The sequence below is a fragment of the Aotus nancymaae genome, unplaced genomic scaffold (genome assembly GCF_030222135.1).
Source record: "Aotus nancymaae isolate 86718 unplaced genomic scaffold, 86718_ANA_hifiasm-v0.15.2.pri h1tg000057l, whole genome shotgun sequence".
Taxonomy (NCBI): Eukaryota; Metazoa; Chordata; class Mammalia; order Primates; family Aotidae; genus Aotus; species Aotus nancymaae.
The window spans coordinates 40,134,526-40,278,704 of record NW_026988471.1 but is presented as its reverse complement, the minus strand read 5'-3'; the positions used below and the strand labels follow the sequence as shown (position 1 = coordinate 40,278,704).

General features: G+C 36.2%; 1 long non-coding RNA gene across 1 annotated transcript; it reads right to left on the bottom strand.

Moving 5' to 3' along the window:
- Positions 1 to 76,522: 76,522 nt before the first annotated feature.
- LOC105716084 (uncharacterized) lies at positions 76,523 to 134,895 on the bottom strand. Its single transcript, XR_001107185.3, has 3 exons — positions 134,767 to 134,895; positions 116,176 to 116,410; positions 76,523 to 76,654 (listed from the first exon to the last, which is right to left on the bottom strand). It is a non-coding gene; the product is annotated as an uncharacterized LOC105716084 (long non-coding RNA).
- Positions 134,896 to 144,179: the final 9,284 nt, after the last annotated feature.

Sequence of the window (144,179 nt, the reverse complement as noted above, 5' to 3'; positions counted from 1 at the left end):
TTAATTCCCTCTAAGGAAAACGGTATGGACTGATTTTATCTGCTGCCAACATTAATCTCAGTATGATTAAATTCAGAATATTTAAATATATATTTCCAAGGTTTGAAAATTCCCCTCTCTAAGATTGCTTCATACATTAGATCACTCTTTCTTTAATTACTGTTCCTCTGAACAATACTGAAGGACAGATATGAAGCCTTTCCTATCATATGACTGACAGTGTGCAGCCCACTGGCAGGCCCAGGGGAAATGGGCTGGTCAGATAGAAGGGATGGAGACCTGCCCTCTGGAAACCATGCTCTAAACATGATATTTAAAAAATTTCCAATCTCTGCATCCCACATGTATGCTAAAGTCCCTTTCTGTGGGGTCAGATGAGTTCCAATGAGAGTCTATACTATACTGATGTCATGTAAAATATAATTGGGTATTTTGTGCCCCCTCCTCAAAAAAATACTTTTCATTAACTGAACATTTGGAAAAAACAATTTTCACCTTATATTTGAAAGATACAAAGTATAGTTTTTTGTTTGTTTGTTTTTTGTTTTTTAAGAAGATTTCTGTTGAAGTAGGATTTAGAGAATGTGTGTTCTGGAGATATTAGAGAAACCCAAGTGAAATATTATGTATGTTCTTTTGTGTTCCTTTGAGGGACAAAGAGGGTATAGATGATTCTTCGTTCTATTTGAGATATTAGAAGGAAAACAAACTGTGTTGGCTTCCACAGATAAACATTGATTCCCTTTGCCACCTTGACAGTCTTTCAAATGGAATTACTAAGAAGCAGATAATTGAGAAATTTCAGTTATCTCTCTGAGTAGAGAAAATATTGATTGTGTTCTGCATAGCTGGGGAGCCACCAATGCAATAATTTGGGACAAATCTTCCCATTTAGATGCAGCAAAAAGATGTTCCTTAAGATCTATTGCAACATCTTTGATTGGCTTTGATTTGCAATGTAAAATTTGGAGATCACATTAACCTGGATAAGGGAACAGCTTAATGTCACAAGGATGTCTTACTTTCCGGTACTGAAGTATATAGTACAAACAGAGCACTTTCAAAGACACCAGTGTCCTCCATTAAGTGCTTCCGATAAATATGAAGGGATCTCTGTTTTCATCATCAAACTTTTTAAGCCGTTCAAGTCCCTAGACAAACAGTAGCAAAAGAATAAAATAGCCTAAAGGGAAAAACACCCAAAGCAATGTGTCTCCTTTAACAAAAATATTTTGTATGTTTAAATAATAACAAATCACTGATTACATCATTTTTTACTTTAAAAATACTTTAAGATATTAATTATCTCGAGTTAGCCAATCCACAATGTGAACATATTTCAAAACAGTATGTTTTATAAGATAAATATAAAAAATGTTATTTGTCAATTAAAGAAGTAAATTAATTTAAGAAATACTTTAGGGTTTTCACATCTTATAGGCTAGAGGGATATAGCCAAAAGTAGTAATTTTTGAGAAATAAAGGGACATTATTATTTAATAATTCTAAAACAAATGCCACATTGTTTAATGCACACAGGGAATTAGATAATGGAAGAATTTCTTGGCGGAATGCTTAATGCAATAAAACAAGAGACGAGAACTGGCCTTAGGAAAAGGTCACGTCCAGAATGTTGTGAGACAAGTAGTTCATGCTCTCTACTTCTGTCCAGTGTGTAAGAAAATGTATCAAGCAAGCAAACTGACAGTTTTTAATTTGCACTCTTCCCTGCTCCTCTTCTCTTACTGGTAAGCCTACTCAAATGCCTCAGTTTGGGTGTCAAATAAATGGAGTCACAGTTAACTTTGGAGCTTTATTAAATAATCTTTCCATCTCTAAGGAGCTCACCCAGAGCTCCTGGTCCTGCAGTCTCACCAGTTTACTTTATTAAAATGTTTACTTGCTCTTTTTGAGCAGGATAGGGTTTAGCCCATTTGCAGTTAGTTTGGAGTATCATTTTTATTCTGATGGATTAAAAGCAATATATATATAAAGATATATATATATATAAACACTATATATTATCAGCATAATATTTATTAGCATAATATATATGTATTGCTTTCAATGTATAATATTTTGTACATCAATTATTTCCACTCCTGGGTATTTTGTCATTATTATTGTTATCATGGACTATAAGACAACACTGTGGGAGTCAGATATGTAAAGAAAGAACATATGAAAAATAAATTTGGAATTCTTAAGGGATTTTTGGGTCTTGATGAGCATGCTGATGAGAGGAATCTTGGTACTATGGATTATATTTTCCAGCTCCAGTTTGGATCGTATTTTCAATTAAAACAGGGCCTGAGTTTTGGTTAATTCTTCTTGATTACTACTTTGCTATAGTCCCTGACATTCAATTTTAACCACCATAAGCTATAGTGTAGACTAGGAAATCTCAGAATTGGGACAATGCATAAAGGACTGTGCCTCCCTAAATGAGCTCAATTTACCTAAATGTTTATATAAATATATAACATTACCAACCTCATGTCTCTGTCAGAGGTGTTTGAACCAGAGTGACTCCATTTTGAGTGAGGGCTAGGAAAACGAGCCTGAGACTCGCTGGGCTGCATTCTCAGAAAGTTAGGCAATCCTATCTTCTAGAAGTTTATAAATAAGGGAACAAATTAATAATGTTTACTAAACAGACCCAGACTTGGGGGTGTCCAGATAGCTCGCTATCTGGAGAACAAAGGCATTCCTAATTTTACTTTAAAGATAATTATATTGATTCTTGCAAAATACAGTAATTAAGAAAATGAATCCTTTATCACAAACCCTTGTAGCAGAGCACATCTTCCCATATATACGAGTATCGTATTTAGGGTGAATGCGTTCTTCCTCTTACTTTCAGGAATGTCCTACTCTGTCTATGGAGTAGCTGTCCTTTCACCACTCTACTTTCTTAATAAACTTGCTTTTGCTTTGCACTGCGGACTCACCCTGAATTCTTCCTTGTGCAAGATCCAAGAACCCTCTCTTGGGGTCTCAATTGGGACCCCTTTCCTGTAACATGCTTGCCTCATTCTCTTTCCCCTATTCCTATTATCATACATCTATTTTTGGCAAAACAAATTTTATGAAGGCAAGATTTGGTTTCTTTAGGTTTTAAGAACCTTTCCAGAAAATAAAAGTTTAATCAGTTTTGCTCTTTATGAGAAAATTCCAATAATGGAAATGGCAGGTTTCTATAATTACACATTGTTTCCTACATTTAACAAGAGAAAAGCTCTTAAGCAAGAAGGAACATAAATGGTTTTCATTAACATTCACATAATATTGCTTTCTACTCACAATATAACACATTAAAATTTAATCAACTAGTTAGCAATTGAATATACCTAATGTTAACTCTCCAGTCATGCTATTCATATTTGGATCTTCCTTCTAACTGATATTTCTTTCTTTGCTTGGAAACGCTAAAAAAAAAAAGCGTGTTCAACATTGTGTTTGTGTACCATTTTCATGGCCTAATGCCTTACAGAACATTAGTACCCATAAATTATAATTAAATAGTTTTTTCAAGCTGCTTCTGCAATGCTATAGTCTATAATTAATATACAACATAAATTTAAAACAACATAATAGTAAATAACACTCAAATTGCTTTGAAATTGAGGTAAGACGTTTTACATCCCTAAAATCAAAGTTTTTCAGTTACTAGGCTCTTGTAAACTATAGCACTTCTAACAAGTGAGACTCTTGATCTAGGACAATGGTTCTCAAAAGGAGACATTTTTGCTTTGTTTCCCAGCGGACATTTGGCAATCCCAAAGGCATTTTTGGTGGGGGGTTCTATTGACATCAAGAGAGTAGAGGCCAGGAATGGGGCTAAACATCCTACAATGTACAGAACAGCCCTTACAAAAAGGAATCATCTAGTCCAACGTGTCAGTAGTGCCATGTTTGAGAATTTCTGATCTAGGACACTGTCTCTTTATTATGTGTCAAATAAGTTAGGCAATAAAGACACAGTAAGTAACTTGATTTACTAAAGAGTCCTAAAGGTTTTACTTCGATTTCAGAATCAAATAAGATACCATTGACACAAGTGTAGGAGTTTTAATTTATTATGTTCTTTAGGGAGGAAACTAGAGCAATCAAAAAAGGAAAAACAAATTACAATAATTTTTGTTTTCATTCGGAGATCAAACTTATTTTCAAATATAAATTCTCCTAAGATTCTTTTGGTCAGCTTGAGTAGATTCTTCTATGGAAAAGAATATAAGTCATGTAATTATATGTGACAAAATTTTCAAGGTTCTGTTAAAGAGATATAACTAAGAGAAATGTATTAGAACACTGTTTCTTGGAATATAAAGAATTGTCAAGATTTTAAATGTTACTTCATTAAATGTTACTTGTCCCCAGAAAACTTCAGAAGATGTCCCCTCACTCCCCAAATAAAATTAATGGTTATTATTTTGTTGCAGAGCTCTTTATTTTGCCTTGTTCTCAATCTTTTTCTTAATATTATTATACTTTAAGTTCTGGGGTATATGGGCACATCGTGCAGGATTGTCACATAAGTATCCACATGCCATGGTGGTTTTCTGCCTCCATCCCCCAGTCACCTACATTAGGTATTGCTCCTGATGTTATCCCTCCCCTATCTCCCCACCCCCTGCTATCCCTCTTATAGCTCCCCACCCCCAACAGACCCCAGTGTGTGATGTTCCCTTCCCTGTGTCCATGTGTTCTCCTTGTTCAACACCCACTTATGAGTGAGAACATGTGGTGCTTGGTTTTCTGTTTTTGTGTCAGCTGAGAATGATGGTGTACAGATTCATCCATGTCTGTGCAAATGACATGAACTCATCCTTTTTATGGCTGCATAGTAGTCCATGGTGTGTATATGTGCCACATTTTCTTTATCCAGTCTGTCACTGATGGGCATTTGGGTTGGTTCCAAGTCTTTGCTATTGTAAACAGTGCCACAATGGACATATATGTGCATGTGCCTTTATAATAGAATGGTTTATAATTGTTTGTGTATATACCAGTATTGGCATTGCTGGGTCAAATGGTATTTCTATTTCTAGATCCTTGAGGAATCACTACACTGTCTTCCACAGTGGTTGAACAAATTTACCTGCCCACCAACAGTGTAAAAGTGTTACTATTTCTCCACATCCTCACCAGCATCTGTTGTCTCCAGATTTTTAATGATCACCATTCTAACTGTCATGAGATGGTATCTCAATGTAGTTTTGATTTGCATTTTTCTAATGACGAGTGATGATGAGCACTTTTTCATATGTTTGTTTGCTGCGTAAATGTCTTCTTTTGAAAAGCATCTATTCATTGCTTTTGCCCACTTTTTGATGTGGTGGTTTGATTTTTTCTTGTAAATTTGTTGAAGTTCTTTGAGGATTCTGGATATTAGCCCTTTATCAGATGGGTAGCTTGCAAATTTTTTTCCACATTCTGTTGGTTGCCAGTTCACTCTGTTTCTTTTGCTGTACAGAAGCTCTTAAGTTTAATTAGATCCCATTTGTCTATTTTGGCTTTTATTTCCTATGTGCTTTTGGTGTTTTAGTCATGAATTCCTTGACTATGCATATGTCTTGAACGGTTTTGCCTAGGTTTTCTTCTAGGGTTTTTATGGTGTTAGGTCTTATGTTTAAATCTTTAATTCATCTGGAGTTAATTTTTGTATAAGGTGTAAGGAAGGGGTCCAGTTTCAGCTTTCTGCACATGGCTAACCAGTTTTCCCAACACCATTTATTAAACAGGGAATCCTTTCTCCGTTGCTTGTTTTTGTTGGGTTAGTTAAAGATCAGATGGCTGTAAATGTGTGACATTACTTCCAAGGCCTCTGTTCTATGCTATTGGTCTATATCTCTGTTTTGGTATAAGTACCATGCTGTTTTGATTACTGTAGCCTTGTAGTATAGTTTGAAGTCGGGTAGCATGATGCCTCCAGCTTTGTTCTTTTTCCTTAGGATTGTCTTGACTATGAAGGCTCTTTTTTGATTCCATATGAAGTTTAAGGTGGTTTTTTCCAGTTCTGAGAAGAACGTCATTGGTAGCTTGATGGGGATAGCCTTGAATCTGTAAATTACTTTGGGCAGTATGGCCATTTTCACAATGTTGATTCTTTCCAACCATGAGCATGGAATGTTTTTCTGTCTGTTTGTGTCCTCTCTTATTTCCTTTAGCCGTGGTTTGTAGTTCTCCTTGAAGAGGTCCTTCACATCCTTGGTGAGTTGTATTCCTAGGTATTTTATTCTCTTTGTAGCAATTGTGAATGGGAGTTCACTCATGATTTGGCTCTCTGTTTGTCTGTTATTGGTGTATAGGAATGCTTGTGATTTTTGCACATTGATTTCGTATCCTGAGACTTTGCTGAAGTTTCTTATCATCTTAAGGAGATTTTGGGCTGAGATGATGGGGTCTTCTAAATATGCAATCATATCATCTGCAAATAGAGACAGTTTGACTTCCTCTTTTCCTAATTGAATACCCTTTATTCTTTTTTCTTGCTTGATTGCTCTGGCTCGAACTTCCAATACTGTGTTGAATAGGAATGGTCAGAGAGGGCACCCTTGTCTAGTGCCAGTTTTCAAAAGGAATGCTTCCAGTTTTTGCACATTCAGTATGATATTGGCTGTGGGTTTGTCTTAAATAGCTTTTATTATTTTGAGATACAGTCCATGGATACTTAGTTTGTTGAGAGTTTTTAGCATAAAGAGCTGTTGAATTTTGTCGAAGGCCTTTTCTGCATCTATTGAGATAATCATATGGTTTTTGTCTTTGGTTCTGTTTATGTGATGGATTATATTTATAGATTTGCATATGTTGAAACAACATTGCATCCCTGGGATGAAGCTTATTTGATCATTATGTGATTTTTGATGTGCTGTTTCATTCAGTTTGCCTGTATTTTCTTGAAGATTTTTGCATCGATGTTCATTATGGATATTGGCCTGAGATTTTCTTTTTTTGTTGAGTCTCTTCCAGGTTTGGTATCAGGATAATGTTGGTCTAATAATATGAGTTAGGGAGGATTCCCTCTCTTTGTCTTGTTTGGAATAGTTTCAGAAGGAATGGTACCAGCTCCTCTTTGTACATCTGGTAGAATTTGGCTATGAACCCATCTGGACCTGGACTTTTTTTGTTGGTAGGCTATTAATTGCTGTCTCAACTTCAGACCTTGTTATTGGTCTATTCAGGGATTCAACTTCTTCCTTGTTTAGTCTTGAGAAGGTGTAAACGTCCAGGAATTTATCCATTTCTTCTATATTTACTGGTTTATGTGCATAGAATAGTTTGCAGAATCTCTGTGACACATTTAAAGCAGTGTCTTAGGGAAATTTATAGTACTAAATGTCCACTTGAAAAGCGAGGAAAGATGTAAAATTGACACCTTATCATCACAATTAAAAGAACTAGAGCAGCAAGATCAAACAAATTCAAAAGCTAGCAGAAGACAAGAAATAACTAAGATCAGAGCAGAACTGAAGGAGATAGAGGCACAAAAAACACTTCAAAAATCAGTAAGTCCAAGGAGCTGGTTTTTTTGAGGAGATCAACACAATATAGTCTGCTAGCCAGATTAATTAAAAGGAAAAGAGGGAAGAATTGAATAGATGCAATAAAAAATGATGAAGGGGATATCACCACTGAGTCCCAGGGCTCTTAAAGAGCAAAGTATTTTTAAAAGTTTCTTGATTGTTCTACTTGATCACTATTAGTATGTAGCTCAAAATTTAAAAAATATGCTTTTAAACAATTCTGGTGAAACTTGGAATAAATGCTACAGAGATATAGGATACTAAAATTCACTTTACTCATGAACATAACTAATTCAGTAGAATATAAACTCCATGGAGGCAAGGATCTTGTCTGTCAGGAAATAAGCTCTAATTTCAATTACTGGAACAGTTTCTTATAAATTAGATACATCCAGGAAATATTAGTGAGGTTGACACATTCCAATCAGTTGTGTCAGTCTATAGATATCTAGTAAATATATCTATATTTAAACAAGTAATACATGCATTCAGAAGAGGCTACTTAGAGTAAGAAGTGGTATTTGATAGTCTACAATTGTGCTGTATACTCAAAACGCCCAGCATAAACTAGTCTAGGATATGACTTCTCTAATCTAAAAATTTTTTTAGGTACATGTGGCCCATATTTGCTATTGAGACTAATTTTTTTTGCTTTCTTTACCCATAAATGTTTTGTAAGCTATAGACTACAAAAGTTAGCACTGACAGTGAATTGCACATCTTACAAATTTGCCACACCACTCCCCATACTGTGTACTACTGTAGAGTGACTACTTCCACTAACTAGCACATTTACCTACACCAAGCGAAGTCTCACTCAAACTAGCCATTCTTTGATTCTTTCAAGGATATTTTATCCATTTGAAAATTTATTCCTTCGACTTTCTTTTAGCTTTATTTATGTATTCATTTTTGAAGCATATTTAATTTATTTAATTTTCCCACCTGGACAAATTATAACTGAAAATGGACCAGGAGAAATTAAAACTTACTTGGATAGGTCCTCTCAAATTGGTGAATGGATAATATCTTCACTCCCAACATTTTAATTTTCATATACCTACTGATAACTCCCAATTTATAACTCCAGTTTAGCTTTCTTAAACTTCAGACCTGCATTGTTAACTTTCTACTTAAAAACTCTATTTAGCTTTCCGTAAGTCCCAATTACACTTGCCTTAAACTAGACACACTGATTGTCTCCACCCAAACTTGATTTTTTATTTTCCACTAAAATAAATTTATTTCCCCAATTTCTGAAAACTATGGCAAATCTTACAAACCATAATTAAGTATGTATCAACAACTCAACCTTGTTTCTCAGCAAGTTAGAATTTCGATCACTTAATAAACAGAACGTTAATTTTTTCATAACTCATGCTAGTACTCTATTATTGCATGGTTAGCAGGTTAACATATAAAATAAAAATTAGGAAAAACACTGGCTGTCAGTATGAAAATATTTTAGGTCTTTAGGATTGCTCTATGGATATTTGCTAGTATTAGTAAGGTAATAAAAAAGGTAAAATTCTGAGAAGCTACTTTTAATTGAAAATTAATGAGGACAAATGCTTGCCCCTATTTGTATGTTGATGGGAAACTGCCAGTAGAGGGGAAGGAGAGGAGGAATTTGATGGGATGCTACTCTGAGAAGGTGAGTAGGGATGAAGTCACTGTGCAGGTGTCAGGAGCAGCCCCACCTCTTCTAGGATGGAAGGGAAGATGCTGTGCATTTTTGCAGAGGTTAGAGAATGCTTTCAATGAGGCAAGAAATTTTTTTTCTTTTCTTAGAGTCTTTCATCCTCAGCTCTCTTTATTTATTTATGGCTGTTCTCTCTCCCTTTCCCCTCATCTGAGTAGTTCAAATTTGTCTCTGGAATTATCAAAAAATTGCCTTAATTTGTAATTCTTAGGAATGTTTAGACTGGTTGTGAAAAGGCCTCCTGAGTGCTTTCTTCTCAGTTAGGCCACCTTTACAGTGGTTAGTAATGAAGACAGATTAAGGTCTTCTTCCCCCTCCTCCTGTGAATGAGAGGTTAAAGATTTGTTTGGGAGCTCTGATACAGGCACTTACAACAGGATTATGTACAGAATAATAATACCCTCTGCATGGCATTAAGAGCTAATAAGGCCCTAAAGCATATTAAACAAAATTTATTATATTCTAACAACTTGCTTATCTCTTTTGGAGAGAGCAAGCATCCCGCCGACTTCATTCCCATCACTACCCACATTTGGCTGGGTGACTGACTACCACACCGTTGTAATTGAATTATCCTCATATTCACTGTAATTTTATACTTTGTTGAAGTTGTAGGGATTTTCTCACTCAGAATTGGACCAAATTAGGCAGACTTCTTTGGAAAAACTATATAACATGGTGTACAGAAAACTTAAGGACAAGATTTGCAAAGATAATGCATGTACCTCTTCAGGAAGTGGAGCTCTAAAAACAGTTGAGAATTCTCAAACTTTTTGACTGGCAGAGTAGTTCTGCATTAGATCATATTGGCATGCTAATGTTGTTTTCTGTAGGGGCTTTATAATCTTGCTTTCCGATAGCTTTCTCTCAACTGGTGGAGAGTGAAGTTGTACAGATGGTTTCACAGAGCCTTGGAGATTAAGTAAGTCACTGAAGATTAAACAGGGAGAAGAAAATTGTCAAATCTAACTTACCCAAATTGTCATGGCTCCTAGATTTGTCCAGTAATGACACATATTATCTTTATATTATTTCTTTTCTCTCATCTAGGTAACCTATTTTTTTCTTTGTGATAAAACATGATGCAATCAGACATATCTAGTAATATGTGTCCCAAACAAGTTCTATACAACTTCTGAGGTCTAATTTAAGTTCTGTAGCTACATGAATGCTCCATACATTACTACAAATCTTAAATGCTGTTTTTTTTTTTGGGGTCAACATTTAAAATGCATATACTCTTTACCAGGTAATTCATTTTTTAACAACATAACTGGTTTATCAAATGTACTTACCTGGTTTTTCTTACTAGAGGAAACTTCTCTGAAAAGAAAGATGTTGCTTCTAATTTATAAACAGGTGCTCAGAAATGCTTTCTATTTATTCATGATATTTAAAACATTGTAAGTACAAGGACCTCATCAATGTTAAGAAAGAAACATATAGCCTTAAGTGAATTTCATGAAATTTTAGAAATAGAAATAGGCATTTTTGTAGTAAGTCACTTTTTAGTTGGAGTCTATAACTAAAATGAGTTGATAAACCAGAATTGAAACTCAAACCTCAATTTCAGTCAGCATGGTGAAAGTAACAGGGAGGAAGGGAGTTGTCAGTAGCTGGTCCATTTAGGGATGTATGTCATTTTTCCCAACTATTTGGAAGACAGCCACGCACATCTACTTATGCATCAGAATTTATGTTTGCACCTTTAGTGTGATGGGACTAATTTCACTACCAATATCTTGACTGGGTGATTTTATAACTTTGAAAACTGAAAGTTAATTTTATAGAGTTCTAGCAATTTCCTTTTTGCTTTCTCTTTCTTTTATAAAACTAAGAAAACCTAAGATAACTAATCATCAAGCAAAGCTCATTTTTGAAAACAAGTGATAGTTTTTGTAATTATACCATTAATTTTCATTAAAAACAATAAGGTTTGGCACATAAAACATCAATATTAAGTACTTTTTTTTTGCTTTTTTAAGCACCCAGTTTTTAGATTTAAAAAAGTTGTGCTTTAATGTTTATAAAACTTGGTAATTTTTAGTTAAGTCCTATGGATGGACCGGAAGGCATTCAGCAAAATATATACATTTGATAAATAGTTGGGGGATCAGTTAGCTCTATGGCTACAAAATGCAACTATTATCCCAGCCTATTATCATAACAAACCTGTTTTCTAAGAACATAAGGAAGATCAGACCAGGAAAGAATGTCAACCCAAGGCCTGCAGGTGGAAGTGGAGAATTGATGCTGGGGTCTTACCAAATAATGACAGAGAGGCTGCGATGGCAGAGCTTGTCACCAGCACGTGGAGCTAACCATAGGATGACAGCTAGGATACTAGGATGTTGTGCTTCAATCCCTGAGCCTCATTTCTCTACAGTTTCTCTCTTTGGTGTTTTGTAGATTCTTGTTCAGTCCTGTTGCAGACTATCCTCGTTTGCCAAGAATCTTCTCTTTATTGTCACTTCCTATTTTCTTCACAAAGTTTCCTTGTCTCTGGGTTTCAGTCCCAGTCAGTCCCATCTCTTCCTTCTCCTTACCCATGGTACTGGATATATTTGTTGCTGTCACTAGATGCTACATCTTTTCTAATTCTCACATGATTGGGTCTCAGTTTCTTATCAGTCCTCAAGTGCCCAGAGAGTCATTCTTCACATCAAATTAAAAAATATAACTAATCTTTTTTCTACAGTTTCATGCTTTTTGATCTAATTGTGTCATTGGCACTACTCCCTTCAAAATCCAATTCCCTTCAAACCATAAAGTAACTTAACAGCTAGATGGATGTCCGTAGTGCCAACAATAGTCTTAGTTAGTAACTTATGATATGTGTATGGGAGTAGAGGAGAGTGCAGTAAATGCTGGACAGATATGTAATATGGGTTATATGACTGTAAAATAAAAGTGCATCTGGGAAAGTAGCAAAATTGGGGATTTCTGGGACTGGGAGGATTTCAGAGGTGTAATTCTTTTTCTGTGAGAGCAAAAGATTAAAAATGAAGGAAAGTGAAAAATGTAAAGATTTTTTGGGGCCGACTTACTTCCTCTCCAGTATGTCTGTAGAACTAAGGAGGGATTAGTGTGGTAAAACCAATAAAAAAAAATTGCTTGCCATGTTAGCATGCACCAAGGCAACACGGCTTTTGAAAGATGCCACTATAAATTTCATTGCAAATGCCCAGGCAGTTAACAGGAGGTTGAGGACAGGTCAAAGTCTAGAAAGTTTATTGTACCATATTCGTTTCTAATAAATAAAACACTACATTTTAATTTTTTGTTTAACTTGACAAAGACTTCCTGAGCACTTATAATTGACTCAGCTATACCATCTATTAGAGATACTAGAAAGAGAGAAGAAATGGGGAAAGAAGGAAAGATAAAGTAAAGAAATAAATGACAGCAATGAAGAAAGTGAGGGAAGGGGGAAAAGGAAGAAGAAAAAGAAACTGGGTTTCCATTCTCAGAGGATACGTCTCCATATGAAATTTGTCATTATCTTGGGTTGTATCAATAAACTGCTAATGAATTAGAGTGTAGTCACAATCGAAACAAATGAATATTACAGATTGCTTTAAATATATGGTCCAATGACCAACACTTTTGTTCGGATTATGTATTTTGGCCCAGAAATAATTGAGTGGTTGCTTCAGCTAGCTACTTCATCTTGGATATAAAGAACCGGACATGATGACATTATTCATAAGTGTGCCACTAATGTAACAACTCTAGTTGCCTATTGCTGTTGTTTGCTTTTCACCCTCATCAGATTTCTGATGCATGGTTCTTTTGAACCACTAATTTTGGTCAAATTGTCAAGTGGATCTGAAGGAAGCAGTTCAGTGACAGCTATCCTTTCCATGTGTTGATGGTTTGAAGTAAGCCTAGGATAGAGACAAAGCCCATAAGTTAAAGCTAAAATGTTACCCCATGATGGTGAAGGAGGATGTTATGAGTGAATTTATAAGTTCAAGTAGGAGCTTTTCTGTTTTTTTCAGAAATTGAGAACTCAAGGCCACAGCTGAGAAGCAAAGGCTTTACTGACGCCATGCTCTAAGTTTAGAGAACTCACAGATGCTGGGTCAGCCACTTTCCCATAGTGATGAGTAAGAAGTCCCTGTTCATCAGAGGTGGCCTTTGCAACCCAGACCCACCCCTCTTGGTTGATGTTAAAGAAAGGCTGGTAGTGAGTTGGTAAGCCTTTTGCAGGGAGTGCATTCTTCATGAAGAGAGGCCATCTTCTGTGTTCCCCTTCGTGTGGGTGATGAGTGGGGCACTCAACTTGTTGCCTTCTGTTAAGGCAAGGGAAGGGGGCTAAGAGAATCACTCATAAACCTTGGACTTGTCTGCTAGAGGGGAAAATGATGTCGTTTCCTGCAGGAGTTCTGCCAAGCAGCTAGGCTTTGCTGACCTGCTCTGTTGATACTGGATTGGCAAAGAGCACTGAAGAGATTTGGTATGGTGGTGCTGCTCCTCAAGTTCCCAGTTTCTAGAAGTATGGAAAATAGGCTTATCTATGCCATAGGCTCCAGAGTCGAGGGCTGTGGTGGGTGTATGAGACTGGGGTTGTAAGTTTGCTGGGGACTGCTATAGCAAAGAGCAAATGATCATATATCAGAATGTAAGTACTTGAAGTGTACTTAAAACAGGAGAGGAATAGCTTGCAAACACATAGCAAAATGCCTGATTTCTTTCTTCTTTACCTATATTAGTATCAAAGATAACCCAGATGAAAGGGTTGGGGACCATGACCAGAAATAGTGCTAGTGCAAGAACATTCTCACCTATTGTGTATTTAAACAATTTTCTCTAATTATTTAATTTCATGTTTTAAGTGAATAGAATGAATTCTTAAAAACACAAGTAGACAGCTTTAACTAGTGCATGTTAAGACTGAAAAAAAATCAGATTAATGTGTCATAATGAAACTCACTGCCCATAGGATAAAGAAACTCAATGCAGCATGTGATGGTTATGGTGAATTAAAATTTGTTTTATATTTATACAGTGATTTGAGATTGCTCAATTTCAAGAGTTACAGTTCTGCTCAGTGAGCCCTTTAGGAGGTGGATAGCCCCAACAGCTGGTAATTCTTGGAATCTTTCATCCTTAGCTGTGAGCTTTAATGATTAACTCAGGGAAAACAGAATATATTTCACCAAAAGTTACGTGCCATCCTGCTACACTTAACAACACACTAGATAAGTACATGAAGGACAAACATCCTACTTGATAGTGACACCTCTTTGTTAATAAGAATGATAAAACAATGCCATTAATCAAACATTCTCTGCAGCATTCTATTGAGGACATTAGCCTGTAAGAATAAAAGATGTAAGTATTGGAAATCAACATATATAAAGTTTCATTGTTCACAGATGACATAATTTTATGTACAAAAATCCTCCCAAATCTATATATAAATTGTTAAGAATTAGAGTTTAGCAAAGATACCAGTTAATGTACAAAACTACAATGACTACCTTTAAAAAGCTTTAAAAATATTAAGTAGTAATTATAGGTTCCTATAGGATTGTGGTGACCATCCAAATTTGAATTTCTACCCATATCTTCTAAAAATATTATAAAAAGAAAAGGAGAAATGCACCCTTAATTTATACCTACACGTAACTAGGAGACAGAGAATACTACAACTTTACATTAACTCATGAGGAAATATTGATAACCAGGCATCACCTCTGGATCCCAATCCCATGAAGAGTAAGAGACAGTGCAAAAAACAGTAGAGGGCTTCCAGGTACTAGAAGGCTTGGAACAAAGATTAAATCATCTGCTGAACAAAATTTCTTACTGTGAGAGTGGAGTGGAAATACTGAGAATCAACTGGAGCCCTTGTGTAGTGGACTACCAGAAACTGGGGACTCAAAAGAAAGAGGCTTGAAAGTTTATGGGACCAGAAGTGACTAACTGCAGGAGGCATAAATTATGGGGTCCCAGGAGGTAACTTAAAAGAACAGAGGCTTATCTCTGAGGGATAACTGATGAAGGAAAATAAAGAAGAAAGCAAAATATAAAAGATAAATCTGTTTTCACACTGCTATAAAGAAATTACCTCAGACTGGATAATTTATAAACAAAAGAAGTTTAATGGACTCACAGTTCTGGATGGTTGGGGAGGCATCAGGAAACCTACAATCATGGTGGAAGGCAAAGGGAAAACAGGCAACTTGTTCACAAAGTGACAGGAGATGAGTGAGCACAGGGGAAACTGCTACTTTTAAACCATCAGACCTCATGAGAACTCACTCACTATCATGAGAACAGCATGGGGGAATCTTCCCTCATTATGCAATCACCTTCTACTAGGTCCCTCCCTTGATGTGTGAGGATTACAATTAAAGGTAAGATTTGGGTAGGGATGCAGAGCCTTATTATTCTGCCCTTGGCCTCTCCCAAATCTCATGTTCTTTTCACATTTCAAAAATCAGTCATGCCTTCCTCAACAATCCAAGATACAATGAGGGTACAGAAATTGGGTTAATGTTCTCATTTCAAATAGGAGAAATTGACCAAAACAGCAGGGCTACAGGCCCCATGCAAATCTGAGACCCAGACTGGCAGTTATTAAATATTAAAGCTCCAGAATCTCCTTTGACTCCATGTCTCATAACCACAGCATGCTGGTGCAAGGGGTGGGCCCCCACAGCATTGGGCAGCTCCACTACTGTAGTTCTGTAGGACATAGCCCCTGCAGCTGCTTTCACCGGCTGGTATTGAGTGTCTGTGGCTTTTCCAGGCACATCCAAGCTGTTGGTGGATCCACTGTTTCAGGGTCTGGAGGATGGTGGCCCTCTTCTCACAGCTATACTAGGCAGTGCCCAAGTGGGACTCTGTGTAGGGGTCTAACCCCACATTTCCCTTCCACACCACTCTAGCAGAGGTTCTCCATGAGGGTTCCACTCCTGAAGCAGACTTCTGCCTGGACATCCAGGCATTTCCATACATCCTCTGAAATCTAGGTGGAGGCTCCGAAGCTCAACTCTTGTCTTCTGTGCATTCACAGGCCTGATACCATGTGGAAGCAGCCAAGGCTTGGGGCTTACACCCTGTGAAACAGTGGCCTGAGCTGTACATCGGCCCTTTTTAGCCACAGCTGGGGCTGGAGCAGCTAGGATGCAGGGCACCAAGTCCCAAATATGGACAGAGCAGCAGCACCCTAGGCCTGGCCCACAAAACTATTTCTTCCTCCTAGGCCTCCCAGCCCATGATGCGAGGAACTGCCATGAAAATCTCTGAAATGCTCTGGAGACATTTTTCTCATTGTCTTGGCTATTAACATTTGACTCCTGGTTACTTATGCAAATTTCTGCAGCCAGATTTAATTCCTTCCCAGAAAATGGGTTCTTTTCTACCACTTTGTTAGGCTGCAAATTTTCTAAATTCTAATGCTCTGCTTCCCTTTTAAACATAAGTTCCAATTTCAAACCATCTGTTTGTGAACACACATGACTAAATACTTTCAGAATCAGCCAGGTTACATCTTGAAAGCTTGGCTGCTAGAAATTTCTTTTGCCAGATACTCTAAATTACCTTTCTCAAGTTCAAAGTTCCATAGATCTTTAAAACAGAAAATGCCACCAGACTCTTGGCTAAAACATAGCAAGAGTGACCTTTGCTCCAGTTCCGAATAAGTTCCTCATCTCTATCTGAGAATCTCAGCCTGTACTTCACTGTCCATATCACTATTAGCATTTTGGTCAGAACCATTCAACAAGTCTCTAGGAAGTTCCAGACTTTCCCATATCTTTGTGTCTTCTGAGTCCTCCAGCTCTTCCAACCTCTGCCTGTTACCCAGTTCCAAAGTGACTTCCAAATTTTCAGGTTATCTTTATAGCAGTGCCCCACTTCTACTACCAATTTCCTGAATTAGTCTGTTTTCATACAGCTATGAAGGTACTACCTGAGACTGGGTAATTTATAAACAAAGAGATTTAGTTGACTCATAGTTCCAAGTGGTTGAGGAGTCCTCAGGAAACTTACAATCATGGTGGAAGGTGAAGGCAAAGCAGACATCATCTTCATAAGGTGGCAAGAGAGAGCAAGCACAGGGGAAACTGTCACCGTTAAACCATCAGATCTTGTAAGATCTCCCTCACTATCATGAGAACAGCATGGGGGAAACTGCCCCCATGATCCAATCACCTGTCACTGGATCCCTTTCTCAGCACATGGGGATTACAATTAGAGATGAGATTTTGGTGGAGACACAGAGCTAAACCGTATCATAAACGCATTAAATAAAATTATTACTGAATAATAAGAAATACCAAATATCCCACAAAGGCACATCTATAAAGACACTGAAATTTACTATACCAACTAAAAGGGTGATCTTGAGCTAAGAAACCATTAATCCACCAAAACCTTCACCTTAATTTCTTCCCATGCAGAAACACCTGTTATTTAAGGTTTAGAAAAATGTAAAACATTTAAAAATGGGCACAGTATGTCAGGCAACACCCACACCAAAGTTATTCAAGAGTGAAACGAAAAGTGGAAATCAAAATTTTTCACATGGTAAAAACACATTTCACCTCTCTCATCACCAGGAAAACAACCAAGAAGAAGAAGACAATGGAAATACATCTCAGCATTAAGTATCACAAAACAAGCATTTTCACACATGACGGAGTACTTTAAATCAGAAATTCAACAAGAGAATGGAAATGAACAACAACAAAAAGAAGAAAAAGGGAAGATGTGAGATAAATGATCAAACAAACTCAGGGAAGGAAAGAGAAAAAATTTAAAGCCCATTTCAGAAATGTAGATGAAATTATGACATACTCAAGAGAGAATAGATAAATGGACTGAAAACATAAAGGAAAGGAATAGAAATACCAAGAATAGAAAAACCAAGTTACAAAAGAGATTGTATGAGTAGGTTTTAGATGTAGAACCTAGGCAAAGAAAATCTAACATACATGTCTTGAAGTCCCCAAAGAAGTAAAAAGAAAATAATATAATTAATATGTAAATAATATAATTCAATAAAAATAAGGCAATTCAAAAATACACTCACATATGGAAAAGATCTAGTGTGTGCCTGGAAAATTGATTATAAATTGTCACCTCTGAGACTTTAGTAAAATTATTAAACTTAATGAAAATACTTGAGATGAGCAAAAAGATCCAGTTATTTATAGAACAAAGGAAATTAGACTAACTTCAGACTTTTGTTAGCAGCACAGCCTGAAGGAAAGTAACAGTGGAGGAGCATTGTCACAAAACTCAAGGAAACAAACTGTAATTTAAAGGTTTTATAAACATTGATGTTATTTTTCAGGTGTCAAAACTATAGAAAAATAATTTTCAGCAGGAAGATCTCAAGGAATGCTGAATTTACAAACCTTCCTGTGTAACCCATTAGGGGACATGCTTCATTAAACCAAGACATAACTGGAGATAACTCAGTAAAGGGAACTATGTTGAGTGTTGAATATATTTAATTGTAGATTTAAGATCAAAATGAAGATTGCAGCAAAATGAGAGGAATAGTGTTTGAATATTACCTGTTATGATAAAATAGAAGTAAAGCAACTAAAAAAACAGATGGGGATAAGCAAGAGAGAAAGTAGAAAGTAGAATAAGCTTATGCCACATAGGAAATAGAAGGAATTAAAGCCACAGGAGAAGGTTAAGTATAAGGAAGGGGGCTTAGGAACATTACAAAAAACATTGGTATGAAGGTCACCTTTAGGATAAAAATATAAAGTTTTCTAAATATAAAAATAAATATATGAGAGCAAAGAAAACTTATAAACATATTAAAAGAAACAAATATAATGCAAACCAATATGAGGTAGAGACTATACATTAAAGTTATATGATAAACTGTAACTGGGCTAAACTCATCAATAAAAGGAAAAATTTTCTGATTAGCTCACAAAAATAGGACATACTCTATCTACAAAGTGGCATTTGGACAGCTTTAAAAAGATGTAGAAGAATCTTACCTACTGACTGATGTGGAGTGAATTTCAGGACATCGTAGGTTAAAAAAGTACAAAAAAGCAAAAAGAACGTATATAGTATGCTACTTTACTATTTTCTGTGTATTTTTCTCCCATCCCCTAACCTAGTCATTTAAACTGTCATTTTACTAACACATTACTAATTGATCGAAGATGGTGACCAGAGAAATTTAAATTTAAATCAGTAAGGGGCTTTAAAACTTGAATACCAATTTAAAACTTGTCTTCTTAAAGGCTATAAATCAATAAGAATATAGTATTTAATCTGCAAAAATGTACCTAGATACAATTGTTTTGAGAAACACATGTCCCTACATAGGGGATACCTATATCTAATGTGAGTAGATATTATTTCTTAGAAAAATTTGTTTAATGAGCAAATAGTTACTGTATCTAGTGATTAAGCTTCTAAAAAAGAGAACAAATTTGAAAACATCTGTCTTGAATAGCAAGTGAACATACCTGTGGCAGATATGATAATTTGGCTCATAGAGCATCTATTACAACTCTTTTTAGTATTCTCTTCCATAGTGCACATGCTGGAAAGCTAAAAACATTTCTCAGATGTCATTGTGGCTCAGGTTCTGGATATGATTTGGGCTCCATCAATTAGATGCACAGATGAAGTTATAGATTCAAAGCTGAAATAAATGGAGAAAGAGTCGATGATGTGCAGATATCCATTTTGCAGGTATTATTCTAGCATGAGTGGCATGACGCTAGGGTCAACAGTTCTGGCAGCAGCTTCTGGACATCCAGATTATAACCCAGGTGACGTGATACTAGAACCAGTAGTTGGCACAGTGGCTTCGTAACTGAAATTTCCTGGCTGTAGTAGATGTAGCTGTTCCCCTGGTGGGCCAGTTCTGGGGTGTTCTGGGAGTCAACCTTGGAATACATGAACAATTAGCTTTCTCTATTAAGTCTCTTTATTCTCAGAGTGACTAGAGACAGTTCTCTTTTCAGAAATGGAACCCTAACAGATAAAATATCCTAGGGAAAATACCTTGAAGATTTGGTGTGTGGTCTCTGAACGTTCCCAAGCCATAGAATTCATTATAGAATTGTTAAATACCCTCAACTATTAAGCTTAACCCTGGCTAGCAGCCTTCAATATACTGAGTAAGCTGGCTCTTCATCCTCCAGTCCCCTTTGACATGGTCATTAGAGAATCCTAACTCTATCATTGCCTTCCTTTCTTGCTCCCACCTCTTATCATTTGTTCACTACTTTTCAATGATTGCAGTAGCTACTGCCACATCAATCAAAGCAACCCACCTCTATGGATTCTGCAACCTTCATTACAGAGAGATGATTTACGATCTTTTAGAATATGTTAGAAATTGACAGACTCAGTCCTGTCATCTTGGCATATATAGCTGAGGCTAAAGATAGATAGGTCCATCCTTACAAATAATGGTCTTTGTCATGCGGCTTTGGGGCCTGGCAGAGGATCCAGAAGCTTTGTTGTTACTGTTTTCCGGGGTAGTCGAGTTCTTGGAAGGGTCTTAAGGAGGATTGCATTGTGTTACGAGAGTCAGTGGTTTATCTGGGTTAAAACCTGACAGAGACCTGGAGTTTCATTATAGAAGAACTTTGCTAGGGTCAAACCCAGAAAATGAAAGGAAAATTTAGGTTGGCTCCTAGGCAAACAAAATGATAGGATAATGGCAGAAAAAGTGATGGGTTGCTTGCCACATCTGAAGCACAACTGGAAGGTTATTTTAAAAAGGAAAGGTAAAAAAGTTTAAAAGGAGCTGTGTCTGCAGGCATGGTGAGGGCATGTTTATTTTTGTCTTAGGCCTTTGAGCTTAATTCAACGTAAGCTCCTCCCAAAAGCTTTATGCTGTTGGCTTCCCTTCTGTCAGAGACAGTATTAAATAATAGTTGAGAACATGAAATCTGGAGACAGTCCACCTCCAAATCCCACTTTAATCTACCAGCATATCTGTGACGTCAGGCTCAAGATTTATAACTTCGCTGCTATGGTCTGAATATTTGTGTTCTCTCAAAATCCATATATTGAAACATAACTCCCATGGTGACGATATTGAGAGGTGGGCTTTTTGGAGGTGATTAGGTCATGAATGTAGAGCTCTCATAAATGGGATTAGTGCCCTTATAAACATGACTCCAGAGAGCTAGGCCATCCCTACCACCATGTGAGGGCATGATAAGAAGGTGCCACATATGAACGAGGAAATGGGCCATCACCAGACACCAAATCTTCCAGCATCTTGATCTTGGACTTGCTAGCTTCCGGACTGTGAGAAGTAAATTTCTATTGTTTATAAGCCACCTAGTCTATGATATTTTGTCATAGACACCAAAATGGACTAAGGCATTGACACTGCTTGTGCCTCAGTTTCTAGAACTGTAGAATGGGCATAACGGTAGCAGTTCTCTTGAAGTGTTGTTATGAGACTTACACAGGTAATTACACGTCAAGCAGTCAGAATGGTGTATTGAATACATTGTATAAATGTTAGCTATTACCATCATTCAGATTTTAGTCCCTCCTCAGAGGGCCTTGATGGTAATCATTGCTGAGAAATGTTTCCCTGCTGTCACTGTGTATGAGTATCCTGTTATTGGCTTCCTAATATTGTTTTAAACATTTATTAATATATTCATTTCCTCATACACATATACAAATAAATGTTCAAATGGAAGGTGTGATCCACTCCTGAGTATACAGAGAGCATTATCTCCCATAAATATGAAGCAAGTTTCAGTTAAAAAGAGGTAGAAGGAAACTGGTTTTGTGGAAGCCAGGGATTACACAAACCATAATAGGAGATATTTATTGGAAGCTGCTGTGTTGGAAGTACTGTGGTTAGGTCCTAGGCCTGGGCCAGGGGAAAAAACCGTGGCCTGCAAAGATCCACGACTTCTTATGTGGACCGGGAGACCTGGCAGAAACTCATCGTAGATAAGACAAAGATTTAACGTGGAATTAGAAAGAGAATGCAAACATCTAGTACAGAAAGGGAAGTGAGGCGTAATTGGGAATAGCATCAATTTAGTCAGGAGACAAACAGAACTGAATATGCCTAGCAAGGCTGAATTTTGTATTCATTCCAAGGATCTGACATTTTTCTCTTGTCCAGGTATGTTTTCATGAGTATGGTAAAGTTTAGAAGATGTGAATCTGATGTAAGAGGGAAATAGCCATAAGGAAAAAAATCTCAAAACCTCCTGCTGCACCAAAGATGTGAGAATACTAAAAGACCCAGACCGAACAATAGCGAGTGTACATTCCATACACCAGGCTGTATAGCTAGACCTCCTTAGTCACTTGCAAATGAGAAGACCGTAAACAGGTCATGCAATCCTTAGCCCAGTACTCACTCATGGGCATACAAAGAATGAGGCTAAAGATGTTAGGAAAGAGACATCAGAAGTCTTTGGAAAAAGCTATCAGAGTGTTATGAAATGGAGAAATTGCCTCCCCGCAAGCAAAGGCCAGCAGAAAGAGATTACATGCGCAGCTTGATATGGTCCTGTGAGGGCCTGAAAATGTAAGGTGAACCTGTATCAAGTTGGCTGCCTAGTGGTACTACAGAAAAAAATAGATAATATGTTAGGCGCCAGTGGAAGACTGGGCAGAGGTGAGTGCCTCAGGAGGCTCAGATGAGGACTGCACAGGGGAAGGAGACAGCCTCTGTGCATTAATATTTATAAGGAGGCACATCCAAGGAAGCTTTAGGTAGAGTTTGGAGAATTGTTAAATACAGAAGCTTGGAGTGTCAAAATTACAAGTAAACTTAGATTTATTATTAATAACTCACTTCTCACCGCATACAGAAATTGGCTCGAAAAAGTGAAGTAAATTGCCCAATTCATGTAGCCAGTTAGTAGGTGACCATGTCCACATCATCACAGTACCAGAGGAAGAGCCATTTCCTGCCCTTTACCTCCCTTCCCTCTCTCACACCTCCCCTTTTCTGGAGGAGTCAGAATGCAGCCTAGGTAGGGATGGGGTGGGGTGGGAGAGGAGTCAAGTGTAGGTGGGGATGTGGAGAGTGAGACCTCTTTTCTTATTGCAGGTTGCACTGTAAGGGAGAATTAGTCTCGCAGACCTGGGAATCAAGGAAAGAATGACATTATTTTCTGCTTTCCCTCTGTGAAATTCCACTGCTTTCACATGGCACACATCATTTTTTGGGAAGTCACTATGTATAGAATGCTGGTCTCAGAGACATACAGAGTCTTAGAGGGGGCTTTACACTTATGAAGATAGATAGATAGATAATAGATAGATAAAACAGAAAACACAAAAGATCTGAAGTCAAAACATTTTCATCTATAGATATAAGATGGCTATTGTTAGAATGGCTGAGGAAAATTTTTTGGAGGACAGTAGACTTTTTAATATCATGGAGAAGGAGGTCTGTGTCACAGAAAGCAAGGAGAAAACTCAGTGCTGGGATGTAAATTTGTGGAAAGATGGGAATAGATAACTCCTGAAGTTAAAGGAAGGATGTAGAATACATTTATCAGGCAGAACAGAGTAGGTTGTCTTTGGTAGCAAAGAGGAGGACAGTTAGAGGAACAGGATTGCTGTTTACATTTAATTTAATCTTCCGCTATAATGTAAAGCCTAGTGAGTCACATTGCAAACTAATATTACTGGTTCAGGCCAAATAGCCTATGGGAGTCTTTGTTTCTGTAATTGAAAAGCTATATAAGAATCAAAGATTTTCTGAATGAGCTATCATCTGCATCAACAAAATTCAATACACCACGGGAAGTGAAACGTGCTTGATTATGAAATATCTACTTATTTAGAGGAACATATTTGCAACAAGGGTAAACAGCAAGCTTGCACATTTTTATTTGCCGAATGTGTTCACAGATTGGTGGCAATTCTATTATTTATGGTAATGGATTCACAATGTTGATTATGGAATTTCTTTTCATGACAGAAGAAGGAGGAGGAAGGACAAAGATTGTGTTTTCTCTTTAAAGTGCTTAAATCAATTTTCCAGTGTTTGAAATACCTGGAATATAGGAAGTTCATGCATTACATAGCTGGGTGTAGGGGGCTTTTGAATAGATGCACTCATTTCTGCCCCCTGGTCTAGCTATCTTAGCTCAATGAAGTAAGAAGACTATATGTGATACTCAAAAATATCAAGTCTCTTTTCAGCTGAAAGTCCTAGAAAAAAAATTAAAACATATGGTGTAGTTTGAGAATGTGGCTCCTGCTACTTTTTAAAAATCAGGTGTGTTTCATATCAGACCCGTTTCCTGACTCCTTTATATGCAATGGTAATTATGTTGATACGTACGTCTGACATTTTAAAATGTGATTCTGAATCTAAGAGACCTGTAGGAAAAAGACGAAGCAATGCACTTGGAGACATTTAATGCCTTTGCCATTAAGAGCCCTATAATATTTGTAAAATGTAAATATTGACACGTCAATTAGTTTAATATGATTTAAGTCAAAGTTTTCACTTTTATTCCATATCAAAATAACAGAAAGAAAAGAGAGGAGTTAGTAACTTGGTCTTGAAAGGTCTATCATAGAGACAGAAGGAAATTCCCCACATTTCCTCCCAGCACTGAGATTTCCCTTGCTTTCTGTGGTGTGGGCCTCCTTCTCCATGATACTAGCCTGAGGCTCTTTGGAGGGCAAAGGATCTGCCCCTCTAGTGAATTTTCACCTCTGTTTATCCCTAGGACAGTTATTATTTTTGTATCCACTATTGTGCCAAGTCAGTATTTCCATGACTTTCAGAGTCTCTATTGAATATCTGAAGACACTGGATAATGTTTGTTGATCTGTCACTGTCTTTTATCACCCCTAGATGGGACTGCCTAGTTGCAGGAAAACAAGCTCAGGGCTCCAGCTGATGCGACATTATGGTGAGTGATAATTATTTCATTCTATATCACAAGGTAATAATAATAGAAATAAAGTGCGCAATAGACGTAATGAGCTTGAATCATCCTGAGACCATCCCCCTCAACCCCCCGTCTGTGGAAAAATTGTCTTCCATGAAACTGATGCATGATGCCCAAAAGGTTGGGGACTGCTGGCATACAGTCTTAATACTTAAATCTGTGTATCTTTTATGTATTTAGGACCGGATTGTTTTCTTTCAAATGCTTGGAGAACTTATTTTCAACCTTCCCTGTGGATTCTACTGCTCTTTCCCTGTCTTACCTCCACTATTCCCCCTTGAACCTTTCAACACCTCCAAGTATTCTGTAATATATGTTATATATCAAATCTGTTTTTTTTTTCCTAAGATCTAGTCTCTCTCTGTTGCCCAGGCTGGAGTGCATTGGTGTGATCTTGGTTCACTGCAACCTCTGCCTCCCAGGTTCAAAGGATTCTCCTACCTCAGCCTCCTGAGTAGTGGTATTAAAGGTGCCCACCACCACACCTGGCTAATTTTTGTATTTTTAGTAGAGACAGGGTTTTGCCATGTTGACCAGGCTGGTCTCGAACTCCTGACCTCATGATCTGCCCGCCTCAGCCTCCCAAAGTGCTAAGATTACAGATGTGAGCCACCTTGCCCAGCCTGCATCTGTTTTTTTTTTTTTTTTTCTACAAAGGGAATTATTCTCTGTTTCGTAATTTGGGACTTTTTTTTAAACCAGGAAAAGCACTAGAGTGTTGCCTGAAGAAAAAAATGACAACAAACTCTTAATTATAAAATCCTTTAATTATTTCTTAGCCTCCAACCCACCAAAGGTTAAACATACACACACACACAGACACACACACACACACAGACACACACACACACCCCCTTACTTATCAGTAAATGATGCTTCTAATTTGTCCTTGTTGGTAAATACTGACTTCTTCAGTGGGGGATGTCCTGGGTTTCTTTTTACCATTGAATTCTTAAAGTACCTCATTTATTTTTGTTTTTACCTGACAGTTATTACTTTCCATCATTAATAACACAGATCTTAGATAAAAAATAGGCTAAAGATGAATAGGTTTAACATGTATGCATCATAAAAGGCTGCCGTTCTGTCCTTAAGTCACTTAAATCAGCTAGTATAAGAATATCTTGGTTGGCTGACAATGTAGCAGTAACCTCTGTGTGAGAAGGATATTTCCCTTGCACTGTTTCCCTTGGGCACTTTGGTGGACAATTGTGTGGTTAGTCTCATGCCATTTTAGGTGCCAATGCAAGTAAAATTTTAAAAAGCAAAGATCTTAGTTTGTAATATTAGTAAGAGTCCTCATTCATTTAAAGGCTAATGTTATTAAAATTAATTTTGGAAGTGCTTTTTCATTTTCATACAACCTAAAAGTAGAGACGTCATGATCAGAGGTCTAACATGTTTTGTCTCTTTACAGTAAGATATCCATTAAATATCTGTGTGAAAGAGGGAATCACTGTTTTTGTTTCTAGATGGTGAATGTTCTATTTTGCCCTTTTGTGCAAAAATAACAGACTGATCTTGCCTAGGTCTAAGTGGAAATTTATCTGATAGGCCTACAGGTCCATACCAACACTGTCCATGCACATATACATACCATCCCCCCAGTATATATTTACACAAATAATTGGACTGGGAAAGATAGTCTATAAGGAGAGAAATTTTATGCATGTGTGTCTAAGGTAAGAACCATAAAATTATAGGAGAGCTGTCCTGAGTCTGTGAGGATTGCATGAGTCTAAATCTGTACCTCTTTCTAGCTGTGCTTCAAATACATCCTAGTTTTGGCCAAACCAGGACTAAAGAAAGATCATCCTGTCTTGGGTATTCTGTGGGTTTTGTAATTCCTGCAAGCCAGGAAACAGCACCCTTGACAAGGTGATTATCTCCTAAAGGAGCAGTGCAAGACATAGAGGAGACCTTGATGCCCAGTGGGGCATGGCAGATGCCCAAGGTGCATGTTGGATGTCAAGCTGAGGCCTGGTGGGCAAATGGCAGCACCTGGTGAGCACAGATTTTCTGAGTGCTGTGTGAGATGCCTGCTAGGCACTTGCAGGAATACATAGGAATGTTCTCTAAGAGGTTGAGGCTCACATCAGGATATAGAGACATTTAGGTAGTGGAATTTGAGTTTTCATGTTAATGCTAATGCATTTTCATTTGTCCCCAAATCTGGTAGAGCTTTGAGATATTTTGGTGATGTAAACTTTCAAGTGCATTGAAGGTGAGCTGATTTTGCCTGGAACCCAATTTTAAGTACAGTATTTCATAACAAGGTTTTTCAAGATTAGGAATATAAACACTTTAGTTAAATCTGTAAATTTAAGCCCACAGTATTTTCATAAAACCCATTTTATGCAAAAATATATATCTCTCTCGACTCAGTTTAACTGGTTTCACCAAATTTGCATAAGTCATGTTAGCTCCTTGCATTTCTCAGTCCCAAACAACTAAAACTACTGCTCAGTCTAGTTCATGAAGCCACCCAAACAGGGCAGGAGACACTGAGAACCCCAGCCCCTCAGGATTTTCTGGTGGGAAATTGAGACATTGGTGTGCCAGGGTGGGGCTCTGGTGGCCCATGTAATCTCAAAGTCATGCCATTTCCCTACCTTTCCAATGCTGAATCGTGCTTCTGTCTTGGTTTACCTTCTAAGCACTTCTGTTCCTTGAAGGAACTAGAGCCATTTTAAAAATATTGCTCTTCATGCCTGGGGTTCTGATAATATTAACAGCTTTGGCCAGTTCTTATAGAGGACTGGACCCTGAGGAGAGATTACTTCCCCCATCTTCCACCTCTGGCATTAATTCATTATTCCTTGGGGCCATGATGCCATTGCCAACCGGATCTGATATAGACTGCCCCCTGCTGTATCGCATCCTCTGGGTGATTCCGCAAACCACCCAGAATATTCCCAGAGATTCTGATTCCTATCTGAGTCTTTTCTGCTTGTCCAAGGCTGTCCTGTACACTAACTCTTCTCAAATCTAAATTGTATATGCAACATGTGGAGAATCTGATTAGTAGGTCTAGGGTGGGACCTGTGATCTGATGAGGCTGCTGGTCCAGGAACCACACCTTGAGGGGCAAGGCATTTCACCCAGAGTATTCCCTCCTCAGTCTCCTTCCCACTGGACCCAGACTTCCTCCTTTCTGATCCCTTTTATCAAAGTCCCTACATATTTTTCCTTGCATTATCATGAACACTTTCTAAATAAAAAGTGCCAGGCCATCTGCTGATCCAAAGTGAGATGAGAAGTCAGCTGAGCAGATTCTCACTGTAAACCCAGGAGGCACATTCTGAGTGCATAGAAACTCACAAAATGAGAAGAATGTTGTAGAGAGGACAAATGAAGTTATCAATCTCTTTCTCTTTTCTTGCAGGATTTCATCACTCAAACCTATTAAGATCGTTCAGGCTCAGTAGCATTTGTCCTTTCCATAACATTCTTCTGCTTTGTGAGTTTCTATGCCACTGTCAGAATGTGCCTCCTGGGTTTGCTGACAGTCACCAAGAAGCATGAATCTAAGTTCTTTACAAAATGCTGACAGTTTCACTCCACTGGATCTGATAAAATATGGGGGGGGGGTGTTGTTCTCGTTCCTTTCTTCCATGTTGTACCTTCAATTTGCTGTAAACTATCATGCAACACTGATGAAAGATGGTTGGAGTTAGAGTTTATTAGAGAGTTAGGATATTTTTAGAAAGGAGGAAAAAGGTTGAAGTGCTAGCTAAATCAGTATGTTTCCTTGAGTAGCCATAGAAAAATGCCTAATAACTGCACTTTCACAAGGAAAGTAGACCCTTCTGCCTAGTGGTAACTTTGCTCTCTTGATCTGAGTTTCATACCTGTGCTTCCCAAACATCTCGTCCTAAACAAAAAGACTCTCATTCCTTGTATCCTTTCCTTTCTCTGTCCCTTACAATGTCCTGAAGCCTTAGAGTGTGACATGGACTTCAGCTGGGTACGCAGCGATTCCTTTCATTGTCTGGTCTTACAAGTCCTTCAGCTTGACTTTGCTCTTTAATATTTCCACCAGTGGGAACTGTGGGCCTGAATGTTCTTTAATGGATTGGCCTATGAGAAAGCATATTAGCATCAAATGCACTTAATTAAAAAAAATACTGTTTAAATCCATTTGAGGAAAGAATGTTCCTTCAATTAACACCATGTGGTGTGCTATACCTTGAGCACATGTGATGTGCTATACCTTGTAATATACCTATTACAGTAATCATGTGTTTTCTTTCTGTGCCTGGGGTCTGTTGAAATCAGAAAAGAACTAAGTCAATCTCTAATGGTCAAAAAAGTGTTAGAAATATAAGTAACCACTCAGGCTTAGAGCAAGCTTTACCTTTGATCTGTGATATAATCTTTTCCCTGAGACCTGGTTTCCTTGTTGGTATGGATAAAATCTCCCAGGCTCTAAGAATCTCACAGAATCTCAGAAAAGGATCTGAGCCTATCCTTGATGTGGTACCATAGAAAAACAGGTCAACCTTCATTTTGGTCCTTGGCTAAGCTGGGGCTTACCAGATTCCTAAATCACTCATACCCTAATAATAAGTTATGGAACCAAAGTTTCCATCCTGGTTTATGTCCATGTGGGGCAATTCATGTGCCGAAGGATATGAGTCTAGTATTACCAACTGTAAAGGGTTCCATTATTAGCGACCTGTTTTTTATTCACAAACTTTTTAATAATTGGGAAGGGCTTTACCCTTGGATCAGTCATTATTAACGTAATTATCACTAGAGAAGCAACAAGATTTCCCTCTCTCTCATCTGTGGGGAACATGAAATCTAGAAAGATTCAGCCTGGGTGTGGTGGGTCATGCCCGGTGGTGGGTCATGCCTGCAATCTCAGCACTTTGGGAGGCCAAGGTAGGTGGATCACCTGAGGTAGGGAGTTCAAGACCAGCCTGGCCAACATGGTGAAACCCTGTCTCTACTAAAAATATAAAAGTGGGCATGATGGTGCAGGCCTGTAATTCCAGCTGCGCAGGAGACTGAGACAGGAGAATCACTTGAACTTGGGAGGCAGAGGTCATGCCACTGCACTCCAGCCTGGGTGACAGAGTGATACTCTGTCTTAAAAAGAAAAAAAAAAAAAGAAATCTAGAAAAATGCTGTAATTTCTCAAGGTCACACAGGATGTGAGCAGCCATCAAGTGTTTAAGCTTTAACTTCCTATTTAGAGCACTATTTAATAAGCTAGCTTGCACATACTTCTGAAGCCAAATGTGATTTTCAGAGTATTTCATTTTCTCTGTTATTAAAAAAAACCTCTATTTTGAAAATCCCTCTGGCTACAGCCCACATTTCTCTATAGACAGCAGCCTCAGAACGTGTGATTAAAAACGGAAATGTGCTTTTGGGAAATGATAATATGCTCTGAAACTCTGGTGATTTTCCACTAGCAAAACAGTTAAGAGCGTTTTTACTCTTCATCATTTCTCACACCTCTAATACAAATGCTATTAGTATTAATAACATTGGGATTTGTATCTGATGTTTTCTGGAAGTGAGACACAGATGTACTGCCATCAGCAACATCTGGTAGTTTCTCTGCAGAACTGCTCATGGCTTTCTTGGGTCACACAACAGCACTACCACTGGCCTCATAGGAAAAATGAAACATCCTTTGGTGTTAAATATCCTCAGTGTTATTGTCATTCCAGTTTGGCAGTAATAATTTGAATGACTATCCTGGAATATTCAAGAAGCCAAACAGAGAGAGGTTGTCAGAACCATATGTGTGTATCACCGACGGACCATGTAGTTTAGTTCTTGCAACCTCTCTGCGTCTCACCTTCTCATTTCTGAGGTTCTTTACAGAACCAGATTTTTTATTCTATTCCACATTTTACTTTATATATGATTTAGGTGCTGTTCTAAGAATTTTATACATGTTAACATTGATTTGTATAACAGCCCTACTATAGGTAAGTATTGTTGTCACCTGTATTTACACATGAGGAAACTGAAGTCTACACATGTAATTTGTTCAGAATCACACAGCTAGTGAGTGTCAGAGTTGCCATTGGAACCTGATCTGGCTCCAAAGTTGATGCTCTTGATCCTGTAGTCTTCATCATGACATTGCCCTCTTAGGCATTTCCAGACAGCTTTCAATTTCTTAATTTGTTGTTTAGGAGGTCTTTCTTCTTCTTACTAATCAGTGCTTTGAGATTTATTCTGCCAGATTAATTGTAAAATACATTTGGATTAATGATGAAAAAGATATTGAATTCCTTAGTTAGCCTCGTGAGCTCCCAGTGACAATATTGAACAATTTTCAGAAGATTCTTTCTGGGTAATTCTAATTTGGTAAGTGCAAAGCTATGCTTGTAGAAATTCTATGGTTGAAGCACTCCAATCAAATCTCTCCATTACCCTTTCAGCCTCTCTTGTGGCTAACATGCACACTGGCAGACAATCAGCAAATTGGAGAGTGAGCCTTAGCAAAACTGAATTTTGAAACTGATATGATTTACATGGGAAGTGACTTGAATCTTGATCTTGAACCACAAAAACCTTCTTTTGACGAAACTCATTGTGAAGAAACTCATCTTTTCCTGAGTTTCTGAGAAACCGAATGCTATGAAAACTTTATTTTTAGCACCAGATATATAATCAATCTAGTTGAAGACAAGAAATATAGGGGATCTTGGCTGGGCACTATGGCTCATGTCTGTAATCCCAGCACTTTGGGAGGCTGAGGTGGGTGAATCATGAGGTCAGGAGTTTGAGACCAGCCTGGCTAATATGGCCATGGCCAACATGGTAAAACCCCGTCTCTACTAAAAATGCAAAAAATTAGCTGGGCATGGTGATGGGTGCCTGTAATCCCAGCTACTTAGGAGACTGAGGCAGGAGAATAGCTTGAACCCAGGAGGTGGAGGTTGCAGTGAGCTGAGATCGTGCCACTGCACTCCAGCCTGGATGACAATGTGAAACCCTGTCTCAAAAAAGAAAAAAAAAGAAAAAAAGAAAGAAAGGAAAAAAGAAAAGAAGACAATGTAGGGGATCTTACAAAAACACCCTCATATAAGATTTTTGGACTATTTGGGAGATAGTGACATTTCTAGGTGTGTAAGAAATCAGTCCTGGGAATTGAGGATATGGGAGTAATTTCATTAAGGGTATTTTTCTCTTTTTTTGGTGGGGAATCCTTTGCTTGAGTTAAGCCTTTATTGTGGGGAAACAGGGGAGTCCAGCTATGAATGGAATCTAAGAGGTGGTAACACTTGTGTTTGTTTCTTAGCTCTTGGTGGGCAACTGGAAGGACCTGAATGTTTCATTTTTCCTATGAGGCCAGTGGTAGTGCTGTTATGAGTGTGACCCAAGAAAGGCATGAACAGTTCCATAGAGAAACTACCAGATGCTACTGATGGCAATACAGCTGTGTCTCACTTCCAGAAACATCATATACAAATCCCAAACTTGAAAAAAAGAGTAGTTAAAAATTATCTATTTGCATTTTAGAAGCATTCTTCACTTCACAAAAGGTTCAACAGGGAGTTTCTTTAAATAGCTTGTTCCCTTAATGTGCTTAAAATAAAATTTGATTTATAAACAACTTCTCAGAAACACAATTACAATAAGGAAAGTATAATTATAACTTTAAAAAGAGAATTATATGATTCTTTATATAGAACATTTATATAGGAGATGAATGCTTTTCTGTTTCCTTTAAACCATTATTTCAAATAGTTTGAAGTAGGGGTGTCCAATTTTTTTGGCTTCCCTGGGCCACATTGGAAGAATTGTCTTGGCCACACATAAAATGCACTACCATTAACAATAGCTGATGAGCTTTAAAAAAAAATCACAAAAAAATTCATAACATTGTAAGAAAGTTTCTGAATTTGTGTTGGGCAGCATTCAAAGCCATCCTGGGCTGCAAGTGGCTGGCCTGTGAGTCATGGGTTGGACAAACTCTGTTTAAAACCATCTTATTCAAATTCCATAATAGTGTGTAGTTATTGCACATTATTTCCATGGTTTACAGTTTACATTGTTTTAATATGTGCTCCCACTGTGACTACACCCTCTCCATATCCCTGTGAGGTTAGTGAGGGAGGAATTAGTGGACCATTTTACAGACAGTCGAGCTTGCTAAGGTTCTGAAAGATTGGGGCATGCCATTTAAAATATAGCTAGGGCAGCATTTTTTTTAGATTTATTATTTTAACTGATAAATCAAAATTGTATATATTTGTCATGTACAACATAATATTTTGATAAATACATACATTGTAGAATGACTAAATTGAACTAGTTAGCATACACATTACCTCACATATTTACCTTTTTTGTGTGTATTGAGAACACTTAAATTTACTCTATTAGAATTTTCAAGAATATAATTTATAGTTTATTATAGACACCAAGTGAACTAGATCTCTTAAACTTATTCCTCCTATTTAACTGAAGTTTTGTACCTTTTGACCAACATTTCTTTAAACCCTTAGCCTTTAGGACCTGGTAACTCCCATTCTACTCTCTACTTCTCTAAGTTTGGCTTTTTTAGATTTCACATATTAGTGAGATCAGCAGTGTTTGTCTTTCTACACCTGGTTTATTTCACTTAACATAATAACCAACAGTTCCACCCATGTTATTGCAAATGACAAGGTTTTGATGATCCTTTGAAAAGTTAGATTTCTTAATTTGTTCTGTGGAATTTTTCTGTGACATTATTGAGTAAAGGATTAAGAGTCATAGCAGCCGGGCAACTGGAGGCGAGAAGTAGTACAAGACTAGACTTAATCTAGGGTTAAGGGGGGTTCTGCTGGGAACACCCTTTTCCTTTTGTAACACAGAGGTTGGTTGGGATGGAGCAGGAGTAGTCTAGGTTCACAAATACCAATTAGAAGAATAGCTTGAGGTACCTCCCTAACAGTCATGATCAAAATAAGAGTCTGGGCTGGGCATAGTGGCTCATGCCTGTAATCCAGCACTTCGGTGGGAGGCTGAGGTGGGCAGATCACCTGAGGTCAGGAGTTTGAGACCAGCCTGGCCAATATGGTGAAACCCCATCTCTACCAAAAATACAAAAAATAGCTGGGCATGGTGGCACATGGCTGTAATCCCAGCTCCTTAGGAGGCTGAGGCAGAATTGTTTGAACCTGTGAGACAGCGGTAGCAGTGAGCCGAGATTGAGCCATTGCACTCCAGCCTGGGTGACAGAGCAAGACTCCATCACAAAAAAAAAAAAAAAAAAAAAAAAGAAAAAAGAAAAAAAGAGAGAGAGAGACAGTCTGAATCTTCTAGATGATTTAACATTTTGGTTTGTTTATTTAGATCTTTCTTCTTCCTCATTTTAAAATGTAGTTAAGATTACACTAGTCTTTATGAGTTATTTGACAGGTCTTTCCTTCTAATTAAACATAAACACTAAGTTCATGCATTTTATTTTACATATTGTCACTGTATAAAATGTCCTTCTTTGTGTATAATTACAATATGAGAACTCAAGGTGAAGAATATGTGGGAAAAAATAAAGTCACAAGCTTCTTATTCATGAAATCCATTAATGGAATCATTTTGGCACATTTATAGTAGAAGAGTTGAGCTAATCAAAACTTTATGACTGGGAAAGTTAAGAATTTTTTCATTTATCAGATGACTTGCAAAGTCAATGAGCCTATAAGAGATGAACTACTTTATGGTCACAGGCATGTATAGTATATACAACCCATGGCTCTTTATCTTTCTTGAGTGGCCTGTTAAGAATAACTGAAGGAGGCAATGATGTATAAAAAATCCTGACTCAGGCAATCTCTCTCACAGATTTAAAGAGTATTCAAAAATTTAGTTAGGGCTGTATCTTAATCTTTATTAAAAACATCTTTTACCATGAAAATTAGCAGAGCCTTTTAAGATAGCAGGTGAATTTACAATTATTTTTTCCTATCTGAAAATATTGTCCCATAATCTCTTTGTGCAACATGTAAATTTCATATAAAGGGAAAAATATATCTGTTATCATGGGCTTCTGCTGTATTTGCTTATTCTACTAGGTATATGAGGGACTTTAAAAAGTTCATCAAAAAATAAAATTAATAGATAAAAATAAAATTATAAACCTTATTTCTCAATATAAGCTCCATCAAGTTTAAGCCAGTTTTGTAAGTTATGTTTAGTCCATTCCTAAAGAATGGAGTCCAGCCATTTAGTCCATTCCTAAAGAATGGAGGTTCCTGGGATTTAGCCATGTCAATATATTCTTTTTTACATTCTTGACTAAAGAAAAGTGTGTGCCCTTAAAGATTTTTTAGGATTATGAAACAAAAGGAAGTCAGAAGAAGCCAAATTTGAATTGTAAGGTGGATGCCTAATGATTCCCCATCAAACTCTCACAAAATTCCTCTGGTATGATGAAAGGAAAGATTCACCAGAGAGTCATTCTCCACCACAACAATGTAAATCTTTCCTGGGCATTTTTTTCTGCTAACGCTATGGTTAACTTCCTCAAAATACTCTTATAACAAGCAGATGTAATTGTTCTTTGGCCCTCTGGAAAGTCAACAAGCAAAATGCTTCAAAAATCGTTGCCATGAGCTTTGCTCTTGACCAGCCTGCTTTTGCTTCGCCTGGACCACTTCCTCCTCTTGGCAGCCACGGCTTTGATTGTGCTTTGTCTCCACAATCACACTGGTAAAGCCATGTTTCATCTCCTGTTACAGTTCTTCAAAGAAATTCTTCAGGATCTTGATCCCGCTTACTTAAAATTTCCCTGCAAACTGCTCGTCTGTACTGATATTGGGTGCCATGGTTTTGTCACTCATCGAGTGAAAGTTCTTCCTAACTTTAATTTTTCATAATTTATACACTGAACCAATTGAGATGTCTATGGTATAGGCTATTGTTTGTGTTGTTAATCACTGGCCCTCTTCAACTGTAGCATTAATAAAATTAACTGTTTTTCTTGCAAATTGATGTAGATGATCTATTGCCGAGGTCTTCATTTACATTATTTTATCACTTCTTGAAATGAGTTGTCCATTTGTAAACTGCTGATTTCTTGGCGGCATTGTCTTCGTAAACTTTTAATAAAACATCTGTCATTTCATTATTCTTTTACCTATACTTCATCATAAGTTTTGTGCTTGTTCTTGCTTCAGTCTTTGCAGAATTCATGTTACTCTGATAGAGGATATTTTCATACCGATGTCTTATCCTTCTTCGTGCCTCAAATTAGATCCTGTTCAGATATGTTATAATAAGTTAGTATGCATTTATTTTGGTGCATACATTTTTGACATGCATGCATAGTTTATTTTATAATACACATTTTCCATGAACTTTTTGGAGACTCCCATATTACTGATGTCTCAGTCTTTGGAGGCCAGAGTTTGCACACCTGTTATCAATAAATGAAGACCCATGCTGTTTCATTAGACATGACCTTCATAGGGAAACACAATTGAGAAACAAAAGGATGTATTTACTATTTTCTCTATTTTCATAGAAAAGTCTATCACTTATATGTCCATGTGTTCTCATCATTTGGATCCCACTTCTTAGTGAGAATATGTGGTTTTTGGTTTTCTGTTCTTGTGCTGGTTAAGGATAACGGCTTCTAGCTTCATACATGTTCCTACAAAGGACATGATCTCATTCTTTTTTATGGCTTCATAGTATCCCATGGTTTATATGTACCTCATTTTCTTTATCCAGTCTACTGCTGATGAGTGTTTAAGCTGATTTTATGTCTTTGTTATTGTGAATAGTGCTACAATAAAGAGCACTACTATAACATGTAATAGTATAAACTACATGTGCATGTGTCTTTATGACAGAACAATTTATATTCCTTTGAGTATATATCTAGTAATGAGATTGCTGAGTTGAATGGTAATTCTGTTTTTAGGTATTTGAGGAATCACCACCTTGCTCTCCACAATGGTTGAACTAATTTACACTCCCATCAACAATGTATAAATGTTACTTTTCTCCACAATCTCACTGGCACCTGTTGTGTTTTGACTCTTCAGTAATAGCTAGTCTGACTGATGTGAGATGGTGTCTCTTTGGGGTTTTGATTTGCATTTCTTTAACCATCATTGATCTTGAACTTTTTTACATAGGCTTGTTGGCTATAGGTATGTCTTCTTTTGAAGTGTCTGTTCATGTTCTTTGTCCACTTTTTAATAGTTTGTTTTATCTTGTAAATTTAAGTTTCTTATAGATGCAGGATATTAGACCTTTGTCAGATGCATTCTCCCCTTCAGTAGGCTGTCTGTTTACTCTATTGATAGTTTCTTTTGCTGTGCAAAGGCTCTTAAGTTTAATTAGTTCCTATTTACCAAGTTTGGCATCTTCATCATGAAATCTTTGCCCATTCCTATGTCCAGAATGGTATTGCCTAGGTTGTCTTCTAGGATTTTTTTAGATTTGGGTTTTAAATTTTAGTCTTAATCCACCTTAAGGTGATTTTTTGTCTCTGGTTTAGGGAAGGGGTGCAGTTTCAATCTTGTGCATATGGCTAGCAAGCTATCCCAGCACTATGTATTGAATAGAGAGTTCTTTCCTTATTTCTTGTTTTTGTCAGCTTTATTGAAGATCAGATGGTTGTAGGTATGTAGCCTTATTCCTGAGTTCTCTATTCTGTTTTATTGTTCTATGTGTCTGTAAAAACTAAAAATTTCTAAGTGTTATATACAGTATTAGTGCCCAAGTTTATCCTAATTTTGTTATAGATAATTTTTGCAGATAACACACTGTGGGAAATCCAGCCATTTTTCTGGTTATGATCATTTATTGCACAGATGTGACCATAACATTTATTATGCAGTATTCTAGATTGATGACAGAGGGTGAGAATGACAGACGGTGAGCATGGGTCCTATTAGTTTTTCTTATATAGTTACAAACTCAATCTCTTTTATGTAGGTACTGTTTGATTACTATAAAAGTATGTTGGATAGGAAAAAGAAAAAAAGTTTGGGCTACCTAACTTCTACCTAGGGAAGCTAGACCAGGAAATAAAAACAAAAGAATAGGACAAATAACTGAATTTAGAACAATGATTAATTTATTTACTTTGACAGACGTTTCCAGTGCTTCCTCTGATATTCAGGGTAACAGTGTGCTCCCTCATTGTGCTGTGTTTTTATGCTGGAACCACATGAGCAAGTGAGCAGTGTTTCTTCCTCATTGCTGCCTGACATTAGCTTCCACAAAGAGTGGCTTTTTGCTTACTCCTCACTATCAGAGTTCATTATGAAGAATCATCATAGCTTTAACCTCCTTCATTGAAGACAAGGTTTATAACTTGCTGAGATAAATCAAACCTGCCTGCATTATCTATCTCTGCCAGCTTCATCATGTTCCTTAGATGTTCAGATATTCTGTAACTAGAGAGATATTTCCTGCAGAAAAAAATTGATAGAATTTTATTGACATAATTGGGTTATCTTTTAGTCAGATCCATAAACTATAATATGGTAATCTCTAAACGTTTTTCTGGAGAAATATCTGAAGATATTTGATGACACAATAAGAACGTGGGGAGAAATGTCAGGTATAGGTGATGGGGGGATGGAGGCAGCAAACCACCTTGCCATGAATGTACCTATGCAACAGTTCTGCATGATCTGCACATGTACCCCAGAATCTAAAGTACAATTGAAAAAAAAAGAATAAGGCAAATCTCAAGGAGTTGTTAGAGGTGAAATGTAAAAATGGCAAAGAAATATGGGTAATTGAATAAAAACAGAAATGGCCTTTTGGGTATAATATTCTTTTGATATCAGAAGAATGCAATGGAATATGTCACTAAGGCTATATATATATATGTATGTGTGTGTGTGTATATATATATATATACACACACACACATACATATATATATGCAGTGTTCTATTAAATGTCCTATTTAAGCTAATAACTGATTATATAATATTCTCCTGAATCCTGAATTATTCTTCTGCTGATGAATGCTTTTATGGACTATTTCTAATAGAGGATTCAAACATGCTTAAATATGTATAAAATCTTTCAATATCTTTTTCCACCCTCAGTACATTAAGATGTTTGTTTTAATCCGAAATGCACAGTATGTATAGACTCATAGATCACCTTATTTGATAGAAAGAAAAGCTTATTTTAATCCTTCTTTTTGGGACCTACTTTGTAATTGAGTTTAGTTATCAGATATGTATGAAAGTACATTTTTGAGTACTTAAATATTTTAACCTCAATGAGCATGATTATCAATCAGGGAAGAAGAATGTAATTAATTAAGAGACAAATACAAGGAAGTGTTGATAACTACCAATGTTGTTTTCTCAGAGCTATACGAACATGTGACCTGGTTTTTCTCTTTTTAGATGGAAGGCTTTGAATATAAATATGCATTTTAGCATAGTAACATTCCAAAAGCAAATTGTAATCTGAATAGTCCAGGGGAAATATTTAGAAAGGAAAATGGTAGCAGAAAGAATAAGAAAACATATTTTCATTTGCACATACCTAATGATTATTTAATAATGTCCTTTAGCATAAGAATTTGGGGCTTCTAAAGGAAGAAGCAAGTTCTTGCTTATACTTAGCTGGACATGGAGTTATCCACCCTCTCTAGCATTATATTGTCAGAGCTCTATACCACATCATAAAAGTGTTGTTAAATAATTGTTGCATTGATAGATTATACCAGCATGTTGACTATAATGGATTCAATTTTAATTGACATCATTCTACCTCTGGTAGTTATAAATGGATCAGAAAAACTGGCAGTTTTTCACAGATTGTGCTAAATACTCCTGAGAGCATTTAATGTTTTTAAAAGGCTCTTTTCTAACAAAAAGATTTTCCAGTAAAGATATGCTGGCAAAATAATGGTACACTTTATTTTCATCAACACAAAACTGAGTATATAAGCAGAATTTCTTTGCTATTCTTACACATAAATACTCCTAGGCTTTTAAAGCAGTGTGATTTACTGTTTCATGTACAAATAACAAGGACATCCAGAGTGAGAAACCAATTGTCCACCATTCACCAAATTTTACTCAGTTCACTGGAAAGCATATGAGCTTTCAAACTGCTAAATATATTCTGTGACTAACTTATTGAAAAGCAGTGCTCCCTTCTAGAATCTCAGTTCCATGAGCAAGTCAAATGAAATATCCTATTTAAGCTATTTATATTTATATATTTAAAGGCACCAGTAATTAAATTTATACATATAGTTGAAAAAGTGACTAGATGCATTATATTATTTGACATGAAGAGCATAGGTTTCTAATACAAATGCTTGTGAAAAATAATTTTGGCAAAGGCTTACTGCTGTTAGGACATCAATAAGCAAAGAAAAGTAATGCACACAGTGGATTCTGGACTGCGTTGCCTCAGTGGAATGACATCAGAGAAGAAAGTCCGAAACTTTTTATTTTAACAAATGACTATCTTTCCATATTCCATATGCGCAATCAAAGATTGTATCTAGTTTTATTTCCATACCACTTTCATCCTTTAAAAATTTAATATTTAGAATTCTGTTCTGAAGCATGTGGATACAATTATTCTCTGCATTTTTCGGGATGTCTCTGGATAATCCTTATTTTTGTAGGCAACATCTTCGATATTGCAGTGTTTAAATTTATATCAAATTCTCCATCATTTCTGTCATTTATCATGGTAAAATATATAAAACATAACATTTACCATTTTAAAGTCTACAGTTCAGTGGCATTCACTGCAGTCACACTGTTGTGCAACCATCACCACCGTCCATATCCAGAGCTTTTTAATTATCTCATATTAAAACTCTGTACCCACTAAACAATATTTCCTCATTTCCCCATACCCACAGTCTTTGGCAGCCACCATTCTCCTTTGTCTCTATGAATTTGATTACTCTAGGTACCTCATATAAGTGGAATTATACATTATTTATTCTTTTGAGACTGACAGTTCACTCAACATAATGTTCTCAAGCTTCATTCATGTTATAGAATGTATCAGACTTCATCTTTTTGAAAGACTGAATAATATTCAATTGTATTTATATACAACATTTTATTTATTCGTTTATTGGTAGATATTTGGGTTGTTTAAACCTTTTGGCTATTGTGAATAATACTGCTACAAACTCTTGGAGTAGATTATTTTCTTGCTCCTATTTTATCCTTCACTTTCTGCGTTATATTTACTTATGATCACAATATTTCTTATGTGGTGAATTATATGCTTCTTGAGGATCCTTGATGGTTTTGTATTCATAAGCCCATAGGAACTGAACACTTTTTAGACATAATAGATATTCATGCTATCAGTTGAATTGGTAAATGCATCTCAGATAAACCCTAGACTTTGGACATAATCCAGAGTTTGGACAGAACTATCATCATCAACAACAAGAAGAAAAAGTACATCACATCTTACTAATGATCACAGATAAACACTTCTGCTTCTCTCTTGAGTCTCCAGTTTACTTTAAGCATGCTCAGAATAAGGAGGAAAAAGGAACTCCTCCAGACTAAAATGTTATAGGTAGAAGTTTGAAAGACGGAACACTTGTTTTATCCTCAACCAATGAGTTGGTTAACAGCTTTCTTACTGTGGTATAAAAATTTAGTAGATGACAGGTCCTATTTGCCAGTCTTATAGGGCAGCCTTATAAGTGAATTAAGTGAAATTAGTTAGCCTGTCAACACAGTCTTATGACACTTAATGATGGGGTACCTTCTGAAAAATGCCTTGCTAGGTGATTTTGTCATTGTATAAACACTATATAGCTTACTTACCCAAACTTAGATGGTATAGTCTACTACACACCTAGGCTATATTGTGTAGACTATTGCTCCTAGGCTGCAAACCCATACATGTTACTGTGCTGAATACTGTAGGCACTTTTAACACAATAGTATTTATCTATCTAAACATAGAAAAGGTGCAGTACAAAGAGTATGTAAAGGGTAAAAAACGGTACACCCCTATATAGGGCACCTCCATTTTAAATTTAATGGGACCATCATTGTATGCACGGTCTGTCTTTGGCCAAAATGTCATTATGTAGTGCATGACTGTAGATTCTTTTAGCTGGTATGATTTTCACCATCCTATGTATCCATATAACATTACTTTAGCAACATACTTTATCAAGGCTGATACAGTAAGTGATTCTGAATCTGGAGAAAGAGCTAGAATTTAAAAGATGATAATAATTGAGTTTACTCAGCATTGCTACAGATCCAGCTGCTGTACCAGGTACTTGGCATTCATTATTTCATATGAATAAGCTTATGCTTTTACATCTGCAATTCTTCAATAGAAGGAAAAACTTAAGAGCAGAGAAGTTATTTGGCAAAAAATTTGGTCATTAGTATCGAAGTTTGTCTGGCACCAGAATACCATCTCCTTCCAGTATTTTTAAATGTTATTTGCCATAAAATTATTAAAATATTTTTCACTCTTTTAACTTTTCCAATTGTGTCACTTCTTTTAGGTAAAACTAATAGGGAGCTAAGTTTTTAAGAATGATTTTAAAATAAATATAAACTATTTTAAAAGGCTCATATATGCATATGAGCTTTTTAAAAGAGGTACAAAATCCAGTACATGTAAGAGTGTGTGAAAGAAATCTTCCCATTCTTATGTCCAGCCACATATTCTCCCTCTCCAGAAGTAGCTACTATTATTGATTTGGTTTATACTTTTCCACAGACATCCTCTGAACATATAAGCATGTACTCCATGTAGTTGTTTCACTTAAAATATCATAGGTGGTTTTTTCATATCAGTACATACAATGCTGTTTTGTTGCTTTAAGAGCTACCTAAGATGCTACTTTGTTGTTGAACCACAATTATTTAGCCAGTCCACTACTGATCAACATTTATATTGCTGCATTTTTCTTTTGCTATCAAAACTAAAGCTTCAGTGAGTTGAGTATTTCTGTATTATATCCACTTTACACATGTGCTAAAATAGTTCAAGGATAATTCCCTAGAAGTACAATTTCTGGAAAATATTCTATGTATTTTTAACTTTTATGGATATTGGTTGAATTTTCTTAAATATTTTTGAGGTAATAAAAAATGAATTTCTTCTGAGAGGCTCAAGGTCCTTTATAAATTTTACAGAATCAACAGTAGTATTCTGGAAGAAGGCAAGCAGCAATTATTTTAGTAAAGCTATAATTAAATTAAATTAAAAACTAGCACAAGAAAATCAGCATCTCCTATAGTGTGGTTAGTGTCTTCACAGATCTTGTGTATCTGTGACGCTAAGAAGTGTAGCAAAATGTGCTTCTAGGGTCAGAGGTAGAGCAAGATGGCAGAATAGAAAGCTCCACCAATTGTCCTCACAAGGACACCAAGTTAACAAGTATCTACACAGAGAAAACACCTTCATAAGAATCAAAAATCTTATGAGATAAACACTCATAGCACCTGGTTTCAACTTCCTATCACTGAAAGAGGCAATGAAGAGTTAAGAAAAACAATCCTGAATCTCTGATGCTCACCTCCTCCACCCCCAGGAGCAGTGGCATGGTACAGAGAGAGTATCTGGGCTTTAGGGGAAGGAGAACACAGCAATCCTGAGGCATGGAACTCAGGGCTATTCTGTTACAGCAGAAAGGAAAACCTGACCAGAAACAGTTGATGCCCAACCATGGAGGGGGCATTTAAACCAACCCTAGCCAGAGGGCAATCACCCATCCCAGCAGTCTGAACTTGAGTGCCTACAAACCTTGCCCCAAAGGCCACAGTGCTCTCAGTTTCTAAGTAAACTTGATAGGTAGTCTAGACCATAAGGACTGCAACTCGTAGGGAAGTCCTACGGCTTAACTCGGCCCAGAGACAGTGGCCTGGCTGGAGTGGGTGTGTTGGGGGAGTGATAAAGTTTACTGAGATACTAGCTGAGACAGCTAAGGAAGTGCTGGCATTACCCCTGCCCTAACCTCAGGCTGCAGAGCTCCTGGTTCCAAGAGAGATGCCTTCTTTCTGCTTGAGGAGAAGGAAGAGGGGGAAAGACTTTGTCTTGCATATTGGATACCAGCTCAGCCACAGCAGGATAGGGCATTGATCAGAGTCATAAGGACCCCATTCCAGGCCCTAGCTCCCAGATGACATTTCTAGACACATCCTAGGCCAGAAGAGAACGTACTGCCTTGAAGAAAAGGACCCAGTCTTTCTAGCATCCATCACCTGCTAACTGAAGAGCCCTTGGGTCTGGAATAACCTGCGGTGATACCCAGGTACTACATCGAGGGCCTTGGATGAGCCTCTGAGACTTGCTGGCTCCAAGGGAGACTCAGCACATTACCAGCTATGGTGGCTATGGGACAAAACTCCTTCTGCTTGAGAAAGGTGGAGGGAAATGTAAAGGGGACTTTGTCTTGAACCTTACATACCAGCACAGCCACAGTGGGTTAGAGCACAGGTGGGCTCTTGGAGTCCCTGATTCCAAGACTTGACTGTTAGATGGCATTTATCTGGACCTGCCCTGGGCCAGAGAGGAACCACTGCCCTGAAGGGTGAGTCCCAGGCCAGGCAGCAGTCACCACAAGCTGGCCTGAGAGACCTTGAGTCTTAGGGAACATTGCTGGTAGTCTGACAGTACTCCTCGCAGCCAGGGGTGGTGGTCACTATGGGATGAGGCTCCTCTGCCTTTGAAAAGGGGAGGGAAGAGTGGGAAGGACTGTGTCTTGTGGTTTTAATGCCAGTTCAGCTGCAATACAGTAGAGTACCAGGTAGATTTATAAGGTTTTTGACTCTAGTCCTTGACTCCCAGAAAGCATTTCTGGACCCACCTGAGGCCTGGGGACCTTACTATTCTGAAGGGAAGAAGACAGGCCTGGCTGGCTTTGCCATCTGCTGATTATAGAGCCCCAGGGCCTTGAGTGAACATAGGCAGTAGACAGGAGAGATTATAGCAGGCCTTGGGTGAGACCCAGAGCTGTGCTGGCTTCAAGTCTGACCCAGCACAGTCCTAGTGGTGGTGGCCATAGCATGCTTGTGTCACTCAACCCGCAGCTTTAGGTGGTTCAGAACAGGAAGAGAGAGACTATATATATGTGGGAGAAAGTAAGGGGAGAGAACTCTGATACTGAAAACAAGACATCAAAAAAGAAAACTACAGGCTAATATGTCTGATGAATATAGATGCAAAAATCCTCCACAAAATACTAGCAAACCCAATTCAACAATATATTAGAAAGATCATTCATCATAACCAAGTGGCATTGATCCCGGGAGGCAAGAATTGTTCAATATATGCAAATCAATCAATGTATACATGTAATACATCACATCAGAAGAATGAAGTATAAAAACTATATGATCATTTCAATTGATGCTGAAAAAGCATTTGATAAAATTCAACATCCCTTTATGATATTAAAAAAAACCCTCCAAACACTAGCTATAGAAGGAATATACTTCAACCTGATAGAAACCATATATGACAGACCCACAGCAAGTATATTAAATGGGGAGAAACTGAAAGCCTTTCTTCTAAGAGCTGAAATATGACAAGGATGCTCACTGTCACCATGGCTATTCAACATAGTACTGGAAGTCCTAGCTAGGGCAATCAGACAGAAGAAAGATATAAAGGGCATCCAAACTGGAAATGAAGTCAAATTATCCTTGTTTTCTGAAAAACCTAAAGACTCCACAACAAAACTATGAGAACTGTTAAATAAAGTGAATAAAATTGAGGTATACATAATGAACATACAAAAATCAGTAGCATTTTTATATGTCAACAGTGGACAATGTGAAAAAGAAAAAAAAATCCCATTTACAATAGCCATACATAAAATTAAATACCTATGAATTAGCTTACCCAAAGAAGTGAAGGATCTCTATAATCAAAACTACAAACACTGATGAAGGAAATTGAAGAGAACACCAAAAAAAAAAAAAAAAAGAAAAAAGAAAAAGAAAGAAAAAATATTCCATGTTCACAGGTTGGAAGAATCAATATTGTTAAAATGTCCATACTACCCAAAGCAATCTACAGATTCAATGCAATTTCTATCAAAATACCAATGACATTTTTCACAGAAATGCCAAAAGAACAAAATGGGAGGAATCACATTACATGACTTCAAATTTTATGACAGAGCTATAGTAAACAAAACAGCATGGTACTGGCAGAAAAACAGACATCTAGCCCAATGGAACAGAATAGACAACTCAAAAACAAATCTGCACACCTACAGTGAACTCATTTTCAGTAAAGGTGAACATACACTGGGGAAAAGATAATCATTTCAATAATAAATGGTGCTTGGAAAAGTGGCTATCCATATGCAGAAGAATGAAACTAGACCCCTATCTCTTGCCATATACAAAAATTAAATAAAAATGGATAAAAGACTTAAATCTCAGACCTCAAACCATAAAATTACTATGAGAAAACATTAAGAAAACTCTTTAGGACATTGGTTTGGGGAAAAATTTCTTGAAAAATATGCCACAAGTACTGGCAACCAAGGCAACAATGAACAAATGGGATCACATTAAATTTAAACACTTTTGCATAGCAGAGGATACAATAAACAAAGAGATAACCCACCTAATGGGAGAAAATATTTGCAAACTACCCATCTGACAAGAGATTAATAACCAGAATATATAAGGAGCTCAAACAACTCTATAGGAAAAAAATCTGTCTGATCAAAAGATGGGCAAAAGATTTGAATAGACATTTTTCAAAAAAATACATATGAATGGCAAACAGACCTATGAAAAGATACACAATATCATTGATCATCAGAGAAATGCACATCAAAACTACAATGAGATATCATCTCACCCCAGTTAAAATGGCTTGTATCCAAAAAATAGGCAATACAACTTCTGGCAAGGATGTGGAGAACAGGGAAGCCTCATACACGGTTGGTGAGAATGTAAATTAGTACAACCACTATGGAGAACAGTTTGGACTTTCCTTAAAAAAACTAAAAATTGAGTTCCTAAATGATCCAGCAATTTCACTGCTGGGGATATACGCTAAAGAAAGGAAATTGGTATATTGAAGAAATATCTCTAGTCCCATGTTTGTTGCAGCACTGTCTACAATAGCTAAGATTTGGAAGCAACCTAAGTGTTCATCAAAAGATGAATGGATAAAGAAAATGTGATATATATAGACAATGGAGTACCATTCAGCCATAAAAAAGAATGAAATTTAGTCATTGGCAACAGCATGGATGGAACTAGAGATCATTATGTGAAGTGAAATAAGCCAGGCACAGAAGGACAAACATCACATGTTCTCACTTATTCATGAGATCTAAAAATCAAATCAGTTGAAATTATGGACATAGAGAATAGAAGGATGGTTGTCTGGGAAGGCAAGTGAGAGTTGGGAGAGAGGTGGAGATGGTAGGTTACAAAAAGAGAAAGAATGAATAAGACATATTTGATAGCCCAATAGGATGACTTTAGTCATAAGAACTTAATTGTATATTTTAAAATAAGAATTCACTGGATTGTTTTCAGCTCAAAGGATAAATGCTTGAGGGGATAATAAGTACTCTTCCATGTACTTATTTCACATTGCATGGCTGTATTAAAACATCTCATGTAACCTATAGATATATATACCTACTATGTACCCACAAAAATTTTAAAAATTGAAAAAGAACAACAAAATGTTAGAAAAGGAGAATTTTAGAGGAGGTGGAGTAAAAGAAGAACCAAATTACAATGAAACAGTCTTCAAGATCTACAGAACAAATTTACACCAGGGTACAGTGAGTTAACTCTGAACTTTTGCCACCTCCCTCTACCCTCTGTCTTTCCATCTTCAACTTCTGGGACCAGACAACTAGAAGACTTTGAAGTCATTACAGCTGTGAAAAAGGATTCCAAATTATGATTAAAAAGAAGAGGCTAATCAAGATGGTCTAGGGATTTGACACATATCAAGTAGTTAAAAACCCAGTGCTTGGTTTAGAGAAAACAGTCATCATTATGACTATGTGGTTCAAATACTTAGGTATCCACAGACAGATTTAAAGATAAATCAAAGAGAATAGTTGTTTACTCCCACATTAAAAATAACATATCTACTAGCTCTTACTCACCTGTATCAAGAGGAATGCCTAAAAACCAGCAACCTTGATTGTAGGAACAAGGGTTGAACAGTATGGGAAGCATTATGCAGATGTAATCCATTAAGAGACGCAAAAACATAGGTCCTCATTTTCTTCTCAAGATTACATGTCATGCTGATTTTCTCATGCTCTGGACACAGACCTACTCTTGTGTTTGTGAGCATACACAGTGCCTCTTTCATTTTTCTCTGGATGCTAGACCAGTTTCTTATCTGAAATTCTGTTTATCTATTTCTGAACTCTTCTGTGGTTTTAACTGTATCATTCAGACCCTCACTCTGGGCTTGGGGGCAAAGACTGGGGGGAGGCTGACAGTAGTTTCCTTGAGCATAGCTCCACATTTACTTTGATCTGGGCACAAGTGGAGCCTTTGGCATGGAGCCCACTGGAAAATGAAGAAGGTAGGAAGCTCACTATTCAGGCCGAGCAGTGCTCACAATCTGCACGGTGGTTAGGGCCTAGGCTTTCTTCATGCCACGTTCTGGGACTAGACCACTATTTAAGTAAGAGAGAAAGTAGGCATATCTGATGAAGCCTGGAATTGAAAGAGAAATGATAGGTATATAGATATCTTTCAGTGATCAAAACTTTTTGTGGGCAGGAGCCATATGTCTGATTTTCTGAGTTCTGCCTCGGAGGACCTTACTTCCTTCAGGGTACAAATTCTGAAACTTTTCATTGGGTAGCCTGATCCACGAACTTTATTCAGAAAACAATTCTGAATCTGTCAAGCTAGAGCTCAAAACTGATGAAACACAAAGCAGAGGCATGAATTCGGTAAACTACCTTGATTTTGATTTCTGATCTGGTTCAGGCATAGAAAGGCAGGTAATTTTATAATTACCTTCAGAATGATCAACCCACCTAGAAAACTCAGTTCCTGGGGTCAGCACCAATGTCACAACTGGTTTTGCTTAAAGGCTTTAATGAATAATCCCTTGGTGGATTCATTGATGTCTTCTGTTTCTGAAACCTGTGCCTCTGACTTGGAGCTTGTATCCATATATACAATCTTATTCTACTTTTAGTCATTTTAATTTCTTCTGTCTTTGCTAACGATTACACCTTGTGGTTGTCTCCACTGTCTGATCCAAAGTTTTGATCTCTGGCTTCAGATTCATTCCCACAGATATTGTACCTGCCTACATCTTCTTTCTATGCTAATTAAATATAAAATTTTGCCCTCTTTTACTGATTACCCTTTTATTCACACTGCTCCTCTATATTTCTCCAATTAAATTATTTTCAACCTACATGTAGATCTTTTTCTACATGCAGCCAGGTAGAAAATATTAAAGATCACTCTATCTAAATGAGGGACACACTTTAGAGCAAGGATATAATGAAATAAATCTCTGACATAGTTAAGCACCTTGAGGATTAAACTAACTTAGTTTCCTCTTAGTCTTAAGCAGAAGAAATCTTTCATGAATCAATCAAAAACCTTTAGGTAGGCTACGAGAGCCTAGCTCTTCTTTTTGAGAATTTCATGACCGAGTGAAGTCCTTTAAAGCTCTGTAACAGAGGTCAATGGGCAGCTTACAAATGATCAGAAAAGGACTCTGCTTACTCCTTAATATTTCTCTGTCTCAATTTTACCTTTTTCCTCTTTATTTGGGGTTAATACACATCTTTAAAAAAATTGTATTTTGATATTCTTTTTCCTTTTTAAAATAATGATCTTCAGACAAAAACTCTCTTCTTTTCACTGATGCAAAGGTAGCATATATCCACAAGACTCAACTAAGTCACATTTTGGTAAGAGCAGGAAAATAAGGTTTTAAGACAATGGAAGCCTCAGATAAGAAAGAAAAAGAAGAGAGAGTGTCTTGCTTCTCATTTATTGCTTCTCATTCTGATTTCTTTGTGGTAAAATTACTTCTTAAATTTCTCTCAAACCTACCATAGGCATGAGAGATCATAATCCTTTTTGCCCTTTAACTCACCTCTACATTACTCTACCCATTTCTTCTCTTCTGTAGCTGCCAATGCAGAGTAGTTTTCTGTCTATATTTTACTTTATCCCACACACATACATATTATCCCATGATTATCTTTTCTAACATTTCACATATTTTGCCCTTGCACTAATGTAAGTCAGTCGCCTATTAAGTACATAAGCAATGGGAACTATATGAAGTGCAATTTCTTCCTATGCCTTTTATATGTGAGAAAGAGGTTTAAGAGAAACTGTATCCCAACAACTTTTTTTTCATGGTCTAGATGTGAACAGAGTGATATTTTCCACCTTCAGTGACCTACGTAGAGAATAATTTTAAGATGTTCCATTTAAAACAGTCATTTTATCCTGAAAAAGGCTAGCTTATGCTATAAATCAGAACAAAGCTTCCAAGTAAGAACATTATTCTTTTGAGTGATGAAAATGAACTCCTTTGTGTTATGTGTAATAGAAAGAAAGAAAAGCCTTCTAGGTTTCAGGCCTGCAGAATATATATTGCAGCTCAAGGCATGGGCAACCTGCCAATGCTGTGGGCTGATTGTTCACCTAATTATTGTTCCTTAGCCCATTTTACGTGTGTGATGCATTATTGAGAGAGACCAACAAGGCAGAAATGGGAATCACATGGACCCAATGTGGTCGTCTTGAACAATTTGTATACAGAAAACTTCTGGTACTTAAAATCTATTATTTAACTATAATAGATAGTATGGTAACAATACAAAATGAAACTGACAAATAAAGAAGGATAAAACTATTTCAAGAGTTTATTTAAGCTATAATAGAAAGACTGGTATGGCTCCACTTGTTCTGCATTATTTATCTAAAAAAAGGTTGTAAAATCTGCAGTGAGCCTTTTTGAAAAATGTGATAGAAACAGTGATTGGTGAATTTCCTTCTTCCTTTATATTATTCTTCAGCCATGGTCAGCTTCTGGATTATTTGCAAGAAACTTAACCAAAGTGGGAAGCTACTTTAATTTCATATAGTCCATAAAACAAGAGGATGACTTACAGAGCCAGTTTCTCTAACTCAAAGTTTTGAAAAGATAAAATTCTAGGAGATTAAAATTGTTAGATCTCCTGTGGTTTCCAGGATAATGGATTCATACTACTCTACCAAAACATATGTACTTACTAAACAACAAAAATTTAGAACACTGTTGATCTCCAGAATGTGCAGAAATTAAGACTCAAAACAGGAATTGAGCTGATAACAATGAATACTTCCCCCACTACCCCAAGGTCATATGCTCTATGTTCAACAGAGTCACAGAGTTTGAAGAACTACAGAGTTTTTGTTTGAAAAAAATGCCATGATTTCAGGATAAAAATCCTGGTTTTGATTATAAAAATAAGGTTTTAATATGTTCAGATTCTTAAGACCATAAACTTTATTCTGTGTGTATTTTATCAGATACCTGCCTTGTCTAAATGGTTTGTCTATGTTGCTAGAGGACAGTGGAAAGGAAATACCTCCCCAAATAATTTTGATACAAATATAAGATTCATCAAATTATGTAGGTATCCAGTTCTGGGTATTGTTTGGCTATGTCTTTTGTGAAATTGCTAAGCTAAAATAAAATATGGCTAGAAACTGAGTCTACCATCATAGTTCTATGATCTTCAAAAGCAATTCAAATTCTTCAAGTCTAATTTCTTATTTGTAAAGTGAGGCTAATAACATATACAACAATTGGTTTTTAAAAGCGAAATAGTGGGGCCGAATAGGAACAGCTCTGGAGAGCAGTTCCCAGTGAGAACAATGCAGAGGGTGAGTGATCACCACATTTCCAATTGAGTTTTTACTGCCCACAGACCAGGAGATTCCCAGGCTGAAAAGTGTCACAAGTTCCAGTACGACTGTTTCACCCAGCACAGCTGGTCTCCGTACAAAACCTCACACAAATCTGGGTGGCAGTCTCAACTGGTGCCTGGAATGCCTGGGAGACAGAGCCGCCCATTCAACTGAAAAAAAGTGGGCTGAAATAGGAAGCCAGGTGATCTGGCTTAGTGGGTCCCACCTCCACAAAGACCAGCAATCTGAAATGCTCTGGATTGAGAGTTTTGCAGCAGGTGCAGCTGGACCCAGGATGGTCCAGATCTGTGGGGGGAAGGGCCATTGTCAAGGCAGTCTGCCATTCATGAGACATTCCACCATGACCGAGGCAGTCCACCATTACTGAGGCAGACCGCCATTACCAAGACAGTTCTAACTAAACTTCTGTAAATAAAACCACAAGGAAGTTCACACAGCAGCTGGGCAGAGCCCATGGCAGCTCAGCAACACCTCTGCTGACAGACAATGACTAGGCTACCTCCTTGCTGGACAGAGCATCTCTGAAAAAAGGCAGCAGCACATCAGGAACTTAAAATAAAGCCCCACCTTCCCAGGACAGAGCACCTGGGAAAAAAGGCAGTTATGAGTTCCGCTGCAGCAGACTTAAACGTGCCTGCCCAGCAGCTCTGATTGAAACAATGGAGCTCCCAGCTCAGCACTTAAGCTCCTATAAGGGAGAAACTATCTCCTCAAGTAGCTCCCCGATCCTGTATATCCAAAGAGACACCTCATAAAGGAGAGCTCAGGCAGACATCTGACAGATATCCATCTGGGACAAAGATAACAGAAGAAGAAACTGGCAGCAACCCTTACTGTTCTTCAGCCCCCGTGGGTGATCCCCAGGCAAGCAGGGTCTGGAGTGGACCTCCAGCAGGCCTACAGCAGAGAGGCCTGACTGTTAGAAGGAAAACTAAAAAGCAGAAAGAAATAACTTCAACATTAACAAAAAGGATGTCCACTCAGAGACCCCCTCCAAAAGTCACCAACTGCAAAGATCGCAGGTAGATAAATCCACAAAGATGGGAAGAAAGCAGTTCAAAAAAGGTTAAAACACCAAAAACCAGAACACTTTTCCTCCTCCAAGGGATCACAACTCCTCACCAACAAGAAAACAAAGCTTGATGGAGAATGAGTCAGATGAATTGACAGAAACAAGCTTTAGAAGGTGGGTATTAACAAACTTCTCTGAGCTAAAAGAACATGTTCTAACCCAATGTAAAGAAACTAACAACTTTGATAAAAGATTTGATGAAATACTAACGAGAATAAACAGTTTAGGGAAGAATATAAATGACTTGATGGAGCTGAAAAATAATCTGAGAACATCACGAAGCATACACAAGTTTCAATAACTGAATCAACCAAGCAGAAGAAAGGATATTAGAGATTGAAGATCAACTCAATGAAATAAAATGAGAAGGCAAGATTAGAGAAAAAAAATGAAAACAAATGAACAAAGCCTCCAGGAAATATGGGATTATGTGAAAAGACCTAATATCGGCTTGATAGGTGTACCTGAATGTGACAGAGAGAATGAATTCAAGCTGGAAAACACTCTTCCGGATATTATCCAGGAGAACTTCCCCAACGTAGCAAGGCAGGCCAACATTCTAGTCCAGAAAATACAGAGAACACCACAAAGATTTTCCTCAAGAAGAGCAAACTCAAGGCACATAATCGTCAGATTTACCAGGGTTGAAATGATGGAAAAAATGCTAAGGGCAGCAAGAGAGAAAGGTCAGGTTACCCACAAAAGGAAGCCCATCAGACTCACAGTGGATCTCTTCGCAGAAACCTTATAAGCAAGAAGAGAGTGGGGGCCAATACTTAACATCTTTCAACCCAGAATTTCATATCCAGCCAAACTAAGCTTCATAAGTGAAGGAGAAATAAAATCCTTTATGAGCAAGCAATACTGACAGATTTCATTACCACCAGGCCTGCCTTACAAGAGCTCCTGAAAGAAGCACTAAACATAGAAAGGAACAACCAGTACCTGCCACTCCAAAAGTATACTAAATGGTAAAGAGCATTGACACAATGAAGAAACTGCATCAACGGGCAAAACAACCAGCTAGCTTCAAAATGGCAGGATCAAATTCACATATAACAATATTAACCTTAAATGTAAATAGGCTAAATGCCCCAATCAAAAGACACAGACTGGAAAATTGAATAAAAAGTCAAGACCTATCAGTGTGCTGTATTCAAGAAACCCATCTCACGTGCAAGGACACACATAGACTCAAAATAAAGGGATGGAGGAAGATTTACCAAGCAAATGGAGAGCAAAAAAAAAGCAGGAGTTACAGTCCTGGTCTCTGATAAAATAGACATTAAAGCAACAAAGATCAAAAGAGACAAGGGCATTACATAATGGTAAAATGATCAATGCAACAAGAAGAGCTAACTATCCTGAATATATATGCACCCAATACAGGAGCACCCAGATACATAAAGAAAGTTCTTAATGACCTACAAAGAGACTTAGACTCCCACACATTTATAGTGGGAGACTTTAACATTCCACTGTCAATATTAGACAGATCAACGAGACAGAAAATTAACAAGAATATCCAGGACTTGAACTCAAATCTGGACCAAGCAAACCTAATAGACATCATCAGAACTCTCCACCCCAAATCCACAGAATATACATTCTTCTCAGCACCACATCACACCTACTCTAAAATTGACCTCATAATTGGAAGTAAATCACTTCTCAGCAAATGCAAAAGAACGGAAATCATAACAACCAGTCTCTCAGACCAAAGTGCAATCAAATTAGAACTCAGGATTAAGAAACTAACTCAAAACCACACAAGTTCATGGAAACTGAACAACTGGCTCTTGAATGTTGACTGGATAAACAATGAAATGAAGGCAGAAATAAAGATGTTCTTCGTAACCAATGAGAATGAAGACACAACATACCAGAAACTCTGGGACACATTTAAAGCAGTATCTATAGGAAAATTTATAGCAATAAATGCCCACATGAGAAGCAAGGAAAGATCTAAAATCGACACCCAATCATCAAAATTGGAAGAGCTAGAGGAGCAAGATTAAAAAAAAAATCTCAAAAGCTAGCAGAAGACAAGAAATAACTAAGATCAGAGCAGAACTGAAGGAGATAGAGACACAAAAAACCCTTCAAAAAATCGATGAATCCATCAGCTGGTTGTTTGAAAAGATCAATAAAATAGACCGGTAGCCAGATGAATTAAAAAAAAAAAAAAGAAGAATCAAATAGATGCAATAAAAAATGATAAAGGGGATATCACCACAGATTCCACAGAAATACCAACTATCATCAGAAATTACTACAAAAAACTCTGTGCACATAAACCGGTAAACCTGGAAGAAATGGATAAATTCCTGGATACTTGCATCCTCCCCAGCCTAAACCAGGAAGAAGTTCACACTCTGAATAAACCAATAATGAAGTCTGAAGTTAAGGCAGCAAATAATAGCCTACCAACCAAAAAAAGCCCAATTCCAGATGGGTTCACAGCTGAATTCTACGAGACACACAAAGAGGAGCTGGTACCACTCCTGAAATTATTCCAAGCAATCCAAAAAGAGAGAATCCTTCCTAAATCATTTTATGAGACCAACATCATCCTGATACCAAAACTCGGCAGAGACTCAACAAAAAAAGAAAACTTCAGGCCAATATCCATGATGAACATAGATGCAAAAATCTTTAATAAAATATTGGCAAACTGATTGCAACAACACATTAAAAAGCTTATCCATCACAATCAAGGAAGCTTCATCCTGGAGATGCAAGGCTGGTTCAACATATGCAAGTCTATAAACATAATCCACCACATAAACAGAACCAAAGACAAAAACCATGTGATCATCTCAATAGACGCAGAGAAGGCCTTCAACAAAATTCAACAGCCCTTTATGCTAAAAACTCTCAATAAACTAGGTATCGATGGAACGTATCTCAAAATAATAAAAGCTATTTACAATAAACGCACAGCCAATATCATACAGAATGGGCAAAAACTGGAAGCATTCCCTTTGAAATCTGGCACTAGACCAGGATGCCCTCTGTCACCACTCCTATTCAATATAGTATTGGAAGATCTAGCCAGAGCAATCAGGCAAGAAAAAGAAATAAAGAATATTCAATTAGGAAAGGAGGAAATCAAATTGTCTCTATTTGCAGATGACATGATTGTATATTTAGAAGACCCCATCATCTCAGCCCAAAATCTCCTTCAAGTGATAAGCAACTTCAGCAAAGTCCCAGGATACAAAATCAATGTACAGAAATCACAAGCATTCCTATACACCAATAACAGACTGAAAGGGAGCCAAATCAAGAATGAACTGCCATTCATAATTGCTACAAAGTGAATAAAATACCTAATAATACAAGTCACAAAGGATGTGAAGGACCTCTTCAAGGAGAACTAGGAATCACTGCTCAAGGAAATAAGAGAGGATGCAAACAAATGGAAAAACATTTTATGCTCATGGTTAGGAAGAATCAATATCGTGAAAATGGCCATACTGCTCAAAGTAATTTAGAGATTCAATGCTATCTCCATCAAGCTACCTATGACCCTCTTCATAGAACTGGAAAAAATCACCTTAAACTTCAAATGGAATGAAAAGAGAGCCCACATAGCCAAGACAATCCTAAGCAAAAAGAACAAAGCTGGAGGCATAATGCTACCTGCTTTCAAACTATACTACAAAGCTACAGTAATCAAAACAGAATAGTACTGGTACCAAAACAGAGATATAGACCAATGGAACAGAACAGAGGCCTTGGAGGCAATGCCACAGATCTACAACCATCTGATCTTTGAAAAACCTGACAAAAACAAGCAATGGGGAAAGGATTCCCTGTTTAGTAAATGGTGTTGGGAAAACTGGCTAGGCATGTGCAGAAAGCAGAAACTGGATGCTTTCCTGAAACTTTAAACTAAAATTAACTCCAGAAGGATTAAAGACTTAAATACAAGACCTAACACCATAAAAATCCTAGAAGAAAACCAAGGCAAAACCATTCAGGACATAGGCATAGGCAAGGACTTCATGACTAAAACACCAAAAGCATTGACAACAAAAGCCAAAATAGACAAATGGGATCTAATTAAACTCCAGAGCTTCTGCACAGCAAAAGAAACAATCATTAGAGTGAACCAGCAACCAACAGAATGGAAAAAATGTTTGCAATCTACCCATCTAACAAAGAGCTGATATCCAGAATCTATGAAGAACTACAACAGATTTACAAGAAAAAAAGCCCATTCGAAAGTGGGCCAAGGACATGAACAGACACTTTTCAAAAGTAAACATATATGAGGCCAACAAACATATGAAAAAATGCTCAGCATCACTGGTCATTAGAGAAATGCAAATCAAAACCACATTGAGATACCATCTCATGCCAGTTAAAATGGTGATCACTAAAAAATCTGGAGACAACAGATGCTGGAGAGGATGTGAGAGATAGGAATGCTTTTACACTGTTGCTGGGAGTGTAAATTAGTTCAACCATTGTGGAAGACAATGTGGTGATTCCTCCAGGACCTAGAAATAGAAAGTCCATTTGATCCAGCAATCCCATTACTGGGTATATATCCAAAGGATTATAAATTGTTCTTTTATAAAGACACATGCACATGTATGTTCATTGTGGCACTGTTTACAATAGCAAAGACCTGGAACCAACCCAAATACCCACTGACGATAGACTGGACAAGGAAAATGTGGCACATATACATCATGGAATACTATGCAGCCCTATAAAATGATAAGTTTGTGTCCTTTATAGGGACATGGATGAATCTGGAAACCATCATTCTCAGCAAACTGACATAAGAACAGAAAGTCAAACACCCCATGTTCTCACTCATAGGTGGGTGTTGAACGGTGAGAACACATGGACACAATGGGGAGAGCATCCCACACTCGGGTCTGTTGGCAGGAATAGCAGAGGGACAGCGCGGAGTAGGGAGGTTGGGAGGGATAACATGGGGAGAAATGCCAGATATCAGTGATGGGGGGATGGAGACAGCAAACCACATAGCCATGTATGTATCTATACAACAATCCTGCATGATCTGTATGTGTACCCCAGAACTTAAAGTGCAATTATATATATATATATATAAAGAGATACACTAATTAAAAAAAAGCAAAATAGTAGAATTAGGATAAAATAGGATAATTACTCTATGGCCCTTAATACAGTGCACAGGGGTAAAAACTACAAAATTTTATTAATTATAGTAAAAAGTATGGTAGAAACATTCTATTTACCAATCACAATAAATATAATAATATACAGATAAAACTTTAAAAGAAATATATGTGAAAAAAGTTATAAAATTGTACATGATTTAAAAAGTGCATTCAGTGGGCTTTCTTGGAGTGGCTTCATATTATAAAGGTATTGTTTCTTCCAAAGCCATATACAGATTTGGTGCAATTCTAATGAAAACTCTCTATCTACCTATAACTTAAATGACTTTAATCAGCATAGGGTTTATTTTGACTTAGAATTTTATGATACTGTGCATTTTATTTGATTTTCTAGTCAACTGATTTTTTTTTTTTTTTTTTGAGACGGAGTTTCGCTCTTGTTACCCAGGCTGGAGTGCAATGGCGCGATCTCGGCTCACCGCAACCTCCGCCTCCTGGGTTCAGGCAATTCTCCTGCCTCAGCCTCCTGAGTAGCTGGGATTACAGGCCCGCGCCACCATGCCCAGCTAATTTTTTGTATTTTTAGTAGTGACGGGGTTTTACCAAGTTGACCAGGATGGTCTTGATCTCTTGACCTCGTGATCCACCCGCCTCGGCCTCCCAAAGTGCTGGGATTACAGGCGTGAGCCACCGCACCCAGCCCTCAACTGATTTTAAACTAAACTTTGCTGTTATTTATATGAGAAAATATTGAGCACACATCCAGCACGTAAGTGCAATAGCATATTTATGCCATTAACATAGTTCTGGTGTATAGAAAAGTATTCATAAATTCTAGATGTTACTATAATTCTCTTAATGATATTTAATTTCTAAGTATGCATACTTTGAAGTATATTTTATAGAAAGAGCAACAAAAAAACTAAAGTGATTGACTAGGGACAACAGAACTATAAAACAGAATAAAATATTAGTACAAAAAAGCAAATATAAAATATTGGTTGTTTCTTTAAGGTCATTATCAGAATTAATGAAGAAAATAAAGCTCTCATAATAGAAAATAATTTAGTGAAGTAATAAGTGATACATCTGGGAAAATCAGTTTTGTCAGAAAATAGGCAGCTAAGAGACAGAACTCCTATAGATTGAAGTAAAAAATCATCACGTTAAAATGTGTTTGTCACACTTGGAAAGCTAACTGGTTGAAAGATTTGGGTTAAACCAGTTTCACAGGTTTTAATCAGAATGTGGTCATATTTATTGATTGCTATTTTGCTTACCATGGAAAGCATATTAGTTTTCAATCTGCTTGATGATATAAATAGTTTGTGAAGAATTGTCCAATAAGACATGCATTTTTGCAAGAAGGTCATCAGTTAAAAAGATATTTAGAAATGAACAGTTTCAGCTGCACCTATTGTGTGTAAAACTACAGGAATGACAACCTTTATAAAGGGTATTACAATGCTGAACACATCAGCAGCCAGTGCATGCTTCTGTGGCTTCTGTTTAAGACTTCTTGTCTTAAACTGCTTGCCCTTTGAGCTCCTCCGTGTGATCCTCATGGTCAAAGGCGATTAAAATTATAATGAAATGTATAATGATTCTGCAAATTTGTCTGCTCAATCAAATGCCAGCATAGCTGGGTATATTTGCTGTTCAGAATTTTCAAAGTTGACTTTTATAATATTTTTTGATGATGGAAAAAAAGGATCATGATAATAGATAAAAATCTATAGTTCAAAGATGAATGAATATCAGCAATTTCAGATGGTTTAACTAAATACTGAAGAAACAGCCACAATTATATGCAAGCATTAATGTTGTCTGTTTAACTCAGTGATTGAGAGGCTCACCAAATTGACTTATTAAGTTGTCATTGTTCTCAAAGTTGAACACCTCCAATGAACAATTGCATTGCAAAGATATGTACATTTTTTTATTTGATAAAATAACTTCTATTGAAAAGAAACTTTGAGAGTTAAATGAAGAAAATTGACTGTGGAGACTATCTTTTAAGACTCACTTGTGAAATATCAGTGGCAAAATAACTTTACATGCTATGTCCTTTATCAAAAAAAGTCATTGTATAAATATATATTTGCAATAACAAAAGAGAATGTCTATTGAATTACTTCAGTCTACCATTGCCCAAATGTTTTGACCCATGGCAGCCTGAAATTTTGACCCAAACTTTCTGCTTTGTCACATTCTGAACATTCTACTCAGTGATCACCTTAACATTCTACATGAAGCAGCAAAAAGTTGCATTTTGACTGAGAGGTTCTCTATAAAGTGAGTAAGCTTCAGACACAAACTTTCCCACTCTTCATGGAGAGCTAACCTCCTTCATTGTGTTAGTTCTTGTGTGCATAAGGTCTATTTTCTTTGATGAAGAAACCAGCATTTAGACTGCAATTGTCCTAGCAAAAGACAACTACATTCTAAACTAATAACAGCTCAAACCCCTGAGGTTTAGCAAGGCTTGGTTTCTTCTGTTTTTCTCTTCAGAATGAAAAACTCATGTGAAATGAAACTGATTTATATATTTGTAAATTCGTAGAATTTTAGAGCAAAAAAGAACTTAGAAATGATCAAGCATAGTTCTTACTTTTTTTCCACATTAGAAATTGAAGCGTAGAAAAGATGGTGATTGTCTCCAGATGACTCAGCTGGTGTTGGAGTCGTGACACCAGACAAAGTCTTCTGACCTTACTTTGTATACTAAGGAAGCCTAGAAAACTCTGAAGATGTTCTCAGAAATCTCTAGATCAGTTAGGGCGTATTTATCAGGTGATGCCTTTTAATAATTCTAATATAACGAGGCTTGATTCCTTGGAGTGTGATAAGCTGATACATCTCCATTAATTTTAGGGACTTTCTGGAGAACTGTGGTTCTAGTTATTAGAATCCTGATCTGGTGAGTGGTGAGAACATGTGACTTCACTATGTTGTTTAAAAATATTATATATAGAGCAGCTGTTAGATTCCTTGGCTTCTTGGAGAGTCCTTTAGGGACACCCACTGAGTTGCCTCTGGTTGAGACTAGGGGAAACCTTACAATTTTTAAACAGGAGGAGCTTCAGAGTGACAATCTGGTTAAGAGTGTTTAGGAAGCTACCCTTAAGATGTACCAATTACTTAGATTTTATACAGATTTGGGATAGCTTGGCATTGAAAGAACTGATGGAAATTATGGAAGACCTCATTCTCTCCCCTTAGGTACCACTTCTTACTGGCTCTGGTAGCAACACATGCTGGCTTCAATCTAAGTGTCACTGGATACTGAAGCGAAGGGTCCTCCTAGATTCTATTCTAAGCAGCAGCTGTGGCAGTTTCTTAGATACTAAATTCATTAACATTCTCCTTATATGCAGTAAGATGGCCACACCTCATCATAAAATAAACTATGATTAAGTCAGCCTTTATTATTACATGTATAAAATGGTCTGGTTTTGAAACTGAGGGCTCATCTTTTTAGTGGCTTACTTCTAGTTGACCTAGCTTTCACTAGCTTCCTTATAGATGTCACCTCTGATGTCTACATCAACTTGGTAACAATTGCTGAAGTTGTTTGTCAGGAACTTTGGGGCAGCTCTTATCCAGTTTGAACCAGTTGAGACCAAGAGATGATTTTTTGATGTCAGAGAATCAAAAACTCCTCCCTCAGGTTGTGCTAATGCTGCTGTTTTCTGAACATAAGCCCTATATGGAGTCATGAACCCTGACTATACTTGCTCAGATCACCAACTACCTCATTCTTCATTGCCGGTCACCTTTCCCCATGCCTTAGACCACTCCACCTCTTTACCCCATAAATTCCCTAAGCCTTATCTTTGGAAAGACAAATTTGATGACTTTTCTCCTGTCTCCTCGTTGGGTGAACAAATATTTTCTCTACCGCAAAACTCACTGTCTTAGTGATTGACATTCTGTAGGACAAGCAGAACAAACATATTTCAGTATCAATTTTGTTGTGTTTTTTATAAAGTGTTTCACTGTCATTCAAGTCCAGCAAAATAAGCCTGGACTTGATGGAGTCTCACTCTGTCGCCAGGCTGGAGTGCAGTGGTGCAATCTTGGCTCACTGCAACCTTCGCCTTCTGGGTTCAAGTGATTCTCCTGCCTCAGCCTCCTGAGTAGCTGGGATTACAGGTGCGTGCCACCATGCCTGGCTGATTTTTGTATTTTTAATAGAGATGTGATTTCACCATGTTGGCCAGGATGGTCTTGATCTCTTGACCTCATGATCTGCCCACCTTGGCCTCCCAAAGTGCTGAGATTTCAGGTATGAGCCACTGCGGCTGGCCAACCCAGTTTTTAAATGGCATTATATCAGTATAAGATTGCTTTTTACAGTATAGTTGGGGATAAAAATTATTCCTATAGTGTTTTCTGCATTGGTTAAGATGATTAGGTAGTTTTTTCTTTCATTTGTTAAGATGGTGTATGGATGAATCTGTGTATGTCAAGATATGCTTCATCTCTGGGATTAGCCCTACTTGATCATGGTGTATTATCCTTTTAACGTCCTGTTGAACTCAGTTTGCTAGTATTTTATTAAAAATGTTTGCCTGTATGTATGTTAGGGAAATTGGCCTGTAGCTTTCTTTTTTGAAGTGTCTGCCTGGTTTTGGTGTCAGGATGATGCTGGCCTCATAAAATGAGTTTGGAAATGTTCTCTCTTCTATTTTTGGAAGAGGTTAAGAAGGATTGGTATAAACTCTTCTTTGAATGTTTGTTAGAATTCACTCATACAGCTGTCAGGTCCTGGGCTTTTCTTTGCTGGGAGATTTTTGATTACTGATCCAGCCTTTGTATTTTTTGTTAGTCTGTTCAGGCTTTCTATTTCTTCCTGATTTGGTATGGGTAGAGTATATGTTTCTAATAACTTATTCATTCCTTCTAGGTTGTTCAGCTTGTGGCCATATAATTGTTTATCATTTTGCTTTGTGTCCTTTTTATTTCTGAAGCATTTATTGTAAAGTCTTCTCTTTCATTTCTGATTTTTGAGTTTCCTCTATCTTTTCTTAGTGTATGTAAGGGTTTGTTGATTTTGTTTATCTTTTTAAAAAGTCAACATATAAAAATCAATCATGTTTCCATTCATAAAAAACAAACTATACAAAAAGGGAGGTAGGAAAACAATGCTATGCACAATAGCAACAAAAAGAATAAAATGTTTAGTAATAAACTTAACCGAAGAAGTAAAAGACTTGTACACTGAAAATGATAAAATATTGATGATGAAATTAAAGAAGACACAGGTAAGTGGAAACATTGTATGTTTATATATTTGAAGAATTAATATTAAAATGTTCATACGACCAAAAGTGGTCTACATATGGCTTTTTTTTTCTTTTTGGCATGAATTTTCATCACAGCTTTATTTGTAATAGTCCCAAACTGAAAATAACCCAGACATCCAACAACAAGTAAATAGATAAATAAATTGTTATATATCTATGGAAAAGAACATCATTCAGTAATTAAAAGGAATGGACCACTGATACGGGAAACAACATGAATAGATCTAAAATATTATTATGCTGAATGACAGTTCAGGAAAAAAAGAGTATACACTGTTTTTTCCAATTTATGTAGAATTCTAGAAAAGACAGAGTAATCCATAGTGACAGAAAGCAGACCAGTGGTTACCTAGGGAATGGAGTAAAAGAAGACATAGATTACAAAGGGTCTCAAGGAAACTACTGAGAATCATGGAAATGTTTGCTATATTGATTGTGATGATTACATAGGTATGTGCATGTGTCAAAACTGATCAAATCGTATATTTCAAATATGTGCAATTTTTGTACCTTAATTTTACACTAATAAAGTCATACCACAAAAGTGGAGAGAGGCAAATCCAACTTATTAACAAAAGCAATGGGTGTCTGTGGTTTCTGTTTCCATACGGTGGACTAGAAAACCTGATCTTTTCACTACAAAACATTCAGAAATGGTGAATAAGCTACTACAGACATCCTCTAAAGTGTATAGATTTGGCTTCCCTTGAAGAGTGGAGAGAGGTTACTGGTCCTTTTATCAAGGAGCTTTGGTTTTGACAGTCACTCAGGGACAGAAAGCTTGCCCTTACAGGGTAGGATTCTGGAATGAGACTGCCCTACATTCCTGAGATCACTGAAGGGCTACATCCTTATTGAAAGGCTGGACTAGAAAAAAAAAATGTACTTGTTGCCCCAGGATGAAAATAAAAAAGCAAGGCCGGACACGGTGTCTCACTCCTATAATTCTAGCACTTTGGGAGGCCAAGGCAGGCAAATCACTTGAGGTCAGGAGTTTGAGACCAGCCTGGCCAACGCAGCAAAACTCTGTCTCTACTAAAAAGACAAAAAATTAACTGGGTGCGATGACATGTGCCTGTAGTCCCAGCTACTCAGGAGGCTAAGGTAGAAGTATAGGTTGAACTTGGGAGGCAAATGTTGCAGTGAGCTGAGATCAGGCCACTGACTCCAGTCTGGGCCACAGAATGAGATTCTGTCTGAAAAAACAGAAAAAGGAAGCTCATGGGCCTTGTTTGCCTCTGCCTCTGAGAACTTGTAACCACAGCCTATCCCTCATGTGGACTTAAGATTTAATTTTTTCTTTGCATATTTTTACTGTTAATCCTTATCACAAGTCAGCAAATTGGGTATTATGGTCCTGATTGTGTCCAGGAAATAATCTTTTATTTTTAAATTCCCTTAAGTTTTAGGGGAACAGGTGGTATTTGGTTACATGAGTAAGTTCTTTATCAGTGATTTGTGAGATTTTGGTGCACCCATCATCCAAGCAGTATACACTGAACCCAATTTGTAGTCTTTTATCCCTCAGCCCCCTCTAACCCTTTTCCACAAGTTCCCAAAGTCCATTGTATCATTCTTATACCTTGGTATTCTCCTAGCTTAGTTCCCAATTATGAGTGAGAACATACAATGTTTGGTTTTCCATTCCTGAGTTAGTTCACTTAGAGTAATAGTCTCCAGTTCCAACCAGGTTGCTGCAAATGTTATTAATTCATTTCTTTTTATGGCTGAGTAGTATTCTGTGTGTGTGTGTGTGTGTGACAAATATATATGTCAGACATATATATGTATATATGTGTGTGTGTGTGTGCGTGTATATATATATATACTTTTTTTATTCACTTGTTGATTGATGAGCATTTGGGCTGGTTCTATATTTTCGCATTTGCAAATTGTGCTCCTATAAATGTGTGTGCACGTATCTTTTTCAGATAATGACTTCTTTTCCTCTGAGTAGTTACCCAGTAGTGGGATTGCTGGATCAAATGGTAGTTCTACTTTTAGTTCCTTAAGGAATCTTCACACTGTTTTCCATCATGGTTGTACTAGTTTACATTCCCACTAGCAGTGTAGAAATGTTCCCTTTTCATCACATCTACATCAGCATCTGTTATTTTTTCATTTTTTGGTTATGGCCAAAAGAGCATGGTACTGATATAAAAATAGGCACATAGACCAACGGAACAGAATCAAGAACCCAAAAATAAACCCAAATATTTGCTGCCAACTGATCTTAGACTAAGCAAACAAAAACATAAAGTGGGGAAAAGACACCATAATCAACAAATGGTGCTGGGATAATTGGCAAGCCACACGTAGAAGAATAAAACTGAATCTTCATCTCTCATACAAAAATCAACTCATGATGGATAAAGGACTTAAATCTAAAACCTGAAACTGAAAAATTCTATGAAAAACTAAAAAAACTCTAAAAAACTATTTAAAAAAGATAACATCAGAAAAATCCTTCTAGAAATTGGCTTAGGCAAAGACTTTATGACCAAGAACTCAAAGGCAAATGCAACAAAACAAAGATAAATAGGTGGGACTTAATTAAACTAAAGAGCTTCTGCATAGCAAAAGAAACAATCAGCAGAGTAAAAAGACAACCCACTGAGGGGAAGAAAAATCTTCATGATCTATGTATCTGACAAGGGACTGATATTCAGAATCTACAGAGAACTCGAACTAATTAGCAAGAAGAAAGCATACAATCCCATCAGAAAGTGAGCTAAGAACATGAATAGAAAATTCTCAAAGGAAGATATACAAATGGCCAACACACATATGAAAAAATGCTCAACATCACTAATGATCAGAGAAATGCAAATCGAAACAGTACTACCTTATGCCAGCAAGAATGACCAAAGTGATCTATGTATTGAAGGCAATCCTTATGAAAACCCCAGTGGCATTTGCTAAGGCAGTAGAAAAAAATGTGGAAATGCATGTAGAACCACAAAACACCTCAAAAGCCAAAGCAATCTTGAGAATGAACAACAAAGTGCAAGAATAACATTACCTACCTTCAAAATACCCTGCAAAATGATAGTCATCAAAGCAGTATGGTACTGGCAGAAAAACAGACACACAGACCAGTGGAACAGAATAGAGAACCCAGAAATAAATCCACTAATCTATAGTCAACTGATATGTAAGTGTGCCATGAACACAAAGTGGGAGAAAGATAATCTTTTTAATAAATGGTGTTAGGAAAACTGGATGTCCACGTGCAGAGAATAAAAGTTGATCCTTGCATTATGTGATATACAAAAATCAACTAAAAATGGATTAAAAAACTTAAAAGTAATACCTGAAACTATAAAAGTACTAGAAGAAAACACATGGAAAATGTTTCTTGACATTTGGGCAGTGGATTTTTGGATATAACACCAAAAGCACAGAAAACAGAAGCAAAAATAGAGAAATGAGATTGCATCAAGCTGAAAAGCTTATGCACTGCAACAGGGACAGTCCACAAAGTGAAAAGACAACTGAAATATTTGCAGACTATACCTGATAAGGAGTTAATTCCCAAAATACATAAGAAGCTCATACAAGTAAATAGCAAAAATCCTGTTTAAAAAATTGGCAAGAGACCTAATTAAACATTTCTCAAAAGATGATATACAAATGGTCAACAGGTATATGAAAAGGTGCTCACAATCCCTGATCATCAGAGAAATGTAAATCAAAGCCACAATGAGATATCACCTCATACCTATTAAAATAGCTATTATTAGAAAGAATGAAGATACAAATGTTGTTGGGGATGTGGAAAAGAGGGAACTCTTGAACAATCTTGGTGGGAATATAACTTGGTATTGCCATTTTGGAAAATAGTATGAAGCTTCCTCAAATGATTATGAATATAACTATCCTGTGATCTAGGAATTCCACTTATGATTATATATCCAAAGGAAATGAAATTGGTATATTGAGAAGAGATATCTGCACTCCTATATTCAGACAGAGTGATTCCTACCTAATAGCCAAGATATAAAAACAACTTAAACATTCATTGATGATGAATAAGGGAAATATATGCATTGTATATATGTATATGTATACACACATATATCCAATGGAATCATATATATATGATATATACACAATGGGATAGCATATATATACAATGGAGTATCATATATATGACATATATACAATGGAATATCATATATATGATATATATACAATGGAATATCATATATATGATATACAACAGAATATCATATATATGATATATATACACAATAGAATATTATTCAGTCATTAAAAAGGAAGAAATTGTATTAGTACATTCTCGTGTTGCTAATAAAGATATACCTGAGACTGGGTAAATTATAAAAGAAAGAGGTTTAATTGACTCACAGTTGAGCATGGCTAGGAAGGCCTCCATCATGGTGGAAGGGGAAGCAAACACCTCCTTCTTCACATGACAGCAGGAAGGAGAAGTGCCCAGCAAAAGGGGAAAAATCCCCTTATAAAACTATCAGATCCTGTGCAAACTCAAAACTCACTCATTACCTTGAGAATACCATGAGGGTAGCCATCCCCATGATTAATCCGCATGGGGATTATGGAAATGACAATCCAAGATGAGATTTGGGTGGGGCACAGCCAAACCATATCTGAAATCCTTTCCATTTGTGACTACATGATTAAACCTGGAAAACATTATGCTTCCACGACATTATGCTAAGTGAAATAAGCCAGATGCAGAAAGACAAATACTGCTCTTATCATTTATATGTGGAATCTAAAAACATCAAATTCATAGAAGCAGAGAATAGAATGGTACTTGCCAGGGAATGGGGAAGGGAAAATAGGGAGATGTTGGTTGAGGGGTCAGAGTTTCAGTTATGCATGATGAATAAGTTCTGGAGATCTAATGTACAACAATGTGACTATAATTAACAAGATTTTATTATATACTTGAAATTAGTTAATAGAATAAATCTCAAGTGTTTACACCACACAAAGAAAAGGAAAGTACTGTCTGAGTTTACAGATATGTTAGTATGAAGTGATTATTTTTCAGGGTATGTCTCTGACAACTCCTCAAACTGTACACCTTAAATATATACAGTCTTTGTCAAACATTTTTCCATAAAAATTATTAGCTAACAGAAAGTTTAAAGCAGAACAATAAGAAAAAAATGAGATGTGGTTTACAGTTAGTTAGCATTTAAAAAGTACTGAATTAAAGCCTCAAATAGAGTATTTGCACATAATTTGGGCCAGGTTATCTATATGTCTAACAATGTACCACTTGGCCTTTTACACCTAATAAAACTAGAAGTAATTCCGAGGCAGAAACTAAAGAGAGTTTGTTTTGTTCTGCAGTATTCTTGGGCTTGGCAAGATATACGGTATTAATTTCACAGTCAGTCTGCTAGACTTCAACAAAAAGGGTTTAGTTAAAATTCATGACTTGAAGTATTGCTGTATTTGCTTAATAAGCAACTCATACCTACTTCACCATAAGAAGCTATTAGATAAAGGAAATATGCCTGCCAGAGGTCATCTCTCAGCCTAAATATATCTTTTGCACAAAACATTTGCAATTCCACCTCTAAAACAATGGTTGTTTTTGTCACAAAGAGTCTTGATATATCTTTAAAAATAATTGCCCTGTGCTTCCAAGTGCTCAATGATAAATGAGGTTGGATTGCAGATCTGTATTCTTTGCTAAGTTAGATGCATTTTGTCAGTTTCCTGTAGAATATCTTGCATCACTATTTAAGGAAACTTATGAATGTGCCTCCTGTTATTTTTAGAGACAGCAGAGATTTCCTTGTGGTACCTTTTATACATATTGACACTAAAGTTACAATAACTTTGAAAGTAGGTGGATGGAAAATGTGCAGAAGATAGAATAAATGCTGAATAAGAAAAAGCCTACATATCCAAATTGTGCCATGAAGACTATAATTAATAATATTGTATTGGATACTAGAATATCGCTAAGAGAATAGATTTTTGGTACTCTAAACACACACGCACCCTAACTATGTGAGATGACAGGTGTTAATTTGTTTGACCACAGTAGTAGTTTTACCATGTATATGCATCAAAACACCATTTTGTACACTCTGAATACAGACAATAAAAACCAAGTTTTAGAAAAGTCATGGGCACCACAATAAGTATTTATTATCTCATTAATAATCATAGAAGAAACATTTTGGAACTACTTTAATAAAGGCATAAATCAGAAATGCTACCTATTTTTTGTGGAGAAAAATAGACACTTTCAAAACGTTCTGAATAGCAGTTTGACCAAAGCTTTGGAAATCTGCCTAATGTTAGGCTCAAAAAGCCTCTTTAAAGAAATTTATCCCAAATAAATGGTTAAAATATGCAATAATATTTTACTATCATATTTCATTCTTGCACTAAAATGTGTAATAATATTTCATTATGGTATTCTTTATATTACTGAAAAATATATCTCTCATAGTAAGGATGGTCTAAATTAATTCTGATATAATACATATAATACACAAAATGCAAATCTCAAGTATTAAAATTATAGAGATGATTATATTGACATAGAAATATATTCATACAATATTAACAAAAAGCATGCTACAAACCATTATGAATCAGTTAAAAATATCTAGAAGGATATACAATTTGTAAAAAGTGAACTACAGATTTTGTTCTGATTTCATCCGTTTTTTCACTTAGGTACTTTTATTTTCCAGGCTACATGCCAGAATACTACACTTAATTGACATGTCTTCTTAAACTCCTCTGATTTGGGACAGTTTCTCATTCTTTCCTGCTTTTCATGACCTTGACACCTTTGAAGAGAAGTGGTGAGATGGTTTTTAGATTGTCTCTCAATTGTGATTTGTCTGATGTTTTTCTCATTATTAAGCAGGTGTGGCCGGGCGCGGTGGCTCAAGCCTGTAATCCCAGCACTTTGGGAGGCCGAGGCGGGTGGATCACGAGGTCAAGAGATAGAGACCATCCTGGTCAACATGGTGAAACCCCGTCTCTACTAATACAAAAAAAAATGAGCTGGGCACGGTGGCGCGTGCCTGTAATCCCAGCTACTCAGGAGGCTGAGGCAGGAGAATTGCCTGAACCCAGGAGGCGGAGATTGCGGTGAGCCGAGATCGCGCCATTGCGCTCCAGCCTGGGTAACAAGAGCGAAACTCCGTCTCAAAAAAAAAAAAAAAAAAAAAAAAAAAAAAAAAAAAAAAAAGCAGGTGTGATGGGTTTCGCAGAACAACACTACAGACGTGTAGTGTCATTCTCATCTTATTGTATTAGGAGGTATATGATAGCAACAAGACTCATTGCTGGTTATCTTATCCATGATTACTTGGTTGAGGTGATATTTTCGAGGTTTCTCAAGCTCCCTGACAACAAAATCTTTAGCAGATTTCCAAAGCTTTGGTCAAACTGCCATTCAGAACGTTTTGAAGGTGTCTAAACAGCCTATCTTCGTAGCTATTTTTCTGAGACATGAATCTTCTAATTTCTTATCTTAGGAATTCTCCATCTAGTTGTTTAGTAGAAACTGAATAACACAGAATTTTCTTCCTAGACAAATTGTTCTGATGACAGGTGAGGAATGGGCTTACTCCTTTGTGCTGTCTTGGTATACTAGAAACATGTTCACTTCATTCATTCCTGACTTCCATCAATTCCACCTGTGCCTAAGAATCCATTTTGTTCATTCTTTGGAAAAAAGAATACGATCAAAATTTACTTCTCACGTTATCACTTGGATGTCTAAAAATCTGAGTTAAAGAGATAGTAGAATTTGATTATATAAAAAAATTGTACACCAAAAAGTGTTAATCTCCTTAATAGAGAACTGCTATAAATATTTAACAAGAAATGGGCAAATGGTATGTTCATATAATTTATAGCAAAGAAAATATAATGTCAAATATTTAAAATGATGCCAGTTTACTCTTAATGAGATAAATATAAATCAAAATTATCACGTGATCACATTTAAAAATTATTGGGGTAGCAAAGACTAGAATGCTTGATCACAAACTGTGTTGGAAATGGTTTGGGAAAACAAACACTTCTCATTGTTTATGGAAAAGTAAATTGGTAAAATCAATGCTGAGAGCAATTGTACATTGTCTCTCAAAATGGAAATGCACTTTTTGTACCCTTCAAGTCCACTTCTACATTCAAACTTTAATATATATCATATGTATATAATAAACATAGATATACCAGCATATGCATAAAGTAACTTATGTATAAGAATAATTTTTGTGGCAAGAGATTAGTTAAATAAATTGTTCCAACAGCACACAATAAAGAGCTAAGCAGCTATATGTTTACCAGTAGGAAAACATCTCCAGGATATTTTGTAAAGGTAAAATAAAAATAAAAACAAAACCAAAAAGGATAGAATGATTTGTAAGATACGTTGCTGTTTGAATTGGAAGTTAAGACTACCATCTGGCCAGTTTGACTCCTCATGCCTCTGAATCAACAGGCAAGGAAGAGTTACTGTGAAGTCTAGGTCGATTGATCTGACTACCAAGAGGAAATTTGACTACTGTTCCACAATGTTGGTAAGGAAGTTTAGGTCTGGAATACAGAATATACCTTAAGATGTCTCTTAGTATTACTATGCCCTGTGATTATGGTCAATGGAAAACTACAGCAATGCAATCCAGTGATGACTACGAATGACCAAGATCCTTCAGAAATGAACATTTGGGTCAATCCACGATATAAAAAAGCATGACTAATTGAGGTGTTTGCTGAAGACAAAAGGAATACAGAACGGGTCGCGGAAGAAGGGAATTATAAATACCAGCTAGGCCAGGTGCAGTGGCTCACGTCTGTAATCCCAGCACTTTGGGAGGCCAAGGCAGGTGGATTGCCAGGTCAGGAGTTTGAGACCAGCCTGACCAACATGGTGAAACCCCGTCTCTACTAAAAATATAAAAAAATTAACCAGTCGTGGTGGTGTGCGCCTGTAATCCCAGCTACTTAGGAGGCTGAGACAGAAGAATTGCTTGAACTGGGGAGGCAGAGGTTGCAGTGAGCCAAGATCAGGCCATTGAACTTCAGTGTGAGCGACAGAGCAAGACTCTGTCTCTAAATAAATAAATAAATACCAGCTACAACCACATGACCATTTACAGAAAGGAGAATTGTAATTCCTATGAGTATTTACTCTTTATTTTGTTACAAATATGTATCTATATGAATATATATGCACATTTATATTTATAGATATATACTTTCATTTCCTTATTATGTTACATTATTGACTCTTCTTGGTCTCTAGCTTTCTGATTGCGTATCTTGGGATTTGTCATAATTAGGCAAGCTAATTCCTTATAATATATCTGTTTCTAATATATCTTATTGGTCTATATGTTGGTTTGTATATATAACAATAGGATATATATCACACACATATCTTTATAATATATATATATGTATATATATATATATATAGAGAGAGAGAGAAAGACAGAGAGAGAGAAAGGTAGGTAACATGTACCTCTCAGTGGTTCAGTTTTCTCTCTAAAAAATAAGGAAATTAAACTAGAATAACTGCATGTTTCCTTTCAGCTATTGCCTTCCATTTGATACAGTAATTTCCCTATAGATGGTCTCTCAATTTCTCTCATGAGCTTAGGTTCTATTTTTCTCTCTGCTTACTTGTTATTTTCCCTATAATTACAGTATGCTCAGTATGTCCCAAATTGACCATGCTTATTAAGAAAGGCATTTCCTCTCTTCTGTTATTTTCTAAGGCATCAGGTTTTTATTTTTTAGGAATGACCAAATTTGAGATTGTCTCTTCTCTCTGGGCAAGGCAGTACTTTGATTATTTGTGATGATAGTCAAACAAATACTGCATAAGACTAAGGAAAGGAGCATATCACAGAGCTTTGTACTCTCAGTTCTTTATGAAGTACAATACCAAGTAACACAGAACTGCTATAGACCCGGAATTCTTCAGTCATCTGAACAGTTCTGGATTCTGGAGCTGACATCAATATCCAGGCAATGGGGATGTATGACCATAGGGTTGCTGCAACCTTCCAAGCAGGTCTTTATGGAGACTACTCATATGCATCTCTGCTAAAGAGAAGAAAACCTTTCTAGCTCTTTTTATTGTTTTATTTTTTTAAAATCGTGAATCTATATTGATACTAAATAGCAATTTTCTCTTATCTTGGTATATTTGGCTTATGAATAGTTGATAAGACTTTATGTTACTATTGATTACTTGTGTTTCCCATGAGAAGAAAAGGATTGTTTCATGATGCTTTAAGAGGGCTCATTCCTTTGTGAAGGATTTCCAAAGATTCTCCTATAACATGCTCCCAGACTTTAGGTTTGTCTCTTGCTCATCCCTCTTACTAATTCTGATGCCAAATCCATCATAGAAGTGATGTACCTTTGGAAATGAATCCATCCTGTGGATTCCCTGCATCCCCATTGCTGCCTTTATATGCAGGACCCTCAGCACATTCTACCATAATTCTGCAACAAATGCTCAAAACATCCTCTAGTTCTGATTTTCTCACTACAAATCCATGCATTACACTCATTATTCTGATGAATTTGCTGTAAATCTTGCTTTTTTTTTTCTTTCTGTCATACCTTTGCTGAGAAATCCTACAGTGATTCCAATGAGAGTTCAAAGTCATTCACACTTTAAGGGATGTTTAGAATCAGTTCCACTTTCCATACCTGTCTATCTCATGACTCCTCCTAATCAACCACCAAGCTTCACTAATTATACTCCCCAAATATCTCTTCTCTTATATAATTTACTCCATGCAGAAAAGACATTATTTTGATAGATATATTCATAGAAAGATAAATATATAAATGTAAATATATAGCTATCAATATGCATATTTAATTTCATAAGTTAAAACTGTTTGTATTCAGATGGACAATGGTTTGAAATCTGTTTATGCCTCCAACTGAGCTGAACAAATGTGGACACGTTATTTAATCTTTCTGAGCCTCATATATTTAATCCTGCTGAATTATTTTGAGGATTAAATGATGTAGAATACTTAAGTTGTCTATTGTCTAGCATACAGTACTTAATAAATTAATGCACATTTCTTGATTTAATAAAGTAATGCATATTACTTAATTTTAGATTCTATTTCTTTTCTCTATTTCCAAGCTGCAGTAGTCTGGGCCCAATCAGGAGACAGAAACCAGACAACAGGTTATATAAGGGAAGTTAATATAAAGAATTATTAACTAAGATAAAAGGGAAACTATATAAGGAAACTCTACATGGTAGCCTAGGGTTGAGGAAGAGTGCCCGAGGGAGGACAAACTTGCAAGGGGTGTGTTTCAGACCTTGTTGGGGAAGGTATACGTTAGCCCGATGGATAGCAGAGGTGTTTATTGGTTAGGCCAGGCCTGAGCTGGTCTAGAGTTCCCTGGCAAGCAGGATAGTTTAGGTAGGTTAGCAGGTGGTGGCATGGTTGTATAGTGAGGGTCGTGACTGCCATGGTAGAAGACCTGTAGCACATACAGGCTGGCATGAGAGTGGGGGTTAGAAACACTGCTTGGTGTGTGATCCTCCAGGTCAGAAGCAGATATTGAAAGTCCACTCAGAGAAGTCCAGGTGCTGGTGTGACAGAAAGCCATCAGAGCCACACCTACATGTGTGGAGGGTTCTGGTTTCCATGTCTAGAGGACTGAAGAAAAGGTTATTGATAGGTCTAGGATGCAACAAGGTCTCAATGGAACCAGCTGGTGGCTGGGACAGATTCCACTGGATATCTGAATACCCATAGAGCGAACCTCTTCCTCTGCAGTGTCTCTCAAGCACCCTCTACTGAGAAAGCTTAACATGGTGCTCATTAGAGTAAAAAGTTTTAAAGGAATCCTTGGTTTAGTACAGAGCTTATAGTGAAGGGTGAATTCAGAGATAAGAAGCAATAAATTGATAATTGGCACACAATCTATAATACCAGTTGGCTCTGTCTGATTACAATAAAATATTCTCCTGTTGTATTTCACCTGAAGAAATAACCTTCTTTTATAGGAAATGGGGTTCCTAACTGATTAAACAGGAATAAGCATTTGTTGCTTCACTTTGTAATAACTTGAGTCGTGATAATGGCTGAGTCAGCATTTGAATATAGATCCAAGTCTTATTCATGGAACCATACTTTAAATGTATTTAGCATCATTTTGTGTGTTGGTTTATTCTAGAGTAGAAAGAAACTGTATTTGCAGGATTTAGCATCAAAAATATATTTGAATCATTCAGATAGTCTTTTTGTGGGCAGTAAAATTTTTAAAATTCTTGTTTATTGATGTTTTGTCTCTCTCTCAATCTCTCCTAACAAATTGATTGTGTTCCCTTGTTAATAAACAAGCATGTTCCCACAGTGGGCTGAAACATTTCAGAAATTTCCCATGCCCTCAGATTTCTATTCCTTTGAGGCACATGGTCTTATTTCTTTTAAGCTTTAGTGAGAGCATTGGGTCCTTTTTTCTCAGCTCTATTCTAATTTTTTTAGTTTGTATATCTGACCAAGGTGTTTTATAAATTTGAACATGTCCACTGCTCGTTAAAACAGGTCAAGCCCAATCAGTAAACTTTGATTTTTAGTCTTTTCATTCTTTTTAAAAATGTAAGAAATACTTATTGCTTATGAACTCATTTAATGGGAGATATCAATACCCTTTTATTTTTCACCAGACTCATTTTCATGTGCCTTTGAGTTCATGTGCAAATTTGATTTCGTTAGCCTGATAAATGCAAGACTTCCTACCCTCTCTCACTGTTGCTGTGAAGTGGAAGAATGGGCTTGAATACTGGAGCTACACTAGGCTAATAGTGCTATTTTCTGTAAGCTTAGGACAATTTATGTATGTGAAAATACTTTGCACAAATTGTAAAAATTAAGTTGTAAAAATGTACAAGAATACTGGATAATTATTTTGAGGATGGTAGTGATGATTCTGAGGGCTAGAATATTTATGGATACAGTGGGGAAGTCCCCTCTTGGTCAACATTTTCTAGGGAATGTCCACATTAAACTTACACTTTCTGCTTCCTAGGAAGTATTCTCAGGCTTTCTCTTAGCTCTTCTCCCCTTGCTGTTCTCTTTTCTGTGCTGTGTCATTCATGGCATTTTTGTGGGATCTACATAAAACAGAAGATAATATAATTTTAGAACAGCTGGTTTCTGGATCAACTTTGGAGACTCATTTTTAGTAATTTTCCAATTTAATAAAACAGAATGTGTTTATATTGATTTTAAAATGACAGAGCAAATGAGAACAGTTATAATTCAATATATCCAAGAACTATTGATGAGGAAAATTACAAGTAGCTAGTTCAAACTGACATTGATTCACACTGAAATGAAGAAAAGAGATATACACGTATTTGTGAACACCTCATTTTCATGTTAACCAAAGGATTATCGACTTTTGATCTTCAAAATAAATTCATAGTATACTTTTCATGTGTAACTATATATAAGATTTATAACGCTATCTTTGGTGAACCACAACCTATTTTTCAAGCCCCTGCTTTGAGCTTGATGTTTTAATCTCCATAAATATTTGAGGTAGACATAATTATGTCCATAATTATAGCAAAGTGCTAGATGCAGACTAGAATTTTGTGTATAGTGGCATAATTACAAAAATTACATCTAGATCTGTCTTTAACTATACTTCTTTTACCCTGCCTATCTTTAAATATAAAAAAAGTGATTACAATTATAAAATAACATGAATAGAAATAATATGTTGTATTCAGTGAGAAGGAATTGCCATTTTTAAACACAATAATTACAGGACAATAATTCTCAAACTGAAATAATATACAGATTTTATTTTAAGGAAAACATGAAATTCTAGTGTTAATTTAAATGTATTATAACATTATAAATGCACAAAGATGAAACTGGGTATACATTTATTATGTTTATGCTTCTTCGACCACTTAAAACCCAATTAATTAATACTTACAAATTAAATATTAACAAAATTACAAACCAATAACATCCTATTTAGAAACACTAGATAGGTCAGGTGAGGTGGCTCACACCTGTAATCCTAGCATTTTAGGAGGCCGAGGTGGGCAGATCATGAGGTCAGGAGATTAAGACCATCCTAGCCAACATGGCGAAACCTTGTCTCTACTAAAAATTAAAAAAAAAAAATTAGCTGGATGTGGTGGCATGTGCCTGTAGTCACAGCTGCTTAAGAGGCTGAGGCAGAAGAATCTCTTGAACCTGGGAGGCAGAGGCTGCAGTGAGCCGAGATCATGCCACTACATTCCAGCCTGGCAACAGAGTGAGACTCCATCTCAAAAAAAAAAAAAAAAGAAAAGAAAGAAAGAAACACTGAATATGTGTTAATGTGCTAGATTGTACTTTGTGAAAATAAAGTTGCTCTCTGCAATGAGAATATGATATATGATATTGACTGATAATAGTCTTATTCTTTTACATTCAGGTAGTTACATGTTTTGAGTTGACTCAGTTCTCTTGCCTCTTTGTGTTATTTGGAGTTTTGTGAGACTTTTATTTTGCATACCGTATTAATCTGTTTCAAGATGCTATAGCAGAATACCCAGGACTGGGATAATTTATAATGAATAGAAATTTATTGGCTCACAGATCTGGAGGCTGGACAGTTCAATATCAAGATGCTGGCATCTTAGGAGGGCATTCTTGCTGCATCAACACATGGCAGAAGGCAAAAGGTAAAGAGAGAGAAAAGATAAATAGATAGAGATATATTATTTAGTTTCTAATTTGAAATATTTGTTTCTATTATTTTATCCCATCACAATACATTCATTTATTCCATTGTTTTCAATATTTTTATTTATACTATTTGTTCATATAAGTTTTTAGTGACTTAAAAAATAAAGAATAATAGTTGTATTCAGTCCTGAGTCAAGTAATATACTATGCTAATATTTATAACTTAAATAATTTTCTGTTTTTCCTGGATTTAATACTGTCTTCTTCTACTTGATTTCATCTTCTTCTATTTGCTTATCACTAATTCTTCCCAATCTCTCCAAGAGAATATTATTTTCTAAATGATCATGTAAATAATCAATTCATTCATTTTTTTTCTGAAAACATTCCTTCTGGAATACCCCATCTTCCTACTTCAATCTGGCCTGATTGCCTGCTAGCCTCTGCACATCAATCCTACGTATTTTACTTTCTCTCTGTCTCACTCTCAGGGTGGTGAAGCGTATCCTTCAGTAGCTTTCTGAGAAAGGGCACAGGGAACTTTACTGATCTGAAAATATTTTTATCCTGATCTTAAACCATTTGGTGATTGCCTGGATTTAATTCCCAATTGAACAGAACGTTGTTTTCCAAATTTGAAATCATTTTGACAGACTTGTATCGTTTAGGTTTTCTGTTGAGATGTCTTTATAAATAGTCTGTCCTAACTCCTTACCTCAGTCCTCCACCTTTCCAATCTTTTATGTGCAATTTTAAAAATTCTTTGTCATTCTCTGAAATGTTCTAATATCTTCTTTTCAATAAAATACTGTTCTTATTACGTGCAATGTCTTACATTATTTTCCTTAGCATATTAACAGTATTTGTGTTGAAATTTTATTTTGCTTTTTGTGCTATTTTTGTTTGTTGGTTCAAATAGCTTTGAGGTTGAAAACTTCTTAAGTGTCCAGTGCCCTTGGTGGTTTACTCATAATTAAGAAAGAAGCACTAATAAATGATTGATAGGTCTGTATATGATCAGAACTTGCTGAATTGTGGGTTTCACTATAGAACAGGGTTTCTCAATCTTACTTTCTCAAGATTGAGAAATTGTGTTAATATTGACAGTATTTTTAGCAATATTGACATCTTGGGCTGGGTAATTCTTTTTTGTCTGTCCTCTGCATTGTTGGAGGTTTCACAGCATTCCTGGCCTCTATCCACTGGATGCCAGTAGCACCCCTCCCAGTTATGACAACCAAGAATGTCTCCAGATATTGCCAAACATTTCCTATAGGATCTCATTGCTGCAACTGAGAATCATTGCCATGCAGTAACCAAGTAGGGACCTTGTCATTTTGCCTACCTGGCCATTTTTTGAGGTGATGTCCAAATGTTAGCCTCTGTAATTGTATTATTCAGTATTCTCCATAGAAATAGAACCAATAGGCTGTGTGTGTGTGTGTGTGTGTGTACGCGCACGCGCACGTGTGGCAGAGAGAGACACAGAGAGAGAAAAAGAAACGAGACAGAGAGAAAGAGAGAGAGAGATATTTAAGGAATATGTTCACATAATTGTGACATCTGGCAAGTTCAAAATCCGTGAGGTAAGCCAGTAGGCTAGAGAACCAGGGAGGAGGTGATACTGCAGTTTAAATCTAAAGGCAGTCTGCTGTTGGAATTATCTTTTCTTTAAAAGATGTCAGTATGTTTTCTGTTTAGGCCATTAGCTGATTAGATGAGGCCCATTCATATTATGAAGAGCAGTTTGCTTTACTCGAGGTCTGCTGATTTAAATGTTAATTTAATCTAAAGAAAACCTTTACGAAAACATCTAGAATAATGTTTAATCAAATATCTGTATTGTGGCCTAGCCAAAATGGCACATAAAATTAACCAGCCTTTGTTTTTTCAAGGAAAAATCCTCCAGTCTCCTCTTGGGGGCAGAATATGCTTGACTGTGAGAATTCCTGGAGTCAGTGGTGGGAGGTACAGTTTTAGGCAGTTTTCCTTTCTCCCTGTGGCAGATCTATGTCTTCCTTCCTCTTTATGGTGCCTGGTGTGCGTATGTCTGGAACTCAGGTTCTCCATGTCTTGAGAATGATTCTCCAATTTACGGCAAAGGTAGAGGACGGATAATTATTTGGATGTGGAAGAGACTTAGTATTCTAAATTCTCTTTATGTAAACATTCAATAAATCCCTCTCTTTTTAGTTCCACACCTTTCCTCAGTATCTGCAGTGACCAGCACCTCCAGCTTCTGCCCCGAGCCTGTTGTAGCTCATACTTTGACATAGGTCTTGATAATGCCTCCATCTCTTTCCTTGTTGGAGTCACCTTTTCTTTACCCCATTGGTGAGAAAGAGCTTCCTATCCTAAGGTCATGATGGCTGCACAAATGCTACCCAATACCAGACAGATGAGCTCTACAGCAGTTTACTTACCATATATGCATAGCCCAGGGGTATTGATATGGAGTCACACTGGGGTTGCACTTGGAAATACAGTGAATAAGCACGGGATTAGGAGTTAGACTTTCTCATAATAAGAGAGTGCAGCGGCCTATGGTTCTCAGAGGAGACACCATTGTCTTATTTGAATAATTCTCTGAGGGCTGGTAGCAAACTGAAGCCCCACTACTCAGAGATAAGCAGATATTGTGCCCGGTTCCCATGATAGAGAGAATAGTTTGACTACAGGACCTTACCTGAGGAAGCAGAGTGGAAACATGTACTTACAGATAGGCCATTTGAGGTCTTCTTGATTTTACCAGATGTTAAGACAGTACATAATATTAATGTAAGCCTTACATTACATTCCCATCTTCTTAGTTTGCTGACTTTTTTATTGACTGTCACTTCTGGTGACTTCCTTGTTCTTGTGGGGCATGCATATTTTACTTCCTAATTCTCATTTGAATGGGATTTCAGGAGGAAAATCCTCATGTCTATTCTAACATGTGTAAATAGTACATCCTCTCTCTTTGTCATATTCACGAACCCATTATATAGTAGTATAGGCATATTGATAAGAAAGAAATAAAACTGTCTTTATTTGCAGATGACATGATAGTGTATGTAGAAAAGACTATAGAATCTATTCAAAAGCTTCTAAAACCAACAAGTGAATTTATAAAGTTGCAAGATACGAGATTAATATACAAAATTCAATTGTGTTTCTAATAGCAAAAAATGATCAGAAATAAAAGTAAAAGTTACAACTGCATTAAAATAATGAAATACTTATTTCAAATGAGAACAATTAAAGACTAAATAAGGGAGACATATGACTTGTCCATGAGTTGAAAGAATTAATATTGTTAAAATGTTGATTTCCTTTAAATTCATCAGTAGATTGAATGTAATCTCAATAAAAATTCTAGCAGAAATTAACAACCTCATTCTAAAATGCATATGAAAATGGAAATACCTAGAATTAAAAAAAGAACAAAATTGGAGGACTTGCAGTACCTGACTCTGAGACTTATTATAAACTACACTGATCAAGATTGTGTGACATCAGTGTAAAGACAGACAAATCGGTCAACAGCAAAGAACTGGGAGTTCAGAAATAGACTCAACCATACATGGTCTAATCTTTCTTCAGAGATTCCAAGGTAATTCAATGGAAGAAGGATAACATTTTCAAAAAATTGTGAAATAATTGAATGTGCTGTGCAAAAAATCCAAACCTAACCAAATAACAACAATAACAGCCCTCCAAAAGCATTTCAATCCACGTCTTACTATATATAAAAATTAACTCAAAATGAACCATAAACCTAAATTACAAACATAAAATGGCAAACAGGAAAAGCACAGGAATATGCTCAGTTATAAAAAATGTCCTCAGATACAACATCAAATGCATAAACCAAAAAAGAAAAATTTAAAAATTGGCTTTCATCAGAGTTAAGAACATCTGCTCTTTGATGTATACTTTAAACAGAATGAAAAGGCAAGCCATTGACTTGGAGAAAGTATTTTAAAATTACATATCTGATAGAGAACTTATGTCCAAAACAATAAAGAACTTTCAAAGTTCAATAATAAAAACTTAACAAACCAATTTGAAAAACTGACTAAAGACTTGGGTATTTGACCAAAAGAGACTATAGTTGATAAAAACAACTGTAGAGAGCTGAAAGGACTTTTTATTGTAGGTCAAGTGCCAGCTTAGCTGCAGTAGAATAGAACACCAGGTAAACTTATAATGTTTTTGACTCCAGTAGCTGGCTTTCAGATAGCATCTTCAGACTCACCTGGGGCCTGGGGAAACTTGCTACCCTGAAGGGAAGGATTCAAAACCTGGCTTGATTTGCTAACTGCTGATCATAGAGACCTAGGACTTTGAGTAGACATATGTAGAAGCCAGGTAGTAGTTACAGCAGGCCATGGGTGAGATCCAGTGCTGTGCTGGCTTTGCATCTGATTCAGAGTAGTCCCAGTGGTGCTGGCCATAGGAGTGCTTACATCACCACATCACCAATTCTAGGAGACTCAGCACAGACAGATAAAGACTGTTGTTTGGGAGAAAGTAAGAAAGTATTGTTTCTGCCTGATAATTCAAAGAATTCTTCTAGATCTTATACAAGATCACCAAAGCAGTACCTCTATGAAGTTGCAAAAATCACGCTGTTATTGGGCTTTACATGTCTCCTAGAGCAGATACAGCTTAGATCACAACACCCAAATCCTTTTGAATATGTGAAAAGACTTCCCAAGAAGGACAAACAGAAACAAGCCCAGCCTGCAAAGATGACAATAAATTTCTGACTCTTCTATGCCCAGAGACTGACAAACATGAGGAAAACATGACCTCATCAAATGAACTATATAAGGCACCAGGGACCAATGTTGGAGAAACAGAAGTATGTGACCTTTCAAAGAAGTCAAAATAGCTGTTTTGAGGAAACTCACAGAAGAAGATAACACAGTGGAGCAATTCAGAATTCTGTTAGATAATTTTAACAAAGAGATTGACATAATTAAAGAGAATCAAACAGAAATTCTAGAGCTGAAAATTCATTGACATACTGAAGAATGCATCAGTCTCTTAATAGAATAATTGATCAAGTGGAAGAAAGAATTAGTGAACTTGAAGACAGGCTATTTGAATATACACAGTCACAGAAGACAAAGAAAAAAGAATAAAAATAATGAAGCATGCCTACAAGATCTAGAAAATAACCTCAAAAGGAAAAAGTCTTTGAAAAGAAGTAGAGAAAAAGATACGTGTAGAAAGTTTACTAAAATGGATAATAAGGAGAACTCTCCAAACCTAGAGGAAGATATGAACATTCAAGTACAAGAAAGTTATAGAACACCAAGCAGATTTAGCCCAAAGAAAACTACTTTCAAGGCATTTAATAATGAAACTCCTGAAGGTTAAAAAAGAAAAAAGGATCCAAAGAGGGGGAAAAATCCCTTTTACCCTAGAATGGTATATCAAGTGAAAATATCCTTCAAACATAAGGAAAAATAAAGACCTTCATAGACAAACAAAAGCTAAGGGATTTCATCAACATCAGACCTGTTCTACAAGAAAAGTAAAAGCTGAATTCTTCAATTAGAAAGAAAAGGATATTAATGAGCAAGAACAGATCATCTGAAGGTACAAAACTTACTGTTAATAGTAAGCACAAAGAAGAACAAAGACTATTATAACACTTAGATTGTGGTGTGTCTACTCTTATCATAAATAGAATGACTAAATGGCAAACCAATAAAAAATAATAGCTACAACAACTTTTCAGGACATAAAGAATACAGGAAGACATAAAGAGAAACAAAAAAAAGTTAAAAAGTGGAGGAATGAAGTTAAAGTGCAGAGTTTTTATTTTATTTTTGCATGTTTATGCAATCAGTGTCAAATTGGCATCAGTTTAAAATAATGTGTTATAAGCTAGTATTTGCAAACCTCATGGTAAGCTCAAATTGAAAAACATACAACAGATACACAAAATGTAAAAAGCAAGAAATTAAATCATACCACCAGAGAAAATCACCTTTACTTAAAAGAATACAAGAAGGAAAGAAAGAAGGAATATAAGACTGCAAAACAACCAGAAAATGTAGGGGGAGTAAATCTCTATTTTGCAGTCATAACATTGAATGTAAATGGACTAAACTCTCCAATCAAAAGACAGAGTGGCTTAATGGATGAAAATACCAAACCCAGTGACTTGTTGCCTAAAAGAAACACACTTCACCTATAAAGAAACACATAGACTTAAAGGGATTAAAAAAGATATTCCATGCCAATGGAAACAAAAGAAGAGTAGGAGTAGCCATACTTATATCAGACAAAACAGATTTCAAGATAAAAACTATAAGAAACAAAGATGATTATTAAATAATGATAAAAATGCCAATTCAGCAAGAGGATACGATGATTGTAAATATTTACGCACTCAAAACTGGAACACCCAGATATATAAAGCAAATATTTTAAAGCTAAAGAGAAAGACAGACCTCAATGCAAAAATGGCTGAAGACTTTAACAACCCACTTTCAGCACCAGACTGATATCCTATACAGAAAATCAATAAAGAAACCTCTGACTTAATCTACACTATGGAATAAAAGGACATAATAAATATTTACAGAACATTTTATCTAAGGCTGTACAGAATATGTCTTCCATTCAATGTACAGAATACACATTCTTCTGCTCAGCACATGGATTATTCTCAAAAATAGATTATATGTTAAGTCATAAAATAAGTCTTAAAACATTTAAAAATTGAAATAATATCAAGCATCTTCCCTCACCACAATGGAATAAAATTAGAAATTGATAACAAGAGGAATTTTGAAAACCATACAAACAGAGGAAAACTAAACAATGTGTTCCTGAATGACCAGTGGGCCAATGAAGAAATTAAAAAGACAATTTAAAACTTTCTTGAAACAAATGAGAATGAAAATACAATATAGCAAAATCTATGGGATAGAGAGAAAGCAGTACTAAGAGGGAGATTTATAGATGTAAGTTCCTACATCAAAAAAAGAAGAAAGACTTCAAATAATGAAATGATGCATCTCAAGGAACTAGAAAAGTAAGTGCAAATCAAAATCAAAATTAGTAGAAGGAAAGAATTAATAGAAATCAGAGCAGAAATAAATAACTTTGAAATTAAGAAAAGAATACAAAATCAACAGAACAAAAGGTTGATTTTTTAAAAGAAACAAAATTGACAAGCATTTGGCCAGATTTACTGTGAAAAAAAAAACAGAGAAGATCCAAATAAATAAAATCTGAAAACAAGAGAGAAGATACAAATAAATAAAATCAGAGATGACAAAAGAGATAATTTCAAACTCATTCTATGAAGCCAGTATTACCCTGATAACAAAACCAGACACACACACACACACACACACACACACACACACAAACAACTACAGGCCAATATCTCTGATGCAAAAATCCTCAATAAAATATTAGCAAACCCAATTCAACAACACATAAGAAAGATCACTCATCATGACCAAATAGGATTTATCTCTGGGATGCAAGGATGGTTCAGCATGCACAAATCAATCAGTGTGATACATCATATCAAGAGAATGAAGGATAAAAACTGTATGATCATTTCAATTAATGCTGAAAAAGCATTTGATAAAATTAAGTTACTTCATGATAAAAACCCTAAAAAAAACTGGATATAGAAAGAACATACCTCAACATAATAAAAGTCATATATAACAGACACACAGGTAGTGTCATACTAAATGGGAAAAAAACAGAAAGCCTTTCCTCTAGCATCTGGTACACCACAAGGATGCTCACTTTCACCACTGTTTTTATCATAGAACTGGAAGCACTAGCTGGAGCAAGCAGACAAGAAAAAGATATAAAGGGCGTCCAAATTGGAAGAATTCAAATTATCCTTGTTTGCAGATGGTATGATCTTATGTTTTGGAAAGCCTAGACTCCACCAGAAAACTACTAGAAATGATGAACAAATTCAGAAAAATTCCAAGGTATAAAATCAAGTCAGTGGCATTTCTGTATGCTGAAAGTGAACAATATGAAAAAGAAATAAAAGTAATCCCATTTACAGTAGCCACAGATAAAATTCAATACCTAGGAATTAAAGAAATGAAAGATCTCTATAGGAAAACTGTAAAACACTGATGACAAAATATTGAAGGGGACAACAAATAAAGGAAAAATATTCTATGTTCATGGGTTGTAAGAATCAATATTATTAAAATGCCCATACTACCCAAAGCTATCTGCAGATTCAGTGAAACCCCTCTCAAAATACCAAAGATATTCTCCACAGAAATAGAAAAAACAACTCAAACACTTATATGGAACCACAGAAGACAGAATAGCCAAAGCTATTCTGAGAAAAAAGCACAAAACTGAAGGAATCATATTGCCTGACTTCAAATTATGCTGCAGAGCTATAGTAACCAAAACAGCATGGTACTAGCATAAAAACAGACACATAGACCAATGGGACTGAATAGAGAACCCAGAAAAAAATCCACACACCTACAGTGAACTTATTTTTGACAAATGTGCCAACAACATACGTTGGGGAAAAGACAATCTCTTTAATAAATGATGCTGGGAAAACTGGACATCCATATTCACAAGAGTGAAACCAGTCCCCTATCTTCTGCCATATTCAAAAATCAAATCACAAATGATTAAACACTTAAATCTAAGACCTCAAACTATGAAACTACAGCAAGGAAACATTGGGAAACTACCACAAGGGCATTGGTCCAGGCAAAAATTTATTAAGTAAAAAGAAAGAACACAGACAACCAAAACAAACATGGACAAATGGAATTATATCACGTTAAAAACGTCTACACAGCAAAGGAAACAATTAACAAAGTGAAGAGGTAACCACGAGAATGGGAGAAAATATTTGCACACTACCCATCTGACAAGGGATGCATAGCTTGAGTATATCAGAAGCCAAAGGAGTCTGTAGGAAAAAAATCTAATTATCTGAATAAAAATGGGCAAAAGATAGACATTTCTCAAAAGTGGACATACAAGTGGCAAACAGGTATATATAAGATGGTGCTCAACATCATTTATCATCAGATAAATGCAGATCAAAACGTAGTTTTTTTATATATCATCTCACCCCATTTAAAATGGCTTTTATGCAAAGATGGGTAATAAACGTTGGTAAGGATGTGGGGAAAAGGGAAGCCTTGTACACTGTTGGTGGGAATGTCTTTAGTACAACCACTATGGATAACAGTTTGGAGGCCCCTCAAAAAACTAAAAATAGATGATCCAGGAATCTCACTGCTGCTTATTTGATCCAAAGAAAGGAAATCAGTATATTAAAGAGATATCTGTACTCCCATGTTTGTTGCAATGCTGTTTACAATAGAAAGGATTTGGAAGCAATCTTAATGTCCATCAGCAGATGAATGGATAAAGAAAATGTGGTACATATATACAATGGAGTCCTACTTAGTCATAAGAAAGAGTGAGATCCTGTCATTTGCAACAACTCAGATGAAACTGGAAGTCATTATGTTAAGTGAAATAAGCAAGGCACAGAAGGAGAAACATGCATGTTTTCATTTATTTGTGGGAGCTAACAATCAAAATGATTGAACTCATGGATGTAGAGAATAGAAAGATAGTTACCAGAGGCTGGGAAGGGTAATGGGATAGGAGGCTGGGGTGGAGGTAACGATGATTAATATATACAGAAAATAGTTATAGAGAATGAATGAGGCCTATTACTGGCTAGCACAACTGGGTGATTATAGTCAACAATAATTTAACTGTACATTCTAAAATAACTAAAGGAATATAATTGGATTGTTTGTAACACAAAAAATAATGCTTGAGGGGATGGATACCCCATTTCCCATGATGTGATTATTATGCGTTACATGCCTGTATCAAAACATCTCATGTACCCCATAAATATATACACCTACTATGTACCCGCAAAAATTAAAAAAAAAACTATTTCATGTTTACGCTGCATAGTTTAGACAGCTCAAGAAACTGGTCACATAAGTATAGTAATGGATGTATATCTGTGTGTTTATTTATTTATTTTTTTAATTAAGAAAGGTATAACAGAGAACATAAGTTCAAAGTGTAATCTCAACAATATTAATTTTACTGACAAAATAGCAGATAATTTAGCATTACTGAGTTAAAGTTGGAAATATTGTTTGGAGTCAGTATTTTATACAAAATTCCTTGACTATATTATGTGAGTTTTGCTATTATGGATATCCCCCTTATTTATCTTATTTTATCTGTGAGAACTATATTCTTAGTTCAATTACCAGCTAACTTACATTTAATAAAATAAAATTACATTTGTTTTAAAATATCATACAACTTGACCTTTGTTTTATTTTTCCCAATACTCTATATCACCTAAGGATGTGAGGGGAGGAAGATTTTCATAAAGTGGTAAAGCAGTTACTGCCATGGAAGATGCAAAGCAAGGGCTATGCAGTTCTCCTGGAGACAGGCCCTTGTTCCTGCCACACCACACTGTGATGTTTCTTTCCCGGAAAGAATCCAGAGGTGTTGATCTATAGTACTGGGAAAGGGTCAGGGTAGAAGCTGTTTCCCAGCATTATTTGATTAATTCAAACATGTGATAATGCTCATAAATCCAGGTATGAACCACTCATCCTTGGCTTAGATATGAATTTGCTGATACATGATCTAAACAAGTCCTGCCTGATTTCTATCACCTTTTCTGCTACCTTATACTCACTGTACTTCTAGAAATATGTGTATTCCTTAAAGAACTCATGTTTTGATAGCCACAATAATAGCAATAATAAAAACAACAGTTAACATTGACAAAATTGTGACTATATTTCAGGCACTATTCTATGTACTTTACATGTATTAACTTACTTAATCTATTGATTCTGTTTGAAATAATTTACCAGATGCTTTACTGAAAGCACACTTTGACTTGGGTGCCTAAAGAAGATGAAAACAGTAGACAATTAGAGTAAAAAGATAAAGAGGAAGAACAGGGATCTGGTGCAGTAGTGGGATGGCAGAGCATAGGAAGAGGAGTGAGTATCCAAACACACACTGTCAACTTCACAACTTTGCCTTGAACTGTTCTGAATGTAATAATGAACTAACAAACCTTAGTGACCAAAAGCAACCCTTCCCAAGGTTGCAGTAGTAGCCATCCTAATAAATGCAATTTTCCCAGAGGGAGAGTGCAGAAACAGGGTACAAGAGCAGAGTTTGTGAAAGACCCCTGCAGCTCACTCAGAAGTCTGCGGAGGTTAATTTCCTTTCTGAGACTGGCACAGTGTTCTCAGGTCTGAATTATTTGCCATTAGGTCTTTTAACCTGTACTGACCTGATACTCAGGAGCTTGAACTGTCTTTCAAAAAAAAAAAAAAAAAAATGTCAAGATGGTTGGCTCTTTTCCCTGTCCAGGATCAGCTACATAATTTTGGGGGCCCAGTACAAAATAAAGATGTGGTGCCTCTTGTTCAAAATTTATTTAGATCTTTAAGATGATGACAGTAGAAGTTTAAAGCAAATGTGGTACACTATGCAATTGCACCTGTCACATGCCCATGAAGCTGTCCCTCTTCCTGTCTTTGGCAAGTTACACATTCCACAGATGTCACATGTGTTGCAATTGTATGTGAAGAAATGTTGAGATCCAGATGAAGAGCTTGCCTATAAATTTGGGTGTAAATGTCAACTCCAATACCCTCTGGGAGCTTTCTGCTGAGAACAGGCATCACATCAATCCTTGGGATTACTGGCTACAGTAAACCTCTTTTCATCACTTCCCTTCCAGTGTTCTGACACCCCAAGTTGTTTGGGAAGGTTTGTCACTCTGAGAGATGTGGCTTAATAGCATATTTTAATGACAGGTAGAAATATAGCACCCAACAAGCTGGATATCGAGAAGTGTATAAATTGTCTATGGCTTGAAGCCTTCCACTCCCTTATTTTGCTGATCATCAGGGTCCATTTTCAGGGGCAATGCAACCAGCTGCTATTAGCTGTAAGTTACAGTTTTCTCTTCTTAATTTTGATAGCTGCTTGCCAAGTGACCCCTGCAGTAATAAAAAATTCCTGTTAACTTCAGAGCTATTTAAAATAAAAGTGTACTTGGATTTTTAATCAGACGAGATTGGGGAGTGAGGTGAATGGGCATAAAGAAAGACTGCATATCAAAAATTCCCTTCTATGGACACATACTGTGTTCAATTTATTTAAAATAGTTACCTTCCTGAATCTCGTTTTCCATTGACTTTGTTTAAATATGGCAGGGTACAAAATAATAAAATTACCAAGGGCCTAATTACAATTCAATTGTTGCAATTGCATAACATCTCTAATCATCTAATCAGTATTCCTCTTGCTTCTCCACTACATTATGTACTTTTCAAGCATTGTGTTTTGTAAGAACTTGTTTTCTTTATATAAGAGAATGTTAGAATTGAATTACTTTAGAGGTCATTTATTTCCATTCCATTTAAGAAACAGCTGTAGAATTTTTTTCTTTTTTTAAAGAATGCTGTGATAAATGCTGGGCTACCAAGATCAGTAGAGGCTGGTTCCTCACATGTCTCTAAGAGTTAGCAATCCATTGAGTTAGAAAGAACAAAACCCAGAGCAGAAATATGCAAAGGGCCTGCTCTGATAGCAACTGTTATGGAAACATAGAGGGGAGATTAACTGAAAATATCATTAATTCAGTTGTAATTATTGAGCTTCTACCATGTGCCTGGCACTTTATTAAGTATACAGGATAAAACAGGAGATATATTGTCCCATTCCTATTTGGGGAGGATCACTTTTTTTTTTTTTTTTTTTTTTGAAGCAATGAAAAGCCTTCTTGGAGGAAGTGATTGTTGAACGAGATTTTCAACTTAAATAGACTCTGTCTGGGCCAGCAGGGGGCAGAAAAGAAGAGACAAAGGAGAGAGAGGCCTCCTCTCACTCACTGTAGCTATTTCCCCGTAATATTTATAATAGTGGTGGGCATACAAGCTGACTTAGTTCCCATGGACAATTAAGTTCTCATTTAGCTATGTCTTATGAGTTGTGGCAATTTCTTTCCACGCTATTTTTTATTTCTAATACCTCATGTGTCTCTCAATTTTAAGCATACACAGTAACTATATTCCAGCCCAATTCCTGTTTTTTTGTTTCAGAGAATGCTCATTCATCCTCTTATAGTCTTGATTGCGTAATAAGTGACTCAACAGCTGACAGTGTCCTTGGACTTTGCAAGTGAGTGCATGCTGAGTAGGGTGTTGGATCGAAAAGGGGTGGGGAGATTAGGGGTGGCTTCTATGTCCTGGAATAAGTTCTTCCTGTGCAAGGTGAACAGGCCCACTGGTCTCGCCAGAATCTTTCCCGATGCCAAAAAGATAGAAAATATGTAGCCTCAGCAGCATAGATCAAGTAGATGCACTTTTGGCGAAATGAGAGGCTTTACATTTGTAATGTCAGCAAAGGAAAATGGGAGCTATAAAGTTCCTGCTTGTCATTAGTGTCACATTTTCAGCAAATTTTAGTAATGTAACTGAGTCTATCTCCCAGGGAGATTAGAAGTCTTGCTAGCTGTTAGACTTTACATTTTTATGCTAAATTCTTTGAGCTGGCTGATCCAGCAACAATGCCTGTAGGATGGGCCCACAGGGGAAGCAATATGACTACTGTGGCAAAAGTGTGTATGTCTGATTTTCCAAGAGATTCAAAGTCATTTGAAGCGTTTAAATTATTAGCTACAAAACATGTGTTTTGTTTTGGAGGTGAGTTGAGAACACCCACATTTTTATTTTAATTACTGAAAAAACACTGGACCTAGAATCAGAAGATATGTGTTCAAATCACAGTTACCTATAGTCACTTAGGCAGACTACTTGTACTCTCTAGGCCTCACTTTCTTGTTTTAAAATGGATCTGATGTGCCCAGGAAGTAGTATATAATAGTAAAAGGGTATAGGCTATATAATAAAAAAGCATTTCACTATCTTAACAGTGCTGTACAGACTTTTTTTTTTGTTCTCTTGCACAGTCCCTTGAGATGTTATTTGGAATCCACAGGTGCTGCAAGAGGATATTTTAATTTTGTACATCAATGGGAAGTGAGTGGTCTGGGAGCTAGAAAATCAGAGATCTGGTTGTGTTTCCCTACCACTTTAGACGAGTCATTTATTCATCCATTCATTTGCTATCTCATTTTGTAAGCCGTTTAATGTGCTTTACATAGATTGCTTGGTCTTTTGATGCTTCAGTTTTCAACCCTATAAGAGGGCAATAATACGAGTAAGTCAGCTCTTCCACAAACTTCTTAAGGGAATCAAATGGCATGGACCTAGCAAAAGGGTGACCTTAACCGGAAACAACAATAGCAACACCAGTTTCAGAGAAATGAAGTTGAGGCTGCAAGTGGGATTCAGAGAACACTGAAAGATTGGAAGATAAAGGGAGAAGACCAGATTCTAAGAGAGAGTAAGACTCCCAGGAGTGGCCTACATGAGCCTCTGGGGCTCTGTGTGGCAGAGCAAGGGTGGAGAATGCTGGAACACCCCCGTAAGTGTGGTAGAATGCCAGAAATTGAAGCAAGGCATCAACCAAACTATTTTTAACAGTCAGGCTTGAGACCCTAGGAAACATTTTCTGTATCAGTTGAGGTAAAAGAAAGAGATCATTTTCAGACTTGGACTACAAGGACAGGCTTGCTCAGTTTCAGTATTCAGCTAAGTACCTGCTATATGGCACCATCAACAGAGACTCTGGGAGGCCTGAGTGACTGAGTGGGATGGGGTGCTGATACCACGGTACTATACTCCAAGATACAAAAGAATGGCAGACGCTCCTGAAATATCTGCTGAAAACTGCAGGAGAAACTCAGATGGGGCCTAAGGTTCCATTACTCATTTGGAGAGAACCAAACCTTGGAATAAAAATGCTGTTAACTTTTTACATTCTGACTCTACCCACCCCCAATCTGTTTCTTAAAGTGTTTTAAAAAGTACAAAGCTGTAAACAAATATGAAAAAAACTTTTTTTTCTAGTGAGGGCTCAGCTAAGGGTAAAAGACTTCTTGAATGCAGACTTTTAAAGATTTCTCCAACTTCCTGATTGCTATGCCTACTTAAGGTCTTCTATGTTTCCATTTGAAATTTAGGATTTTTTTTTTTCTATGTCTATGAAGAATGTCATTGGTATTTTGATAGTGATTCCATTGACTATACATCTCTTTAGGTCGTATGGTCATTTTAACAATTTTAATTCTTAGAATTCACGAGCATGGTAAGTCATTAGATATGTTTATATCCTCGTCAGTTTCTTTCATAAGTGTTTTGCAGCTTTCCTTGTTTAGGTCTTTCATCTCCTTGGTGTATATTTTATTCATTTATTTGTTGTAGCTTTTGTAAATGGGATTGCCTTCTTGATTCTTTTTTCAGCTGGTTCACTGTTAGTGTATATACATGCTACTGGTTTTGTATGTTGATTTAGTATCCTAAACATTATGGAATTCCTTTATCTAAGAGTTTTGTGATAGAATCTTTATGTTTTTCTGTATATATGAAACAGCATGGTTCTGGCATAAAAACAGACATATAGACCGAATAGAATAGGGAATGCAGAAGTTAATCCATGTGTCTACTGCCAACTTATTTTTGACAAAGACATCCAGAAGATTCATTTTGGGAAAGGATATCCCCCTTAAATAAATGGTGCTGGGAAAACTGGACTCAGGAGGAGCAGGCCTTTACTGTTGAGAATCAGGGACTAGAATAGGCGAACACAATCAACTCAGATTATTTGAAAAATGACATGATATCATTGTTCCTGCTCCTATTCATGGGAGGGCTTATTAGGACTGTATCTTATTAATAGCTCTGATTGATGATTCCCATTAAAAACCAGACTAATTTGGGACACCCTCTGATCGTCACTGCTTGACTTTTTGACTCTTGGGGTGTCAACCAGTGACTATGTCTCTCAGGAGGTCATTCAGTCTCCTTCCCCAACTCCTGTGTACTGTGCATTTTTGGACTAATGTCTTACGGTCATGTAAACCACAATAGTTGGGATCCTTGGCAGATTGAATGTTTATAAAAGTATCAAAAATCTTAGCACCAATTTGTACTTTATTATGTTTTCTGAAGTTTCCATGCTAAAAGGAAAGATAGCTTGTTTTATCATGTATTCCTTCTTATTCTTTAGATAAAGTGAGGCAAAAGGGATTCATGTTTTATGTATGAATCAGGCTGTAAGAAACCTTATATTTCCAAAGATGAGACTGTTTTATTTTGTCTCTTCTCAATTCTAGTGCTGAAATTTGTTCCTTCTTGTAAGTCTTGCCTTTGGTATCTGTTAAGGAGCAAACACTCTTAACAGTGGTAGTAATAAGCAAAGGCTCATCATTTATGTGTCTGTGTAAGAACAAAAGAATTAGATTTGACTGGCAGGTGAAAGACATAAAGTTAAGTCCTAGCCTTTTCTTTGGCCCTCCCCACATTTCTTGTGATTGGGAAACTTATTTTACAAATGAAATAAGAGCCCTTCTAGGGAAATAAATATTTGCATAATCTTTTCAGCTCTGTTAACATGATGCTGAAGCATAATGTTACGTTGCCAGGATCTCTTATGTCCTGCCTCTTTAATATTTTAAGTAATCACACAGGTGATGCAAAGTAAGTCCTGGCCATAAATAGTGCATAGAAAACAATGCGACTATACAATGACAATGTGCAAAGGGAAATCATTTACAGCATTCAGTACTCAGAGCTTATCTTAGTGACACATGCAAATATTTTACTTAAGTAGGTCTTTCACTGAGAAAATTTAGCTTTTAGATTTTTACCATTAAAGAGGTTTCCTGATTTTTATTTTTCCTCTACTTTAAGATCTAACTACTTTCACATTTCTAAACCTAATTGATTTATCTGAATTGACAGTACTTTAGAGCATTTACATTTCTCTCCTTTCTTTTTTAATGTAGTAGAAAAGATACAGTTAGCTTTCCATATTCATGTGTCATAATATAGAACTTGTGGTACAGGAAAAGGAAAAAAATCTGAAACCTGGGAAAGAGAAGAAATTTTTCTAATTGTTTAATGTTATATAATATTTGGATTAAAAATGTTTATACAAGATTCAAATGCATATCATTTTACCTTGAGAATTTCAGGCCACCCCAACTGATTCCTTAATTAGGACCAAAAACCTTTTGCTTTTGTTTTGCTTTTTGCTTTGGAAATTTATAATTCAAAGAAAAGTTCCCAAAAAACCCCCAAAATTTATATGAATTTTCAAGAGAATCTGAATAGCCAAAGCAATCTTAAAGAAAAGGAAAACATTTGGAGATCTCATATTTCTTTAATTCAAAACTTATAACAAAGCTACAATAATCAAAAGAATGTGATACTGGCATAAAGAGAGACATCTAGACCAATAGAATGTAATAGAGATCAGGAATAAGCACTTGCCTATATTGTCAACTTATTTTTGACAAGGATGCCAAGATCATTCAAGGGGGAAAATACAGTTGGTCCAACAAATGGTGTTGGGAAAACTGGATATCCACATGCAGAAGACTGAAATTAGAACCTTATCTCATACTATATATACCAGTCAACTCAAAATCAATTCAAGACTTAACTATAAGGCATGAACCTTTAAAACTACTAGAAGAAAACTTGTGGGAAAAGCACCATGACATTGTTCTGGGCAATGACTTTTTGGAAGTACAGGCAACAAAAGTAAAACTAGATAAATTGAACTACATCAAAATTAAAAACTTCTGTTCATCAAAGGTCATAATTAACACGGTTCAAAGGCAACCTATGGGATGCATCTGATAAAGGGTTAAAAACCCAAAATATAATATGTAAAGAACTTCAACAACTCAACAACAATAAAACAACCCAAATAAAAAATGGGACAACAACTTAGTAGATGTTTCTTCAAAGAGAATATACAAGTGGCCTGAATACATATGAAAGATGCTCAACTTCTGCCAATATGGCCGAGTAGGAACAGCTCCAGAGTACACTTCCCAGTGAGAGCGATGCAGAAGGAGAGTGAACTCCGCATTTCCAATGGAGGTACCAGGTTCATCTCAATGGGACTAGTTGGATAGTGGGTGTAGCCCAAGGAGGGGAAGCCAAGGCAGGGTGGGGCACTGCCTCACCTGGGAAGTGAAATGTGCTGGAGGATGCACCCTCCTACCCAACAGAGGCCATCTGGGACTTTTCCAGCCACTCTGGCACTCCAGCTCAGACACTGCCCTTCTCCCATGGTCTTTACAGCCCACAAACCAGGAGATTCCCACCGGGGCCAACAAGTGCTATGGTTTCCAGCACAAAACTGAGCAACTGTTTTAGCCAGTGCCTGGATTGCCTGCAAGACAGACCTGCCCATTCCCCTGAATAAAAAGGGGACTGAAGGCAGGGAGCCAAGTGATCTGGCTTGGCAGGTCCCAACCCCACAAAGACCAGCAAACTGAAACCCATTGGCTTGAGATTTTCGCAGCCAACACAGCAGTTTGAGCTAAATCTGGGATAGTCGACCTTGGTGTGTGAAGGGAAATCTGCCATTACCAACGTAGTCCGCCATTACTGAGCCAGTTCTAACCTTGCCTGTGTAAACAAAATTGCAAAGAAATTTACACAGCAGCAGAACAGAGCTTGTGGCCGCTCAGCAACGTCTCTGCAGGCAGACTCACAGAAGATCTCTTGCAGAACCCCTACAAGCCAGAAGAGAGTGGGGGCCAATATTCAACATCATTAAAGAAGATAACTTTCAACCTAGAATTTCATAGCTAGCCAAACTAAGCTTCATAATTGAAGGTGAAATGAAATCCTTTATGGACAAGCAATTGCTGAGAGATTTCATCACCAGCAGGCCTGCCTTACAAGAGATCCTGAAAGAAGCACTAAACATGGAAAGGAACAACCAGTACCAGTCACTGCAAAAATATACCAAATGGTAAAGACCATTGACACAATGAAGAATCTGCATCAACTAATGGGAAAAACAACCAACTAGCATCAAAATGGCAGGATCAAATTCACACATAACAATATTAACCTTATATGTAAATGAGCTAAAAGCCCTAATCAAAAGACACAGACTAGTAAATTGGATAAAAAGTCAAGACCCATTGGTGTTTTGTATTCAGGAAACCCATCTCACATGTAAAGATACACATAGACTCAAAATAAAGGGATGGAGGAAGATTTACCAAGCAAATGGACAGCAAAATAAAGCTGGGGTTGCTAGCCTAATCTCTGATAAAATGGACTTTAAGCCAACAAAGATCAAAAGAGACAAAGAAGGGCATTGCATCATGATAAAAGGATCAATGCAACAAGAAGAGCTAACGATCCTAAATATATATGCACCCAATACAGGAGCACCCAGACACATAAAGCAAGTTCTTAATGACCTACAAAGAGACTTATACTTCCACATGGACAAAAGCCAAATCATGAGTCAGCTCCCATTCACAATTGCTACAAGAAGAATAAAATACCTAGGAATACAACTAACAAAGGACGTGAAAGACCTCTTCAAGGAGAACTACAAATCACTGCTCAAGGAAATAAGAGAGGACACAAACACATGGGAAAACATTCCATGCTCATGGTTAGGAAGAATCAATATCATGAAAATGGCCATACTGCCCAAAGTAATTTATAGATTCAATGCTATCCCCATCAAACTACCATTGACCTTCTTCACAGAACTGGAAAAAAAACATCTTATACTTCATATGGAACCAAAAGAGAGTCCGCATAGCCAAGACAATCCTAAGCAAAAAGAACAAAGCTGGAGGCATCATGCTACCTGACTTCAAACTATTCTACAAAGCTACAGTAATCTAAATACCATGGTACTGGTACCAAAACAGAGATATAGACCAATGGAACAGAACAGAGGCCTTGGAGGCAACGCCACAGATCTACAACCACCTGATCTTTGAAAAACCTGACAAACACAAGCAATGGGGAAAGGATTCCCTGTATAATAAATGGTGTTGGGAAAAGTGGCTATCCATGTGCGGAAAGCTGAAACTAGACCCCTTCCTTACACCTTATACAAAAATTAACTCCAGATGGATTAAAGATTTAAACATAAGACCTAACACCATAAAAAGCCTAGAAGAAAACCTAAGCGAAACCATTCAGGACATAGGCATAGGCAATGACTTCATGACTAAAACACCAAAATCAATGGCAACAAAAGCCAAAATAGACAAATGGGATCTAATTAAACTTAAGAGCTTCTACACAACAAAAAAAACAATCATTAGAGTGAACCAGCAACCAAAAGAATGGGAAAAAATTTTTGCAATCTACCCATCTGACAAAGGGCTAATATCCAGAATCTATAAAGAACTTAAATTTACAAGAAATAAACAAACAACCCCATCAAAAAGTGAGCAAAGTATATGAACAGACACTTTTCAAAATTAGACATTTATGCAGCCAACAAACATATGAAAAAATGCTCATTATCACTGGTCATTAGAGAAATGCAAATCAAAACCACATTGAGATACCATCTCACACCAGTTAGAATGGTGATCATTAAAATATCTGGAGATAACAGATGCTGGAGAATGTGTGGAGAAATAGGAATGCTTTTACATTGTTTGTGGGGGTGTAAATTAGTTCAGCCATTGCAGAAGACAGTGTGGTGATTCCTCAAGGATCTAGAAATAGAAATTTAATTTGACCCAGCAATCCCATTACTGGGTATATATCCAAAGGATTATAAATTGTTCTATTATAAAGACACATGCACAAGTATGTTCGTTGTGGCACTGTTTACAATAGCAAAGACTTGGAAGCAGCACAAATGCCCATCAATGATAGACTGGATAAAGAAAATGTGGCATATATACACCATGGAATACTATGCAGCCATAAAAAAGAATTAGTTCTTGTCCTTTGCAAGGACATGGATGAATCTGGAAACCATCATTCTCAGCAGACTGACACAGGAACAGGAAACCAAATACTGCATGTTCTCACTTATAGGTGGGTGTTGAACAATAAGAACATGTGGACACAGGAAGGGGAACATCACATGCTGGGGTCTGCTGGGGTGTGGGAGGCTAGGGGAGGGCTAGCAAGGGCTGGGGAGATTGGGGAGGGATAACATTAGTAGAAATACCTAATGTAGGTGACGAGGGGATGGATGCAGCAAACCACCATGGCATTTGTATACCTGTGTAACAATCCTACACAATCTGCATGTGTATCCCAGAACTTAAAGTATAATAATAAAAAAAGATGTTCAATATCACGAATCCTTGTAGAAATGCAAATCAAGCCCATAATTAGATATAACTTTGTATTTATTAAGATGGCTACTATCAAACAAAACAAACAAAACAAAAAATGAGAAAAGTCTCTGAGTATAACAAATGTTGGTGTGGATGTTGGTATCTTTATGTACTACTGGTGGGAACGTAAGTAGTGCAGCTGCTATAGATAAAAAAAGTGTTGGTTTCTCAAAAACTTAAAAATAGAATTACCATATGATTTAGCAGTTCCACTTCTGGGTATACATCCAAAAGACTTGAAAGCAGGGCCTCAAAGAGATATTTGTACACCCATGTTAATAGCAGCATTATTCACAATAGTGAAGAGCTAGAAGTAGTACAAATATCCACTAGCTAATGAATAAAGGTAAAATGTGGTGTGTACATTCAGAGGAATATTTTTCAGTGGAATAAAGATAAAGAAATGTGGTATGTGTATTCAGTGGAATATTATTCAGCCTTAAAAGGGAAGGAAATCCTGCCACCTACTACAGCATGGATAAAACTCAAAGACATTATGCTAAGTCAAATAAGCCAGTCATGATAAGTCACATACTATATGACTCTAAAAGTGTCTGAAGTCCTCTAATTCACAGAAATATAAAGTAGAATGGTAGTTTCCAAGGGTTGAAAGGAGGGGTGAATAGAGGTTTGTTTAATGGATATAGAGTTTCAGTTTTTCAAGATGAAAAATTTCTAGAGATGCAAAACAATGTAAATACAGTTAATGCTACTGAACTGTGTACTTAAAGACGGTTAAGATAGTAAATTTTATATGTGTATTTTGCCAAAGTTAATAGTAAGAAAAAGAGAAATCCTAAAATTATAATATTATCAAGTTTTTAAGTTAAAATTTGAAAGTTTTTTGTTTTTAAATTCAAGTACCATTTAGGCATGTTTCAATGGATTCATTCAACAAGCGTTTATCAGCTACAATATAATAAATTAGGTTGTTTCTTGCAACTTATTTCATGTGTTCTTCACAGAAATCCTGGGAGATAGCTACACTTAGCTATATTGCTCTTTGAAGAGAAAAGTACAAAAAAGATATTTTCCCAAGGTCACAGGTCACTTGATAGCAGAGCTTTAGCAGCTTCAGGGATGGCCAGGAAATCTTATCTCACACGTTAACTCTGATGGATCAGTTGGGGCCTTCTGAAGTACTGCCTTGGGAAGAATTTGAGACATACCTGCACTCAGCTGTCATCATCCATGTCTGCTGAAAGAAAGAATGGGAGGGGTAGTTTCAACTCTTATGCTAGGCAGCTTTGTAATCCTTTATTGCTCTCCAGATCTAAAGGTATTTTTATTATACGTATGAACTGAATTTTGACTATATATCAAATGTGAAGAGGCAGCATTAAAGTTAGCATAGATAGATTGCTATTTTTCAGGAAGTTGCAAAAAGTGAAATATTCAAATCTATAGAAAAGATAGGTCATAAATTTATGTGTGAACACATCTGTTTTTGTGGGACTTATTCCTTATTTTTTCTTCTCAAGTGGAATTAAGTTTCAGAAATAAGTACAATTAGCTTCAGTTTGTTCTTATACATGTATAAGGAGATGGCCCTTGATTCATTTCAAGGCAAAATTGAGTAAGTGCATATTTCAAGCTAATAGTTCAGCATAATTGTTGAATTCAGTAGTTCAGAAATCCATCAAGTAGCCTCTGTAATGTGTTTTCACATATAGCTTTAGCTCCTGATTCACATATCCAAGCTCTAGGCAATATAGTTTTTATCATCTGCATGAAAAATTATGTGTCTATGAATTTAACTTGGATAGTTGTTGTTTAAAAAAAAGAAAATCAAATACACCTCTAGAAAAGGCTGTCTTTCTCTAAAAGCACCATCTGAAAAAATTTCCAGCTTTGGAAAACCTGCTTTGTAGGGTATTGCAGAATTAGTTGGAACATGTGCATCAAATGATTGCTAAGACAGATATCAAATAGATTTGCCTGAAGATTTGAATATGCAACTACAAATAAGATAAAGACTCATTTTAAAAAGTGATGGAATTGGGTAAATCTTGTGCTGTCTCTTCCTGGTAAGGTATGAAAGCAATACCAGCAAAACACCTCAGATTTGATGACACCAGTAAATATACTACTGTTTAAAGAGATTGGTAATCTGTCAGTAAGTGAGTAAAGAAGGTTGCAGAAAAGTAATCATGATATCATAGTTATTTTTAAAAACACTCTACATATGTGTTTATAAATGAGTAGAAAAGTATTTAAGAAACACACACACCTCAATAAAGATACCAAAATTACTTCTGGAGAGGTAGTGAAGGCAAAAAAGAATAAAGCAAGGGGTGAAAGTTTTGTTACATATGTTGTCATTGTGTGACTTTCTTAAATTCATCTATCAATTTTGTGATTTTTGAAACTAAAAAAATATATTTTGGAAATGCTATCTACATGCTAGCATTGCAAATAAACAATACACAGTATAAAGAAATAGCGTATTTCTGTTGACACTAATAATTCAAATCTGTGAGTTATCTGATCTAGAGTACTGTTTTTCAAACTCTGAATAAAAATTTATTAGTAGATGTTTTTAAGTCAATGTAATGGACCATTTCTGTTTCCTTCATGTTTTTTTTGACAATTTTTCTATTGGGTTGTTTGCCTTTCTCTTATCTATCCATTGGAATTAAGAATTCTGTATATTAGTCTTTTGGTAATTCATGTTTTCTAAGGTTTCTCTTCAAGGCTGGGGCTTGACTTTTCACTCTTTTATGAAGTCTTTTAATAAACAAAACTCCTTAATTTTAATGTAATTTCATATATATGTATATTTTTCTTTGTGATCCATGTTGTGGCTATTGTTTTTAAATCCAGTTTACATAATTCTTCCTTATGCTACTGTCAACCATATTTTTCCTTATAATGACTTACGATTTTAAATTTTTCCTTTAATATTTGAGTCTCTATAATTTAATTATTATTTATGGTATGAGATAAGATCTCATTTCATTGCTTTCATATGGAAAATCTATTATCCCCACACCATTTTTGTAGAGGTGACTATAACATGTTTATTATACACTAACATAAACATTGTTATTTTAGTGAGTCTACACTGCTAATTCTGTTGTAAACAAATTATAACCTCTATGGGTCTACTTTTTGCGTCATTAATTTTGTTGGATTATTGAATGTATTTATCCATACATGAATTCCCCAATGGCTTTTACTTATTCTTTATGTCTATAGTCTCCCCAGTTTGTCGTTTTTCATCAGGAGAATTCCTTTTCTCTTTGGTGATATTTTTTCTTTCTTTTAAATAAAAAAAGTCAGCTTGTCAGTTCAGCAAAGCATACTGTAGAAGTTTTATGGTATTTTATTTAAATATGTGAATTCATTTGAAAAAAAACTAGCACCTTTATGATATTATTATTCTTACTCGTGAATATGGTATATTATTCTACTTAAGTTTTCATGATGTCTTTGTATCAGAAGACTCCTGTGCAGCTTTTCAGTTATTTCAGATTTTACCTCTTACTCCATCCATTGCTATTGTGACAAGTTATAAGGTTTCGATTGTCTTGATACAGGATTAACACCTTCTTTGGGCTTTTAAAACGTACTTCTCACTTCCTGCTCCTTTGAACATGCCAGCACTTACGCATGTACACTCAAAAGTGTGGGGAAAGTACTGTCCAACGGAATCTCCTTGGATCAATGAGAGCCAAAGGTTAAAGGACAAATACTTCTTTTTTTTTTTTCTTTTTTTTGAGATGGAGTCTCAGTCTGTTGCCTGGCTGGAGTGCAGTGGCGCTATCTTAGCTCAATTCAACCTCTGCCTCCGGGATTCAAGTGATTACTGCCTCAGTTTCCTGAGTAGCTGGGACTACAGGTGCACACCACCATGCCCAGCTTATTTATTTATTTATTTTAGTAGAGACAGGGTTTCACCATGTTGGCCAGGATTCCATCTTTTGACCTTGTGATCAGTCTGCCTTGGCCTCCCACAGTGCTGGGATTACAGGTGTGAGCCACCACGCCTGGCCGAAGGACAAATACTTCGTCTTCCATTCCCCGGTAGATAATCTTGAGACACAGTTCACAAGATTTTTCAGAAGTTTTTGAAAAAAAATGGTTGAAATTCAAAGCAAAAGAAAAATTTTGAAGACAGCAAGAGAAAAAGGAATCTTTACATTTAGGGTAACAACAATGTTATTAATGGGTTGCTTTTGATGAAACAATGGAATCCAGAGGAAGTCAAATGATGTGTTAAACATGCTGAAAGAAAGAAAAAAACTGTCAGGCAAGAATGTTATATTCTATAAATTTTTCCTTCAAAAATGAAGATAAAGTAACTACATACACACACACAGATACACACACATAAGTGCTTGCAAAACTGGTTAAATTTAAATATATCTGTGGGTTGTACTGTACATTTCCTGGTTTTGATATTGTATTATAGTTATACAGGACATTTTGATTCCATTATATGAAATTTCCTAAAAAGGCAATTCCATACATGTACAGAACAGGTCAGTGGTTTCCTGGGGTAGGAATGGAATCACAAATTGGCTTCAGGGCACATAAGGGCATTTTAGGGATGATGGAAGTATTGTAAAACTGGATTGTGTTAATAGTAACACAATCATAAAATTACTAAGAGTTATTTATTTGTATACTAGAAAAGGTACATTTTATGATATTGTACCTCAATAAAGATTTTGTTAGACAAAAAGCATAGAGTTATATTTTAAAGTACAATAATAATTCATCTTGTCAGTAGCTTTTCTTTTTCTTCCCTGTTTTACTCTTTCTGTAACTCATACATACTCCTTAGGATTTTGTTCCCAAAAGTGTATGACACAAGCCTTTTTGGTCAGAACCTGGTTTAGTAGATATGTAAGCTAAGACAGTCATTTATTGAAGAACACCTGAAATTCAGTAAAACTTACCCTTTAAAGGTATACAATTTGATGGGTCTTGAAAAAGTTATAGTCATGTAATTTCTATCATAATCAAGATAAATAGTATTTCCATTACTCCAGGAAATTTCTTCATTCTGTTTTGCTGTTAACCTCTTTTCTCAACTCTAGTCCCTGAAAACCACTGACTTGATCTCACTTTTTGCAGTTTTGGCTTTTCTAGTATGACTTACAAATACTCTCATATAGTAGATAGGCTTTGGTGTCAGTTTAACATATTGTACGCATTGTAACATGTATCAGTCATTTATTTTATTGTTAGTAGTATTCCATTATATGGATGTATTTGTTTATTCACTAGTTGAACATTTATTTTAAGTTTTTGAAATTTATAAATTTAGCTGCTGTAAACATTTGGGATTTTTTCATAAGGGAAGATACAGACTTTCTGGGTATATTTAGGTGTGTTTCTAGCTTTAAGAAACTGCCAAATGGTTTTCCAAAGTTGTTTTTGCATTTTACATTCCTACGGCAATGCATGAGAGTTGGAGTTGGTATGGTCAGACTTCTCAATTTTATTCATTCTTGTGCATGTGTAGTAGTATCTCATTGTGGTTTTAATTAGCATTTCCTTAATCACAAATTATGTGAGAACCTCTTCATGTGCTAATTTCCCATTTATATCTTCTTTAGTGAAGTGCCTTCAAATCGTTTTGGCATTTTAAATAAAGTTGTTTGTTTTTCTTCTTCTTCTTCAGTTGAATAATTCTTTACATATTTGGATACAATTCTTTCATCAAATATATGTTATCCAACTATATACTTTCAGACTGTGTCATGCCTTTTCCTTTCATAGCAGTGTGTTTTGAAGAGTAAAGTTTATAAATTTGAAGTACAACTTGTTGATCTTTTTACTTATAGTTTGTAATTTCTATTTTATTGAAGAAATCTTTACTTACTCCAACATCACTTAGATCCTCTACTAAATTTTCTTCTAGTAGTTGTATGATTTCATTGTTTTGGCTCTTACATTCAGGTCTGCAATAGAGTTTGAATTACTTTTCCTGGTTGTGTTCTGCCTGTTCCTATGTGGTGGTTCTTTCTCTGGCCTTGAGTAGTTTTTTCACAAACATGGGCTGATCAGTATTCAGTCGAAGACTCAAAATTAACTTTCTAAAGATCTCCAGACGTTCTTATGCAGCTCATTTCTATCTGATACTCTAGTTTGTTGATTCTAGCTGCCTCGCCTCCCCAAGTTCTTCACTCTGTTCCCTCTACTCAGAAAGACTACCAGGCTCTATTTGACTTTCCCCTCTCCATGTTGCAACCTACAGATTTTCTCTAAGCTGTAAAGAAGGGCAATCTTAGGGAAAACCGAATTTGTTTTTCTTTTCTTAGAGATCACAATCCTGTGTTGTTTATTGTCCAATGTGTGATACTTGTTGCTTTTAATATTTTCCCGTTGTTTCCAGTTGTTTAAGATGGAAGGAGAAATCTGATGACTAAGAGTGAAATTTCCAAAAAAGGTTCTTGCATTTAAAATCTCAAAAATCTAGCTCTGCGTGGTGGCTCACACCTATAATCTCAGCACTTTGGGAGGCCAAGGCAGGTGGATCATGAGGTCAAGAGATCATGACCATCCTGGCCAACATGGTGAAACCTCATCTCTACTAAAAATACAAAAATTAGCTTGGCATGGTGCTGCACACCTGTAGTCTCAGCTACTCCTGAGGCTGAGACAGGCGAATTGCTTGGATTTGAAAGGCAGAGATTGTAGTGAGCCGATAGAGCTGAGACTCCTTTTCAAAAAACAAAACAAAAAAAATCTCAAAAATTTTAGTAGTTAGGGCTTAACAACTATAAATGAGACGAAAACTATTTTAAAAATATAATGGAAATGATGGGAACTTATTTACTGTAACTAAAATTAGAGTTCAGTGAAATGTTCAAAGATGTATTTAAAGAGAGGTTCATGAAGTCCCTGAAATTTTAGGACTAATGATAACTTACATAGTAGATAGGAACACCTAACATTTTCCACAATGAGCTTGACCAAGACAATAGGAGGTGCAAGGATACCCATTCATGAAGGATCTGAGGAGAGCAGAATTAGATAGCAGAAAACATTGAACGATGCAGGGTCAGATAATGTCAAATCTTAAAACATTCTGGAGTGGAATTAACAGAAAATAATCACTTGTTTCTAGTATGTTTATTATATTCATCTGGTGAAGATGAAGACAGATTCAAAATAAGGGAGGTAAACTAGGATGTGGCTACAGCAATCTAGGTATAATTTTTAGTGTGTGACTGTGTAACAAAACCTAAGAGAAAAATTTGGGACACCTTAAAAGGATAAAACGAGAGGATTTCTTGTCTGATTAAAGTAGTAGATGAAGAAATGTAAACTAATGTGAACATAAAGCATGTTGGAAGAAGGCATTATATTTTGAATATGCCTTTAATTTTATTGTGAGAGTTTAATAACCAAGAAATAGAACCACATATGTATACACAATCATAATATTATCATAATCCAGTGTAATCTTTATTTTTCTTTTTTATGAGTATATTTTACAGATGAATGAATACAGAAAATGTGATATATGTATATGTGTCTGTATATATATATATATATATGTAAATATATATACAATGAAATACTACTTAGCAAGAAAAAGAAGGAAATGCTATCATTTGTGATAACACAGATGAACCTGGATAATATTATGTTAGGTGAAATAATCCAGGCACAGAAAGACAAATATCACTTGATTTTTCACTCGTGGAATTTAAAAAAGTTAATCTCATAGAAGTAGATAGTAGAATGGTGGTTACAAGAGTCTAGGTGGTTAGGTGGAAGCAGGGTTAAGAGATGGTAGTAAAAGGTAACATAATTACAACTAGAGAGGAGAAATAAGCTCAGGAGATCTATTGTACAGCATGGCTACTACAGTTGATGACAATATGTTGTATTCTTGAAAAACTCAGAGAATGAATGTTAAGTATTCTCACCTCAAAAATGATAACTGTATTAGGTAATGCAATTGTTAATTAGCTAGATTTAACTATTTCACAATGTATATATACTTCAAAACATTATATTGTATGTGAAAAACACATACAATTTTATCAGCCAATTAAAAAATTAAATAAAAAAGAATGTATTAAAATGTATTTTTAATAATCAGGGAGAAATTAAAATAAAAAATGAATAAATTATTCCATATTTATACTCATGGATTTTTCTGTTTATCTTGTACAATTGAGAAAGATTTCTAGTTTCCAAAACAGAAAATAATATGAAAAGGTTAGCCTGACTTTCCAAGGAAGAAAGGCTGTGAAAACATAAAGGACCCTAAACCAAGGTTGGAAATTCCCCCCAAGTCTTCAATCCTGCCAGGATTAAGAGTCACAAGAACTACTGGCAATGAAATGGGCATTGCATAATGGTGTGATATTCTTCGCAATGGATATTAAAATTAATAGAAAAAAGACTTGCATTTGTTTTGTGCACCACATGTAAGGAGAATAGGCAAAGAGGAAGGAAGTGGACTGAGATGGTTTTAGCAGTTAAGCTTCTTTATGTGCCAAAAACGTTCCTCTTCTACGGGAAGTCAGGCGTGGTGCCTGAGTGTTGAGATGCAAAGCCGTGGCAAGCCTTATGTCTCTTTTATACATAGTGATACCTTTGTCCACTTTACTTCAGATCTGGGTTTTTCTTTGACGTATTAATTTATCCTTCTGGGGAGTCTTTCAAAGGAGAAAACACCCTGAGGAAAAAAATCAAGCCAACTCTAATTGATTAAACTTTCCTATGGCTCCTCGCTGAAGAGCAAACCTTTCAAGTTTTTGCCTAATGGCAGGAGTTTTAATGACAGGCTTCCAAGATCAAAGCAAACCCTTTTACTTCTTTTAACAGTAAATTCATTGGTGACTGTTGACATGTAAAATACCCTCCATGGCAGAAACAGAAATCTGAGATGTGTTGCATATTACCAAGTATTCTAAGTGGAAGACAATTTAGTATGCTCCCCATTAACCCAGAAATAAAATATCAAGAGAGATGAGAGCACATGCAATTGTTTGATTATGAAACCTTGAGGAGTAAACACTTCCAAATATCACAGTTGGTATGGAAATGTAATGACGCAGAATGCTTTATCTTTCTTTACTGAAACACCAATAATTAACAGTAAAAAAGGAGCTACTGTGGAGATGAAACAAATCCATAATAAATATATTTGCTTCTAAAAGTTGCTGTTCCCTTTTGGTTTCAAGACAAATAACTGAATGAGAGTTACAGCAGTAGAAGGCAAAAGACCCATTGTCTAACCTCTACTTTGTTAGTCAATGTGTTATAACTTTACTCAAAACACTTATACATATCCTTTCAATGTTGTACAGAGGCAAAGGCCACTAAGGGATTATCTAGATGTATGACTTTATTCATTTCAGCATTTCCAATTGATTAAAGTTCCCAAACATAGTGAAACTTACTGCTTTTATACAGAAGCAATAGAAATAATTCATCTTTAAAGAAACATATAATTTTGAGGACATATGTTCCTGTCGTACATTAATCAGTTTTGTATCTATCTCAGCTCCTTATTGTTCTGTAACTACCCTAGCTTCTAAACTCTTCTTTATACTGGTTATAACATCTTACTGATTCCTTCATTAATTAATAAGTTGTATAAAACTGTCACATTTTATATTTGAATAAACTAATGATTTTACCTGTTTTGAAAAATATACTATAATGCATCTTGGGGGTATTTCATAGCTCTTTGGTCTGAGGAATTTAAAGTAGTGAGAAGGGTTGGTTCTACCTTTTACTTCTCCTACTTTTCCATGAATGTGCTGTTTCATCCTCAGTAGTTTTGGAAATTGAGACACCCCTCCCCCATCTACCTCTCACATCATCCACAAAAATTAACTCAAAATGAATCAAAGACCTGAATATGAGAATTGAAATGATAAAAATCTTAGAGGAAAACATAAATGTAAATCTCCATGACCTTGGATTAGGCAATACTTTTAAAAATATGACACCAATAGCATAAGTGACAAAAGAATGAATAATTGGACTTCATCAAAATTAAGAACTTAGTGTGCAAATGGTACCCTCTAAAAGGTGAAAACTGTGGGTGGATGTTTGTGTACATATTTTTCAATCCTTGCACTTAAAGACATATTGGTAGTTTGAAACTATCCATGGTGACAAATGAAAATCAGGCCTTTTCTTTCTTTTCTGGAGATCTAGTTGCTAAACATTCACTAGACTATTCTTGGACATACCCACACATACACGTTCAAGTATCTGTGTGTGTATGTCCGTGAATATTCCTTATCACTATGCCTGCCAAAGTCTGAGAAATTTAAAGTAATGAGAAGGGTTGATATAGACTGGACTAGATTTTTTTTATGTGATAGTGATGAAAGAGCCATAAAATACACCCAAGATATATACACACCCAATACTTGAACGGTATTCTATAACCAATCTCGTTCTGATGGAGTGTTCTAACTAGACTGGCTTTCTTCCTGTGCTCTCCTTTTATATAATATTTTTCCCTAATGGAGTCTCAACACTTTCAGAGTCATCTTTCATGTGAAGGTGCTCATAGCATTCCTTTGTTTAATCTCCTTCAATATCTCTATATTATTTTCAAGATAAAGTTCAAATTCTGTGAGTCATATCAAACTGACTCCTTCCCTTCCCTAAAGTCTTGTCCAGTTACTTTTAACTACTTACTGCTTGGAGGGCATCAGGCTTCCCATGCTTTTGGGTCTATGCACCTACTAATTCCCTTATCTGAAACTTCCCCCCTCCTTTGTATGATTTACTCCACTTGCGTGGATTTGGTTGTGATTATATGTTAAACTCTTTACTTCATACTACAATCAGCTTCTTAACGGCCAGTATTAGTTTTTATTTATTTCAGTATACCTAATATCTAGTACACGTTTGGAGCATTATAGGTGCTCAAAAATAATCTGAAATGTGTTGAATTTCGAGGAGAAATATCTATTTAAAAATAACTTACTGTATTGGGGAGATATAAATGTTTTGATGTGTTTAAAACTCACCAAGGTTGAATTGTATAGCATTTAGTAATCAGGAACAGAAAAGGCCAATATGAAGGACTTCTGTGAAAAATTGAGAATAACAATGGCTATTTGTATTTGAGTAACTAGTTTTGAGAACTTCAATTTGTGATGAAATATTAAAGAAGAATGAATTCCAATTAAGATGACACATCTTCGTTGTCTTAAACTCAACAATATGCCTAGAGATTTCTCCTTAAAGGTTAAATTCATAGAAGTTAGTTATGACATCAGATCATTTGAGCTTCAGATATTGAAGAGGATATTCAAAAGGTTCTGTCAATTTAATCCAAAATATTCCCAGAAAGGTAATTAGGATAAATTAAAACTTCTCAACAACTACAAAAATTTAATTATGGTTTGACATTAAATACTTTAGAGAGAAAAAAAATACAGAGAATATACTCACTACTTTATAAAATCATATATTTTTAGATTTATTCATTTTTATGACTTTTATTTTAAGTTCAGGGGTACATGTGCAGATTTGTAAACCCATTTCATGGGGTACAGATTATTTTGTCACCCAGGTATTAAGCCTACTACCCAATAGATATTTTTCCGGATCCTCTCCCTCTTCTCACCATCTCTCCTCTGATGGCCCCAATGTGTGTTGTCCCCTTCATGTGTTTATGTGTTATCATCATTTAGCTCCCCCTTATAAGTGGGAACATGCAGTATTTGGTTTTCTGTTCTGTGTTAGTTTGCTAAGGATAATGCCCTCCATCTTCATCCATGTTCCCGCAAAAGACAGGATCTCATTCTTTTTCATGGCTGCATAGTATTTCATCATGTGTATGTATTACATTTTCTTTATCCAGTCTACCATTGAAGGGCATTTAGGTTGATTCCATGTTTGCTGTTGTGAATAGTGCTGCACTGAACATACAGGTCCACGTGTCTTTATGATAGAATAATTTATATCCCTTTGAGTATATACCTAGTAATGGGACTGCTGGATTGAATGGTAGTTCTGTTTTTAAGTCTTTGAGGAATTGCCACCTTGTTTTCCACAATGGCTGAACTAATTTACACTCCCATGAACCGTGTGTAAGTGTTCCCTTTTCTCCACAACCTCACGAGTATCTTATTTTTTGGCATTTTTTTTTTTTTTTTTTTTTTTTTGAGACGGAGTTTCGCTCTTGTTACCCAGGCTGGAGTGCAATGGCACGATCTTGGCTCACCGCAACCTCCGCCTCCTGGGTTCAGGCAATTCTCCTGCCTCAGCCTCCTGAGTAGCTGGGATTACAGGCACGCGCCACCGTGCCCAGCTGATTTTTCGTATTTTTAGTAGAGACGGGGTTTCACCATGTTGACCAGGATGGTCTCGATCTCTTGACCTTGTGATCCACCCGCCTCGGCCTCCCAAAGTGCTGGGATTACAGACGTGAGCCACCGCGCCTGGCCATTTTTTGGCTTTTTAATAATAACTATTCTGACTGGTATAAGATAATATCTCATTGTGATTTTGATTTGCATTTCTCTAATGATCAGTGATGCTGAGTTATTTTTTTCATATGCTTATTGAGTACATGTATGTCTTCATTTGAAAAGTGACTATTCTTGCTGTTTTCACACTTTTTAATGGGGTATTTTGTTCTTTTGTTCATTTTTGTAAATGTGTTTAAGTTCCTTATAGATGCTGGGCCAGAGCCATGAAACCATTTTTTTCCTCCTAGGCCTCTGGGTCTGTGATGGGAGGGGCTGCTGTAAAGACCTCTGACAGGACCTGGCGACATTTTCCCCATTGTCTTGGTGATTAACATTTGACTCCTAGTTTCTTTTGCAAATTTCTGCAGCTGGTTTGAATTTCTTCTCAGAAAATGGGATTTTCTTTTCTGTCACATTGTTAGGCTGCAAATTTTCTGAACTTTTATGCCCTACTTTCCTCTTAAACATCAGTTCCAATTTTAAACATAAGTCCCATATCTTTATGAATACATAAAACCGAATGCCCTTAAAAGCACCCAAGTCATCTCTTGAACACTTTGCTGTTTAGAAATTTCTTCTTCCAGACACCCTAAATCATCTCTATCAAATTCAAAGTTCCACAGGTCTCTAGGGCAGGGGCGAAATGCTTGCAGTTTCCTTGTTAAAACATAGCAAGAGTCATTTTTATTCCAGTTCCCAACAAGTTTCTCATCTCCAGAGCTGAACTTAAGGAGTTAGAGACACAAAATATCATTTAAAATATCAACAAATCCAGGAGTTGCTATTTTGAAAAACACTAAAATAAAAATAGATACACCACTAGATAGACTAAGAAAGAAAATAAGAGAGAAGATCCAAATAACCACAATTAGAAATGACAAAAGGGAAATTACCACTTACCATACAGAAATACAAATAACCTTTAGAGAATATTATGAACAACTCTATGTACATAAACTAGAAAATCTAGAAGAAATGGGTATACTGCTGAATGCATACACTCTCCCAAGACTGAATCAGGAGGGAATTGAATCCCTGAACAGACCAATAATGAGCTCTGAAATTGAATCAATAATACATAGTCTACCAACCAAAAAAAAAAAAAAAAAAAAAAAAAAGCTCAGGACCAGATGGATTAATTAAACCTCTTTCCTTTATTAATTACCCAGTCTTGAGCAGTTCTTTATAGCAGCATGAGAACAGACTAATACAAGGTCTGTTTGATCCAGTAATGACTTCCTAACTATCCTTGTTATTTTTCTGCATTGATAATCTGATAATACTGTCAGTGAGGTGTTGAAGTCTCCCACTATTATTGTGTGGAAGTCTAAATCTCATTGAAGATCTCTAAGAACTTGCTTCATAAATCTATTTGTGCATAGATATTTAGGATTGTTAGGTCTTCTTGTTGAATTGAACCCTTTACCATTATGTAATGCCCTTTTTTGTCTTTTCTGATCTTTGTTGGTTTACGGTCTGTTTTGTCTGAAAATAGGATAGCAACCCCTGCTTTTTTCTGTTTTCCATTTGCTTGGTATATTTTTCTCCATGTCTTTATTTTGAGCTTTTAGGTGTCATTGCATGTGAGATGGGCCTCTTGAAGACAGCATACCCATGAGTCTGGGTTCTTTATCCAGCTTGTCACTCTGTGCCTTTCAGTTGGGACATTTAGCCCATTTACATTCAAGGTTAGTATTGATATGTGCGGATCTAGTCCTTTTGTCATGAGTTAGCTGGTTATTATACAGGCTTGCTTATGTGGTTGCTTTACAGTGTTACTGGTCTGCGTACTGCAGTGTGTTTTGTAGTGACTGGTAATGGTTTTTATTTTCCATATTTAGTGCTTCCTCCAGGAGCTCTTGTAAGGAAGATCTAGTAGTAAAAAATTCCCTTAGTATTTGCTTGTCTGAAACTTATATTGTTTTCTTTTGCTGATGAAGCTTAGTTTCAGTTGATATGGAATCTCTTTTCTTTAAGAATGTTGAATATTGGCCTCCAATCTCTTCTGGCTTGTAGGGTTTCTGCTGAGAGGGCTGCTATTAGTCTGATGGACTTCCCTTTGTGGGTGAACTTACCTTTCTTTCTAGCTGCCTTTAACATTTTTTCTTTCATTTCAACCTTGGAGAATCTGATCCTTATGTATCTTGGGGATGATCTTTTCATGAAGTATTCTTGGAAGTTCTCATGAAAGTTCTCTGTATTTGCTGAATTTGAAAGTTAGCCTCTCTATCTAGATTGGGGAAGTTCTTATGGATGCTATTCTGAAATATGTTTTCCGATTTGCTTACACTCTCCCCATCTCTTTCAGGGACATCAATGAGTTATAGATTTGGTTTCTTTACATGGTCACATATTTCTTGAAGGTTTTGCTTATTCATTGTTAATCCTTTTTCTATTCTGGTTTGACTGTCTTATTTCAGAAAACCAGTCTTCAAGTTCTGTGAGTCTTCCCTCCACTGTGTCAATTCTGTTATTACTACTTGTGACTGCATTGTGAAATTTTTGTAGTGTGTTTCTTCAGCTCTATCAGGTCAGTTACATACTTCTCTGTGCTATTTTGTCTGTAAGCTCCTGCATTGCTTTATTATGATATTTAGCTTCCTGGGATTTGGTTTCAACATACAATTTATCATAACAATCTTTGTTCCTATCCATATGCTGAAATCCATTTCTGTCATTTTGGCTATCTCAGCTTGGTTCAGAATCCTTGCTGGAGAGGTGGTTTGGTCATTTGGAGGAAAGAATACAGTCTGGCTTTTGAGTTCTCAGGGTTCTTGCCCTGTTTCTTCCTTATCATTTTGGGTTGATGTTTCTTCAGTCTTTGAACTTGCTGCCTTTGGATGAATTTTCTTTTATCCTACTTGATGACCTTGAGGGTTTGAATGTGGTATGAGGTGGATTCATCTGACTTCATTTCTGAAGATTTTAGGGGGCCAGTGCTCAGCTCCCAATTCCTGGATTGTGTGCTCTGACTCTTAGGTACTTTTATGGGGCACTGAATTTATTCTTTGGCTCCTCAAAGTTAGGAGTACACTGCTCTGGAGGGGCCTGAGGTGCTTCCAGACAGCTGGTTACCACACTCTAATGGGTGGTGTCAGCCAAAGCATTTTGTAGTATGGTGACAATGGGATCCATCCTGTGCCAGCAACAGTGTCAGTGACCACACAGTGGGGTACATGCTCATTGGCTGTGGCAGGGTGCTACTGGGTGCAGGGTGCTGGCCTCCATGTGGGCATTCACCACAGTGGCAGAGACATGTTGGCTGGAAGTGGGGAATGCTAGTGACTGTGTGTGGTTGTGGTAGTGGTGGTGTTTGCATAGGGGTGGGGTGCTGGTGGGCACATGTCTGTGTGCCTTCTCTGTGTGCCCAGTCAGGGGTGGTTGCTCAGAGCAGGGGAGGGTCTGCTGTTCTCTGTGCCTAGTTTTACTCCTTCAGCAGTGTTGGTGCAAGGATGTGGCACTGGTGGGAGAAAAGCTGCTGGCTCTGTGCCTGCCAAGGCTTAGATTGCAATGTGATTGGTGTGGGAGGAAGGGAAGACTGCACTCCTGCTACAGCAGTGGCAGGGCAGGGTGTCTTGCCTGCACACATATGCACTTGTGGGGCAAAAAGTCAAAACCCACCTTCACACACACACACACACACACACACACACACACACACGGAAAGAAATGTGAGGGATTTCTGTGGGCCCAGGGGATGCTGCAGTTTTGGGAGAGAATGGTGATCTGGCGCATAGCCATAAGGGCCACCTTTCTGAGCTCTTCACTGGTTAGGCTTTGTCAGCCAGCACAGGAGCTATGATGCTGGCTCCCAGGGTGCTTGAGGCTGCCTGCAAGTAATGCTGTTAGGCTAGGGTCCTGGGAGAGGCCAGCAGATCAAGGGGTTCTCAGGTCAGATTGGCCCCATGTGGTGGGCAAGCTTTCCTGCAGAGTTCAGGTCTGACAGTTCCTCTAGAGTTAAAGTCTCCTATGGAAGCAAGTCAGACATAGAGGGTAGCCATCCCTGGCCATGCTCTGTTACAAACACTCCTGCAGCAAACTCTGTGGGTTTTATATCAGCTGGCTCCTGATAAAGGAGAGGGAGGGTGCCCCTACCCCTCCTCTAAGCAGCTCTCTCTTCCAACTTAGTGTCCATGGTGGTCAAGGGATCACCTCCTGACAGGATTCCAGAGGTCCATGGTGAGAATATGTTGCTCTCCCTGCCAGTTCAACTCACCTATTCTCCTGGGAATCGTTGGGGGTCAGGAATGAGTCCCAGCGTGCATGGCAGCTCTGTGCAGGGTTCTCAGCTTCCTCCCCCTTCAGCCCAGCTTCCATGTCTTTTCTTCATTCACATTTGGTGCCTTGTATCTGAAGATCTGTTAGGAATGTACCAGTCATCTTGGTCCCTTGGTGGCAGCAGTTCCACCTGTCTGCATCTAGTTGGCCATCCTCCGGCAGGTCTATTCTTTCTGAAAAATTAAATGTTACTATATGTGGTGTTAAATGCCAGTGAGTGCAAAAAATGCTAGAACACTGTTTTGCCTTAGAGTTCTTGGCTTAGTAAGAGAGAATAGTTCCAGTCATAAAGCATGAAAAATATTGTTATTTATTAAAGCAGTGTACTTTGATGATAATGATGATGATGATGATATGATTGTGAAGGCAGTGAAGATGACAGGATGACAACAAGAGTGACTATGGTGATAACCATCATCACTGAATAATTATTTTGTCTCTGATGATTTGAATATTGAATCCTTATTAAATTATCGAATCTTCTGTGAAAATGTGTTTCTAATCCAGGTTTTATAGATGACAAATCTGAGTTATATATAGAGAGATAACACAACTTGTTCTCAATTACCAAGCAGTGGATTTAGGTTTCCAGCAAAATCTGCTCAACTGTAGAGAAGGCCAATTTTTCCTACTGTTTCCTGGAATTTTAATCAGAAAAATCAGATGTGTCTTAGTCCTTGGTCCATTCCACTTCCTATTAAGTTAAAGAACTTGATGCAGTGAACACTCATTTACTTACTTGCTATTTATTTACTTATTGAGACAGAGTCTCACTCTCTCACCCAGGCTAAAGTACAGTGGTATAATCTCAGCTTACTGCAGCCTTCATCTTCCATGCTCAAGTGAACCTTCAACCTCAGCCTCCCAAGTAGCTGGGATTATAGGCATGTACAATGACACCTGAGTAATTTTTATATCTTTTGAAGAGATGGGATTTCACCATGTGGTCCAGGCTTGTCTCAAGCTCCTGAGTTCAAATGATCTACCAACCTTGGACTACCAAAGTGCTGGGATTACAGGCGTGAGCCACCACATCCATCTGTGAATATTACTTTGAGCCTTAGCTTTATCAGCAGTAAAATAGGAATAATAGTATCTGTCTTATATGTATTTTATGACTTTTGCAAATATTAAATGGAAAGAGGATATGAAAACCTTTACCCATAAACCATGAAGCCCATTATGAATAATTCTCATTAAGACTCTACCAGCATGTTATCATCACCCATCTTAAAAAAATGAAAATGCTACATTTTGCTAAAGTTACACTTTTGATAAATTCAAAGTTGCAAAGACTTATCACAAAAGAAAATACAGCAACTGTATAAAATGAGGTTATGTTATAAATAGGCTATGAACTATAAGAAGTTAAGAAAAGTTACTTCCATAATTGAATTTGAGAAGCTGGTAATCTAAGATAAGTTTACTAATTCTGGGTCCCGTTCCAATATTCCTGAGTGTTCTTCTCTTGTGGTTCTATTTACTGTTAGGTGAGGACTGACATGAAATATGTATAGCCACATTCAAGGGTGTGTTTGGAGTAGACCTGAAAGTAAATGCAGTATGTAAAGCTTAGTGCCTGATACCAATATTTAGTGTAATTGGCTCTTTCAGGAAACAATTTTTTGCAATCCTCTCATCAAAGGAGAGCATTTTTTAACATCTAAAATAATACCAAACAACATATCTGCAACTCTGAGAAAATGAGAGAATCCCAAACCCCAGGGATTCCTGAAGATAATCTGGAAAGTGGCAGGACGATGGCTTATGCCTGTAATCCCAGCACTTTGGGAGGCTGAGGCAGGCAGATCACATGGTCGAGAGATCGAGACCATCCTGGCCAACATGGTGAAACCCTGTCTCTACTAAAAATAAAAAATTACCTGTGCATGGTGGCATGCGCCGATAGCCCCAGCTACTTGGGGGGCTGAGACAGGAGAATTACTTGAACCCAGGAGGTGGAGGTTGCAGTGAGCCGAGATCGTGCCACTGCACTCCAGCCTGGTGACGGAGCAAGACTGTCTCAAAAAAAAAAAAAAAAAAAGAAAAGAAAAAGAAGACATCTGGAAAGCAATGGACCATGTAGCCTGCATCATATTTTACAACAAAACAACTGTAAGAAACAATGAACAGGCTTCCTTCTTTTTGTTTTTCTTGGTGGCTGAAAAGATCTTATAAATCACTCAAACCATAAAGTGGAGAGTCTTTACAAATTAGCTGAAAGAAAATAAAATACTGTCAAGAGGAAATATACTATACTGATCTATTCTGCTTTCAAATTTATTTCTATGGAAAACAGTATTTCTCCTTTTGATAGGGGAATTTTGATCTCCTTCTCTCTGGCCTTGTAGGCATTTGGACACAGATAAAAAGAGCTTAAGCATTCAAATGGATATTTAGCATTATGTTTGGCACAGGTTAAAGGCCATTGTGCAGCTGCTTTATAAATACTGGCAGCATGCACACCTGAGACTCATTTCCTCTAGAATATGCATTGGTTTAATTTGCAAGATATATTCAACTACTCACACTTCCCAGACACAAGTGTGTGTAGATATGCGTATGTAATTATATGAGACACCAAACTATTAATTCACTGGACTAATGATAGGCAATACTAGCAGTTAAAAGTGCTCTTTAAAACATATTCTGCTATTTCTATATTGCTTCATTCTTTTAATGTTATTGAACAGTGTTCATATATGTGGAAAATATAATTACCTGCAGTGATTTCGGTGGCTCAAAAAAAGACCATTTTCTGTTCTCAAACGTCCTCTCTTTGACACTGATGCCTAAAATTCCCATTATAGTAGATAAAATCAGTTATTTCATGCAGAAATGCAGGTTTAAAGGCAATAACTTTGACAGCAGCTACATGATATATTCATTCACATCAGAATGTGAATATCTGTCATTAGGACATTCCTGAGGCTGAGAGAGAGCAAGAATGAGCATAAGGTAATGGAAAGACTATGACTATGTAACCTTCTCTACAACTATTAAGCCTATGTCATCTAACAAACTATACATAAAGAATATTGACCAGATGTCTTATTTCAATCTTCTCCTCAGATGTCCCATTGTATTGTATACCTGAATAGAACTGAAATGCAGGCAGTGTGTTTTTATTTTAAAAGTCAAGCAGCAGCATGCAGCACTGATGTTTTTAAAAACTACTTTTAGGACATTAAAGATGTTGCAAAATATCTTTATCTTTTTATTTTATATCAGCAACATAAAGCACTGATTTTTTAATAAAGTTTTTTCAGAACATTAGAGAGACTCCACTCTCTTTTGGCCTTTACTGATGATAATTTAGTCTTTAACTGAAATTTGTCTTGACAGTATATAATGTATATAGTGTGTTCATGTAAATATGTGTGTGTGTGTGTGTACACGTGTACGTTTCTTGCTGTTTTTAAGCTCTGCTCTTTCACATTCAACAGTTTGACTATGATATAGCTCAGTGTGATTTATTTACATGTTTGTTTATGTGCTGTTTTTTGAGAAGGGGTATCCAAATTTTTGTCTTTTAACACGTTTAGGATTTATGGGGTATTATTTTGTTAAATACCCCCCACCCCAACACACCATTCTCTTTTTCTTCATTTTCTAGGGCATGGATTACACATTTATTGAACTATTTGATATTATCTAATAGGCTCTGAGATTCTGTTCATGGTTTACTATCTTTTTTCTCTTTGTTTTTCATATTAAATAATTTTTTCACCTGTATTCAAATTAACATGCTCTTTCCTCTGTCATGTACATTAAGATGTACAATTCCTATCAGAATTTTAATTTCAGATGTTGTATTTTCCACTCTAGATTTTCATTTATTTCTTTATTTTTCATACTATTATTATTTATCTGCCAAGATTTTCTATTTTTGGCAAATAGATGAGGTGGATTCATCTGATTTCATTTCTGAAGATTTTAGGGGGCCAGTGCTCAGCTCCCAACTTTTTGTAGGGCATGGATTACATTTTCTAGGGCATGGATTCCACATTTATTAAACTATTTGATATTATCTAACAGGCTCTGAGATTCTGTTCATGGTTTACTATCTTATTTCTCTTTGTTTTTCATATTAAATAATTTTTTCAACTGTATTCAAATTAACATGCTCTTTCTTCTGTCATGTACATTAAGATGTACGATTCCTTTTTGAGATGCACGATTCCTGTCATGTATATTAAGATGTACATTTACTTTTTTAATAGAGAACAGTTTTCTTAACCAGTATAAAATACTTGTCTCATAGTTCCAATATCATTCGTTTTGAGATTCAGTCAATTTTCTTTATTCTAGAATGTTTTATTTCTTTGGTTATTTCAAGTTGAGTAATTTTGCATGATAGCCTAGACATTGAGAAAGTTAAGTTGTGGAGACTATAGATCATTATGTATTGAAAATTACTGTTATTCTTTTGTTTGCCAAGCAATTATTTATATTTGAACTGAAAACTCTGTTTTTGGAGCAAGAAGCTCTAGTCTAAGTTCAGTTTTTGATCATTAGTTGAGCTTATTTGAATCTGTTTCTTACATGACTGGTTCTATCCCTAGTTAGGGATGTGGGTATACAGAATTTGGGACTTTCTTTGATCCCTCCATTTTCTTCTATGGCCATGATTTCTCTAACTTAAATTCTTCCACTGATACACTTACCAACTGATATGTTGCACCTACAGCAAATGACCATAGGTTAAAAGTCACAAAAATGGAATTCACTTTGTACAATGCTTCTCCTCAAAAGAATGCCTTTAGATTGCTGATTTTAGCATTGTGGCATATTGTATAGTTGTTTTATAAGTGTGAATTATTATGGTAGATTTGCTCTATTTTTACCAGAAGTGGAAACCAATAGTCTTTAAAAATTATTGTCAAAATGCTTATATTATGTTGAAAGAACAGAATAAATGTGTTTATTATAACAAATTTATATGCAGGGTAACACAGAGTGCCCACTTGAGGTCATAGAAAAATCAGCAAAATTTGTAATTTTTTCTCTTTCATAAAAATTATACATTGGCCAGGTGCAGTGGCTCACACCTGCAATCCCAGCACTTTGGGAGGCTGAGGCAGGCAGATCACAAAGTCAGGAGATCGAGACCATACTGGCCAACATAGTGAAACCCTGTCTCTACTAAAAACACAAAAATCAGCTGGGTGTGGTGGTGCGTGCTGGTAATCCCAGCTACTCTGGAAGCTGAGGCAGGAGAATTGTTTGAACCAGGGAGTCGGAGGTTACAGTGAGCCGAGATTGTGCCACTGGACTCCAGCCTGGTGACAGAGTGACATACCATCTTAAAAAAAAAAAATATATATATATATATATATATATATAAAATATCTCTTTGGGTTTGACATCACCTTTCTATATGCTCCTGTGATATAACTGGTGTACCTCTAAGCAATACAAAGAATTTCATGGTCGTTTCCCATATTATTGTACAGTAGTAGCAGATTGAATTATTAAAAGAAGAAGAACTTATCTAAATTTGGGACTTAACTGCATTCACAATATTTATTCTGTCTTTTTGAAGATAATTTGATTTAAATAAATTCCCTGACTATGAATGTGGGTGTGAGTGTGTGGGTTTGTGTGTGTGTGTTCTTGGCAGAGGGTAAAGGAGAAGGATTGGATGAGAAAACTTGAAGAAAGGCTTAGCTTCCTTTTTAAAGATGAGCACAATTTTAAAATGCAGAGAGCTTAACACCCAGGAAAAACATCAAGAATTATTATCTTGAAGAGGTCCTTCACATCTTTTGTTAGGTGTACTCCTAGGTATTTTATTCTCTTTGTAGCAATTGTGAATGGGAGTTCACTCATGATTTGGCTGTTTGTCTGTTATTGGTGTACAGGAATGCTTGTGATTTTTGCACATTGATTTTGTATCCTGAAAGTTTGCTGAAGTTGCTTATCATCATAAGGAGATTTTGGGCTAAGACACTGGGGTCTTCTAAATATACAATCATGTTATCTGCAAATAGAGACAATTTGACTTTCTATTTTCCCAGTTGAATAGCCTTTATTTCTTTTTCTTGCCTGATTGCTCCAGCTAGAACTTCTAATACTATGTTGAATAGGAATGGTGAGAGAGGGCACCCTTGTCTTGTGCCCATTGTCAAAGGCAATGCTTCCATTTTTTGCCTATTCAGTATGATATTGGCTGTGGGTTTGTTGTAAACAGATTTTCTTATGTTGAGATAGGTTCCGTTGGTACCTAGTTTATTGAGAGTTTTTAGCATAAAGGGCCGTTGAATTTTGCTGAAGGCCTTCTCTGCAGCTATTGAGATGATCATGTGATTAAAACTACTGCTCAAGGAAATCAGAGAGGACACAAACAAATGGAAAAACATTCTATGCTGATGGTTAGGAAGAATTAGTGTAGTGAAAATGGCCACACTACCCAAAGTAATTTATAGATTCAATGCTATCCCCATCAAGCTACCATTGACCTTCTTCACAGAACCGGAGAAAACCACCTTAAACTTCATATGCAACCAAAAATGAGCCCACATAGCCAAGAAAATCCTAAGCAAAAAGAACAAAGCTGGAGACATCATGCTACCTGACTTCAAACTATATTACAAGGCTACAGTAATCAAAACAGCATGGTACTGGTACCAAAACAGAGGTATAGACCAATGGAACAGAACAGAGGCCTCGGAAGTAATGCCACAGATTTACAACCATTTGATCTTTGAAAAACCTGACAAAAACCAGCAATGGGGAAAGGATTCCCTGTTTAATAAATGATGTTGGGAAAACTGGCTATCCATGTGCAGAAAGCTGAAACTGGACCCCTTCCTGACACCTTACACTAAAATTAACTCTAGATGGATTAAAGATTTAAACATAAGACCTAATACCATAAAAACCCTAGAAGAAAACCTAAGCAACACTATTCAGGACATAGGCATAGGCAAGGACTTCATGACTAAAACGCGAAAAGCAATAGCAACAAAAGCCAAAATAGACAAATGGGATCTAATTAAACTCCAGAGCTTCTGCACAGCAAAAGAAACAATCATTAGAGTGAACCAGCAACCAACAGAATGGGAAAAAATTTTCACAATCTTCCCATTTGACAAAGGGCTAATATCCAGACTCTACAAAGAACTAAAACAGATTTACAAGAAAAATACAAACAACCCCATCAAAAAGTGGGCAAAGGATATGAACAGACAATTTTCAAAATTAGACATTTATTTGGCCAACAAACATATGAAAAAATGCTTATCATCACTGGTTATTAGAGAAATGCAAATCAAAACTGCATTGAGGTACCATCTCACGCCAGTTAGAATGGCGATCATTAAAAAGCTGGAGACAACAGATGCTGGAGAGGATGTGGAGAAATAGGAACAGTTTTACACTGTTGGTGGGAGTGTAAATTAGTTCAACCATTGTGGTAGACAGTGTGGTGATTTCTCAAGGTTCTAGAAATAGAAATACCATTTGACCCAGCAAACCCATTATTGGGTATACACCCAAAAGATTATAAATCATTCTATTATAAAGACACATGCGCATGTATGTCCATTACAGCACTGTTTACAATAGCAAAGACCTGGAACCAACCCAAATGTCCATTGATGATAGACTGATAAAGAAAATGTGGCACATATATATACCATGGAATACTATGCAGCTACAAAGAAGGATGAGTTCATGTCCTTTGTAGGGACATGGATGAATCTGGACACCATCATTCTCAGCAAACTGACACAAGAACAGAAAACCAAACACCGCATGTTCTCACTTATAGGTGGGTGTTGAACAATGAGAACACATGGACATGGAGGAGGGTAACATCACACACTGTCATCTGGTGGGGTGTGGGGGGCTAAGGGAGGGATAGCGAGGGGTGGGGAGGCTGGGGAGGGATAACATTGGGAGAAACGCCTGAGGTAGGTGACGAGGGGATGGAGACAGCAAACCGCCATAGTATGTGTGTACCTATGTAACAATCCTGCAAGTTCTGCACATTTACCCAGCACTTAAAGTATAATAATAAAAAAAGAGCGACTTTAGAAAAAGAAAAAAGATTTATTATCTATATACCTGATATCAAATAAATATGTCAGTCAGAGTCTTATCAAGAAGGAAGCATCACAGTAAATAAAAGATACTAAAAAGAATTTAACAAAATATTTACATAAGATATTGGAGGAGGAAGAAGTTATTACCAAAATCTAGTAAAAGTTGTGATCATAGGAGAGGGTTGCTATATGGAATCAGCGATCAAAGATACTATCTAAATTATTCAGACTAGGAACAGCATCCTGTCAGAGAGGGAGCAGAGGGAACTAGAACCCAATACCCGTCTTAAAGGGTAAAACTGATCAGAAACCAGGGGATGCAGTTGGCTGAGATCAAGCTCCTAAGACACAGACTAGACAAGGGCATACAACAGATGGAGAGGGGCGAAAGTAGAAGAGCACACTTGGGTCACTTGCTTTTGCTAAAATGAATGTACATTTGACTTTTTTATATGGGAGGTAACCAATATTTGCATGTTAGCAAAGTTAAAATCACCATGGCTAAAACGAAGAATGAAAATGCCATGCAAACCACAGAAGAAAGTTCTACTTGTGGATGTGACCAAGTAATTGGATCATCTCTTCTCCACTTTTATTAGGTTTTGATGGATGAGAAAGTTTTGAGATCATAGCCAGCTTCTGTACCATAGTAAGTATTATAAAAACTTGGGTACTTACTATATCTCTCTGAGTATCGGTTTCTAAGGGGTAGAATGATGATAAGTGGCTTGAAAGAATTGGAGGTGGTATTCCATGTAAATTAAGGTATATATAAAATTATCAATAAATATTAGGTATTCTTAAAGATGTGAGATTATTAATGATGTCATTATTTTCCTAACTTTAATTCTGAGAATATGTTTTTAAAAAATAAACTGATTGCTATATCAAAATAGGTCACGTGGCTTCCCTAAAAAAATTAATGTAACTGGCTGTGAAGTTGATGCCAGATACCGCTTTATGGGTGACTGTGGGGAGGCTGGTAGTATTTCCACACTGTGGTTATGCTGATCTCATGATTTATGATTGTGTATATTGAAATGCCTGTGTCTTCTAAATCATACACCACCTTCTTTTTTTTTCAAACTTAGAATAACTGATTAGTAGGAATAATAAAAACAACTTTTGTCTGATTGACTTTGAAATGTTTCCATTCTAGTTCTAAGTGTGGCAACGTTATTTTTGAATCTATTTTTTGAAATTTTAGAATAATTTTAGATAGCTTAGAAGTTTCAAAGATAGAACAGAGATTTCCTGTATGTTCTTCACACAGATTTGCCTAATGCTAAGCATCTTACACAACGATGCTGCATTTGTTAAAACAAAAAACTTAACACTGGTACACTACTGTTAAGTACAGGCTGCGTTTAGAATTTTCTAGTGTTTTTCCCCAGTAAAGTTTCTCTTCTTGTTCCAGAATCCAATTTCATATGCCAAACTGCATTTGAGGCAGAGATATTTTACTTTTTAAAATTTCTTATTTTATTTGTTTGTATTTTGAGGAAATACATACCACTACAAATGTGGAGAAAAAAAAATATGACATATTAGTTTCCCGGGAGATCCTGTAACAAATTGCCACAGATTGGATGGCTTAAAACAAGATGAATTTTTATCTGGTTATTCCTAACATATAACATTGAGAAGTACGGCATAGGTGCTTATAGGTGTTAATCCCAAATTCCTTTTTTTTTGGGATTAGAAAGCCACTAAAGACTCAATTCATGTTTTAAAGAATTAATAATATAAATGATACATTATTACCGACATGAATTCAATCTGGAAATTGAAACAAAAACAGAAATGAACAGTTTTATCTATTTTAAAGGGCATATGCAATACTTTAATAGTAAAGTGTGTGCTATTGCTACGATTTCTATCTAGCCTTTTGTAATCCAAACATATTATTTAATTTAGATAGAATGTTTTAATATGATTTAAAAAAACTTCAAATTCGATGGTGGATGTGATATAAAATAATCATCATAGCTGAAATAAGGAAAAATGAGAAATAAAACTCTTTTCTGTAATGCAAAGCAATTGAGAACCGACTCATAAAATACTTAATTTGTACTGAAGTGATCCAAACCTGGAAGCATAAACTATTGTGTTAGAATGGTGTTGAGAGATTTCTAGTCCACCCTCAGGTCACAGACAAAGAAGACAAGATAAGAAACTCAGGGTTAAGAAGCTCAGGGGCTGATCTCTCTCATTCCTCTTCTGCCACCATATATTAAAAGGGGTTGGTAGTGAGAGTTTACTGCAGAGGGAGTATAGTGGCTAAAATTCTGGCCAGAATTGGGTTCACTTTCTGATTTCTCACCTATGTCATTTAGACTTTCCTTTATTGCCAGTATCTTAAATTATGAAGTTGGAATAACAGCTTTCTTTCATTTAGGGGTGATGAAACAATTAAAGGGTAGGACTATTAATAAATTTGATCATTTGCATAAAACTCTTTTTAAAGCCTTAAATTTATGCCATATAGACAGTAAAGGTTGCATTATAGTTATAATATGGTTGTATTGATACGGTTTTATGATAAAACCAGCCATGGCTCTGGAATGTAAGAAAGCTGGTTTTGAATCAAGTTTCTTTCATTTTTTCTGTGTAAATTGGGATTTTTTTTTTTTTTTTACTTATTTCTCTTTTTATTTTTTCTCATTTAAAAAACAAAAAGAACAATAGCAGTATCTACTTTATGGGAATCAGGGGCGTACATTCTAGGAGCTAACTCCTGGAAATCAAGAAATAAAGGAATGTACACATTCCATCATGTTACCATGTTTATATTAATAAACATGCAGATGCAACAGTGATGGCAAAGGCAAATGACCAAATGGGCACAATGAAAATGTTTGCAAACAGATAAAACCTTAAATGAGGGTGATTCTACATTTCATAGTGTATACAATGTCAGCAATTATCTTTGAAAAATGAAGCATTCTTAGCAATTTCCTAATCTTATTTTAAAGTAGGAAAATCAATATAATATATACCAAAAATGAAGCAGTGAACAGATAAAGCAAGTCATGAGTCTTCTTCGTTTTTATGTAATTCGAGTACTGAAGGTAATTTTTAAACATTTGAAGTATCACCAAGTGTTCTGTTTAAAGGATATCTTTCCTTATTACATTCTGCACAAAGTAAAATGAGACTATTGGGAATAGTGTGCAAGAAAGGAATTCTGCCTGTTACAGATTGTCAGAATGCCTTTACCAACCTGATACAAGGGCATCGCTTTTTTTAGCAAGAATATATTCCTTCAGAAGTCTCATAGCTGGAGAATGTCTGAGGGCAGATTATACTAAGTATAGAATATACTGTCGATATTAACCTAAATAGCTCAGTTTAGAACTTGTAAAATAGTGCAACATATGGTAATGGCATCGCAGGACCTCATCTGTGATAATACTGCTTGAAGTAATTAAAGTTACCTTGTTTCTGTAGTCTTATAAATTTCCAGACTAATCATTGTAGAGAAAATGTGCCTTATATCTAAAGGGAATGCTGTGTGACAAATGTGAAAATGATTTGACAAAAAGAACTATCAGGTATAAAACAAACAAACGCTGTTATAGTGTTGGAAATTGTTAATATTTGAGAAGTAAGCTCTTGCTCAGTGAAATTTTTTTACACTGCTCTAAGATACTTTATAACTCATGTCCTGTATTCTTTAGCATCCTTACCTATCAGTTTTGAAATACTGCACAGTAAGCCCACTAACATTGAACTCATTATTTATTTTCTATTAAATGAAACCACACTTATATATATGACTACAATAAATTTTTAGGCAGAGTGATCTTTAGGAAGAAAAATAATTTCTTATTAAATAATGTTTACAAAAAAGACTAAGGCCACATTTAAAAAGGAATTAGATAAATACATAGGAAAATGACTTGAAAAAAAGTAGTCATCTTTTATTGGTAAAGGCGTAATGTACTTACTCAGTAACTATTTAATAGCAATTGTGGATCACCTATAACATGCCATATATTTTTATGGAAAATATTGTTGTGTTAAATGAGAAAGACTGCAATTTTGAGAAGTTCACAGATTTTAGCCTTCTGTAGTTCTTAGAATAAATCCTTTCAGAGAGACAACATAGCTTCAGGTGTACTAGGGTGATGATGTTAACAATGGAAGGCTTGTTGAGGGTGTCATGCCCAATTTTTTAAGGGTCTACCAGAAGGGCTGTTTAACCATAATAATGATAGGATTTTATTTTCCTCATTGACAATCTGTAAGTTTAAATTCCTATCTCTGTTTTTGGCAGTAAGACAGGATAGAAACCCAGACCATCCTCCCAATGGGCACAACAAAATGTAGGGTAGACACATTTTTAAATAGGTCAGTGCTGGCAAGCAAGTAAAAATGACCAAAGGCTAAATAACGGCGTAAAAGAGGGAACAAAGAGAGGTGGTCTGAGCAAGAAGGCCAGTTTTCATAGAAAACATTAGCAAAACCCAGTGGACTTGAATCAGTTTGTAGGAATTGAGTGATCCGGGAGACCGGGGTAGGGAGTCTAATAGGAAATCCTGCTTTACTAAGCTGAGGGGAACCTTGACAACACAAAAGTGAAAATATATCAAGAGTTGAAATATAAATACACTGAATCTAGCAGTTAAAGAAATGGTCAAATGGAAAAAAATACAAAATTCAGGTGTTCAACATTCATAAGAAACACACCAAAAACATTAGGATAAAGAAAGGTTGAACGTGAGAGAAAAGAAAATGTATACCAGGCAAATATATATATACATGCATACATACACACACAAAAGAAAGCTCTGCAGTCTGGGTGTGGTGGCTTATACCTGTAATCCCAGTACTTTGGGAGGCTGAGGCAGGTGGATCCCTTGAAGCCAGGATTTTCAGACCAACCTGGCCAAAATGGTGAAACACTGTCTTTACTAAAAATACAAAAATTAGCCTGGTGCAATGGTGAACACCTGTGGTCCCAGCTACTCAGGTGACTAAGGCAGGAGGATCACTTGGACTCGGGAGGCAGAGGGTGCAGTGAGCTGAGATTGTGCCATAGCCTGGGCAACAGAGTGAGACTCCAACTCAAAAAACAAAAAAATAAAGCTTTGCACATATTTAAATAAGATAGACTCTAGGTGAATAGTTATTCTTCAGATAATATGATCTCATTTAATTTCAATTCAACTGAATTGAAATCCTACTGAATTGAAATTAAATCATACACCACCATGCCCAGTTAATTTTTGTATTTTTTTGTATTAAAGTATTATAACTCAAATTTGAATCCAAGAAAGACCATAACCTCAATATACATCTATATATGTCTTAATAACTAATACAACTTTAGACAGAAAAAATATATCGATGATATAGTGGAGTCTTTAACAACCTCTCATTAGTTTATATATCAAGATGCTCCTAAAAAATTAGAATACAGAAGACTTAAAGCCCGGTTAATAAAATTCATCAAATATGAGCTATAGAGTACTCCACTCAGTAAGTTAAGTATACAGGATTTTCAAACAAACACACAGAGGATATTTAAAAAATATCCGTATACCAAGTCATGAAAGATTATATCATTCACAATAAAAATCTGATCAAAATGTAGGAACTCAATGAAAAAGATACCTAGACTAATTCTGATACATTTAGAATGCAAATACTTCTAAATAATGTATATTTAAACAAGACATCATAAATAAAAATTGTTTCTTCCTAACCATGAGCATGGAGTGTTTTTCCACCTGTTTGTGTTCTCTCTTACTTCCTTGAGCAGTGGTTTTTAGTTCTCCTTGATGAGGTCCTTCACATCCCTTGTTAGTTGTATTCCTAGGTACTTTATTCTCTTCGTAGCAACCCAAATGTCCATCAATGATAGGCTGGATAAAGGAAATGTGGCACATATACACCATGGAATACTATGCAGCCATAGAAAAGTATGAGTTCTTGTCCTTTGCAGGGACATGGATGAAACTGGAAACCATCATTCTCAGCAAACTGACACAAGAACAAAAAACCAAATACTGCATGTTCTCATTCATAAGTGGGTGTTGAACAATGAGAACACATGGACACAGGGAGGGGGCTATAACACACTGGGGCCTATTGACAGGTGGGGGCCTAGGGGAGGGATAGCAAGGGGTGAGGGGATTGGGGAGGGATAACATTAAGAGAAATATCTAATGTAGATGATGGGGGGATGGGTACAGCAAAGCACCATGGCATGTGCGTACCTATGTAACAATCCTGCACAATCTGCATATGTACCCCAGAACTTAAAATATAATAAAAAATTTCTTTTAATATAAAAAAAGATAAACTATTTGGGGTTCCTTGCCTTATCAAATATCCAAAGTTATTTTTATGATTATAGTAACTAAGTCTGCATGGCATTGACGAATATATAAAATATAGATCATTGTAAAAGTGAAAGAGTTCAGTGAGAGACTGATGATTTATGATAGGGTTGACATTTCAGATTAATGAAAAAGATAGATTCACTAGCAAATGTTGACTATATCTGAAAAGCAATTCCAGATGGAATAAATACAGTAATGTGCTGTTAAATGTTTAAAAACAAGATACATTCTCCTACCCTGCCCTGCCTAAAAATCACAACCAATTGACTGAACTGTGATTTTTTTTTTTAGCACTAGCCAATTTGCAAGTTGTAAATATTTCTGTAGTGGCCAATTTTAAGCTATTAATGTGATGTCAAGCAGCTCCCCAAATTTCTGAAAATGTGATAATTGTCCCTGGCAAATCAGCATGCACTGTTTCAGTTACAACACTGATTACCAAGGTTTAAATAGGAAAGGATAAACTAATAGAAGACAATATAAAGATGTATATTTATCTATTTAAAGTTGGGGTGTATATTTTAAGACTAAAGAGAACAATAAATTACTGACAATTTTGATTATACTAGAAAACAACTCCTAATTATCATAAGGCACCACAAAAAATAAAAAAAACCTCTTTCAAAAGATGTAAACAACAAATTCTCCAGAAAGTATTGAGAACTCTCACAAATCATTAGTTATGCATTTATGTTTTATAAACAGTTATTTCCCAGAAACAGAAACACAAATGGCTAATAATATGTATATAAGAATTTCAATATCATACAAATCACAAATGTGCAAATTAAAACTGTAACAAGATGCCATTTTCCTTTAGCAAGATAGACAAAAATTTAAAGCCTGAGAATATCAAGTGTTGAAAGGATGTAAAACAATGAAAACTCTTCTATATTAGGTTGGTGCAAAAGTTACTGTGGCTTTTGCAATTAAAAGTAATTACAGATTTTGCAATTACTTTTAATTGGAAAAATCACAAGTACTTTTGCACCAACCTATAGTATGTTGTGAGAGCATAAACTGAGAAAATAATTTTTTGAAAATAAATTGAAATCATTTAGTGTAATTATTTTCCTGATTAGGGGTTTTTGACTGAGGTCTGCATGGATAGGTTTCAGAGGATCTGTGTATTATATGGGAAAAACATTTATCTTTATTTTTACTGCATCTTTAATTCTAAATGAAGTTTACCATTTCTTTCAATTATGAGTAAAAGGAAAAACCTATAGTATTAGAAATATCTAGGTTTTCATAGCACAGAAATCACAGTTGTAGTCAAATTGCATTACAGTTATTGCAATATTCTCCAATATTACTTACATTAATCATTTCTTAGAAATTATGGCAGTAATTATTATCATTGCTAGATTTTATTATTTAGTGGGATAATAAAGAAGAGCATTTATGACTATAACACACATTCAAGAAACATATTTTAATTGCATTTTTTTAAAAATTGGTTTTATGTTAAACCTCTATATTTTATTTTACTTATTTAAAATGTGCCAAAAGCTTAATTCTTCATAAAATTATTATGAAAAGGCATCATAAGTTTCTATAAACTGCTAAAGGGCTTCATAACATGAAATATTTTAAGAATCCTTGTATATGTGCACTAGGACTTTGTATAAGATTTATAGCAGCGTGATTTAAAACAATAGCATAGTATAATGTAGCAGAAATAATGAGCTACATTTTTTTAACAATATGGATAAATAACACAAGAACAAAATATTTAAAGTGTAAATTGTAAAATATCCAGTAAATTTTTATATTATAAAACACATTCAGAAATTAATAATATCTGGTTTAGGGATTCGGAAATGTTGGAAGACTGTTTTTAAAAGCAAGGGATTCATAAAGAGAAGTTTGGATTGAGTGGATGGGGTATTCAGAACTCTTCTAAAGCAAAGACGGTAACTAGGGTATGGGTGCTGAGTTGTTATTTGTGTTTTGCTCTACACATATTTTTTTAACTATTGATTTGAACTTAACATTTAACAATAACAATTTGCTTCTTATTTATATGCCCTTTACACAATTACATGAAGCTTATAAAAGTTAATATGTTTCAGAAGGGCATGTAAGGGAACGGCTCATTTTCCCTACTCCTCTTCCTACTCCATGCTACAGATAAATTAGATAGTATGACCTATTAGACACAGGGATGCATTTCTTAAAGGATTACAAACTCATTAAAATATTTGGAAAATTAAGAAGAATGTGGTTTGAAAAGGGACCGTAGTAAGTATGGAAAAAATCAGCCAATGAGTAGAAGTATGACAAATCATTTTTACTTTTGTCTAAGGATGAACTTTGTATTTAAGGATTGGTTTATGGCTTCTCTGGCTGCTAAAAATATACAAATTAGAAAAACTTGGTGCCTTCTAAAGAATCTTGAAGAATTTAGGTTCAAAATAAGTTTCTTCGTTAAAGTGGTGGGTTACTGTTTATTTGTAAACAGAAGTTACAATTCCACTAACCACGTATTTTCTTGAATGAAGATGACACCGCAAAGCAAAAGCACGTGATCCAAGCAGACCCCTGAGAATGAAAAAAGGCCAAGTTGACATGGGAGTAGTTAGTAAAAACTTCGCTAGGTCAATGTGGAAGCCAGCAAACCGCAAAGTGACTAGTCAGGGATGTGATAATTTAGAATTTGGAATAATCTTACTCCTCTGGACTTCTCAAATAGCTGAGTTTCTGATTGACATTTAAGGGAGAGAATCATAAAACAAGGTTAGGGACTATCCTAATGATGCAAATGTAATTAATTTTTCTTTTCCTTGTAAATAAAGCAATTAAGAAAAAGAAACAACTTACATCATTATCATGCTTGAGAAAGCATGGAGACAATTTTTTTCATAAGCAATACTAAGAAAAACAAAGGTATGTTGGATTTAAAGGTTTCCTTTTGTTTTATAAAGTCAGAGTGACAGATCATAACACCTGAGACAGATGGCTGCACTGAGAAATCTAACAGACAGTTATATTCTTAAAATAAAGAATATTTTTAGCCTTAGCACTATTTTTTTATTTGAAACAGATGCACATCTAAACATAGTTGTTTGCTTCATGTCATCAAAAATATTGTAAACATGATAATTATATACACAACCTTGATTTTCCTGTGTCCTAATTTTCACATTATTAAAATTATTTTGGTATTTCATCTAGCTTATGCAAATTCACACACACCTGTGAGAAAAATGTTGTCCATATTTAGTGTTTGAATATAAACAGAATAAAAAAATTACCTTGCCCACTGAAAGGAAGATCTCTTTTTTCCCAACAGAAGGAGCTGCCTCATTGTTTGTACTGATTATCCATCTTACTTCACATTAAAAGCACATTTCAGACATTATCTTTTCCTTCTCAAATATTGCAATGATACTATTTAATAGTATAATCTTGAGGTGTGTTTTTAAGTAACATACTGGAAACTGCTCTTTTCTTCAAAAATTCATAATTATTTAAAATTTATTATAAGCAAAGCCATGTTTTGTAATTGTGGATTAAGGCGGAAAAATTCAACAGAAAATAACATGATTAATGATAACATAGGTAATTCTTAAAATTGTGTACAATTCTACTGATTATAGTGTTAATGTTGTGGTATGAATTGCCAAACTTTAAATTTTTCTTTAAAACCAAATCTAGGTTTTAGTTAGAACAATAAGGTACAATAAGGTATTTGAATCTTCGTTATATTTACAACCTTTAGGCAGAGCTGTATTGGAGTTGCTAAACTTTAAATTTTTTTAAAAACCAAATCTAGTTTTTACTTAGAACAATAAGGTACAAAGACAGCCAATACAACTTTGCCTAAAGGTTGTAAATATAATGAACAAATATGACTGTATTAAACTTAATAGTGGTTGAAAATACTTGATCCTAGATGGGAAAATTTAGAAAGCAGCTTTCCTGGAAAGGGAAATAGAAATTAATCTGTAAGATCAAAAGTTGAATATAAAATGACTCAAAGCAATGTGATCAACTGATTTACATTCTGTACAGTACTAACAAATATCAGTCTTGTACATTACATTGTCATTATCTGCAACTCCAGATCTCTATAATACAATGCATTAAAATAATAGTTTTTAAAAGTCTTGCAATTGTCAAGCTTACTCAGAAATTCTTGAAGCCAAGGGAAGCTCTCAGAAGAGTTCAACAGCATCTAGTTGACAGATGCCACAACTGAGGGAAAGGACATATTTGTTGACCTCAGAAATAAACAAAAGATTATAGTGATTGTGATATTGGGCCTTTTCACCTCTTCCGTTGTGAAGAAATGTGTGGCAATGCTCGAGAATCTAGGGATTTGGAAACTTACCACGTGGAGAAACCAAACCAAAATAAAACAAGAAACAAAAAACAATAACAAAAACTTACATGTGTCAAAAATGACATTGGACATCAATAATCCTTTGAACAAAAACAATTTCACAGTCTATAAAAACTTAAGATTAAAATGTTTTTAAATTATTAGGTCTATGAAGAAAAGAGTCCCTAAATTTAGGGCTTAAGAATTCTATTTGCTTTTCACTGAGCATGTCTCAATTTAATCTGATTTTAGAGATTTTCTTATAATTCTGTCAGCATTTTATAATGCTTACAGCATTAGTACTATAAACGAATGGTGTTTACTTGACTAATTTAGAAGTACACTTTCACGTAATTTCAGTTCTGGAGATTGTAGAGGAATAACAATTTAGCTCCCTATGTGAACCCTGAAGAGAAATAGAGATTTTAATCTGCAGCAAAATGAGGTTTCCATTTTAATATTTCTAGGCAATAGCTAGTAAAACACTGATTTCATAACCTTAAACTCAGCATGTCTTTTTAGTTGTTGCTACCATGTAAATACCTTTGTTATATATGGAAATTAGTAATGGAGAACATTGAAATCAGAATTAATGATTGTAAAGGACAGAATTTAATTGTGTGGCTACTTAACTGTAGTTGTCACAGTTGATCCCTTTATGACGATCTGATTTATGTAAGTGCATACTTTTAAAAGGTAAGATATAATTTCATTTTTTGTAAAAGTATTGTCTAATTAATTAGCACAGTCCCAGGGAAGTGCAATTCAAAACAACAATGAGGTTACCATCACACCCTGGTTAGGATGATTATTATCAAAAAGGCAAAATATAACAAATGCTGGAGAGGATGTAGAGAAAACAGAACTTTTATACGCTGTTGATGGGAATGTAAACTAGTACAGCCACTATGGAGAACTATGGCAGTTTCTCAGAAAACTACAAATAGAAATACTGTATGATCCAGCAGTCCCACTCCAGGCACGTGTCAGAAGGAAAGGAAATCAGTATTTCAAAGAGATATCTGCACCTTCATGTTTACTGCAGTACTATGCACAATACCCAAGATATGGAATCACCCCAGGGGTTCAGCAATAGATAAACGGATAAAGAAAATGTGGGATATATTCACAGGGAAATATTATTCAGACATAAAAACGTGAAATCCTGTCATTCATGGCAACATGGATAGAACTGGAAGACATTATATTAAAGTGAAACTAGCCAGAAACATAAAATTAAACACCGTATGTTCTCATTCATGTGGAAGGTAAAGAAAGTTGATCTCGGGGCTGGGCGCGGTGGCTCACGCCTGTAATCCCAGCACTTTGGGAGGCCAAGGCGGGTGGATCACAAGGTCAAGAGATCGAGACCATCTTGGTCAACATGGTGAAACCCCATCTCTACTAAAAATACAAAAAATTAGCTGGGCATGGTGTCGCGTGCCTGTAATCTCAGCTACTCAGGAGGCTGAGGCAGGAGAATTGCCTGAACCCAGGAGGCGGAGGTTGCGGTGAGCCGAGATCGCGCCATTGCACTCCAGCCTGGGTAACGAGAGCGAAACTCCGTCTCAAAAAAAAAAAAAGAAAGTTGCTCATAGAACTGAAAAGTAGAAGAGAGGATACTCAAGGCTGAAAAGGTTAGAGGGAAGAGGGTAGTAGTAGGGAGGGATTTGTTAAAGGGTACAAAGTTAGAGCTAGAAAGGAGGAATAATTGCCAGTGTTCTAGGCCATTATTGGATGACTATAGTTAACAAAATATATCATATAGTTTCAAATAGCAAGAAGGAGGATACTAAATATTCCCACACAGAGAAAGAATACATGTTTGAGATGATGGATTTGCTAAATCCTGATCTGATCACCATACATTATATGTATTGAGACATTACTATTGGCCCCATAAAAATATATGCAATTAATATATATCAATTACAAAGTAAAAGAAAAAGAAAACAAAATGATGGTGAAATAAAGCCAATTTCAGATGAATAAAATTAAATAAAGTAAAATTTAAAAGCTTCATTAACCTTTGATTAAATTTACTTTTTATGCTTTAACACAGTTCATGGAATTTGAAATACAGGAAGCCTATAAAGAAAATAAGAACTTTATCCATATAAATAGAAGTTTATTTTTCCTCTCTTACTCTTTATTTTATTTTTTAAAATTTTACTTTAAGTTTTGGAATACATGTGCTGAACGTGCAGGTTTGTTACATAGGTATACATGTGTCATGGTGGCTTGCTGCACCTATCTACCCGACATCTAGGTTTTGAGCCCTGCATGCATTAAATATTTGTCCTAATGCTCTCCCTCCCCTTTTCCCCCAACCCCAACAGGTCCTGCTATGTGATGTTCCCCTCCCTTCCCACTCATAAGTGGGAATTGAACAATAAGAACACATGGACACAGGGAGGGGATCACATACAGTATTTGGTTTTCTGTTCCTATGTTAGTTTACTGAGAATGATGGTTTCCAGCTTCATCCATGTCCCTCCAAAAGACATGAACTCATTCTTTTTTATGGCTGCATAGTATTCCATGGTGTATAAGTGCCACATTTTCTTTATACAGTCAATCATTGATGGCCATTTGGGCTGGTTCTAAGTCTTTGCTATTGTAATAGTGCTGCAATAAACATAAATATGTATGTGTCTTTATAGTAGAATGATTTATTTTATTTTAAGATGAAGTCTTGCTCTGTCGCCCAGGCTGGAGTGCAGTGGTGTGATCTCAGCTCACTGCAACCTCCGCCTCCCAGGTTCAACTGAGTCTCCTGCCTCAGCCTCCTGAGTAGCTGGGATTACAGGCATGCACCACCATGCCCGGCTAACTTGTATTTTTAGTAGAGACAGGGTTTTGCCATGTTGGTCAGGCTGCTCTCAAACTCCTGACCTTAGGTGATCCGCCACCCTCAGCCTCCCAAAGTGCTGGGATTACAAATGTGAACCACTGCACCCAGCCAGTAGAATAATTATAATCCTTTGGGTATATACCCAGTAATGGGATTGCTGGATCAAAGGGTTTTTCTGGTTCTAGATCCTTGAGGAATCGCTACACTGTCTTCCACAATGGTTGAACTAATTTACACTAGGGAAAGGATTCCCTATTTAATAAGTGGTGCTGGGAAAACTGGCTAGCCACATGCAGAAAACAGAAACTGGACCCCCTACTTATACCTTATACAAAAGTTAATTTTAATTAGAAAACTGCTTACCTATTCATTCAAATTAGTCCATTACTTTTGCTTACGAATGACAAATATGTTCCACTATCATAACTAGAAACCAGTTCTGAGTGTGCCAGTTTCTGGAAAAAAAAAAGAAAAAAGGATTTCTGTGCAGAACTTATTTCAATCTTTGAAAGATGTACTGTGGTTCATTATTTCCATCTTAAATAATGTTCTAGTCTCATAGTATCTATTTCTTTTCTCACAGTTCCTTTGGGCTGCCAGGCACATGAATTATTTATTCTTGCTGATGTTCTTACTATGTTCCATAAGGGAAGAAATTCATGTATTCTTTATTTAACTTTTTTGCCATTATCAACCTCTAATGTAAAAATATTCCTTGTTGCTGGGAATAAATGCCAAAAACAGAACGCAGAGTGTTTTGTAGAAAGATAGGTCCCCTTTGATTGGCAAAGACAATGGATAATGCATTCATTTTCTAATATAGAGGCAAGTCAAAGGCCCCAGCCTTGAGAACTTTAGACACTGAAAAGGTTAAAAAGTCAAATGCAAAAGAGAATTTTGTTGAAATACTGAACAAACAATATTACAAATATTAAAAAGTTGTTGTAACACTTCTGTGACAGTTAATCTCTGAGAACTGGATGTATCCCTTCTAAACCTAATTGTATATTTTTCTTTCTTTTCTGACTGAAGAGGTGATTAGATGTAGATATAGAAATGACAGAGCAGCAAGGAAATCAGAGAGGACACAAACAAATGGGAAAACATTCCATGCTCATTGATAGGAAGAATCTATCATGAGAATGCCCACACTGCCCAAAATAATTTATAGATTCAATGCTATCCCCATCAAATTACCAATGACTTTCTTCACAGAATTAGAGAAGACTAATTTAAATTTCAAATGGAACCAACAAAGAGCCTGAATAGCCAAGAAAATCATAAGCAAAAAGAACAAAGCTGGAGGCATCATGCTACCTGACTTCAAACTGTACTATGAGGCTACAGTAAACAAAACAGCATGATACTGGTACCAAAACAGAGATATAGACCAATGGAACAGAACAGGGGCCTCAGAAATAATGCCACACACCTACAACCATCTTATTTTTGACAAACCCAACAAAAACAAGCCATGGGGAAAGGATTTTCTATTTAATAAATGATGTTGGGAAAACTGGCTAGCTACATGCAGAAAACTGAAAATGGACCCCTTCCTTACACCTTGTACAAAAATTAACTCAAGATGGATTAAAGACTTAAAGGTAAGACCTAAAACCATAAAAACCCTAGAAGAAAACCTAGGCAATACCATTCAGGACATAGGCATGGGCAAAGACTCCATGGCTAAAACACCAAAAGCAATGGCAACAAAAGCCAAAATTGACAAATGGAACCTAATCAAACTAAAGAGCTTCTGAACAGCAAAAGAAACTATCATCAGAATGAACAGGCCACCTACAGAACGGAAGAAAATTTTTGCAATCTACCCATCTGACAAAGGGCTAATATCCAGAATCTACAAGGTACTTAAACAAATATGCAAGAAAAAACAACTCCGTCAAAAAGTGGGCGAAGGATAAGAATAGACACTTCTCAAAAGAAGACATTTATGCAGCCAACAAACATATGAAAGAAAGCTCATCATCACTGGTCATTAGAGAAATGCAAATCAAAACTACAACGAGATACTCTCTCACAGCAGTTAGAATGGCAATCATTGAAAAGTCAGGGAAGAACAGATGCTGGAGAAGATGTGGAAAAATAGGAACGCTTTATATTGTTGATGGGAGTTTAAATTAGTTCAACCACTGTGGAAGACAGTGCGGTGATTCCTCAAGGATCTAGAACCAGAAATACCATTTGACCCAGCAATCCCATTAATAGGTGCATACCCAAAGAAATATAAATCATTCTACTATAAAAACATACACAGGTATGTTTGTTGTAGCACTGTTCACAATAGCAAAGACTTGGAACCAACCCAAATGCCCATCAATGATAGACTGGATAAAGAAAATGTGGCACATATATACACCATGGAGTACTATGCAGCCATTTAAAAGGATGAGTTCATGTCCTTTGCAGGGACATGGATGAAGCTGGAAACCATCATTCTCAGCAAACTGACAGAAGAACAGAAAACCAAACACTGCATGTTCTCACTCATAAATTGGAGTTGAACAATAAGAGCACATGGACACAGGGAGGGGAACAACACATCTGGGCCTGTTGAGGGGTAGGGGGCTAGGGGAGGGATAGCATTAGGAGAAATACCTAATGTAGATGATGGGTTGATGGGTGCAGCAAACCACCATGGCATGTGTATACCTATGTAACAAACCTGTACATTCTGCACATGTATCCCAGACCTTAAAGTATAATAATAAAAAAGAAATGACAGAGCAGGACTTACAGACATAAGTATTTTGATTTCCCAAAAAGACCACATTGTGCAATGAAAGGCAAAATGTGCCATGTGTAGATGAAATTTACCTTATCACCAGTGACATAAAATGACTTATCATGGCCAGTAAGTAAATGGTTCCACTAGTGTTCAAGGTGTATGTGTACACTGTTCTGTGTTAACAACATTCACCTTCTGAAGATCTCTAAAGCATATACTCAATCTTCAGGCAAACATCTGATACACATTGCTTTCAAAAGAGATCCTGGTACAAGCCTAATAGGAGTGGCCTGTTGTGTCTTGAATACAGGGCTTCCCATGATTTATAATGACAAACAGAAATGCAGTTGCATCACAAGGCACTCACCTTGAGTGAAATTAACTAAAGGGGCAAAAGCACACAGATGGAAGAATATGTTAAACCTGATAATAGATTCAGCTTGCTATTCTGTTTAAATCATGTGCGCCCTGGAGTGACTGTGAGATGAGGAATTCATCTTTCCTTCTGTTGGTTTCAGTTCTGTCTCTCAAGTGTGAACATCTTCTCAGGCTGAGGGTGGCTCTAGTCCTTTAAGAAAAATCATTTTTGTATCAGATGGATTCTAAATGCAAACCAACCTGCTCTTCCCTTCCTCCTTGCCCCTTCCCCCTTCCCTCTTCCCTTCCCTCTTCCCTTCCCCCTTCCCTTCCCCCTTTCCTTCCCTTCCCTCTTCCCTTCCCTTCCTTCCCCCTCCCCCTCCCTTCCCCCTTCCCTTCCCCCCTTCCCTTGCCCCTCCCCCCTTCTCCCTTTCCTTCCCTTCCCTCTTCTCTTCCCCCTTCCTTTCCTCCTCCCCCTTTCCTTCCCCTTTCTCCTCTCCCTTCCCTGTCCCTTCCTTCTTTCTTTCAGATCTTAGCCTATGTGTCTCCTCAGAGCAGCTTTCTCAGAATGCCTATTCAGAATTAAGTCATTTTATGATACCTGGTGCATAACCGTATTAATAAACTTAATGCTGGGTATCGCCAATATTTACTTGTTAATCTCCCTCACTATGTCAGAAGTTTCTCAAATTTGTATTAGTTCTCTGTTGTTACTGTAACATATTACCACAGATTTAGTGGCTTTAAATAAAACATACTTATTATGTTGGAGTTCTGGAGGTGAGAAGTCAGAAATGAGCTTCATTGGGCTAAAATCAAGGTATTGGCAGAGCTTCACTGCTTCTGGAGGCTCTAGAGGAGAAGCCATTCCTGTGCATTTTCCAGCTCTAGAAGTTGCTTGTGTGTCTTTGTCATACCTCTCTCTCCATCTTCACAGCCAGTAGCATCATCCAATTTCTGATGCACGATGTTCCTGGCTTTTGTTTTCACGTCTCTTTCTCTGTCTGTACTGCCTCCCGCTTTTCTTTATAAGGATCTTTGTGATTATATTGGAGACCCCTAGAAAATCTCAAAATATCTCTCCAAAGCCCCAATTACATCTGCAAAGTAACATATTCACAGAGTCTAGGGCTTAGGATGTAAACATCTTTGGAACAGGTTGTTATTCTACTTACGTCCAGGTAGCATGTTAATTTTTGAATGAAATTTAAGGTCTAGTCAAATGTGATGTATTATAGATGTTCAATGAACATTTAGTAAGTTAATAGATGAGTAAGTCCTGTTAATACAGTGTCATTCAAATGATAAATATTATAAAAGTGTGATTTAACATTTCATCCAATTAGTTATCTTTTCAAATTACAATATTTTCAATACAATAAAGAGTTTCAGGGGCCAATGATGTCATTGGACACAAAACTTTTTTAAGGGTGGTAACTCCACTTTGTGAAGAAGCTCAGATATCTCATAATGGAGTTGTCCTGTAGGAAATAAAATGTGAAATGTCATCATATTTAGTCTACTCAACAGGAGAGCTCTATGTATTTTAAAGAGAATGATGCCAAGGATCCTGGCATTCCTCTCATTCTTGCTTCTGCTCTATTTTCTCTTTCACAGGCATTTCTTCCACATAATTTTGTACCATGATTTTTAAATTACAAGCTGCAAGACACTAAATTAGAATTATGGTTATAAGGCATTCATATTTTCTACCTTCGTGTTACTTTCTTTAGCTTTCCTTTTCAATAATTAAAACTATTTATTTCATTTTCCAACATGCCTTTTTTGGAATCTAGCCAGAAACTCCCTTTTTATCTGAAAGCTCAGATTGTCTTTGAGGTCGAGTAACCACAAAACCAGAAAATCTCCTGAGTTCTGTGGTGTAATATAGTACTTACTGAAGTTCAGAGAAATAGTTGCAGCAGTTAATACTCTCTATGTGCTAGGTATTCTAAAAAAAAAAATGACTAGCTTTGTTTATTTTTTTATGAATGTATGTCTTTGTTTATTTTGGTCTTTCAGGGCAGAAGGTGACGTTATTCCACAGCTCACTGTTGTCACTTCCCTGTGCAAAGCCTATCTTTTATTTATCGATTGGTCCATTTTTATTCTCACTCTTCATTCCAGTTTCCTCCCCTATGGCCTATCACTCTAATCCGTTTAGTATGTACTTTTGAGTTTTTATGTATTCTCTTAAACTGTCGTTACGCTTTAGTGTCTGTTTTTCTACAAACAAAACTTACATAAAATACTGTAGTTTTCTTTCTAAAGCACTGGCTTTTTAGATAGTCCTCCATGTTGCAGAGAGCACACCTAGTTGTTTGCTTTTAATAGTTCGACAGCACTCTACAGTGTAAGTCCACTGATTTCCTTATTTATTTAACTAGAATTAAACTCATATATTGCCTTTAGCTATCTGTTTGTGTAAACAACACAATAATGCATACCCTTAATAATCTAGTGATTGTGGGCTTTTTTGTGAGAATTCTTTTTAATACAAACTCTGGATTAATATGGCCAGGACAGCAATTTTGACTCAAGTAAGTACCCCCTGAGAGCTTTCGAGGATGCCTGCATTAGCCTACTTCCAACCAGCAGTGCATGAGCATTCTTGCTTCATGTCCTCACCAACATATGACATTCTCATTTATGCTAATCCGTAAGGCATAAAGTAGTACGTTGCTGTTTTGGGTTTCATTCCTCTCATTACCAGTGAATATGAGCATTTCTTTCTGTTTTTGTGGATTACCCTTGAACATACTTTACCCATTTGTCTATGGTGTTTATTGTGTGCCTTTTTTTGTTGTTCTTGTTGTTGATTTCCTGGATACTTTTGTTCATTCTAGGTACTGATCACTTCTTAATTTCAGATCAGATGCTATCACTGTCTCTTGTTGTTCTGTATTTATATCCGGTGCTTGGGGATTCCACAGCAGTTGTTTCTTAATGGAACATTGGTTACAGATTTAAAAAACTCAAAAGCTGGGAATGGTGGCACACACCTATAGTTCTAGCTACTTGTGAGGTTGAGGTGGGAGAATTGCCTGAACCTAGGAGTTTGAGGCTACAGTGAACTGTGATTGTGCCATTGTACTCCAGCCAGCGTGGCAGAGGGACACGCTATCTCTTAAAAAAGAAAGAAAGAAAAAGAAAACAGCTCAAATATATACATCCACCAATACTATCAACTAATAGTCTATAATAAGGGAATAGATTACAAATAAATCATGATCTTTGTTTTATGGCTATAAGAAGTAGAA